The sequence below is a fragment of the Lactuca sativa genome, chromosome 2 (assembly GCF_002870075.4).
Source record: "Lactuca sativa cultivar Salinas chromosome 2, Lsat_Salinas_v11, whole genome shotgun sequence".
Taxonomy (NCBI): domain Eukaryota; kingdom Viridiplantae; phylum Streptophyta; class Magnoliopsida; order Asterales; family Asteraceae; genus Lactuca; species Lactuca sativa.
The window spans coordinates 115,440,013-115,584,191 of NC_056624.2; the positions used below are offsets into that span (position 1 = coordinate 115,440,013).

The window sequence follows — 144,179 nt, forward strand, 5'->3', positions numbered from 1 at the left end:
GACATATGGGCCATTGGTCAACATGGTTGTTGCATATGGTGTCCATGGTTGACATATGGGCCATTGGTAAACATGGTAGTTGATTATGGTGTCCATGGTTGATATATGGGCCATTTGTCAACATGGTTGTTGCTTATGGTTTCCATGGTTGACATATGGGCTATTGTTCAACATGGTAGTTGATTATGGTGTCCATGGTTGACCAATGGATGACATATGGGCCATTGTTCAACATTTTTGTTGCTTATGGTATCCATGGTAGACATATGGGCCATTGCTCAACATGTTAGCTGATTATGGTGTCCATGGTTCACATATGGGCCATTGGTCAACATGATAGTTTATTATGGTGTCCATGGTTGACATATGGATGCCATATGGGCCATTGGTCAACATGGTAGTTGATTATGGTGTACATGGTTGACATATGGATGACATATGGGCCATTAGTCAACATGGATATTGCTTATGGTATCCATAGTTGACATATGGGCCAATGGTCAACATGGTAGTTGATTATGGTGTCCATGGTTGACATATGGGCCATTGGTCAACATGGTAGTTGATAATGGTGCTCATGGTTGACATATGGGCCGTTGGTCAACATCGTAGTTGATTATGGTATGCATGGTTGACATATGAATGACATATAGGCGATTAGTCAACAAGGTTTTTACTTATGGTGTCCATGGTTGACATTTGGGCCATCGGTCAACATGGTAGTTGATTATGGCGTCCATGGATGAGATACGGGCCAATGGTAAACATGGTAGTTGATTATGGTGTCCATGGTTGACATATGGTCCATTGGTCAACATGATAGTTGATTATGGTGTCCATGGTTGCATATAGGCCATCGGTCAACATGGTAGTTGATTATGGTGTCCATGGTTGACATATGGATGACATATGGGCCATCGGTCAACATGGTTGTTGATTATCGTTTCCATGGTTGACATATGGGCCATTGGTCAACATGGTAGTTGGTTATGGTGTCCGTGGTTGACATATGGATGACATATGGGCCATTGATCAAAATGGTAGTGGATAAAGGTGTCCATGGTTTGCATATGGGCCAATGGTCAATATGGTAGTTGATTATGGTGTCCATGGTTGACATATGGGCTATCGGTCAACATTGTAGTTGGTTATGGTGTCCATGGTTGACATATGGGCGATTGGTCAACATCGTAGTTGATTATGGTGTCCATGGTTGACATATGGATGACATATGGGCCATTGGTCAACATGGTTGTTACTTATGGTGTCCATGGTTGACATATGGGCCAATGGTCAACATGGTAGTAGATTACAGTGTCCATGGTTGAAATACGGTCCATTGGTCAACTTGATTGTTGATTATGGTGTCCATGGTTGATATATGGATGACATATGTGATGGGTTTTAGCCATAAGAACTTTCCTATGTGCGCATGCAAAACCCTAATGCTTGGATCTAGGCTTTCTAATAAACATACTTTGAATCCAAGACTTCTAATTACTAATTAGGTGAAATAAGAACATTGAAACAGATCTAGAATCATACCTTTGAGTTCCTTGTTGATCTTGAGGTCTTGGAGCTTCTAGAGTTACAAATGTCACTCCTCTAATGGCTTGCAAACACCAAAGCAAGGAGGATGATTTGGGAGAGAGGAAAGGGGAGGAATTTCGACCAGAGTTATGTTACTTAATCAGAGGTGTCGAATTCCCTATGCCATGGGGTCTATTATACTTGTAGACTCCTTAAGGGTTACAACCTAAACCCTAATTGGATAATCTTCTCTTAAGGCTATCCAAATCCATTCCTAGATAAGCATATGGACGATTTTAGCATTCCTAAAGATCTTAGAATCCGTCCAAACCATATCCTAATGGATTTACAGTCTAAAGCTTAACTATCAAACAATTGACAGTTTATACCCCTTTATTTAATTAATCTTTTTAGGTCACCAAATTAATTCCAATTAATTCTATGACTTATATTAATCAAATAACAAATATATTATTCATTATATTATTCTCATAATATATTAATAATATTTATTCTCTCTTAATAAATCATCCTATCAAGTTGCTATGGTGAAGGCAACCCAAAAGGACCATGCACAACCGGATATAGTTACAGCCTTAGACACTATTCCAACAGTCTCCCACTTGGATAAGTCTAGTAACTATACAAGTACAATTCGGTTTGCAATCGTAGCTCTCAAAGACGCTGTCAACTCTGATCTAATCAATCTTGTCCTTTAGATAAGGGAACGTACAGTCCTATGTTAGATATCATGCTGACATTCCTATGGAATGGTTAGTCAAGCATTTAGGTTTCTCGATCTCTGATTTATTTGACATAGAACTTAATCGAACATATCAATTCAGTTCTGACCGGGCCCGGCACATAAGTCAAAACAAATCATCGAGCGGCCGAGATATCGCTTTTACCTTCTTAGATAAAAGTTACAGATAAACTTCGACTTATATGCATTTACTTATTCATTTACCAACTATACACAACAATACGTTTTATAACATCAAGTTACTGATGCGTTTTCGTATTATCAATGTACAATCAATTAACAAATAATAAACCATATATCTAGGTTTTAAGACTATATGATATTATCGTCTTGCGATCACCTTTTATATCTTATTCCATAAGGTGATTCCAGCAAGCGCGGGTTTATTCCAATGCTCAAAACTAGTTCATAAGCACTCATGAACATTGCAGCAATCCTTTGCTATGTCTAACACCATTTAGACATTCTACACACCAATTCATGACAATCTTCTTTCATATCTACTTCCAACATATGAACGATTGTGGACCATTTGAATAATTTGATTATTCCTAATAACCTCAATTATTCTGGAAGTCAAAACATGCAAAGTGAAACAATAGCTAAACAATTAACATAAGATAGTAACATTACTCATAAATCAAACTTCTTTATTTAATCATCAAAATGTCAATTACATTTATCTATTACACGTTTCTAATACTATCTAATCTATGCTAATATCATCCTTCAGCCCAATACTCCTAGCATGCTGCAAGTGCTTAACCCTACTCAGTCCCTTCGTAAGCGGATCTGCTGGGTTATCTTCTGATGATATCCTCTTAACTACGAGTTGTCCTTCCTCTACACGATGTCTAATAAAGTGATACTTTCTGTCGATATGTCTTGATCTACCATGATCCCTCGGTTCCTTGGTTAAGGCAACCGCTCTTTCATTATCACAGAAAATCTCCATGGGCTCCTTTATGGCAGGTACGACTCCAAGATCACCGATGAAGTTCTTTAGCCATATTGCCTCCTTCGACGCTTCGCTCGCTGCAATGTACTCTGATTCGCACGTTGAATCAGCTACGGTTTCCTGCTTGGAACTTTTCCACGTCACTGCTCCTCCATTTAGGGTAAAGACCCAGCCCGACTGCGAACGGTAGTTGTCCCTGTCGGTTTGAAAACTGGCGTCACTATACCCTCGCACCTTGAAGTCATCACTTCCTCCGAGGACTAAGAACCATTCCTTCGTCCTCCGAAGGTACTTAAGGATATTCTTCACCGCAATCCAATGTGCTTTGCCAGGATTCTCTTGATATCTGCTAACCATGCTCAAAGCGAAAGCTACATCAGGTCGAGTACAATTCATAGCGTACATGATTGAGCCAACTGCGGAAGCATATGGTATTCGGCTCATTTCTGCTATCTCAGCTTCGGTACTCGGACTTTGAGTCTTACTCAACTTGGCATTACTTTGTATCGGTAGTTCTCCCTTCTTTGAGTTTTCCATACTAAAACGTTTTAGTACCTTCTCTAAGTAAGTATTCTGACTAAGTCCAATTAGTCTCTTACTTCTTTCTCTTACTATCCTTATTCCCAAAATGTAAGAAGCCTCTCCGAGGTCCTTCATAGCGAAACACTTCCCGAGCCAGGACTTTACCTCCTGCAGAGTCGGGATGTCGTTTCCTATGAGTAATATGTCATCGACATATAGAACGAGGAAGCTTACTATACTCCCACTGGCTTTGACATATACACAAGATTCGTCTTCGCTTCGTACAAATCCAAACTCTTTGACTTTCTCATCGAAACAAAGATTCCATCTGCGAGATGCTTGCTTAAGTCCATAAATGGACTTCTCAAGCTTACACACTCTATCTGGATGCTTCGGATCCACAAACCCCTCTGGCTGAGCCATGTAAACATCCTCAGCCAACTTTCCGTTAAGGAAAGCGGTCTTGACATCCATTTGCCAAATCTCATAATCATGAAATGCGGCAATTGCTAACATCACTCTAATAGATTTAATCTTCGCAACTGGTGAGAAGGTCTCATCATAGTCAACTCCGGGAGTTTGAGTAAAGCCCTTCGCGACCAATCGCGCTTTATATGTGTGTACGTTCCCATCCATGTCGGTCTTCTTCTTGAAGATCCATTTGCACCCAACGGTCTTACGTCCGGGCACGTAATCAACCAAATTCCAAACTTGGTTATCATACATGGATTGGATCTCGCTATCCATTGCCTCTTTCCACTTTACAGACTCCGGGCCTGCCATGGCTTCCATATAGCTATTAGGTTCATCAAGATTTACTAGTGTACCATCACTAATATACGTGTCCCCTTCGGTAGTAATATGAAAGCCATAAAACTGGGGATGAACTCTAACTCTATCGGAACGTCTAAGAGGTAAGGATTCGTCAATTGGTTCAACCGGAGTTTCCTCCTCGGGTTGAGTGCCAGCGGTAGAGGTTCCTTCATCCATCGACTCTTGAATCTCTTCAAGTTCGATTTGCCTCCCACTGTCTCCTTGGCTTATGAGTTCTCGCTCTCGGAAAACTCCTCTCCTCGTAACGAAGACAACATTGTCCTTCGGTCTATAGAAGAGATATCCAAAGGATGTCTGCGGGTAGCCGATGAAAATACATCTCTCACTTCGAGGTTCAAGCTTGTCGTGAGTATCTCGTCTTACGAAAGCCTCGCAACCCCAAACCTTGATATGTGCCAACGAGGGAGCTTTCCCTGTCCACATCTCGTGAGGTGTTTTGGCAACCTTCTTAGTAGGGACTCGGTTAAGGATATGGGCGGCAGTCTCTAAGGCATACCCCCAGAAAGAAATTGGTAGTGAAGCACGACTCATCATAGAGCGAACCATATCCAATAAGGTTCGATTACGACTTTCTGCCATACCATTCAACTGCGGTGTCCTAGGAGGCGTCAATTGCGAAACTATTCCACACTCCTTGAGATAATCGTGGAATTCAAGACTTAGGTACTCTCCTCCACGATCGGATCGTAGCATCTTGATTTTCCTGCCCAATTGATTCTCCACTTCATTCTTGAACTCTTTGAACTTTTCAAAGGTGTCTGACTTTTGCTTGATTAAGTAGATATACCCATATCTACTATAGTCATCGGTAAAAGTCACATAGAAGCGGTTCCCATCCTTCGTGGTTGATCTAAACGGTCCACATACATCGGTATGTATTAGGTCCAATAGACCCTCGCCCCTTTCACAAGTACTCGTGAAGGGCGACTTAGTCATCTTTCCAAGCAAACAAGACTCGCATGTGTCATCTTCCCTAAGGTCGAATGACTCCAACACTCCATCCTTTTGGAGTTGGGCTATGCGTTTCTTGTTGACATGTCCAAGACGACAATGCCACAAGGATGCTTTATCCATACTAGTGGAAGAATCAATATTCAAAACATCATTTCCTAGGTTATCAACAATCATAACGGTTTCATATATTCCATTACATGGTATAGCTTCAAAGTAAAAGACACCATTTAGATAAGCCAAAATAGAACCATTCTCATTATTAAAAGAAAATCTAGATCCTTGTCTATATAAACCATGAAATGAAATGATGTTTCTTGCCATTTCTGGCGAATAGCAACAATTGTTCAAATCTAAAACTAAACTATTCCTAAGCACTAAGGAATACACTCCAATCTTGGTCACAGGCGACGATCTTCTGTTCCCCATGATTAGATTGATCCTTCCTTGCTCCACATCCCTACTTCTTCTTAGTCCCTGCACATTAGAACAAATGTGATAACCACAACCGGTATCAAGAACCCAAGAAAATGCATGATTAGAATCGTTAGATTTGATTGTATACATACCTGCGAAAGATGGCTTGATCTTTCCTTCTTTGATTGCTTGCAGGTAATCCGGGCAGCTTCTCTTCCAATGTCCTATCTTGTGGTAGTGGTGGCACTCTGCCTCCTTCGGGTTAGAGCAGGGCTTGGCGGGATCAACTTTGGTCCCACTAGAAGAGGCACCATCTCGGGCTTTCACCTTGCGATAGTTCTTCGATGAAGCTTTCCTCTTCTTTCCCTTCCCTTGTCCAATAGCCAAGACAGGAGCAGCGGGCGGATTGGGAGTAGGTGCAACAGACTTGTCTTTGAAGTTGCTCTCAGCAACCTTCAAGAGACCTTGGAGCTTGCTTAGGGTGACCTCTTCTTTGTTCATGTGGTAGGTCATCCTAAATTGATTGTACATCGGAGGCAAAGAGTGAAGCACCATGTCGATCGCCAAATCCTCACAGAAGTCAACATTTAACTTGCGAAGGCGGTCGACATACCTTTGCATCTTTTGCAAGTGCACGGTAAGAGATTCTCCATGACCCATCTTCGCGGAAATCATGTTAGTGAAAATCTCGTACCTCTCTTGTCTCGCGTTTTGGTGGTACCTCTCCAATAAGTCTTGGTGCATCTCGTACGGGTACATGTCCTCGTAGGACTTTTGGAATTCGGAGTTCATGGTGGCGATCATGATGCAATGTACCTTCGTTGCATCTCGCTCATGAGTTTCAAAGGCGGTGATTTCGGCTGGAGTAGCGATTTCGGTGTTGATTTTCTCGAGCTTCTCATCAAGGACATACTCTTTGTCCTCATAGCGAGCAATGGTGCGAATGTATCTTATCCATTCGCTAAAGTTCGTTCCATCGAAGGTGACCTTTTGGCAAAGGCTCATCAATGTGAAAGAACTAGCAGCAGCGTTGTTTGCGTTCGACATCTATAATTAGAAAAGGATAAAGATAGATTAGAATAAGAATCCCTAATTATCACCCAATAAGAAAATTAGGGCTAGGATCCAACAATAACATTTACATACTAGAAAAGGGATGCCGTAATCTAACATGCAAATAAATTGAAGGTAAGTGAATGACGATTCACTAATTCTCCATTACGAAACTTAAACTATTAGTCCTAAGTGTTTTTGAGAATTCCTAGGTTTGGATGAGATTCATTGAAACTATTCAATGGCATGTTTAAATCTCGATATGCCCCTCTTGTTTGTGACTGGGATGCCGAGGATCACAAAGCGGGTGTGAATTACCATGAAAATTCACATGGCGCCTTCATTGTAACAATCACCTATTCGATGTGCCGGTAAACCACACACGCTCCATCGAACTATGATAAACAACGAATCACCCTTTGCCACCTTCGCTTAGAACCAATTAGTGTGCCGGTAAACCACACGCGCTCCACTAACATCTTAGCAAGGTGCAAAGTGTAATTTCATGGGATTGCATCAATTCACTTTTCCTAAAGTAACTAGGATTGGGAAATTTTAAAAAAATGTGTAGTTACTTTATATTTCTTATTATACTTTTAATGAGAGGATGAGGTTGCCCTATCCTACCCGTTCGGCTAACGACCCTCCACCAATCAAGCAAGCGGTAGGTGTGAGTGTACACCCATTAAGCGCCATTTTATAGGCCGCAACCTTATACCCACCTTATAGATCGGCTTCGTGAATGAGGCCTACTAACAGTAAGACTAGCATTTAGTTATACATATATATATATATTATTCTAGTAATATCATATTAGTATAGGGTTGTATTTTAAAACTTTTAAAATCTAGGGTTTGAAATTTAAGTTGTCTAAATTAAAACTTTTAATCACAAAAGTAAATTTCAAAACAAAAGGTAGGTTTTAAACATTTAAAACATGGAGGATCAAATAACAAATAATTCCAATTAACAATTAATATCCTAATTATCTATATTTGATTTATTCAAGATTTCTTTTTAAGATAATTACCAAAATAATCAAGATAATCAATTAATTATCATATAAGGAAATTAAATATTTAATTAGTTGATAATTACCTTTAACTAGATCAAGATAATAGTTATATTTATCAGAAAAACGAATTAATATTGATCTAATTAGTTTATGGTAAGTTAAGATAAGATAAACACAAAGAAATCCCGAATCTGGCCATTCCTGACGCCTGGACTCGCCGAGTGCACAAAAGGGACTCGTCGAGTCAGGCCTACTCGCCGAGTCCACTTTGAGACTCGCCGAGTCCATGACTCAGAAACCAAAAATCGAATTTTGCAGGTTTGTTTCAGTTAATCAAGCAACAATTTACAGAAAACCAAGCTAGGCTCTGATACCACTGATGGGTTTTAGCCATAAGAACTTTCCTATGTGCGCATGCAAAACCCTAATGCTTGGATCTAGGCTTTCTAATAAACATACTTTGAATCCAAGACTTCTAATTACTAATTAGGTTAAATAAGAACATTGAAACAGATCTAGAATCATACCTTTGAGTTCCTTGTTGATCTTGAGGTCTTGGAGCTTCTAGAGTCACAAATGTCACTCCTCTAATGGCTTACAAACACCAAAGCAAGGAGGATGATTTGGGAGAGAGGAAAGGGGAGGAATTTCGACCAGAGTTCTCTTACTTAATCAGAGGTGTCGAATTCCCTATGCCATGGGGTCTATTTATACTTGTAGACTCCTTAAGGGTTACAACCTAAACCCTAATTGGATAATCTTCTCTTAAGGCTATCCAAATCCATTCCTAGATAAGCATATGGACGATTTTAGCTTTCCTAAAGCTCTTAGAATCCGTCCAAACCATATCCTAATGGATTTACAGTCTAAAGCTTAACTATCAAACAATTGACAGTTTATACCCCTTTATTTAATTAATCTCTTTAAGTCACCAAATTAATTCCAATTAATTCTATGACAACTATTAATCAAATAACAAATATATTATTCATTATATTATTCTCATAATATATTAATAATATTTATTCTCTCTTAATAAATCATCCTATCAAGTTGCTATGGTGAAGGCAACCCAAAAGGACCATGCACAACCGGATATAGTTACAGCCTTAGACACTATTCCAACAATATGGGCCATTGATCAACATGGTTATTGTTTATGGTGTCCATCGTTGACATATGGGCCAATGGTCAACATGGTAGTTGATTGTGGTGACCATGCCTGACGTGTGGGCTATTGGTCAACATTGTAGTTGATAATGGTGCCCATGGTTGACATATGGGCCATTGGTCAACATCGTAGTTCATTATGGTGTCCGTGGTTGACATATGGAGGACATATGGGCCATTGGTCAACATGGTTGTTGCTTATGGTGTCCATGGTTGACATATGGGCCATTCGTCAACATGGTAGATTATTATGGTGTCCTTGGTTGACATATGGATGACATATAGGCCATTGGTCAACATGGTTATTGCTTATGGTGTCCATGGTTGACATATGGGCCAATGGTCAACATGGTAGTTGATTATGGTGTCCATGGTTAACATATGGGCCATTGTTCAACATGGTATTTGATAAGGGTGCCCATGGTTGATATACGGGCCATTGGTCAACATCGTAGTTGATTACGGTATCCGTGGTTGACATATGGATGACATATGGGCGATTGGTCAACAAGGTTCTTACTTATGGTGTCCATGGTTGACATTTGGTCCATTGGTCAACATGTTAGTTGATTATGGCGTCCATGGATGAGATATGGGCCAATGGTCAACATGGTAGTTGATTATGGTGTCCATGGTTGACATATGGTCCATTGGGCAACATGATAGTTGATTATGGTGTCCATGGTTGACATATTGATGATATATGGGCCATCAGTCAACATGGTAGTTGATTATGGTGTCCATGGTTGACATATGGTCCATTGGTTAACATGATAGTTGATTGTGGTGTCCATGGTTGCATATAGGCCATTGGTGAACATGGTAGTTGATTAAGCTATCCATGGTTGCATATAGACCATTGGTCAACATGGTTGACATATGGGCGATTGGTCAACATCGTAGTTCGTTATGGTGTCCATGGTTGACATATGGACGACATATGGGCCATTAGTCAACATGGTTGTTGCTTATGGTGTCCATGGTTGGCATATGGGCCATTGGTCAACATGGTAGTTGATTATGATGTCCATGGTTGACATATGGATGACATATAGGCCATTGCTCAACATGGTTGTTGCTTATGGTGTCCATGGTTGACATATGGGCCAATGGTCAATATGGTAGTTGATTATGGTGTCCATGGTTAACATATGGTCCATTGGTCAACATGATAGTTTATTATGGTGTCCATGGTTGCATATGGGCCATTGGTCAACATGGTAATTATTATGGTGTCCGTGGTTGACATATGGATGACATATGGGCCATCAGTCAACTTGGTAGTTGATTATGGTGTCCATGGTTAACATATGAGCAATTGGTTAATATGGTAGTGTATTATGGTGTCCATGGTTGACATATGGGCCATTGGTCAAAATGGTAGTGGATTATGGTGTCCATGGTTTATATATGGGCCAATGGACAACATGGTAGTTGATTATGCTGTCCATGGTTGACATCTGGGCTATTGGTCAATATTAAAGTTGGTTGTGGTGTCCATGGTTGACATATGGGACATTGGTAAACATCGTGATTGATTCTGGTGTCCATGGTTGACATATGGATGACATATGGGCCATTGGTCAACATGGTTGTGTTCTTATGGTGTCCATGGTTGACATATGGATGACATATGGGCCATTGGTCAACATGGTTGATGCTTATGGTGTCCGTGGTTGACATATGGGTCATTGGTCAACAGTGTAGTTGGTTATGGTGTCCATTGTTGACATGTGGATCACATATGGGCCATTGGTCGACATGGTTGTTGCTTATGGTGTCCATGGTTGACTTATGGGCCATTGGTCAGCATGGTAGTTGATTATGCTGTCCATGGTTGACATGTGGATGACATATGGTCCATTGGTCAACATGGTTGTTGCTTATGGCATCCATTGTTGACATATGGGCCAATGGTCAACATGGTACTTGATTATGGTGTCCATGGTTGACATATGATCTATTGGTCAACATGATAGTTGATTATGGTGTCCATAGTTCCATATGGGTCATTGGTCAACATAGTAGTTGATTATGGTATCCATGGTTGACATATGGATGACATATGGTCCATCGGTCAACATGGTAGTTGATTATGATGCCCATGGCTGACATATGGGCCATTGGTCAACATTCTATTTGATTATGGTGTCCATGGTTGACATATGGGCCATTGGTAAACATGGTAGTTGATTATGGTGTCCATGGTTGATATATGGGCCATTGGTCAGCATGGTTGTTGCTTATGGTTTCCATGATTGACATATGTGCTATTGCTCAACATGGTAGTTGATTATGGTGTCCATGGTTGACCTATGGATGACATATGGGCCATTGGTCAACATTTTTGTTGCTTATGGTATCCATGGTTGACATATGGGCCACTGCTCAACATGTTTGTTGATTATGCTGTCCATGGTTCACATATGGGCCATTGGTCAACATGATAGTTGATTATGGTGTCCTTGGTTGACATATGGATGACATATGGGCCATTGGTCAACATGGTTGTTGCTTATCTTGTCCATGGTTGACATATGGGCCATTGGTCATCATGGTAGTTGATTATGGTGAATGTTGTGTATATATGGATCATATATGGGCTATTGGTCAATATGGTTGTTCCTTATGGTGTTCATGGTTGACATATGGTCCATTGGTCAACATGGTAGTTGATTATGGTGTCCATGGTTGAGATATGGATGACATTTGGGTCATTGGTTAACATGTTTGTTGCTTATAGTGTCTATGGTTGACATATGGGCCATTGCTGAACATGGTTGTTGCTTATGGTGTCCATGGTTGATATATATATAACATATGGGCCATCGGTCAACATCGTTGTTGCTTTTGGTGTCCATGGTTGACATATGAGCCATTGGTCAACATGGTAGTTGATTATGGTGTCCATGGTTGACTTATGGATGACATATGGGCCATTGGTCAACGTAGTTGTTGCTTATGGTGTCCATGGGTGACATATGGGCCATTGGTCAACATGGTAGTTGATTATGGTGTCCATGGTTGACATATGGATGACATATAGGCCATTGGTCAACATGGTTGTTGCTTATGGTGTCCATGGTTGACATATGGGCCAATGGTCAATATGGTAGTTGATTATGGTGTCCATGGTTAACATATGGTCCATTGGTCAACATGATAGTTTATTATGGTGTCCATGGTTGCATATGGGCCATTGGTCAACATGGTAATTATTATGGTGTCCGTGGTTGACATATGGATGACATATGGGCCATCGGTCAACTTGGTAGTTGATTATGGTGTCCATGGTTAACATATGAGCGATTGGTTAATATGGTCGTGTATTATGGTGTCCATGGTTGACATATGGGCCATTGGTCAAAATGGTATTGGATTATGGTGTCCATGGTTTATATATGGGCCAATGGACAACATGGTAGTTGATTATGCTGTCCATGGTTGACATCTGGGCTATTGGTCAATATTAAAGTTGGTTGTGGTGTCCATGGTTGACATATGGGACATTGGTCAACATCGTGATTGATTATGGTGTCCATGGTTGACATATGGATGACATATGGGCCATTGGTCAACATGGTTGTGTTCTTATGGTGTCCATGGTTGACATATGGATGACATATGGGCCATTGGTCAACATGGTTGTTGCTTATGGTGTCCGTGGTTGACATATGGGTCGTTGGTCAACAGTGTAGTTGGTTATTGTGTCCATTGTTGACATGTGGATCACATATGGGCCATTGGTCGACATGGTTGTTGCTTATGGTGTCCATGGTTGACTTATGGGCCATTGGTCAGCATGGTAGTTGATTATGCTGTCCATGCTTGACATGTGGATGACATATGGTCCATTTGTAACAGCCCAAAATCTCAAGTATTGTTAAGTTGCATTTTGGGGGTGTTTTAAAGGAGAGACTCGACGAGTTGGAGCCAGACTCGCCGAGTAGGGTCGCAGGTTTGGTCGCGGGTTCGCGACTGGACTCGACGAGTCCAGGTATGGACTCGGCGAGTCGACGCTGTTCAGTGGAAAACCCTAGCCGTTCAGTTTGGGACGTATATAAGGGATCTTAAGCCGTCATTGTTCGTCTTTTTGGCCGATTAAGGAGAACCCTAAACGACTGTGGCATCTAGAGCAAGCTTGAAGGCCATTATTGACCTTGAAGGAATTGTGGTGCAAGAAGAGGAAGGATTTTGGCCAAAGGAAGATCAAGGGGATCGAGTTCTGAGGTTTGGGGACACAGAGAGTACGTTTTCAGGTTATGTTTCGGACCTTTCCTGTTATTTTGATGTGTACACGAATTTAGGGTTTATGAAACCCATTTGGAGATTAGATGGATTGTTGTGTCATTACTCAATGTTTATAACCTTGTATTAGGACCCTTAGAGGTCCAGAAGGTCCCATGTTTGTATATTCGGGAATATATGTATCTCAGGAAGCAGGTCGATCGACTGCATGGCGTGGACTCGCCGAGTCGGATGAGCAGACTCGGCGAGTAGCTTGAAGATTTACTGGGACTCGCCGAGTTGGTTCTTCAGACTCGGCGAGTAGAGTCGGGGTGGCCCCGCGTTTCCTCCAGGAGTAACTCGTCGAGTCAAAGAGGATACTCGACGAGTGGTCGGGGACTCGTAGAGGATTGAAGGACGACCAGACTCGCCGAGTCGCCAGGGAACTCGCCGAGTCCAGTCGAGCTGACAATGGTCTGTTGACCAGAGTTGACCGATGTGATTTCTTAGGGTCAGTTAACGTGGGAGATAGAAGTATTAATAAGGGATATATGATGTTTCAGGGAGCTTGTAGCTCGGAGGATCAAGTGCAAGGGATTTCAGGAGTTGCTATCTTCCAGTGTCCGCGAGGTGAGTCTTCTCACTATACTTTACCCGGAAGGGTTTGATTGTGAGACCGGAAGGTCGTATGTGTGATATTTATGCTATGGCTAGAGAGATAGATGCTTTATATGTGATGTATGCTTATATATGATGTATACTTATACGGGCCGGAAGGCGAGACTTCACGTGATAGGAAGAACGGTATGATGTATGACTTATGTGTTATGTGCGTTATGTTACATGTGTTATGTTTATACTGTTATGGGCCGGAAGGCGATTATGTTACGGGCCGGAAGGCAATATTATGTGGACCGAAAGGTCCGGGCCGGAAGGCAATATTATGTGGATCGAGAGGTCCGGGCCGGAAGGCGTGTGTGCGTAAGGTATATTGGGGAACTCACTAAGCTTCGTGCTTACGTTGTTTATGTTATGTTGTTTCAGGATCTTACAGTAACGCGGGATGGCAACGGTTCGATTGTACACACCGAAGAAAGAGTTGTGTTTTGGAGGATCCTGGTCTTCTATTATAATAAAAATGAAACTATGTTTTGTAATTCGAATGTGAATAAGATTTTAATCAAGTGTTTTTAATATTAAATTGATTATTTAAAATGAAAAATTTTGCTTTGAAAACCACGGTGTTACACCATTGGTCAACATGGTTGTTGCTTATGGCATCCATTGTTGACATATGGGCCAATGGTCAACATGGTACTTCATTATGGTGTCCATGGTTGACATATGATCTATTGGTCAACATGATAGTTGATTATGGTGTCCATGGTTCCATATGGGTCATTGGTCAACATAGTAGTTGATTATGGTATCTATGGTTGACATATGGATGACATATGGTCCATCGGTCAACATGGTAGTTGATTATGATGCCCATGGCTGACATATGGGCCATTGGTCAACATTCTATTTGATTATGGTGTCCATGGTTGACATATGGGCCATTGGTAAACATGGTAGTTGATTATGGTGTCCATGGTTGATATATGGGCCATTGGTCAGCATGGTTGTTGCTTATGGTTTCCATGGTTGACATATGTGCTATTGGTCAACATGGTAGTTGATTATGGTGTCCATGGTTGACCTATGGATGACATATGGGCCATTGGTCAACATTTTTGTTGCTTATGGTATCCATGGTTGACATATGGGCCACTGCTCAACTGTTTGTTGATTATGCTGTCCATGATTCACATATGGGCCATTGGTCAACATGATAGTTGATTATGGTGTCCTTGGTTGACATATGGATGACATATGGGCCATTGGTCAACATGGTTGTTGCTTATCTTGTCCATGGTTGACATATGGGCCATTGGTCATAATGGTAGTTGATTATGGTGAATGTTGTGTACATATGGATCATATATGGGCTATTGGTCAATATGGTTGTTCCTTATGGTGTTCATGGTTGACATATGGTCCATTGGTCAACATGGTAGTTGATTATGGTGTCCATGGTTGAGATATGGATGACATTTGGGTCATTGGTTAACATGGTTGTTGCTTATAGTGTCTATGGTTGACATATGGGCCATTGTTGAACATGGTTGTTGCTTATGGTGTCCATGGTTGATATATATATAACATATGGGCCATCGGTCAACATCGTTGTTGCTTTTGGTGTCCATGGTTGACATATGAGCCATTGGTCAACATGGTAGTTGATTATGGTGTCCATGGTTGACTTATGGATGACATATGGGCCATTGGTCAACGTAGTTGTTGCTTATGGTGTCCATGGGTGACATATGGGCCATTGGTCAACATGGTAGTTGATTATCGTGTCCATGGTTGACATATGGACGACATATCGGCCATTGGTCAACATGGTTGTTGCTTATAGTGTCCATGGTTGACATATGGGCCAATGGTCAACATGGTCGTTGATTATGGTGTCCATGGTTAACATATGGGCCATTAGTCAACATGGTAGTTGATAAGGTTGCCCATGGTTGACATACGGTCCATTGGTCAACATCGTAGTTGATTATGGTATCCGTGGTTGACATATGGATGACATATGGGCGATTGGTCAACAAGGTTCTTACTTATGGTGTCCATGGTTGACATTTGGTCCATTGGTCAACATGTTAATTGATTATGGCGTCCATGGATGAGATATGGGCCAATGGTCAACATGGTAGATGATTATGGTGTCCATGGTTGACATATGGTCGATTGGGCAACATGATAGTTGATTATGGTGTCCATGGTTGCCTAATGCCCATCGGTCAACATGGTAGTTGATTATGGTGTCCATGGTTGACATATTGATGATATATGGGCCATCAGTCAACATGGTAGTTGATTATGTTGTCCATGGTTGACATATGGTCCATTGGTCAACATGATAGTTGATTGTGGTGTCCGTGGTTGCATATAGGCCATTGGTCAACGTGGTAGTTGATTATGCTGTCCATGGTTGCATATAGGCCATTGGTCAACATGGTTGACATATGGGCCATTGGTCAACATCGTAGTTCATTATGGTGTCCATGGTTGACATATGGACGACATATGGGCCATTGGTCAACATGGTTGTTGCTTATGGTGTCCATGGTTGGCATATGGGCCATTGGTCAACATGGTAGTTGATTATGGTGTCCATGGTTGACATATGGATTACATATAGGCCATTGGTCAACGTGGTTGTTACTTATGGTGTCCATGGTTGACATATGGGCCAATGGTCAATATGGTAGTTGATTATGGTGTCCATGGTTAACATATGGTCCATTGGTCAACATGATAGTTTATTATGGTGTCCATGGTTGCATATGGGCCATTGGTCAACATGGTAGTTGATTATGGTGTCCATGGTTGACATATGGATGACATATGGGCCATCGGTCAACATGGTAGTTGATTATGGTGTCCATGGTTGACATATGAGCCATTGGTAAATATGGTAGTTTATTATGGTGTCCATGGTTGACATATGGGCCATTGGTCAAAATGGTAGTGGATTATGGTGTCCATGGTTTACGTATGGGCCAATGGTCAACATGGTAGTTGATTATGCTGTCCATGGTTGACATATGGGCTATTGGTCAATATAATAGTTGGTTATGGTGCCCATGGTTGACATATGGGCATTAGTTAACGTCGTAGTTGATTATGGTGTCCATGGTTGACATATGGGCCATTGGTCAACATGGTTGTTGCTTATGGTGTCCGTGGTTGACATATGGGCCATTGGTCAACATTGTAGTTGGTTATGGTGTCCATGGTTGACATATGGATAACATATGGGCCGTTGGTCAACATGGTTGTTGCTTATGGTGTCCATGGTTGACTTATGGGCCATCGGTCAACATGATAGTTGATTATGGTGTCCATGGTTGACATGTGGATGACATATGGTTCATTGGTCAACATGGTTGTTGCTTATGGTATCTATTGTTGACATATGGGCCAATGGTCAACATGGTACTTGATTATGGTGTCCATGGTTGACATATGGTCCAGTGGTCAACATGATAGTTGATTATGGTGTCCATGGTTCCATATGGGCCATTGGTCAACATAGTAGTTGATTATGTTGTCCATGGTTGACATATGGATGACATATGGTCCATCGGTCAACATGGTAGGTTATTATGGTGCCCATGGTTGAAATATGGATAACATATGGGCCATTGGTCAACATTCTAGTTGATTATGGTGTCCATGGTTGAAGTATGGATGACATATGGGCCATTGGTCAACATGGTTGTTGCATATGGTGTCCATGGTTGACATATGGGCCATTGGTAAACATCGTAATTGATTATGGTGTCCATGGTTGATATATGGGCCATTGGTCAACATGGTTGTTGCTTATGGTTTCCATGGTTGACATATGGGCTATTGGTCAACATTGTAGTTGATTATGGTGTCCATGGTTGACCTATGGATGACATATGGGCCATTGGTCAACATTTTTGTTGCTTATGGTATCCATGGTAGACATATGGGCCATTGCTCAACATGTTAGTTGATCATGGTGTCCATGATTCACATATGGGCCATTGGTCAACATGATAGTTTATTATGGTGTCCATCGTTGACATATGGATGACATATGGGCCATTGGTCAACATGGTAGTTGATTATGGTGTCCATGGTTGACATATGGATGACATATGGGCCATTAGTCAACATGGTTATTGCTTATGGTGTCCACGGTTGACATATGGGCCAATGGTCAACATGGTAGTTGATTATGGTGTCCATGGTTGACATATGGGCCATTCGTCAGCATGGTAGTTGATAATGGTGCCCATGGTTGACATATGGCCAATTGGTCAACATCGTAGTTGATTATCGTATGCATGGTTGACATATGGATGACATATGGGCGATTGGTCAACAAGGTTCTTACTTATGGTGTCCAAGGTTGACATTTAGGCCATCGGTCAACATGGTACTTGATTATGGCGTCCATGGATGAGATACGGGCCAATGGTCAACATGGTAGTTGATTATGGTGTCCATGGTTGACATATGGTCCATTGATCAACATGATAGTTGATTATGGTGTCCATGGTTGCATATAGGCCATTGGTTAACATGGTAGTTGATTATGGTGTCCATGGTTGACATATGGATGACATACGGGCCATCGGTCAACATGGTTGTTGATTATGGTTTCCATGGTTGACATATGGGCCATTGGTCAACATGGTAGTTGATTATGGTGTCCATGATTGACATATGGATGACATATGGGCCATTGGTCAAAATGGTAGTGGATAAAGGTATCCACGGTTTGCATATGGGCAATGGTCAACATGGTAGTTGATTATGGTGTCCATGGTTGACATATGGGCTATTGGTCAACATTTTAGTTGGTTATGGTGTCCATGGTTGACATATGGGCGATTGGTCAACATCGTAGTTGATTATGGTGTCCATGGTTGACATACGGATGACATATGGGCCATTGGTCAACATGGTTGTTACTTATGGTGTCCATGGTTGACATATGGGCCAATGGTCAACATGGTAGTAGATTATGGTGTCTATGGTTGACATATGGTCCATTGGTCAACATGATTGTTGATTATGGTGTCCATGGTTGACATATGGATGACATATGGGCCATTGATCAACATGGTTATTGCTCATCGTGTCCATGGTTGACATATGGGCCAATGGTCAACATGGTAGTTGATTATGGTGACCATGGCTGACATATGGGCTATTGGTCAACATTGTAGTTGATAATGGTGCGCATGGTTGACATATGGGCCATTGGTCAACATCGTAGTTCATTATGGTGTCCATGGTTGACATATGGACGACATATGGGCCATTGGTCAACATGGTTGTTGCTTATGGTATCCATGGTTGACATATGGGCCATTCGTCAACATCCTAGTTGATTATGGTGTCCATGGTTGACATATGGATGACATCTAGGCCATTGGTCAACATGGTTGGTGCTTATGGTGTCCATGGTTGACATATGGGCCAATGGTCAACATGGTAGTTGATTATGGTGTCTATGGTTAACATATGGTCCATTGGTCAACATGATAGCTGATTATGGTGTCCATGGTTGCACATGAGTCATTGGTCAAAATGGTAATTATTATGGTGTCCGTGATTGACATATAGATGACATATGGGGCATCGGTCAACTTGGTAGTTGATTATGGTGTCCATGGTTAACATATGATCGATTGGTCAATATGGTAGTGTATTATGGTGTCCATGGTTGACATATGGATGACGTATGGTCCATTAGTCAACATGGTTATTGCTTATGGTGTCCATGGTTGACATATGGGCCAATGGTCAACATGGTAGTTGATTATGGTGTCCATGGTTGACATATGGGCCATTGGTCAATATGGTAGTTGGTAATGGTGCCCATGGTTGACATATGGATGACATATGGGCCATTGGTCAACATGGTTGTTGCTTATGGTGTCTGTGGTTGACATATGGGCCATTGGTCAACATTGTAGTTGGTTATGGTATACATGGTTGACATATCGATGACATATGGGCCATTGGTCAACATGGTTGTTGCTTATGGTGTCCATGGTTGACTTATGGACCATTGGTCAGCATGGTAGTTGATTATGGTGTCCATGGTTGACATGTGGATGACATATGGTCCATTGGTCAACATGGTTGTTGCTTATGGTATCTATTGTTGACATATGGGCCAATGGTCAACTTAGTACTTGATTATGGTGTCCATGGTTGATATATGGTCCATTGGTCAACATGATAGTTGATTATGGTGTCCATGGTTCCATATGGGCCATTGGTCAACATAGTAGTTGATTATGGTTTCCATGATTGACATATGGATGATATATGGTCCATCGGTCAACATGGTAGTTGATTATGGTGCCCATGGCTGACATATGGGCAATTGGTCAAAATTCTATTTGATTATGGCGTCTATGGTTGAAATACGGATGACATATGGGCCATTTGTCAACATGGTTGTTGCTTATGGTGTCTATGGTTGACATATGGGCCATTGGTAAACATGGTAGTTGATTATGGTGTCCATGGTTGATATATGGGCCATTGGTCAGCATGTTTGTTGCCTATGGTTTCCATGGTTGACATATGGGCTATTGTTCAACATGGTATTTGATTATGGTGTCCATGGTTGACCTATGGATGACATATGGGCCATTGGTCAACATTTTTGTTGCTTATGGTATCCATGGTTGAAATATGGGCCATTGCTCAACGTGTTTGTTGATTATGGTGTCCATGGTTCACATATGGGCCATTGGTCAACATGATAGTTGATTATGGTGTCCATGGTTGACATATGGATAACACATGGGCCATTGGTCAACATGGTTGTTGCTTATCTTGTCCATGGTTGACATACGGGCCATTGGTCATCATGGTAATTGATTATGGTGTATGTGGCGTACATATGGATCATATATGGGCTATTGGTCAATATGGTTGTTCCTTATAGTGTCGATGGTTGACATATGGTCCATTGGTCAACATGGTAGTTGATTATGGTGTCCATGGTTGAGATACGGATGACATTTGGGTCATTGGTTAACATGGTTGTTTCTTATAGTGTCCATGGTTGACATATGGGTCATTGGTGAACATGGTTGTTGCTTATGGTGTCCATGGTTGATATATAGATAACATATGGGCCATTGGTCAACATGGTTGTTGCTGTTGGTGTTCATGGTTGACATATGGGCCATTGGTCAACATGGTAGTTGATTATGGTGTCCATGGTTAACTTATGGATGCAATATGGGCCATTGGTCAACATAGTTGTTGCTTATGGTGTACATGGTTGGCTTATAGGCCATTAGTCAACATGGTAGTTGATTATCGTGTCCATGGTTGACATATGGACGACATATCGGCCATTGGTAAACATGGTTATTGCTTATGGTGTCCATGGTTGACATATGGGCCAATGGTCAACATGGTAGTTGATTATGGTGTCCATGGTTAACATATGGGCCATTGGTCAACATGGTAGTTGCTAAGGGTGCCCATGGTTGACATACGGGCCATTGGTCAACATCGTAGTTGATTATGGTATCCGTGGTTGACATATAGATGACATATGGGCGATTGGTCAACAAGTTTCTTACTTATGGTGTCCATGGTTGACATTTGGTCCATTGGTCAACATGTTGGTTGATTATGGCGTCCATGGATGAGATATGGGCCAATGGTCAACATGGTAGTTGATTATGGTGTCCATGGTTGACATATGGTCCATTGGGCAACATGATATTTGATTATGGTGTCCATGGTTGCCTGTTGGCCATCGGTCAACATGGTAGTTGATTATGGTGTCCCTGGTTGACATATTGATGATATATGGGCCATCAGTCAACATGGTAGTTGATTATGGTGTCCATGGTTGACATATGGTCCATTGGTCAACATGATAGTTGATTGTGGTGTCCATGGTTGCATATAGGCCATTGTTCAACATGGTAGTTGATTATGTTGTCCATGGTTGCATACAGGCCATTGATCAACATGGTTGACATATGGGCCATTGGTCAACATCGTAGTTCATTATGGTGTCCATGGTTAACATACGGACGACATATTGGCCATTGGTCAAAATGGTTGTTGCTTATGGTGTCCATGGTTGGCATATGGGCCATTGGTCAACATGGTAGTTGATTATGGTGTCCATGGTTGACATATGGATAACATATAGGCCATTGGTCAACATGGTTGTTGCTTATGGTGTCCATGGTTGACATATGGGCCAATGGTCAATATGGTAGTTGATTATGGTGTCCATGGTTAACATATGGTCCATTGGTCAACATGATAGTTTATTATGGTGTCCATGGTTGCATATGGGCCATTGGTCAACATGGTAGTTGATTATGGTGTCCATGGTTGACATATGGATGACATATGGGCCATCGGTCAACATGGTAGTTGATTATGGTGTCCATGGATGACATATGAGCCATTGGTAAATCTGGTAGTTTATTATGGTGTCCATGGTTGACATATGGGCCATTGGTCAAAATGGTAGTGGATTATGGCGTCCATGGCTTACGTATGGGCCAATGGTCAACATGCTAGTTGATTATGCTGTCCATGGTTGACATATGGGCCATTGGTCAATATTATAGTTGGTTATGGTGTCCATGGTTGACATATGGGCATTGGTCAACATCGTAGTTGATTATGGTGTCCATGGTTGACATATGGATGACATATGGTCCATTAGTCAACATGGTTATTGCTTATGGTGTCCATGGTTGACATATGGGCCAATGGTCAACATGGTAGTTGATTATGGTGTCCATGGTTGACATATGGGCCATTGGTCAATATGGTAGTTGATAATGGTGCCCATGGTTGACATATGGGTATTGGTCAACTACGTTGTTGATTATGGTGTCCATGGTTGACATATGGGCCATTGGACAACATGGTTGTTGCTTATGGTGTCTGTGGTTGACATATGGGCCATTGGTCAACATTGTAGTTGGTTTTGGTGTCCATGGTTGACATATTGATAACATATGGGCCATTGGTCAACATGGTTGTTGCTTATGATGTCCATGGTTGACTTATGGGCCATTGGTCAACATGATAGTTGATTATGGTGTCCATGGTTGACATGTGGATGACATATGTTCCATTGGTCAACATGGTTGTTGCTTATGGTATCCATTGTTGACATATGGGCCAATGGTCAACATGGTACTTGATTATGGTGTCCATGGTTGACATATGGTCCATTGGTCAACATGATAGTTGATTATGGTGTCCATGGTTCCATATAGGCCATTGGTCAACATAGTAGTTGATTATGTTGTCCATGGTTGACATATGGATGACATATGGTCCATCGGTCAACATGGTAGTTGATTATGGTGCCCATGGCTGACATATGGGCCATTGGTCAACATTCTAGTTGATTATGGTGTCCATGGTTGAAATATGGATGAAATATGGGCCATTGGTCAACATGGTTGTTGCATATGGTGTCCATGGTTGACATATGGGCCATTGGTAAACATGGTAGTTGATTATGGTGTCCATGGTTGATATATGGGCCATTGGTCAACATGGTTGTTGCTTATGGTTTCCATGGTTAACATATGGGCTATTGGTCAACATGGTAGTTGATTATGGTGTCCATCGTTGACCTATGGATGACATATGGGCCATTGGTCAACATTTTTGTTGCTTATGGTATCCATGGTAGACATATGGGCCATTGCTCAAGATGTTAGTTGATTTTGGTGTCCATGGTTCACATATTGGCCATTGGTCAACATGATAGTTTATTATGGTGTCCATGGTTGACATATGGATGACATATGGGCCATTGGTCAACATGGTAGTTGATTATGGTGTCCATGGTTGACATATGGATGACATGTTGGCCATTCGTCAACATGGTTATTGCTTATGGTGTCCATGGTTCACATATGGGCCAATGGTCAACATGGTAGTTGATTATGGTGTCCATGGTTGACATATGGGCCATTGGTCAATATGGTAGTTGATAATGGTGCCCATGGTTGACATATGGGCCATTGGTCAACATAGTAGTTGATTATGGTATGCATGGTTGACAGATGGATGACATATGGGCGATTGGTTAACAAGGTTCTTACTTATGGTGTCGATGGTTGACATTTGGGCCATCGGTCAACATGGTAGTTGATTATGGCGTCCATGGATGAGATACGGGCTAATGGTCAACATGGTAGTTGATTATGGTGTCCATGGTTGACATATGGTCCATTGGTCAACATGATAGTTGATTATGGTGTCCATGGTTGCATATAGGCCATTGGTCAACATGGTAGTTGATTATGGTGTCCATATGGATGACATATGGGCTATCGGTCAACATGGTAGTTGATTATGGTGTCCAGCGTTGACATATGGGTCATTGGTCAACATGGTAGTTGATTATGGTGTCCATGGTTGACATATGGATGACATATGCGCCATTGGTCAAAATGGTAGTGGCTAAAGGTGTCCATGGTTTGCATATGGGCCAATGGTCAACATGGTAATTGATTATGGTGTCCATGGTTGACATATGGGCTATTGGTTAACATTGTATGGTCAACATGGTTGTTGATTATGGTGTCCATGGTTAACATATGGGCCATTGGTCAACATGGTAGTTGATAATGGTGCCCATGGTTGACATACGGGCCATTGGTCAACATGGTAGTTGATTATGGTGTCCATGGTTGACATATGGATGACATATGGGCCATTGGTCAAAATGGTAGTGGATTATGGTGTCCATGGTTTACATATGGGCCATTGGTCAACATGGTAGTTGATTATGGTGTCCATGGTTGACATATGGATGACATATGGGCTATTAGTCAACATGGTTGGTTGTTATGGTGTCCATGGTTGACATATGGGCCATTGGTCAACATGGTAGTTGATTATGGTGTCTAGGGTTGAGATATAGATAACATATGGGCCATTGGTCAACATGGTAGTTGATTATGGTGTTCATGATTGACATATGGATGACATATGGGGAATTGGTCAACATGGTTGTTGCTTATATGTGTCCATGGTTGACATATGGTCCATTGGGCAACATGATATTTGATTATGGTGTCCATGGTTGCCTATTGGCCATCGGTCAACATGGTAGTTGATTATGGTGTCCCTGGTTGACATATTGATGATATATGGGCCATCAGTCAACATGGTAGTTGATTATGGTGTCCATGGTTGACATATGGTCCATTGGTCAACATGATAGTTGATTGTGGTGTGCATGGTTGCATATAGGCCATTGGTCAACATGGTAGTTGGTTATGCTGTCCATGGTTGCATACAGGCCATTGATCAATATGGTTGACATATGGGCCATTGGTCAACATCGTAGTTCATTATGGTGTCCATGGTTGACATACGGACGATATATGGGCCATTGGTCAAAATGGTTGTTGCTTATGGTGTCCATGGTTGGCATATGGGCCATTGGTCAACATGGTAGTTGATTATGGTGTCCATGGTTGACATATGGATGACATATAGGCCATTGGTCAACATGGTTGTTGCTTATGGTGTCCATGGTTGACATATGGGCCAATGGTCAGTATGGTAGTTGATTATGGGGTCCATGGTTAACATATGGACCATTGGTCAACATGATAGTTTATTATGGTGTCCATGGTTGCATATGGGCCATTGGTCAACATGGTAGTTGATTATGGTGTCCATGGTTGACATATGGATGACATATGGGCCATCAGTCAACATGGTAGTTGATTATGGTGTCCAGGGTTGAGATATAGATGACATATGGGCCATTGGTCAACATGGTAGTTGATTATGGTGTTCATGATTGACATATGGATGACATATGGGGAATTGGTCAACATGGTTGTTGCTTTTATGTGTCCATGGTTGACATATGGTCCATTGGGCAACATGATATTTGATTATGGTGTCCATGGTTCCCTATTGGCCATCAGTCAACATGGTAGTTGATTATGGTGTCCCTGGTTGACATATTGATGATATATGGGCCATCAGTCAACATGGTAGTTGATTATGGTGTCCATGGTTGACATATGGTCCATTGGTCAACATGATAGTTGATTGTGGTGTGCATTGTTGCATATAGGCCACTGGTCAACATGGTAGTTGATTATGCTGTCCATGGTTGCATAGAGGCCATTGATCAACATGGTTGACATGTGGGCCATTGGTCAACATCGTAGTTCATTATGGTGTCCATGGTTGACATACGGACGACATATGGGCCATTGGTCAAAACGGTTGTTGCTTATGGTGTCCATGGTTGGCATATGGGCCATTGGTCAACATGGTAGTTGATTTTGGTGTCCATGGTTGACATATGGATGACATATAGGCCATTGGTCAACATGGTTGTTGCTTATGGTGTCCATGGTTGACATATGGGCCAATGGTCAATATGGTAGTTCATTATGGTGTCCATGGTTAACATATGGTCCATTGGTCAACATGGTAGGTTATTATGGTGTCCATGGTTGACATATGGATGACATATGGGCCATCGGTCAACATGGTAGTTGATTATGGTGTCCATGGTTGACATATGAGCCATTGGTAAATCTGGTAGTTTATTATGGTGTCCATGGTTGACATATGGGCCATTGGTCAAAATGGTAGTGGATTATGGCGTCCATGGCTTACGTATGGGCCAATGGTCAACATGGTAGTTGATTATGCTGTCCATGGTTGACATATGGGCTATTGGTCAATATTATAGTTGGTTATGGTGTCCATGGTTGACATATGGGCATTGGTCAACATCGTAGTTGATTATGGTGTCCATGGTTGACATATGGATGACATATGGTCCATTAGTCAACATGGTTACTGCTTATGGTGTCAATGGTTGACATATGGCCCAATGGTCAACATGGCAGTTGATTATGGTGTCCATGGTTGACATATGGGCCATTGGTCAATATGGTAGTTGATAATGGTGCCCATGTTTGACATATGGGTATTGGTCAACTACGTTGTTGATTATGGTGTCCATGGTTGACATATGGGCCATTGGTCAACATGGTTGTTGCTTATGGTGTCTGTGGTTGACATATGGGCCATTGGTCAACATTGTAGTTTGTTATGGTGTCCATGGTTGACATATGGATAACATATGGGCCATTGGTCAACATGGTTGTTGCTTATGGTGTCCATGGTTGACTTATGGGTCATTGGTCAACATGATAGTTGAATATGGTGTCCATGGTTGACATGTGGATGACATATGTTCCATTGGTCAACATGGTTGTTGCTTATGGTATCCATTGTTGACATATGGGCCAATGGTCAACATGGTACTTGATTATGGTGTCCATGGTTGACATATGGTCCATTGGTCAACATGATAGTTGATTATGGTGTCCATGGTTCCATATAGGCCATTGGTCAACATAGTAGTTGATTATCTTGTCCATGGTTGACATATGGATGACATATGGTCCATCGGTCAACATGGTAGTTGATTATGGTGCCCATGGCTGACATATGGACAATTGGTCAACATTCTAGTTGATTATGGTGTCCATGGTTGAAATATGGATGAAATATGGGCCATTGGTCAACATGGTTGTTGCATATGGTGTCCATGGTTGACATATGGGCCATTGGTAAACATGGTAGTTGATTATGGTGTCCATGTTTGATATATGGGCCATTGGTCAACATGGTTGTTGCTTATGGTTTCCATGGTTAACATATGGGCTATTGGTCATCATGGTAGTTGATTATGGTGTCCATGGTTGACCGATGGATGACATATGGGCCATTGGTCAACATTTTTGTTGCTTATGGTATCCATGGTAGACATATGGGCCATAGCTCAAGATGTTAGTTGATTTTGGTGTCCATGGTTCACATATTGGCCATTGGTCAACATGATAGTTTATTATGGTGTCCATGGTTGACATATGGATGACATATGGGCCATTGGTCAACATGGTAGTTGATTATGGTGTCCATGGTTGACATATGGATGACATATGGGCCATTAGTCAACATGGTTATTGCTTATGGTGTCCATGGTTGACATATGGGCCAATTGTCAACATGGTAGTTGATTATGGTGTCCATGGTTGACATATGGGCCATTGGTCAATATGGTAGTTGATAATGGTGCCCATGGTTGACATATGGGCCATTGGTGAACATCGTAGTTGATTAAGGTATGCATGGTTGACATATGGATGACATATGGGCGATTGGCCAACAAGGTGCTTACTTATGGTGTAGATGGTTGACATTTGGGCCATCGGTCAACATGGTAGTTGATTATGGCGTCCATGGATGAGATACAGGCTAATGGTCAACATGGTAGTTGATTATGGTGTCCAGTGTTGACATATGGGCCATTGGTCAACATGGTAGTTGATTATGGTGTCCATGGTTGACATATGGATGACATATGCGCCATTGGTCAAAATGGTAGTGGATAAAGGTGTCCATGGTTTGCATATGGGCCAATGGTCAACATGGTAGTTGATTATGGTGTCCATGGTTGACATATGGGCTATTGGTCAACATTGTATGGTCAACATGGTAGTTGATTATGGTGTCCATGGTTAACATATGGGCCATTGGTCAACATGGTAGTTGATAATGGTGCCCATGGTTGACATACGGGCCATTGGTCAACATGGTAGTTGATTATGGTGTCCATGGTTGACATATGGATGACATATGGGCCATTGGTCAAAATGGTAGTGGATTATGGTGTCCATGGTTTACATATGGGCCATTGGTCAACATGGTAGTTGATTATCGTGTCCATGGTTGACATATGGATGACATATGGGCTATTAGTCAACAAGGTTGGTTGTTATGGTGTCCATGGTTGACATATGGGCCATTGGTCAACATGGTAGTTGATTATGGTGTCCAGGGTTGAGATATAGATAACATATGGGCCATTGGTCAACATGGTAGTTGATTATGGTGTCCATGATTGACATATGGATGACATATGGGGAATTGGTCGACATGGTTGTTGCTTATATGTGTCCATGGTTGACATATGGTCCAATGGTTAACATGGTAGTTGATTACGATGCTCATGGTTGACAAATGGGCTATCGATCAACATTTTAGTTGGTTATGGTGTCCATGGTTGACATATGGGCGATTGGTCAACATCATAGTTGATTATGGTTTCCATGGTTGACATATGGATGACATATGGGCCATTGGTCAACATGGTTGTTACTTATGGTGTCCATAGTTGACATACTGGCAAATGGTCAACATGGTAGTATATTATGGTGTCCATGGTTGACATATGGTCCATTGGTCAACATGATAGTTTATTATGGTGTCCATGGTTGACATATGGATGACATATGGGCCATTGGTCAACATGGTTATTGCTTATGGTGTCCATGGTTGACATATGGGCCAATGGCCAACATGGTAGTTAATTATGGTGACCATAGTTGACATATGGGCTATTGGTCAACATTGTAGTTGATAACGGTGCTCATGGTTGACATATGGGGCATTGGTCAACATCGTAGTTGATTATGGGGTCCATGGTTGACATATGGACGATATTTGGGCCATTGGTCAACATGGTTGTTACTTATGGTGTCCATGGTTGACATATGGGCCATTGTTCAACATGGTAGTTGATTATCGTATCCATGGATGACATATAGGCCATTGGTCAACATGGTTGTTGCTTATGGTGTCCATGGTTGGGATATGGGCCAATGGTCAACACGGTAATTGATTATGGTATCCATGGTTGACATATGGATGACATATGGTCCATAGGTCAACATGGTAGTTGACTATGGAGTCCATGGCTGACATATAGACCATTGGTCAATATGGTAGTTGATTATGGTGTCCATGGTTGATATATGGGCCATTGGTCAAAATGGTAGTGGATTATGGTGTCCATGGTTTACATATGGCCCAATGGTCAACATGGTATTTGATTATGCTGTCCATGGTTGACATGTGGGCTATTGGTCAATACTATGGTTGGTTATGGTGTCCATGGTAGACATATGGGCCATTGGTCGACATCATAGTTGACTATGGTTTCCATGGTTGACATGTGGATGACATATGGGCCATTAGTCAACATGGTTGTTGCTTATGGTGTTCGTGGTTGACATTTGGGCCATTGGTCAACATTGTAGTTGGTTATGGTGTCCATGGTTGACATATGGGCCATTGGTCAACATGGTTGTTGCTTATGGTGTCCATGGTTGACTTATGGGCCATTGGTCAACATGGTAGTTGATTATGGTGTCCATGGTTGACATGCGGATGATATATGGTCCATTGGTCAACATGGTTGTTGCTTATGGTATCCATTGTTGACATTTGGGCGAATGGTCAACATGGTACTTGATTATGGCGTCCATGGTTGACATATGGTCCATTGGTCAACATGATAGTTGATTATGGTGTCCATAGTTCCATATGGGCCATTGGTCAACATAGTAGTTGATTATGGTATCCATTGTTGACATATGGATGACATATGGTCCATCGGTCAACATATTAGTTGATTATGGTGCCCATGGCTGACATATAGGCCATTGGTCAACATTCTAGTTGATTATGGTGTCCATGGTTGAATAATGGATGACATATGGGCCAATGGTCAACATGGTAGTTGATTATGGTGTCCATGGTTAACATATGGGCCATTGGTCAACATGGTAGTTGATTATGGTGTCCATGGTTGACATATGGATGACATATGGGCTATTAGTCAACATGGTTGGTTGTTATGGTGTCCATGGTTGACATATGGGCCATTGGTCAACATGGTAGTTGATTATGGTGTCCAGGGTTGAGAAATGGATAACATATGGGCCATTGGTCAACATGGTAGCTAATTATGGTGTTCATGATTAACATATGGATGACATATGGGGAATTGGTCAACATGGTTGTTGCTTATATGTGTCCATGATTGACATACGGTCCAATGGTTAACATGGTAGTTGATTATGGTGCCCATGGTTAACAAATGGGCTATCGATCAACATTGTAGTTGGTTATGGTGTCCATGGTTGACATATGGGCAATTGATCAACATCATAGTTGATTATGGTTTCCATGGTTGACATATGGATGGCATATGGGCCATTGGTCAACATGGTTGTTACTTATGGTGTCAATGGTTGACATACGGGCGAATGGTCAACATGGTAGTATATTATGGTGTCCATGGTTGACATATGGTCCATTGGTCAACATGATAGTTGATTATGGTGTCCATGGTCGACATATGGATGACATATGGGCCATTGGTCATCATGATTATTGCTTATGGTGTGCATGGTTGACATACGGGCCAATGGCCAACATGGTAGTTGATTATGGTGACCATGGTTGACATATGGGCTATTGATCAACATTATAGTTGATAACGGTGCCCATGGTTGACATATCGGGCATTGATCAACATCGTAGTTGATTATGGTGTCCATGGTTGACATATGGACGATATATGGGCCATTGGTCAACATGGTTGTTGCTTATGGTGTCCATGGTTGACATATGGGCCATTGTACAACATGGTACTTGATTATGGTGTCCATGGATGACATATAGGCCATTGGTCAACATGGTTGTTGCTTATGGTGTCCATGGTTGACATATGGGCCAATGGTCAACATGGTAGTTGATTATGGTGTGTATGGTTTACATATGGTCCGTTGGTCAACATGATAGATGCTTATGGTGTCCATGGTTCCATATGGGCCAATGGTCAACATGGTAATTGATTATGGTATCCATGGTTCACATATGGAAGACATATGGTCCATCAGTCAACATCGTAGTTGACTATGGTGTCCATGGCTGACATATGGACCATTGGTCAATATAGTAGTTGATTATAGTGTCCATGGTTGATATATGGGCCATTGGTCAAAATGGTAGTGGATTATGGTGTCCATGGTTTACATATGGCCCAATGGTCAACATGGTAGTTGATTATGCTGTCCATGGTTGACATGTGGGCTATTGTTCTGTACTATAGTTGGTTATGGTGTCCATGGTTGACATATGGGCCATTGGTCGACATCATAGTTGACTATGGTTTCCATGGTTGACATGTGGATGACATATGGGCCATTAGTCAACATGGTTGTTTCTTATGGTGTTCGTGGTTGACATATGGGCCATTGGTCAACATTGTAGTTGGTTATGGTGTCCATGGTTGACATATGGATGACATATGGGCCATTGGTCAACATGGTTGTTGCTTATGGTGTCCATGGTTGACTTATGGGCCATTGGTCAACATGGTAGTTGATTATGGTGTCCATGGTTGACATGCGGATGATATATGGTCCATTGGTCAACATGATAGTTGATTATGGTATCCATTGTTGACATTTGGGCGAATGGTCAACATGGTACTTGATTATGGTGTCCATGGTTGACATATGGTCCGTTGGTCAACATGATAGTTGATTATGGTGTCCATAGTTCCATATGGGCCATTGGTCAACATAGTTGTTGATTATGGTGTCCATGGTTGACATATGGATGACATATGGTCCATCGGTCAACATGGTAGTTGATTATGGTGCTCGTGGCTGACATATGGGCCATTGGTCAAAATCCTAGTTGATTATGGTGTCCATGGTTGAATAATGGATGACATATGGGCAATTGGTCAACATGGTTGTTGCTTATGGTGTCCATGGTTGACACATGGGCCAATGGTAAACATGGTAGCAGATAATGGTGTCCATGGTTGATATATGGGCCATTGGTCAACATGGTTGTTGCTTATGGTTTCCATGGTTGACATATGGGCTATTGGTCAACATGGTAGTTGATTATGGTGTCCATGGTTGACCTATGGATGACATATGGGCCATTGGTCAACATTTTTGTTGCTGATGGTATTCATGGTTGACATATGGGCCATTGCTCAACATGTTAGTTAATTATGGCGTCCATGGTTCATATATTGGCCATTGGTCAACATGATAGTTGATTATGGTGTCCATGGTTGACATATGGATGACGTATGGGCCATTGGTCAACATGGTAATTGATTATGGTGTCCATGGTTGACATATGGATGACATATGGGCCATTGGTCAACAACGTGATTGCTTATGGTGTCCATGGTTGACATATGGGCCAATGGTCAACATGGTAGTTGATTATGGTGTCCATGGTTGACATATGGGCCATTGGTCAACATGGTAGTTGATAATGGTGCCCATGGTTGACATATGGGCCATTGGTCAACATCATAGTTGATTATGGTATCCATGGTTGACATATGCTTGAGATATGGGGGATTCGTCAACAAGGTTCTTACTTATGGAGTCCAAGGTTGACATATGGGCCATTGGTCAACATCGTAGTTGATTATGGCATCCAGGGATGATATATGGGAAAATGGTCAACATGGTAGTAGATTATGGTGTCCATGGTTGACATATGGGCCATTGATCAACATGGTTATTACTTATGGTGTCCATGGTTAACATATGGGCCAATGGACAACGTGGTAGTTGATTATGGTGACCATGGCTGACATATGGGCTATTGGTTAACATTGTAGTTGATAATGGTGCCCATGGTTGACATATGGGCCATTGGTCAACATCGTAGTTCAATATGGTGTCCATGGTTGACATATGGACGACATATGGGCCATTGGTCAACATGGTTGTTGCTTATGGTGTCCATGGTTGACATATGGGCCATTCGTCAACATGGTAGTTGATTATGGTGTCCATGGTTGACATATGGATGACATATAGGCCATTGGTCAACATGGTTGTTGCTTATGGTGTCCATGGTTAACATATGGGCAAATGGTCAACATGGTAGTTGATTATGGTGTCTATGGTTAACATATGGTCCATTGATAAACATTATAGTTGATGATGGTGTCCATGATTGCATATGGGCAATTGCTCAACATGGTAGTTATTATGGTGTCCGTGGTTGACATATGGATGACATATGGGCCATCGGTCAACATGGTAGTTGATTATGGTGTCCATGGTTAACATATGAGCGATTGGTCAATATGGTAGTGTATTATGGTGTCCATGGTTGACATATGGGCCATTGTTCAAAATGGTAGTGGATTATGGTGTCCATGGTTTACCTATGGGCCAGTGGTCAACATGGTAGTTGATTATGGTGTCCATGGTTGACATATGGGCTATTGGTCAATATTATAGTTGGTTGTGGTGTCCATGGTTGACATATGGGCCATTGGGCAACATCGTAGTTGATTATGGTGTCCATGGTTGACATATGGATGACATATGGGCCATTGGTCAACATGGTTGTTGCTTATGGTGTCCGTGGTTGACATATGGGCCATTGGTAAACATTGTAGGTTGTTATGGTGTCCATGGTTGACATATGGATGACATATGGGCCATTGGTCAACATGGTTGTTGATTATGGTGTCGATGGTTGACTTATGGGCCATTCGTCAGCATGGTAGTTGATTATGGTGTCCGTGGTTGACATGTGGATGACATATGGTCAATTGGTTAATATCGTTGTTGCTTATGGTATCCATTGTTGACATATGGGCCAATGGTCAACATGGTACTTGATTATGGTTCCCATGGGTTACATATGGTCCATTGGTCAACATGATAGTTTATTATGGTGTCCATGGTTGACATATGGGGCATTGGTCAACATGGTTGTTGCTTATGGTGTCCATGGTTGACATACGGGCCATTGGTCAACATAGTAATTGATTATGATGTCTATGGTTGACATATGGATGACATACGGTCCATCGATCAACATGGTAGTTGATTACGGTGCCCATGGCCGACATATGGGCCATTGGTCAACATTCTATTTGATTATGGTGTCCATGGTTGAAATATGGATGACATATGGGCCATTGGTCAACATCGTTGTTGCTCTTGTGGCCATGGTTGACATATGGGCCATTGGTAAACATGGTAGTTGATTATGGTGTCCCTAGTTGATATATGGACCATTGGTCAGCATGGTTGTTGCTTAAGGTTTCCATGGTTGACATATGGGTTGTTGGTCAACATGGTAGTTGATTATGGCGTCCATGGTTGACCTATGGATGACATGTGGGCCATTGGTCAACATTCTTGTTGCTTATGGTATCCATGGTTGACATATGGGCCATTGCTCAACATGTTAGTTGATTATGGCGTCCCTGGTTCACATATGGGCCATTGGTCAACATGATAGTTGATTATGGTGTCCATGGTTGACATATGGATGACGTATGGGCCATTGGTCACCATGGTAGTTTATTATGGTGTCAATGGTTGACATATGGATGACATATGGGCCATTGGTCAACAAGGTTATTGCTTATGGTGTCCATGGTTGACATATGGGCCAATGGTCAACGTGGTAGTTGATTATGGTGTCCATGGTTGACATATGGGCCATTGGTCATCATGGTAGTTGATTATGGTGTATGTTGTGTACATATGTATGACATATGGGCTATTGGTTAATATGGTTGTTCCTTATGGTGTCCATGGATGACATATGGTCCATTGGTCAACATGGTAGTTGATTATGGTGTCCATGGTTGAGATATGGATGACATTTGGGTCATTGGTTAACATGGTTGTTGCTTATAGTGTCAATGGTTGACATATGGGCCATTGGTGAACATGGTTGTTGCTTATAGTGTCCATGGTTGATATATGGATAACATATGGGCCATCGGTCAACATGGTTGTTGCTTCTGGTGTCCATGGTTCACATATGGGCCATTGGTCAACATGGTAGTTAATTATGGTGTCCATGGTTGATTTATGGATGACATATGGGCCATTGGTCAACATAGTTGTTGCTTATGGTGTACATCGTTGACATATGACCCATTGGTCAACAAGGTAGTTGATTATGGTGTCCATGGTTGACATATGGACGACATATGGGCCATTGGTCAACATGGTTATTGCATATGGTGTCCATGGTTGACATATGGGCCAATGGTCAACATGGTAGTTGATTATGGTGTCCATGGTTAACATATGGGCCATTGGTCAACATGGTAGTTGATAATGGTGCCCATGGTTGACATACGGGCCATTGGTCAACATCATAGTTGATTATGGTATCCATGGTTGACATATGGATGACATATGGGCAATTGGTCAAGAAGCTTCTTACTTATGGTGTCCATGGTTGACATTAGGGCCATTGGTCAACATGGTAGTTGATGATGGCGTCCATTAATGAGATATGGTCCAATGGTCAACATGGTCGTTGATGATGGTGTCCATGGTTGACATATGGTCCATTGGGCAACATGATAGTTGATTATGGTGTCCATGGTTGCCTATTGGCCATCGGTCAACATGGTAGTTAATTATGGTGTCCATGGTTGACATATTCATGATATATGGGCCATCGGTCAACTTGGTAGTTGATTATGGTGTCCATGGTTGACATATGGGCCATTGGTCAACATGGTAGTTTATTATGGTGTCCATGGTTGACATATGGATGACATATGGGCCATCGGTCAAAATGGTAGTGGATAATTGTGGGCATGGTTTACATATGGGCCAATGGTCAATATGGTAGTTGATTATGGTTTTTGTGGTTGACATACGGGCCAATGGTCAACATCGTAGTTGATTATGGTGTCCATGGTTGACATATGAATTCCATATGGGCCATCGGTCAACATGGTAGTTGATTATGGTGTGTATGGTTGACATATGGTCCATTGGTCAACATGATAGTTGCTTATGGTGTCCATGGTTCCATATGGGCCATTGGTCAACATGGTAGTTGATTATGGTGTCCATTGTTGCCATATGGATGACATATGGTCCATCGGTTAACCTGGTAGTTGATTATGGTGTCCATGGTTGAAATATGGGCCACTGGTCAACATGGTAGTTAATTATGGTGTCCATGGTTGCCATATGGATGACATATTGTCCATCGGTCAACATGATAGTTGCTTATGGTGTCCATGGTTCCATATGGGCCATTGGTCAACCTGGTAGTTGATTATGGTGTCCATGGTTGAAATATGGATGTAATAATGGCCTTTGGTCAACATGGTTGTTGCTTATTGTGTCCATGGTCGACATATGGGCCATTGGACAACCTGGTAGTTGATTATGGTGTCCATGGTTGACATATGGGCCATCGGTCAACATGGTTGTTGCTTATGGTGTCCATGGTTGACATATGGGCCATTAGTCAACATGGTTGTTGATTATGGTTTCCATGGTTGACATATGGATGACATATGGGCTATTGATCAACATGGTTGTTGCTTATGGTATCCATGGTTGACATATGGGCCATTGCTCAACATGTTAGTTGATTATGGTGTTTATGGTTCTCATATGGGCCATTGCTCAACATGATAGTTGATTATGGTGTGCATGGTTGACATATGGATGACACATGGGACATTGGTCAACATGGTTGTTGCTTATGGTGTCCTTGGTTGACATATGGGCCATTAGTCATCATGGTAGTTGATTATGGTGTCTATGGTTGACATATGGATGACATATGAGCTATTGGTCAACATGGTTGTTCCTTATGGTGTCCAGGGTTGACAAATGATCCATTAGTCTACATGGTAGTTGATTATGGTGTCCATGGTTGACATATGGATGACATATGGGTCATTGGTTAACATGGTTGTTGCTTATGGTGTCTATGGTTGACATATGGGCCATTGGTCAACATAGTAGTTGATTATGGTGTCCATGATTAACATATGGATGACAGATGGGCCATTGGTGAACATGGTTGTTGCTTATGGTGTCCATGGTTGATATTTGGGTCATTGGTCAACCTGGTAGTCAATTATGGTGTCCCTGGTTGACATATGGGCCATTCGTCAATATGGTAGTTGATTAATGTGTCCATGTTTGACATATGGATGACATATGGGCCATTGGTCAAGATGGTTCTCTCGTATGGTGTCCATGGTTGACATATGGGCCATTGGACTACATGGTAGTTGATTATGTTGTACATGATTGACATATGGGCCATTGGTCAACATGGTTGTTTCTGATGGTGTCCATGGTTCACATATGGGCTATTGGGCAACATGGTAGTTGATTATGGTGTCCATGGTTGACATATAGATGACCTACGGGCCATTGGACAACATGGTAGTTGATTATGGTGTCCATTGTTGACATATGGGCCATTGGTCAACATGGTAGTTGATTATGGTGTCCATGGTTGACATATGGATGACATATAGGCAATTGGTCAAAATGGTAGTGGATTATGGTGTCCATAGTTTACATATGGGCCATTGGTCAACATGCTAGTTGATTATGGTGTCCATGGTTGACATATGGATGACATATGGGCCATTAGTCAACATGGTTGGTTGTTATGGTGTTCATGGTTGACATATGGGCCATTGGTCAACATGGTTGTTGCTTATGGTGTCCATGGTCGACATACGGGCCATTGGTCAACCTGGTAGTTGATTATGGTGTCCATGGTTGACATATGGGCCATCTGTCAACATGGTTCTTGCTTATGGTGTCCATGGTTGACATATGGGCCATTAGTCAACATGGTTGTTGATTATGGTGTCCATGGTTGACATATGGATGACATATGGGCCATTGGTCAACATGGTTGTTGCTTATGGTATCCATGGTTGACATATGGGCCATTGCTCAACATGTAAGTTGATTATGGTGTCTATGGTTCTCATATGGGCTATTGGTGAACATGATAGTTAATTATGGTGTCCATGGTTGACATATGGATGACACATGGGATATTGGTCAACATTTTTGTTGCTTATGGTATTCATGGTTGACATATGGGCCATTGCTCAACATGTTAGTTAATTATGGCGTCCATGGTTCACATATGGGCCATTGGTCAACATGATAGTTGATTATGGTGTCCATGGTTGACATATGGATGACGTATGGGCCATTGGTCAACATGGTAGTTGATTATGGTGTCCATGGTTGACATATGGGCCATTGGTCAACAAAGTGATTGCTTATGGTGTCCATGGTTGACATATGGGCCAATGGTCAACATGGTAGTTGATTATGGTGTCCATGGTTGACATATGGGCCATTGGTCAACATGGTAGTTGATAATGGTGCCCATGGTTGACATATGGGCCATTGGTCAACATCATAATTGATTATGGTATCCATGGTTGACATATGCTTGAGATATGGGGGATTCGTCAACGAGGTTCTTACTTATGGAGTCCAAGGTTGACATATGGGCCATTGGTCAACATCGTAGTTGATTATGGCATCCAGGGATGATATATGGGAAAATGGTCAACATGGTAGTAGATTATGGTGTCCATGGTTGACATATGGGCCATTGATCAACATGGTTATTGCTGATGGTGTCCATGGTTAACATATGGGCCAATGGACAACATGGTAGTTGATTATGGTGACCATGGCTGACATATGGGCTATTGGTTAACATTGTAGTTGATAATGGTGCCCATGGTTGACATATGGGCCATTGGTCAACATCGTAGTTCAATATGGTGTCCATGGTTGACATATGGACGACATATGGGCCATTGGTCAACATGGTTGTTGCTTATGGTGTCCATGGTTGACATATGGGCCATTCGTCAACATGGTAGTTGATTATGGTGTCCATGGTTGACATATGGATGACATATAGGCCATTGGTCAACATGGTTGTTGCTTATGGTGTCCATGGTTGACATATGGGCCAATGGTCAACATGGTAGTTGATTATGGTGTCTATGGTTAACATATGGTCCATTGATAAACATTATAGTTGATGATGGTGTCCATGATTGCATATGGGCAATTGCTCAACATGGTAGTTATTATGGTGTCCGTGGTTGACATATGGATGACATAAGGGCCATCGGTCAACATGGTAGTTGATTATGGTGTCCATGGTTTACATATGGGCCATTGGTCAACATGCTAGTTGATTATGGTGTCCATGGTTGACATATGGATGACATATGGGCCATTAGTCAACATGGTTGGTTGTTATGGTGTTCATGGTTGACATATGGGCCATTGGTCAACATGGTTGTTGCTTATGGTGTCCATGTTCGACATATGGGCTATTGGTCACCCTGGTAGTTGATTATGGTGTCCATGGTTGACATATGGGCCATCTGTCAACATGGTTCTTGCTTATGGTGTCCATGGTTGACATATGGGCCATTAGTCAACATGGTTGTTGATTATGGTGTCCATGGTTGACATATGGATGACATATGGGCCATTGGTCAACATGGTTGTTGCTTATGGTGTCCATGGTTCCATATGGGCCATTGGTCAACATGGTAGTTGATTATGGTGTCCATGGTTGCCATATGGATGACATATGGTCCATCGATTAACCTAGTAGTTGATTATGGTGTCCATGGTTGAAATATGGGCCATTGGTCAACATGGTAGTTGATTATGGTGTCCATGGTTGCCATATGGATGACATATTGTCCATCGGTCAACATGATAGTTGCTTATGGTGTCCATGGTTCCATATGGGCCATTGGTCAACCTGGTAGTTGATTATGGTGTCCATGGTTGAAATATGGATGACATAATGGCCTTTGGTCAACATGGTTGTTGCTTATTGTGTCCATGGTCGACATATGGGCCATTGGACAACCTGGTAGTTGATTATGGTGTCCATGGTTGACATATGGGCCATCGGTCAACATGGTTGTTGCTTATGGTGTCCATGGTTGATATATGGGCCATTAGTCAACATGGTTGTTGATTATGGTGTCCATGGTTGACATATGGATGACATATGGGCTATTGATCAACATGGTTGTTGCTTATGGTATCCATGGTTGACATATGGGCCATTGCTCAACATGTTAGTTGATTATGGTGTTTATGGTTCTCATATGGGCCATTGGTCAACATGATAGTTGATTATGGTGTGCATGGTTGACATATGGATGACACATGGGACATTGGTCAACATGGTTGTTGCTTATGGTGTCCTTGGTTGACATATGGGCCATTAGTCATCATGGTAGTTGATTATGGTGTCTATGGTTGACATATGGATGACATATGAGCTATTGGTCAATATGGTTGTTCCTTATGGTGTCCAGGGTTGACAAATGATCCATTAGTCTACATGGTAGTTGATTATGGTGTCCATGGTTGACATATGGATGACATATGGGTCATTGGTTAACATGGTTGTTGCTTATGGTGTCTATGGTTGACATATGGGCCATTGGTCAACATAGTAGTTGATTATGGTGTCCATGATTAACATATGGATGACAGATGGGCCATTGGTGAACATGGTTGTTGCTTATGGTGTCCATGGTTGATATTTGGGTCATTGGTCAACCTGGTAGTCAATTATGGTGTCCCTGGTTGACATATGGGCCATTCGTCAATATGGTAGTTGATTAATGTGTCCATGTTTGACATATGGATGACATATGGGCCATTGGTCAAGATGGTTCTCTCGTAAGGTGTCCATGGTTGACATATGGGCCATTGGACTACATGGTAGTTGATTATGTTGTACATGATTGACATATGGGCCATTGGTCAACATGGTTGTTTCTGATGGTGTCCATGGTTCACATATGGGCTATTGGGCAACGTGGTAGTTGATTATGGTGTCCATGGTTGACATATAGATGACCTATGGGCCATTGGACAACATGGTAGTTGATTATGGTGTCCATTGTTGACATATGGGCCATTGGTCAACATGGTAGTTGATTATGGTGTCCATGGTTGACATATGGATGACATATAGGCAATTGGTCAAAATGGTAGTGGATTATGGTGTCCATAGTTTACATATGGGCAATTGGTCAACATGCTAGTTGATTATGGTGTCCATGGGTTACATATGGATGACATATGGGCCATTAGTCAACATGGTTGGTTGTTATGGTGTTCATGGTTGACATATGGGCCATTGGTCAACATGGTTGTTTCTTATGGTGTCCATGGTCGACATATGGGCCATTGGTCAACCTGGTAGTTGATTATGGTGTCCATGGTTGACATATGGGCCATCTGTCAACATGGTTCTTGCTTATGGTGTCCATGGTTGACATATGGACCATTAGTCAACATGGTTGTTGATTATGGTGTCCATGGTTGACATATGGATGACATATGGGCCATTGGTTAACATGGTTGTTGCTTATGGTATCCATGGTTGACATATGGGCCATTGCTCAACATGTAAGTTGATTATGGTGTCTATGGTTCTCATATGGGCCATTGGTGAACATGATAGTTACTTATGGTGTCCATGGTTGACATATGGATGACACATGGGATATTGGTCAACATTTTTGTTGCTTATGGTATTCATGGTTGACATATGGGCCATTGCTCAACATGTTAGTTAATTATGGCGTCCATGGTTCACATATGGGCCATTGGTCAACATGATAGTTGATTATGGTGTCCATGGTTGACATATGGATGACGTATGGGCCATTGGTCAACATGGTAGTTGATTATGGTGTCCATGGTTGACATATGGGCCATTGGTCAACAACGTGATTGCTTATGGTGTCCATGGTTGACATATGGGCCAATGGTCAACATGGTAGTTGATTATGGTGTCCATGGTTGACATATGGGCCATTGGTCAACATGGTAGTTGATAATGGTGCCCATGGTTGACATATGGGCCATTGGTCAACATCATAATTGATTATGGTATCCATGGTTGACATATGCTTGAGATATGGGGGATTCGTCAACAAGGTTCTTACTTATGGAGTCCAAGGTTGACATATGGGCCATTGGTCAACATCGTAGTTGATTATGGCATCCAGGGATGATATATGGGAAAATGGTCAACATGGTAGTAGATTATGGTGTCCATGGTTGACATATGGGCCATTGATCAACATGGTTATTGCTTATGGTGTCCATGGTTAACATATGGGCCAATGGACAACATGGTAGTTGATTATGGTGACCATGGCTGACATATGGGCTATTGGTTAACATTGTAGTTGATAATGGTGCCCATGGTTGACATATGGGCCATTGGTCAACATCGTAGTTCAATATGGTGTCCATGGTTGACATATGGACAACATATGGGCCATTGGTCAACATGGTTGTTGCTTATGGTGTCCATGGTTGACATATGGGCCATTCATCAACATGGTAGTTGATTATGGTGTCCATGGTTGACATATGGATGACATATAGGCCATTGGTCAACATGGTTGTTGCTTATGGTGTCCATGGTTGACATATGGGCCAATGGTCAACATGGTAGTTGATTATGGTGTCTATGGTTAACATATGGTCCATTGATAAACATTATAGTTGATGATGGTGTACATGATTGCATATGGGCAATTGCTCAACATGGTAGTTATTATGGTGTCCGTGGTTGACATATGGATGACATAAGGGCCATCGGTCAACATGGTAGTTGATTATGGTGTCCATGGTTTACATATGGGCCATTGGTCAACATGCTAGTTGATTATGGTGTCCATGGTTGACATATGGATGACATATGGGCCATTAGTCAACATGGTTGGTTGTTATGGTGTTCATGGTTGACATATGGGCCATTGGTCAACATGGTTGTTGCTTATAGTGTCCATGTTCGACATATGGGCTATTGGTCAACCTGGTAGTTGATTATGGTGTCCATGGTTGACATATGGGCCATCTGTCAACATGGTTCTTGCTTATGGTGTCCATGGTTGACATATGGGCCATTAGTCAACATGGTTGTTGATTATGGTGTCCATGGTTGACATATGGATGACATATGGGCCATTGGTCAACATGGTTGTTGCTTATGGTATCCATGGTTGACATATGGGCCATTGCTCAACATGTAAGTTGATTATGGTGTCTATGGTTCTCATATGGGCCATTGGTGAACATGATAGTTAATTATGGTGTCCATGGTTGACATATGGATGACACATGGGATATTGGTCAACATTTTTGTTGCTTATGGTATTCATGGTTGACATATGGGCCATTGCTCAACATGTTAGTTAATTATGGCGTCCATGGTTCACATATTGGCCATTGGTCAACATGATAGTTGATTATGGTGTCCATGGTTGACATATGGATGACGTATGGGCCATTGGTCAACATGGTAGTTGATTATGGTGTCCATGGTTGACATATGGGCCATTGGTCAACAACGTGATTGCTTATGGTGTCCATGGTTGACATATGGTCCAATGGTCAACATGGTAGTTGATTATGGTGTCCATGGTTGACATATGGGCCATTGGTCAACATGGTAGTTGATTATGGTGACCATGGCTGACATATGGGCTAATGGTTAATATTGTAGTTGATAATGGTGCCCATGGTTGACATATGGGCCATTGGTCAACATCGTAGTTCAATATGGTGTCCATGGTTGACATATGGACGACATATGGGCCATTGGTCAACACGTTTGTTGCTTATGGTGTCCATGGTTGACATATGGGCCATTCGTCAACATGGTAGTTGATTATGGTGTCCATGGTTGACATATGGATGACATATAGGCCATTGGTCAACATGGTTGTTGCTTATGGTGTCCATAGTTGACATATGGGCCAATGGTCAACATGGTAGTTGATTATGGTGTCTATGGTTAACATATGGTCCATTGATAAACATTATAGTTGATGATGGTGTCCATGATTTCATATGGGCAATTGCTCAACATGGTAGTTATTATGGTGTCCGTGGTTGACATATGGATGACATATGGGCCATCGGTCAACATGGTAGTTGATTATGGTGTCCAAGGTTAACATATGAGCGATTAGTCAATATGGTAGTGTATTATGGTGTCCATGGTTGACATATGGGCCATTGTTCAAAATGGTAGTGGATTATGGTGACCATGGTTTACCTATGGGCCAATGGTCAACATGGTAGTTGATTATGGTGTCCATGGTTGACATATGGGCTATTGGTCAATATTATAGTTGGTTGTGGTGTCCATGGTTGACATATGGGCCATTGGGTAACATCGTATTTGATTATGGTGTCCATGGTTGACATATGGATGACATATGGGCCATTGGTCAACATGGTTGTTGCTTATGGTGTCCGTGGTTGACATATGGGCCATTGGTAAACATTGTAGTTGGTTATGGTGTCCATGGTTGACATATGGATGACATATGGGCCATTGGTCAACATGGTTGTTGATTATGGTGTCCATGGTTGACTTATGGGCCATTGGTCAGCATGGTAGTTGATTATGGTGTCCGTGGTTGACATGTGGATGACATATGGTCCATTGGTTAACATGGTTGTTGCTTATGGTATCCATTGTTGAATTATGTGCCAATGGTCAACATGGTACTTGATTATGGTTCCCATGGTTGACATATGGTCCATTGGTCAACATGATTGTTGATTATGGTGTCCATGGTTCCATATGGGCCATTGGTCAACATAGTAGTTGATTATGGTGTCCATGGTTGACATATGGATGACATACAGTCCATCGGCCAACATGGTAGTTGATTACGGTGTCCATGGCCGACATATGGGCCATTGGTCAACATTATATTTGATTATGGTGTCCATGGTTGAAATATGGATGACATATGGGCCATTGGTCAACATGGTTGTTGCTCTTATGGCCATGGTTGACATATGGGCCATTGGTAAACATGGTAGTTGATTATGGTGTCCTTGGTTGATATATGGGCCATTGGTCAGCATGGTTGTTGCTTAAGGTTTCCATGGTTGACATATAGGCTGTTGGTCAACATGGTAGTTGATTATGGCGTCCATGGTTGACCTATGGATGACATGTGGGCCATTGGTCAACATTCTTGTTGCTTATGGTATCCATGGTTGACATATGGGCCATTGCTCAACATGTTAGTTGATTATGGCGTCCCTGGTTCACAAATGGGCTATTGGTCTACATGATAGTTGATTATGGTGTCCATGGTTGACATATGGATGACATATGGGCCATTGGTCAACATGGTAGTTTATTATGGTGTCCATGGTTGACATATGGATGACATATGGGCCATTGGTCAACAAGGTTATTGCTTATGGTGTCCATGGTTGACATATGGGCCAATGGTCAACGTGGTAGTTGTTTATGGTGTCCATGGTTGACATATGGCCCATTGGTCATCATGGTAGTTGATTATGGTGTATGTTGGGTACATATGTATGACATATGGGATATTGGTTAATATGGTTGTTCCTTATGGTGTCCATGGATGACATATGGTCCATTGGTCAACATGGTAGTTGATTATGGTGTCCATGGTTGAGATATTGATGACATTTGGGTCATTGGTTAACATGGTTGTTGCTTATAGTGTCAATGGTTGACATATGGGGCATTGGTGAACATGGTTGTTGCTTATGGTGTCCATGGTTGATATATGGATAACATATGGGCCATCGGTCAACATGGTTGTTGCTTTTGGTGTCCATGGTTCACATATGGGCCATTGGTCAACATGGTAGTTAATTATGGTGTCCATGGTTGATTTATGGATGACATATGGGCCATTGGTCAACATAGTTGTTGCTTATGGTGTACATGGTTGACATATGACCCATTGGTCAACAAGGTAGTTGATTATGGTGTCCATGGTTGACATATGGACGACATATGGGCCATTGGTCAACATGGTTATTGCATATGGTGTCCATGGTTGACATATGGGCCAATGGTCAACATGGTAGTTGATTATGGTGTCCATGGTTAGCATATGGGCCATTGGTCAACATGGTAGTTGATAATGGTGCCCATGGTTGACATACGGGCCATTGGTCAACATCGTAGTTGATTATGGTATCCATGGTTGACATATGGATGACATATGGGCAATTGGTCAAGAAGCTTCTTACTTATGGTGTCCATGGTTGACATTAGGGCCATTGGTCAACATGGTAGTTGATTATGGCGTCCATTAATGAGATATGGGCCAATGGTCAACATGGTCGTTGATGATGGTGTCCATGGTTGACATATGGTCCATTGGGCAACATGATAGTTGATTATGGTGTCCATGGTTGCCTATTGGCCATCGGTCAACATGGTAGTTAATTATGGTGTCCATGGTTGACATATTGATGATATATGGGCCATCGGTCAACTTGGTAGTTGATTATGGTGTCCATGGTTGACATATGGGCCATTGGTCAACATGGTAGTTTATTATGGTGTCCATGGTTGACATATGGATGACATATGGGCCATCGGTCAAAATGGTAGTGGATAATGGTGGCCATGGTTTACATATGGGCCAATGGTCAATATGGTAGTTGATTATGGTTTTTGTGGTTGACATATGGGCCAATGGTCAACATCGTAGTTGATTATGGTGTCCATGGTTGACATATGAATTCCATATGGGCCATCGGTCAACATGGTAGTTGATTATGGTGTGTATGGTTGACATATGGTCCATTGGTCAACATGATAGTTGCTTATGGTGTCCATCGTTCCATATGGGCCATTGGTCAACATGGTAGTTGATTATGGTGTCCATGGTTGCCATATGGATGACATATGGTCCATCGGTTAACCTGGTAGTTGATTATGGTGTCCATGGTTGAAATATGGGCCATTGGTCAACATGGTAGTTGATTATGGTGTCCATGGTTGTCATATGGGCCATCGGTCAACATGGTTGTTGCTTATGGTGTCCATGGTTGACATATGGGCCATTAGTCATCATGGTTGTTGATTATGAAGTCCATGGTTGACATATGGATGACATATGGGCTATTGATCAACATGGTTGTTGCTTATGGTATCCATGGTTGACATATGGGCCATTGCTCAACATGTTAGTTGATTATGGTGTGTATGGTTCTCATATGGGCCATTGGTCAACATGATAGTTGATTATGGTGTGCATGGTTGACATATGGATGACACATGGGACATTGGTCAACATGGTTGTTGCTTATGGTGTCCTTGGTTGACATATGGGCCATTAGTCATCATGGTAGTTGATTATGGTGTCTATGGTTGACATATGGATGACATATGAGCTATTGGTCAACATGGTTGTTCCTTATGGTGTCCAGGGTTGACAAATGATCCATTAGTCTACATGGTAGTTGATTATGGTGTCCATGGTTGACATATGGATGACATATGGGTCATTGGTTAATATGGTTGTTGCTTATGGTGTCTATGGTTGACATATGGGCCATTGGTCAACATAGTAGTTGATTATGGTGTCCATGATTAACATATGGATGACAGATGGGCCATTGGTGAACATGGTTGTTGCTTATGGTGTCCATGGTTGATATTTAGGTCATTGGTCAACCTGGTAGTCAATTATGGTGTCCCTGGTTGACATATGGGCCATTCATCAATATGGTAGTTGATTAATGTGTCCATGTTTGACATATGGATGACATATGGGCCATTGGTCAAGATGGTTCTCTCGTATGGTGTGCATGGTTGACATATCGTCCATTGGACTACATGTTAGTTTATTATGTTGTACATGATTGACATATGGGCCATTGGTCAACATGGTTGTTTCTGATGGTGTCCATGGTTCACATACGGGCTATTGGGCAACATGGTAATTGATTATGGTGTCCATGGTTGACATATAGATGACCTACGGGCCATTGGACAACATGGTAGTTGATTATGGTGTCCATTGTTGACATATGGCCCATTGGTCAACATGGTAGTTGATTATGGTGTCCATGGTTGACATATGGATGACATATAGGCCATTGGTCAAAATGTTAGTGGATTATGGTGTCCATAGTTTACATATGGGCCATTGGTCAACATGCTAGTTGATTATGGTGTCCATGGTTGACATATGGATGACATATGGGCCATTAGTCAACTTGGTTGGTTGTTATGGTGTTCATGATTGACATATGGGCCATTGGTCAACATGGTTGTTGCTTATGGTGTCCATGGTCGACATATGGGCCATTGGTCAACCTGGTAGTTGATTATGGTGTCCATGGTTGACATATGGGCCATTAGTCAACATGGTTGTTGATTATGGTGTTCATGGTTGACATATGGATGACATATGGGCCATTGGTCAACATGGTTGTTGCTTATGGTATCCATGGTTGACATATGGGCCATTGCTCAACATGTAAGTTGATTATGGTGTCTATGGTTCTCATATGGGCCATTGGTGAACATGATAGTTAATTATGGTGTCCATGGTTGACATATGGATGACACATGGGATATTGGTCAACATGGTTGTTGCTTATGGTGTCCATGGTTGACATATGGGCCATTAGTCATCATGGTAGTTGATTATGGTGTCTGTGGTTAACATATTGATGACATATGAGCTATTGGTCAACATGGTTGTTCCTTATGGTGTCCAGGGTTGACAAATGATCCATTAGTCAACATGGTAGTTGATTATGGTGTCCTTGGTTGACATATGATGACATATGGGTCATTGGTTAACATGGTTGTTGCTTATGGTGTCTATGGTTGACATATGGGCCATTGGTCAACATAGTAGTTGATTATGGTGTCCATGATTAACATATGGATGACATATGGGCCATTGGTGAACATGGTGGTTGCCTATGGTGTCCATGGTTGATATTTGGGCCATTGGTCAACATGGTAGTCAATTATGGTGTCCTTGGTTGACATATGGGCCATTCGTCAATATGGTAGTTGATTAATGTGTCCATGTTTGACATATGGACGATATATGGGCCATTGGTCAACATGGTTGTTGCTTATGGTTTCCATGGTTGACATATGGGCCATTGGTCTACATGGTAGTTGATTTTGGTGTCCATGATTGACATATGGGGCATTGGTCAACATGGTTGTTGCTTATGGTGTCCGTGGTTGACATACGGGCCATTGGTCAACATGGTAGTTGATTATGGTGTCCATGGTTGACATATGGATGACATACGGGCCATTGGTCAACATGATAGTTTATTATGGTGTCCATGGTTGACATATGGGCCATTGGTCAACATGGTAGTTTATTATAGTGTCCATGCTTGACATATGGATGACATATGGGCCATTGGTCAAAATGGTACTGGATTATGGTGTCCATGGTTTACATATGTGCCATTGGTCAACATGGTAGTTGATTATGGTGTCCATGGTTGACATATGGATGACATGTGGATCATTAGTCAACATGGTTGGTTGTTATGGTGTCCATGGTTGACATATGGGCCATTGGTTAACATGGTAGTTGATTATGGTGTCCAGGGTTGAGATATGGATAACATATGAGCCATTGGTCAACATGGTAGTTGATTATGCTGTTCATGATTGACATATGGATGACATATGGGGAATTGTTCAACATGGTTGTTGCTTATATGTGTCCATGGTTGACATATGGGCCAATGGTTAACATGGTAGTTGATTAAGGTGCCCATGGTTGACATATGGGCTATCGGTCAGCATTGTAGTTGGTGATGGTGTCCATGGTTGACATATGGGCGATTGGTCAACATGGTAGTAGATTATGGTGTCCATGGTTGACGTATGGTCCATTGGTCAACATGATAGTTGATTATGGTGTCCATGGTTGAGCTATGGATGACATATGGGCCATTGATCAACATGGTTATTGCTTATGGTGTCCATGGTTAACATATGGGACAATGGTCAACATGGTAGTTGATTATGGTGACCATGGTAGACATATGGGCTATTGGTTAACATTGTAGTTGATAGTTGTAACAGCTCAATTTTCAAATAAATTTTTCATTTAAAACAAAGCATCATTATTCGACAAAAGGGTTTATTCCAAGTTTATTTCAAAAGTATAAATAATAAATCTTCAGGATCTTCAACAGCGGCAGTGTGTACGTGTCACGCCGGCGCCTTCCCACGGTCATCACTAGTACCTGAAAAAAAAACACATAACCACAACTAGTAAGCATAAATGCTTAGTGAGTTCCCCAGTATACGACTTACCCACGTACGCCTTCCGGCCCGGACCTTTCAGTCCATATAACATTGCCTTCCGGCCCGTAATATAATCGCCTTCCGGCCCATAACGTATCGCCTTCCGGCCCGTACTAGATTGCCTTCCGGCCCATAGTGTTTTGCCTTCCGGCCCACAATAGTATAAAACATAACACATGTAACATAACGCACATAACACATAAGTCATACATCATACCGTTCTTTCTGTCACATAAGGTCTCGCCTTCCAGCCCGCATAAGTATACATCACATATAAGCATACATCACACATAAAGCCTCTACATCTCTAGACATAGCATAGATATAACAAATACGACCTTCCGGTCTCACAGTCAAACCCTTCCGGGTGAAGTATAGTGAGAAGACTCACCTCGTAGTATGCAAGCTATAAACCCTTCGAGCTACTCGCACTCGATCCGCTAATCCGCAGGTTCCCTATAATACCACATACCTTTATTAATGATCTTATCAAACAAGACAACTGACCCTACTAAGTCATATACAGGTCAACGGTCAACCTTGACCGGACTCGTCGAGTCTAAAGGGTAACTCGACGAGTATAGACACCCTGACACTACTCGCCGAGTCTGAAGAACGACTCGACGAGTTCCTGTAGATCTTCAAGCTACTCGCCGAGTCTGAAGAACAACTCGACGAGTTCCAACATGTCACACCCCCGAACCAGACGGCGGAAACGTCCGGGGGCTGTCGTGACTCAATTGAATACCATAACATTGAATATATATGAAACAAACAACATTCGTCACCATTCATCAACATAATACAACCAGTAGTGTTTACATGTCATACATTGTTTGAGATATTACATTTCCAAAAATTAATATTGTTTGGTTCATTCAAAAATAAACTGCAACCGTCACTGAGCATGATTTCCCTTGACTCACTGGTTTCCTGAGAATACAAGTATTTTGAAAAACGTCAACATATGAAATGTTGGTGAGTTCATAAGTAGTGTTTGAAATCGAATGTTTATATTGTTTGAAAAACCACCAGAAAATCCGATATTTTCTGAAAAGGAAAGCTTTCAAAAACGTTTGTGAAGATCCATAGGTATGCTTGTTTGTTTCTATACTTGCAAAAATTGTTCATTTAAGATGTATGCGTTTAAAATCTGTATGTGATAAAAACCCTAGGGAAACCCGATGTTCCCCTAGTTCTTTTGAAATCCGTTGAGTTGCGTTGAAACCATTACAAAAATAGTAGTATCGGTCCCAAGCGACGTTGGAAGGTTCTCGAGCATTGATTATTTACTACAAACCCGCATTACACAAATGCCCGGTTTATAGATATACCAACGATTCCCGAAGGCGTCGTCAGTACTAATCACGTTATCCAATCGCCCGGACTATGAGTGGTCCCACATCCGAAGAGAAAGAGGTCACGAAGACCCCGGTAACTCTATTAACCGGCTGGGAAAAAAAATGCGTGCGAGGGGTCCCCGACCCGCCTCGTAAAATGTGTAGACTCTTCTAGCAATACCATGGCCCTTGGGGTCCAATGATACAAGCCATTGAAAGTCACCCTACGTTGTGCCAAGTTGGTAAAACTCAACACTTCGTAGAAAAAAAATGTCTTCGGGCCTTAAGATCAGGTCATTGGGCTAGCTAGGCCCAACAAACAAGATTTTACACTTTTGGGGCCCGAAGATGGTGCGTAGACGTCTGCGCACCATCTTCGGGCCCCAAAAGTGTAAAATCTTGTTTGTTGGGCCTAGCTAGCCCAATGACCTGATCTTAAGGCCCGAAGACATTTTTTTTCTACGAAGTGTTGAGTTTTACCAACTTGGCACAACGTAGGGTGACTTTCAATGGCTTGTATCATTGGACCCCAAGGGCCATGGTATTGCTAGAAGAGTCTACACATTTTACGAGGCGGGTCGGGGACCCCTCGCACGCATTTTTTTTCCCAGCCGGTTAATAGAGTTACCGGGGTCTTCGTGACCTCTTTCTCTTCGGATGTGGGACCACTCATAGTCCGGGCGATTGGATAACGTGATTAGTACTGACGACGCCTTCGGGAATCGTTGGTATATCTATAAACCGGGCATTTGTGTAATGCGGGTTTGTAGTAAATAATCAATGCTCGAGAACCTTCCAACGTCGCTTGGGACCGATACTACTATTTTTGTAATGGTTTCAACGCAACTCAACGGATTTCAAAAGAACTAGGGGAACATCGGGTTTCCCTAGGGTTTTTATCACATACAGATTTTAAACGCATACATCTTAAATGAACAATTTTTGCAAGTATAGAAACAAACAAGCATACCTATGGATCTTCACAAACGTTTTTGAAAGCTTTCCTTTTCAGAAAATATCGGATTTTCTGGTGGTTTTTCAAACAATATAAACATTCGATTTCAAACACTACTTATGAACTCACCAACATTTCATATGTTGACGTTTTTCAAAATACTTGTATTCTCAGGAAACCAGTGAGTCAAGGGAAATCATGCTCAGTGACGGTTGCAGTTTATTTTTGAATGAACCAAACAATATTAATTTTTGGAAATGTAATATCTCAAACAATGTATGACATGTAAACACTACTGGTTGTATTATGTTGATGAATGGTGACGAATGTTGTTTGTTTCATATATATTCAATGTTATGGTATTCAATTGAGTCACGACAGCCCCCGGACGTTTCCGCCGTCTGGTTCGGGGGTGTGACAGGTTGGTATCAGAGCTTTGTTTATAGTGAACTAGCATGTCGAGCCATACATTGATATGCAACTATAAACCAATAAGAGGGACTAACATAACTCTGAACAAAACAAATGAATAAAATACACTTGCTTGCATTAGGAGTAAGGACCTAACGCTGAATCAAACACCATAATACTGGTATCTCGGTTAATTCGGGACTGTTCTTAGTGATACCAAGGAGTGAATGTAGCCTGATCAACTACATTCTCTCCAAGGTAAAACTAACACATGTCTTGATGAGATCGGAATAGCCAGGGAACCTAAAAATTTTACCCTATATCACCCAAAAAGAGAATATTTGCTTAGTCTGTGTAATAGTCATAGTACCCTAGGAATAATGTAGCATAATTACGTACTCGCGCAGACAGCATGGCTGGCTTTCATCACCCTGGAGACCCCTACTTCCCTAATCAGGGAAACAACGGGTGGCTAGAGGAGGAGGAGGAGCCCGAGGAGGAGCAGCAGGGCATCCAGTTTCATCAGGCCTTAGTAGCTCACGGGATGCTGGTGGATGAGCCGGAAGAGCATCCAGGAGAAGCACACGACGTTGAACCCGACGAATATATAGACACTGACTACGAATTTGGAGAAGTCGACGATGACGACGAGGAGGGTCAGGTCGGGGGCCAGGACCCCATCCCACCATGCGAGGACGAGGCCCAACCAGATCCCCCCGCTCCACCAGTGAACCCCCCGAGGGAGAATCGTTCCCTCGAAGCTGAGATCGCCACACTACGACAACAGCTGTATGCTATGGAAGCTCGGGCAGTGAGAACAGAGCACGAGAGGGATGAAGTTATAGGAGACATGGCAGAGATGGCACAGCTACTAGCGCAGCATTTCGGCATATGACTTCGGCACCACCTCCTGACGCAGCTCATCGCGGTTAGGGATAGACTTATCGTAGTAGGATATTAGTAACTATGTTATGTACTCCGGCTCTATGTTTAAGTGACTACACTACTCATGGAGCCGTTATGCTGTCGGATTAGTGTTACTTATGTATGCTCCTACGAGCAAATTTTCTTGTACTAAACACGGATAATATTACTGAACTTTTGTGTGTTCCGCTATGATATTCACAGTTGTTATGTGTTGAGTTGTTATGATTATATGCTTGATGATAGTAATGCTTAGGTTCGTACCCTACACCTAGTTAGTAGGATCATAACCTCACCAAAACCACGTACACTCAACGTCTTTCCGTTTCATGACAGAAAGATGCCTCGCCCAGCTACTCGCGGAAATCCCGAACCAACCCCGCCGGAAGTTGACTCCACTGCTTTTCAGGCAGCCGTGTCTGCTGCGGTCACGGCAGCTATGGCACAACTTCACCGAGGGAACAACGGAGGAGGTAACGGGCAAGGATCCGGAAGTTCGAACAACGGGACGAACCAAGGACTCACTAGAACGTGCACCTACAAGGATTTTGCGAACGCTAAACCCCGAACTTTCAACGGTACCGGAGGAGTGATCGCCCTAAAGCGATGGATCGAGAAGGTAGAGTCGGTTTTCGAGATATGCGAGTGCCCCGAGCAGATGAAAGTGAAGTTCGCGGCCTGCACTTTCGTGGACCAAGCACTCACTTGGTGGAATGGTCATGTGGAGGCTATGACACTCCCTGTTGCCAACTCTATTCCCTGGACAGAGATGAAAGAGATGTTGACGGCTGAGTACTGCCCCCGAGGCGAAATACAGAAGATGGAGCAGGAACTATGGAATCTCACAGTACAGAATGGGAACATCGATGCTTACATATCGAGATTCAGCGAACTATCTCTGTTGTGCCCGGGTATGATCACATCAGAGGGGAAGAAGATTGAACGATTCATTTGGGGACTGACATCCCCCATTCAGGGGAACGTGATAGCTGCTAACCCTGAAACGTTTGACAGCGCGAAGAGATTGGCAAAGAGACTCTATGATCATAACCACAAAAAGGGCGAGAAACCGGTAGAGACTGAGAGGAAGAAGGAGAGCGATGGTAAGAAGGGATGGAACAACAAGAGGAAGGGGCGTCAAGGTCCCGAGACCTCTAAAAAGCAGCAAACGGTGGCAGTTCACGCTGTCACTGCGCCGGTTCCAGTCACCTCACATGCTCCAGCCTCAGCTACTTCAAATACTTCAAGACCCTATTCCGGCACTCATCCCAAATGCAACAAGTGCGGTTTCCATCACCAAGGAGAATGTAGGGAGTTCCATTGCACCAGTTGCAATCGAAGGGGACACACTGCAAAGTTCTGCAGGACTTATCCTTCTCAGAACCAGAGTCAGGGAAACAACCAGAACAACAACAACAATCACCGCAACACCAACAACACCAATGCCGGCGGCAGTAATGCAGGGCCTAGCCACACCTGTTTCGGGTGTGGAAGGACGGGGCATTTCCGTCGAGACTGCCCTAACAACAACAACAACTCCGGAAACAGAGGAACAGGAAGAATGCTGACCATGGGTCAGAGTGATGCAGTCCAAGATCCCGCAGTTGTGACCGGTACGTTTCTCCTAAACCACACTTATGCATGCATCTTATTTGATACCGGAGCGGAGCGAAGTTTCGTAAGCGAGAAGTTTAAACATTTATTAAAACAACAACCCCAGAAGCTAAATGAAACCTATACGGTGGAAATGGCCAATGGGAAGACCGAATCCACTAGGGAGATCTACATCGGATGTACCCTAACCCTTAACCAGTGCGTCTTTCGAATAGATCTGATGCCAGTATCAATTAGGAGTTTCGATGTGATTATCGGCATGGATTGGTTAAGCCCCCACCATGCTGAGATTATGTGCCACGAGAAGGCCGTTCGCCTTCGTCTCCCGAATCACGAAACCCTAGTAATTTACGGAGACAAACCCAGTACGAATCTCCGCCTCATCTCGTGCATCAAAGCACAAAAACATCTGCGAAAGAACAACTTAGCGTTCTTGGCCCACATAGTGGACAAGACCAAAGAAGAAACGAACATCCAAGACATTCCGGTAGCGTGTGAATTTCCGGACGTGTTTCCCGAAGATCTTCCAGGAGTACCCCCAGAGAGACAGGTTGAATTCCGAATCGACCTCGTTCCAGGAGCAACTCCCCTCGCTAAATCACCATATCGACTGGCTCCTGCTGAAATGCAGGAATTATCCAGCCAACTCAGTGAGCTTCTGGACAAGGGATTTATCCGACCTAGCTACTCGCCATGGGGAGCTCCGGTGCTCTTTGTCAAAAAGAAGGACGGATCCTTCAGAATGTGCATCGATTACAGAGAGTTGAATAAACTCACTGTCAAAAACCGCTACCCACTCCCGCGAATCGATGATTTATTTGACCAGCTCCAAGGAGCTAGCTATTTTTCTAAAATAGATCTACGGTCCGGGTACCATCAACTCAAGGTCCGAGAAGAAGATATTCCTAAAACCGCTTTCCGAACCCGCTATGGACATTACGAATTCGTCGTGATGCCCTTCGGTCTAACAAATGCACCTGCCGCATTTATGGACCTAATGAATCGAATCTGTCGACCGTTCTTGGACAACTTCGTCATTGTGTTTATCGATGACATCCTCGTCTATTCTCGAAGCAAAGAGGAGCATGGCCAACATCTCCGACAAGTCCTAGAAACGCTGCGATCGGAAAAGCTTTACGCCAAACTCTCCAAGTGCGAGTTCTGGCTTCGGAGTGTGAATTTCTTAGGTCACGTAGTTAGCCAAGATGGAATTCATGTGGATCCCTCTAAGGTCAAAGCTGTGGAAGGATGGGCAACTCCGACTACTCCCACAGAAATTCGTCAGTTCTTAGGCCTAGCAGGCTACTATAGAAGATTCATCCAAAACTTCTCTAAAATCGCCAAGCCACTTACCTTGCTTACGCAAAAGAGTGTGCCATTCAAGTGGACAGACCGACAAGAGATTGCGTTTCGAACCTTGAAGCAAGCTCTTTGCAGCGCCCCTGTACTATCTCTACCTGAAGGAACGGAAGATTTTGTGGTATACTGTGACGCGTCAAATCAAGGCTTAGGTTGCGTTCTCATGCAACGTGGAAGAGTGATAGCATATGCGTCCCGTCAACTAAAGGCGCACGAAGTAAATTACACAACCCATGACCTAGAACTGGGAGCTGTGGTCTTCGCCCTAAAAATTTGGAGGCACTACCTGTACGGTACAAAGTGCACCATCTTTACGGACCACAAGAGCCTCCAGCACATTTTGAATCAGAAGGAGCTGAACATGAGACAACGAAGATGGGTGGAATTGTTAAACGACTACGAATGCGAGATCAAGTACCATCCAGGCAAGGCCAACGTGGTAGCTGACGCATTAAGTCGGAAGGAATACACAAATCGCCGTACGAAAACACACTCGATAACGATTCAGTCTCATCTGACCACTCAAATTGCATCAGCCCAGGCAGAGGCTATGAAAACGGAAAACAGAATTAGCGAGGCATTACGCGGAATGGAGAAGAACCTGGAAGTCAAAGAGAATGGGGTATACTACTTCATGAACCGTATTTGGGTTCCAAAAATCGGAGGATTCAGGGAGATCGTTATGAAGGAAGCCCACAAGACACGATACTCCATTCATCCTGGTTCGGACAAGATGTATTTGGACATTAAGCAGCACTATTGGTGGCCTAACATGAAGGCGGAAATCGCAACTTATGTTAGTAAGTGCCTTACGTGTGCCAAAGTAAAAGTGGAATACCAGAAACCTTCCGGATTGTTACAGCAACCGGCAATCCCTGAGTGGAAATGGGAGGGGATTTCTATGGATTTCGTGACCAAGCTGCCCAAGACGTCGGACGGATTGGACACCATATGGGTAATAATCGACCGACTGACGAAATCTGCCCATTTCCTGCCCATCAAAGAGTCCTACAAGATGGAGAGGCTGACGCGTTTGTACCTACGAGAGATTGTAAGACTTCATGGAGTGCCAAAATCTATCATCTCAGATAGGGACAGTAGATTCACGTCACGCTTTTGGCAGTCGCTCCACAAGGCAATGGGAACTCATCTTGATATGAGCACCGCGTATCACCCACAAACGGACGGTCAAAGCGAACGAACCATTCAGACGCTTGAAGATATGCTTCGTGCATGTGTGATAGACTTCGGAAAGTCTTGGGATACCCACCTACCGTTGATCGAGTTTTCATATAACAATAGTTATCATTCGAGCATTAAGGTGGCCCCTTTCGAAGCACTGTACGGGCGTAAATGTAGATCACCGTTATGTTGGGCTGAAGTAGGCGACACCCAGCTAGCAGGAACACAAACGTCAGATAGGGCAATGACAGGACCGGAAATCATTCGCGAGACCACAGAAAAGATTGTCCAGATCAGAGCTCGATTACAGGCATCGCGCGACCGGCAAAAGAGCTATGCTGATAAACGGCGAAAGCCCTTAGAGTTCCAGGTCGGTGATCGAGTATTGTTGAAGGTCTCACCCTGGAAAGGGGTTATACGTTTCGGAAAACGAGGAAAGCTAAACCCACGGTACATTGGACCTTTCGAAATCGTCGCCCGAATAGGTCCGGTAGCCTACAGACTACAACTACCCTCGGAGCTAAACGGTGTGCACCCCGTGTTTCATGTTTCTAACCTGAAAAAGTGCCTATCAGATGAAACTCTCGTCATTCCTCTTGACGAAATCGAAATCAATGAGAATCTCCTGTTCGTCGAAGAACCAATCGAAATCATGGACAGGGAGGTGAAGCGTACTAAGCAGAGTCGCATCCCGATCGTGAAGGTACGGTGGAACGCAAAGCGTGGGCCAGAATTCACGTGGGAACGCGAAGATCAAATGAAGCAGAAGTACCCTCACCTGTTCTAGTTTTCTCAAATCTAGCTTTCAAACAGAATTTCGGGACGAAATTCCCTCTAACGGGGGGATGATGTCACAACTGAAAATTTTAAGCTATGTAATCTATACATTTAAGTTAATGAGAATCAAAAACTTTAATCAAATGCAAGATACAAGTACTACAGATAGTCATCAAACAATTGGAAACCCTAGAAGTTTTGGTTAAGTCCATTTTGGACTAAGACTTCCTTATTGGATCCAAATGGACCAATAAGCTTTCAATTGGACTATCATGGGTTTAGGACCCTAATTGGGCTCTAATTGGACCCACATTCGTTTATTCCAATATTTTGGGCTAGGTAGAACCTAGAAGGAAATAAAACACAAGTTTTAATCCATAATTAAACCTAACCTAGCTTAATAAAGCACAAAAATCACAATTTCATTTTATAAGTCCAATAAATACCCTAATTAACACTAATGTTGGACTTAGGAGCAAAAAGCCCAAACACCTTATTTTTCCTTCCCATTTTCGGCCCAAAAGAAAAGCCCAAGAAGAAGGGTTGACTTAGCACTTGCCACCTCACTATTATCTAATGGACTTCTAGGCATATCACATACCTCCATGCATGTATCACTTCAAAGTCACTTCCTTTCTCTCTTCTCTTCTTGTTTCGGCCGAGGATAACCAACACACACACACATCTCACAAAATTCTCTCAAAAATTCTCTCAAGAAGCTCTCTCCTTCCCCTCTCCAAAGATCTCGAAATTTAGAGGCTTTCCAAAGGGATTTTTGCAAGTAAATCATCTCCTAAGGTAAGATTATGCATAGATCTATGGTTTAAATTCTTTTGTTATCAAAATCCTCCCCTAATCTATACAAAAATCGTGATCTAGCATCCTCAAACCATCTCAAACTCAAGATCTTCACCAAAGGGAGCCAAGGCCAAAAACACTTCATTTTTCCTTCCATTTTCATTGCAAGAACCGAAACTACCCACTCAAGGTGAGATTCATACCCCTATTTTCTGTTTTTAAGAGTTTTTGTGGGGGGGGAATACAAGTGAAAGTGTAGATCTATATGTATTTGTATGCCTTGTATGATTTCCATGCTTATATGTATGCTTATATGTGTTTTAATGTTGGATCTAGCCATTAAACCCCTCAAAACCGAGATATAACTCATGTTTTATGATATTAGCTTCAAATATGTTCCTACACAATAAGTGGTACTAGATAAATAGCCAAGTGGTTAGCAATAATTTTCTTTAAGCTAAAAACACACATTTTGGGCCAAAAATGTGAAAAATACAAAATTAAGGGCCCAAAATGACATTTTACAGATTCTGATGGTTGAAATGTGTCAAAACAGTTTCAATAAAGCCATTTCTGGAATTCTATTTAATTGGTGGATTAAAAACATAAATTTCAAGCCTATTGGGCTAAAAATGCAAATTTCGGCCCAATAAGGCCCATTATGCGAATTTTTCTGTTTTAGAGGGCCAAAACTGTAACTTTCTGTAAAACAGTGGACTATAAGTGTCCCAAACCCTGTTCAAAGGTTTAAAATGCTTTTTAAATTTAAAAAGGACCAAAGTTGCAAAAATTTTCCATTTTGGGCCAAAATTGTCAAAATTGCGAAAAGATGGGCTAAAACCGAGAAAAACTGCATTTTCAGGGACTTAAACTGTTTTCTTTGAAAAATATGCTGGAAAATATTAATTTCAATAATTTTTGGTGTTAAAATGTCAAGAAAAATAGTTTAAGGACCAAACCGGAAAATATTCAAATAAAAGGGTTGAAAATGTAAATTTTACAAATAATGAGGGGCTGAAAACAGAAATATTTCAAGGCTGATTCATTATGTACAATGTGATCAAATAATGATACCTCAACTACCAACGAAATACAACTCATTACAATACCAAAAGTCGTTGTTAAACGAATTGGCTCGGTCTCGAGCCAATGAAAATCCACAACTACTAACTCTTTGATACATACAAATAACGATTGGTAATACACATACATGCGAGTGTGCACAGACGTCTACGCACCATCTTCGGGCCCCAAAAGTGTAAAATCTTGTTTGTTGGGCCTAGCTAGCCCAATGACCTGATCTTAAGGCCCGAAGACATTTTTTTTCTACGAAGTGTTGAGTTTTACCAACTTGGCACAACGTAGGGTGACTTTCAATGGCTTGTATCATTGGACCCCAAGGGCCATGGTATTGCTAGAAGAGTCTACACATTTTACGAGGCGGGTCGGGGACCCCTCGCACGCATTTTTTTTCCCAGCCGGTTAATAGAGTTACCGGGGTCTTCGTGACCTCTTTCTCTTCGGATGTGGGACCACTCATAGTCCGGGCGATTGGATAACGTGATTAGTACTGACGACGCCTTCGGGAATCGTTGGTATATCTATAAACCGGGCATTTGTGTAATGCGGGTTTGTAGTAAATAATCAATGCTCGAGAACCTTCCAACGTCGCTTGGGACCGATACTACTATTTTTGTAATGGTTTCAACGCAACTCAACGGATTTCAAAAGAACTAGGGGAACATCGGGTTTCCCTAGGGTTTTTATCACATACAGATTTTAAACGCATACATCTTAAATGAACAATTTTTGCAAGTATAGAAACAAACAAGCATACCTATGGATCTTCACAAACGTTTTTGAAAGCTTTCCTTTTCAGAAAATATCGGATTTTCTGGTGGTTTTTCAAACAATATAAACATTCGATTTCAAACACTACTTATGAACTCACCAACATTTCATATGTTGACGTTTTTCAAAATACTTGTATTCTCAGGAAACCAGTGAGTCAAGGGAAATCATGCTCAGTGACGGTTGCAGTTTATTTTTGAATGAACCAAACAATATTAATTTTTGGAAATGTAATATCTCAAACAATGTATGACATGTAAACACTACTGGTTGTATTATGTTGATGAATGGTGACGAATGTTGTTTGTTTCATATATATTCAATGTTATGGTATTCAATTGAGTCACGACAGCCCCCGGACGTTTCCGCCGTCTGGTTCGGGGGTGTGACACAACAGGTCTTCAAGCTACTCGCCGAGTCTGAAGAACAACTCGGCGAGTCCTAGTGAATCTTCAAGCTACTCGTCGAGTCTGATCATTGGACTCGGCGAGTCCTCGCCATGCAGCCAATCCGCCGCCTCCTGTATTTCGCATGATTCCGAAATATATAGATATGGGACTTCCTGGACCTTTACATATACTATTACTGGGGTTTAAACACTTGTAACAACTCTATAATCTATCAAATCCTTAAATGGGTTTTCCTAAACCCTAGATTCGTGTACAACACCAAAACTACAGAAATGATCCGAGGATTACCTGGAAAACGTGATCCCTGCGTCCCCAACCTTCAGAGCTCAACCCCTTGATCCTCCTTTGATCACCACCTTGCCTCTCCTTGCCTAACAACCTCTTTAAGCTTCCACTAGCCTTCACCCTTGCTCCAGATGCCCACAGCCGTTTAGGTTATCTTCAATCGGCCAAAAGACGAGACATGACGGCCCTAAAGACATTATATACGATCCAGAATCGAAACGGCTAGGGTTCAGCTGAACAGCGTCGACTCGCCGAGTCCCTTATTGGACTCATCGAGTCCAGTCGCGCATCTGCGACCAAGACCATGGCCCTACTCGGCGAGTCATGCACCAACTCGCCGAGTCCCCTCCTAAATGTGCCCCAAAAATAATTTAGAGAAATACCTGAAATTCCGGGCTGTTACAACTCTCCCCCACTAGAACTAGACTTCGCCCTCGAAGTCTCATTCTGCGAATAATTCCGGATGTTGCTCCCGCATTTCTCTTTCCGGCTCCCAAGTCATCTCTGATCCTTTCTGATGTTGCCACTGAACCAACACCAGAGGTATCTCCTTGTTCCGCAGAACCTTGATCTTCCGATCCCTGATAACTACTGGTCTCTCGGCGTAATTCAGGCTCGCATCCACCTGAATATCTTCTAACGGAACCACAGCTGCCTCATCGGCTATACACTTCCTCAGCTGCGACACGTGGAAGGTATTGTGAATCTGATCCAGCTCCGCTGGCAATTCCAACCGATAAGCTACCCGACCTACCCTTGCAATTACCCGAAATGGACCTATGAACCGGGGCCCCAATTTACCCCTCTTCCTGAATCGGATCACCCCTTTCCAAGGAGAAACCTTTAGGAGAACGAAGTCGCCGACCTGGAATTCGAGCTCGGACCGGCGTCTGTCCGCATAACTCTTCTGTCGGCTCTGGGCGGTCAATAACCTCTGCCTCACTCGCTGAATCTGTTCGGTCGTCTGAAGTACAATCTCTGTACTACCCATCACTCTCTGCCCCACTTCTCCCCAGCAAATGGGAGTCCGACACCTCCTACCATACAACAACTCAAAAGGTGGCATACCAATGCTCGAATGATGGCTGTTGTTGTAGGAAAACTCAGCCAACGGCAGATGCGCATCCCAGCTACCCCCAAAGTCTAACACACACGCTCTAAGCATGTCTTCCAATGTCTGAATCGTCCGCTCGCTCTGACCGTCGGTTTGGGGATGGTACGCGGTACTAAAATGCAGCTTAGTACCCAACTCCTCATGAAATTTCTTCCAGAACCTGGAAGTGAAACGTACATCGCGATCCGAAACAATCGAGGTCGGCACCCCATGCCGAGATACTATCTCTCTCACGTACAACTCTGCCAACTTCTCTGCTGATGAACTTTCACTAATGGCAAGGAAGTGTGCACTCTTTGTTAGCCTATCCACAATCACCCAAATCGCATCGACTCCCCTGGCAGTTTTCGGCAATTTGGTGATGAAATCCATCGTGATCTGATCCCACTTCCACTTAGGGATCTCCAAAGGTTGCAACTTACCGTGCGGTCTCTGGTGCTCGGCCTTAACTTTACGGCAGGTCAAACACCTCTCAACGAACCAGGCAACGTCTCTCTTCATGCAAGGCCACCAGTACTCCTTTTTCAAATCCAGATACATTTTCGTGGCACCGGGATGGATCGAGAATTTCGACCTATGTGCCTCCTCCATCAAAGTAACACGTGTGCCTCCCACAAATGGCACCCAAATCCGACCCCGAAATGTCAGAAGTTCCCGCCCATCCGTAACAAACTCTGAAATCAACCCGACGACCCGCTCCTGTTTCTGCATTCCAGACTTCACAACCTCGGCCTGTGCCCCACGAATAGCATCTAACACCGGAGTCATCACCGTCAATCTCAAACATACGTCCCGCAATGGAGTACCCTCCGCCCTACGACTCAATGCATCGGCTACCACATTAGCCTTGCCTGGGTGGTATAGGATCTCACAGTCATAATCCTTAACCACGTCTAACCATCTCCTCTGACGCATGTTTAGGTTGGGTTGATCCATCAAATACTTCAAACTCTTATGGTCCGTGTATATGGTACAACGAACCCCGTACAGGTAGTGACGCCAAATTTTGAGGGCGAACACTACTGCCCCCAACTCTAAGTCATGCGTGGGGTATCTTGCTTCGTGAGGCTTCAGCTGCCTCGATGCATAGGCTATCACATGGCCCCTCTGCATCAACACCGCACCCAGTCCCGAAATCGATGCGTCGCAATATACGACAAAGTCCTCCATCCCTTCCGGAAGAGCCAGTACTGGTGCTTCGCACAGTCTCTGACGAAGTGTCTCGAAGGAAGTCTGCTGCTCGGGTCCCCATGTAAACGTAACACCCTTTCGGGTCAATTTGGTAAGTGGCACCGCGATCTTGGAGAAGTACCTAATGAACCTTCGATAGTACCCTGCCAACCCAAGGAAACTCCTGATCTCCGAAGGTGACTTCGGTGCCTCCCATCTCATTACCGCTTCCACCTTGGCCGGATCGACCAATATCCCTGCCTGATTTACCACGTGCCCCAGAAATTGAACTTCCCGTAACCAGAAGTCGCATTTAGAGAATTTTGCATATAGCTTCTCCGACCTCAGTACCTCAAGGACCTCCCTCAAATGTCCCTCATGCTGCTCCCTAGACCGCGAATACACCAGAATGTCGTCGATGAACACAATCACAGACCGATCCAGCATCGGCCTACATACCCTGTTCATGAGATCCATGAACACTGCTGGGGCATTGGTGAGCCCAAAAGGCATCACCACGAACTCGTAATGCCCATACCGCGTCCTAAAGGCTGTCTTCTGGACGTCCTCATCCCGCACTCTCACCTGATGGTACCCTGATCTCAAATCAATCTTGGAAAACCAAGATGCCCCTTGCAACTGATCAAATAGATCATCGATCCTCGGTAACGGATAGCGGTTCTTAACTGTCACCTTGTTCAGCTCCCGATAATCGATACACATCCGGTGTGAACCATCCTTCTTTTTGACGAACAGAATCGGTGCTCCCCACGGCGAGCTACTCGGCCGAATAAACCCCTTCCCCAACAACTCTTGAAGTTGCGAGGACAATTCTTGCATCTCTGGAGGTGCAAGACGATAAGGCACCTTCGCAATAGGCGCAGACCCTGGAACTAGATCGATACCAAACTCCACTTGTCTCGCAGGAGGTATTCCCGGTAAATCCTCGGGAAAAACATCTGGAAACTCGCGCACCACTGGAACCTCCTCCAATGTCTTCGGTCTCTCGGGACTCTCCCGCGTATCCATCACATATGCCACAAAGCCGTTACATCCCCGCTGTAGGCATTGCCTCGCCCTAGCGGCCGAACAAAAAGCTGATCTCGAACGGGTACCCTCGCCGTACACCGTAAGAACTCCCCCACTAGGGTCTCGTATAGTCACCAACTGACGCTCGCAGTCGATGACAGCGCTGAATCGGCTCAACCAGTCCATGCCTACGATGACACAGACATCACCCATCGCAATAGGAATTAGGTCAATCGGAAACGCGACCCCGAAGATCTCTAGCACACATCCCCGAAGAACCTCCGTAGCACAAATCACCCTCTCAGCCGCAATGGAAACACTCAAAGGCCGACTTAACGGCTCGCGACTAATGCCGATATGCTGACTAAAAGCTAACGATACAAACGATCTACTCGCACCCGAATCAAATAATACTAGAGCAGGCATAGAGTTCACAAGGAAAGTACCTACACATACATTAACATAAGCATAACATTTCGATCTTTAATTAAATACATGAATGATAACATACCTGCCACAACATCGGGCGCAGCGCGGACCTCCTCCGCAGTCAGCTGAAAGGCTCTCCCGCGAGCCCTCGGGGCCTCGACCTTCACCGGTCGGGTCTCAGTAGTCCGGGTAGTAGATGTAGCTCCCTGACGAAGTTGCGGGCACTCGGCCTTCCGATGGCCTGTCTGGTTGCAGTGAAAGCAAACCATAAACCCCTTAGGGCAATCCCTGGCAATATGTCCCTCTTTGCCACACTTGTAGCAACCACCAACTCGACACGCCCCCTCGTGACTCTTGCCGCACTTCGCGCAAGTGCGACCCTTCGAACCTCCCCTCCTCGAATCAGCGAACTTAATCCGCTTGGCTGCCGGCTGAGACTGGGCCGGCCGTCGATCCACCTGCCGAGACTCAGCCTCCTCCCTCACTTGAGTCTCTAACTCAATCTCACGCTTCCTGGCGTTCGCCTGAAGCTCAGTGAAAGTACGATAGGTGGAGTTTGACACAAACTCCCGAATCTCCCTCTTCAAAACACCCAAATAGCGGCTCATTCGCGACTGCTCCGTAGATACCAGCTCGGGGCAGAACATTGCCCTCTCATGAAACTTCCGTGTGATCACTGCCACGGAATCAGTACCCTGCTTAAGGGTCAAGAACTCCTGAATCAATCGCTCCCTCTCTACCGGGGGAACGTACTCATCCCTGAACATCTCCGTAAACCTCTCCCATGTCACCGCCGTAATCTCTGCCTGAGTGAAGTTCGCCGTAACGAACTTCCACCAATCCTTCGCTCCCAGACGGAGCTGGTTCAAGGCGAACCGTACCCTCAAGTGCTCCGGGCATGAGCAAGTATAGAAGCACCCCTCGATGTCGGCGATCCACCTCATAGCTGCAATCGGATCCTGCGTCCCATCAAATTCAGGGGGTTTCGTGTTGCTGAATTCCCTGAATAGTAATGAATCACCCCCTTGCGGCCTGGCAGCAGCCACCGCTGCGGTAGCGGCAGCAACTGCAGCTTCAGAAATTGCTGCGCACCGCTCCTCAAACTCCTCCATCAACGTGGTCTTAATAGACCCAAACATCTCCGGGATCTCAGCCCGGACCGCCGCAGCTACCTCTTCCTGAATAATCTGACGAATTTCCTCGTCACTCGCACCGCTCGAACTCGCCCCATTGCGTGTGATAACCATGATGTCTCTGAAATACAACATAAAATCATCAGAGACTCCACCAAGTACAATTGTACTCGATACGCGCCCTACCCAGTCTCCGATTTCCAGGGATTCTTATTTGAGTCTTCCACTGATCCGGTGCCTTCGGTAGTACGGGCCCAATACTACCGACCACACCGTATCAGTATTCGTCCCAAATCTTCCTCCCCAAATCCCGAATAACGAGTACTCTACTTCTATGCACTAATTACTTGCACGCTACCAAATATCTCATATAAGCAATCTTCCTAGACTAAGGCATCACAAAACAGGCAATTCTATTCCTCTCATGTATACCTAGTCTTCTAGCATGCATAACAATTCATAATTCAGCGCATAACATAACATTGTAAGGTATTCTGGGGATCTTTACCGTTCAGACGCTGGCTGCACGTACACACCGTTCCATCCTTGTTTTACCGCTTATCATTTATTAAATGTTGTGTCCTTATCAAAAAAGATTTTTCCTTAAATCCCCGGTCTGAGTTCAGTTGCACCCAAAAGTACACCCGAATCCCTCAAACCAAGGCTCTGATACCAATTGTAACAGCTCAATTTTCAAATTGACTTTTCATTTAAAACAAAGCATCATTATTCGACAAAAGGGTTTATTCCAAGTTTATTTCAAAAGTATAAATAATAAATCTTCAGGATCTTCAACAGCAGCAGTGTGTACGTGTCACGCCGGCGCCTTCCCACGGTCATCACTAGTACCTGAAAAAAAAACACATAACCACAACTAGTAAGCATAAATGCTTAGTGAGTTCCCCAGTATACGACTTACCCACGTACGCCTTCCGGCCCGGACCTTTCAGTCCATATAACATTGCCTTCTGGCCCGTAATATAATTGCCTTCCGGCCCATAACGTATCGCCTTCCGGCCCGTACTAGATTGCCTTCCGGCCCATAGTGTTTTGCCTTCCGGCCCACAATAGTATAAAACATAACACATGTAACATAACGCACATAACACATAAGTCATACATCATACCGTTCTTTCTGTCACATAAGGTCTCGCCTTCCGGCCCGCATAAGTATACATCACATATAAGCATACATCACACATAAAGCCTCTACCTCTCTAGACATAGCATAGATATAACAAATACGACCTTCCGGTCTCACAGTCAAACCCTTCCGGGTGAAGTATAGTGAGAAGACTCACCTCGTAGTATGCAAGCTATAAACCCTTCGAGCTACTCGCACTCGATCCGCTAATCCGCAGGTTCCCTATAATACCACATACCTTTATTAATGATCTTATCAAACAAGACAACTGACCCTACTAAGTCATATACAGGTCAACGGTCAACCTTGACCGGACTCGTCGAGTCTAAAGGGTAACTCGACGAGTATAGACACCCTGACACTACTCGCCGAGTCTGAAGAACGACTCGACGAGTTCCTGTAGATCTTCAAGCTACTCGCCGAGTCTGAAGAACAACTCGACGAGTTCCAACAGGTCTTCAAGCTACTCGCCGAGTCTGAAGAACAACTCGGCGAGTCCTAGTGAATCTTCAAGCTACTCGTCGAGTCTGATCATTGGACTCGGCGAGTCCTCGCCATGCAGCCAATCCGCTGCCTCCTGTATTTCGCATGATTCCGAAATATATAGATATGGGACTTCCTGGACCTTTACATATACTATTACTGGGGTTTAAACACTTGTAACAACTCTATAATCTATCAAATCCTTAAATGGGTTTTCCTAAACCCTAGATTCGTGTACAACACCAAAACTACAGAAATGATCCGAGGATTACCTGGAAAACGTGATCCCTGCGTCCCCAACCTTCAGAGCTCAACCCCTTGATCCTCCTTTGATCACCACCTTGCCTCTCCTTGCCTAACAACCTCTTTAAGCTTCCACTAGCCTTCACCCTTGCTCCAGATGCCCACAGCCGTTTAGGTTATCTTCAATCGGCCAAAAGACGAGACATGACGGCCCTAAAGACATTATATACGATCCAGAATCGAAACGGCTAGGGTTCAGCTGAACAGCGTCGACTCGCCGAGTCCCTTATTGGACTCGTCGAGTCCAGTCGCGCATCTGCGACCAAGACCATGGCCCTACTCGGCGAGTCATGCACCAACTCGCCGAGTCCCCTCCTAAATGTGCCCCAAAAATAATTTAGAGAAATACCTGAAATTCCGGGCTGTTACAATAATGGTGCCCATGGTTGAAATATGGGCCATTGGTCAACATCGTAGTTGATTGTGGTGTCCATGGTTGACATATGGACCACATATGGGCCATTGGTCAACGTGGTTGTTGCTTACGGTGTCCATGGTATACATATGGGCCATTGGTCAACACGGTAGTTGATTATGGTGTCGATGGTTGACATATGGATGACATATGGGCCATTGGTCAAAATGGAAGTGGATTATGGTGTCCATGGTTTACATATGGGCCAATGGTCAACATGGTAGTTGATTATGCTGTCCATGGTTGACACGTGGTCTATTGGTCAATATTATAGTTGGTTATGGTGTCCATGGTTGACATATGGGCCATTGGTCAACATCGTAGTTGATTATGGTGTCCATTGTTGACATATGGGCCACTGGTCAAAATGGAAGTGGACTATGGTGTCTATGGTTTACATATGGGCCAATGGTCAACATGGTAGTTGATTATGCTGTCCATGGTTGACATGTGGTCTATTGGTCAATATTATAGTTGGTTATGGTGTCCATGGTTGACATATGGGCCATTGGTCAACATAGTAGTTGATTATGGTGTCCATGAGTAACATATCGATGACATATGGGCCATTGGTTAACATGGTTGTTGCTTATGGTGTCCATGGTTGATATTTGGGCCATTGGTCAACATGGTAGTCAATTATGGTGTCCCTGGTTGACATACGGGCCATTCGTCAATATGGTAGTTGGTTAATGTGTCCATGTTTGACATATGGATGACATATGGGCCATTGGTCAAGATGGTTGTTTCTTATGGTGTCCATGGTTGACATATGGGCCATTGGTCTACATGGTAGTTGATTATTGTGTACATGATTGACATATTGGCCATTGGTCAACATGGTTATTTCTTATGGTGTCCAGGATTCACATACGGGCTATTGGTCAACATGGTAGTTGATTATGGTGTCCATGGTTGACATATAGATGACCTACGGGCCATTGGTCAACATGGTAGTTGATTATGGTGTCCATTGTTGACATATGGGCCATTGGTCAACATGGTAGTTGATTATGGTGTCCATGGTTGACATATGGATGACATATAGGCCATTGGTCAAAATGGTAGTGGATTATGGTGTCCATGGTTTACATATGGGCCATTGGTCATCATGGTAGTTGATTATGGTGTCCATGGTTGACATATGGATGACATATGGGCCATTAGTCAACATGGTTTGTTGTTATGGTGTCCATGGTTGACATATGGGCCATTGGTCAACATGGTAGTTGATTATGGTGTCCAGGGTTGAGATATGGATAACATATGGGCCATTGGTCAACATGGTAGTTGATTATGGAGTTCATGATTGACATATGGATGACATATGGGGAATTGTTCAACATGGTTGTTGCTTATATCTATCCATGGTTGACATATGGGCCAATGGTTAACATGGTAGTTGATTAAGGTGCCAATGGTTGAAATATGGGCTATCGGTCAGCATTGTAGTTGGTTATGGTGTCCATGTTTGACATATGGGCGATTGGTCAACATGGTAGTAGATTATGGTGTCCATGGTTGACATATGGTCCAATGGTCAACATGATAGTTGATTATGGTGTCCATGGTTGACATATGGATGACATATGGGCCATTGATCAACATGGTTATTGCTTATGGTGTCCATGGTTGACATTGATGGGTTTTAGCCATAAGAACTTTCCTATGTGCGCATGCAAAACCCTAATGCTTGGATCTAGGCTTTCTAATAAACATACTTTGAATCCAAGACTTCTAATTACTAATTAGGTTAAATAAGAACATTGAAACAGATCTAGAATCATACCTTTGAGTTCCTTGTTTATCTTGAGGTCTTGGAGCTTCTAGAGTCACAAATGTCACTCCTCTAATGGCTTACAAACACCAAAGCAAGGAGGATGATTCGGGAGAGAGGAGAGGGGAGGAATTTCGACCAGAGTTCTCTTACTTAATCAGAGGTGTCGAATTCCCTATGCCATGGGGTCTATTTATACTTGTAGACTCCTTAAGGGTTACAACCTAAACCCTAATTAGATAATCTTCTCTTAAGGCTATCCAAATCCATTCCTAGATAAGCATATGGACGATTTTAGCTTTCCTAAAGCTCTTAGAATCAGTCCAAACCATATCCTAATGGATTTACAGTCTAAAGCTTAACTATCAAACAATTGACAGTTTATACCCCTTTATTTAATTAATCTCTTTAAGTCACCAAATTAATTCCAATTAATTCTATGACTTATATTAATCAAATAACAAATATATTATTCATTATATTATTCTCATAATATATTAATAATATTAATTCTCTCTTAATAAATCATCCTATCAAGTTGCTATGGTGAAGGCAACCCAAAAGGACCATGCACAACCGGATATAGTTACAGCCTTAGACACTATTCCAACAGTCTCCCACTTGGATAAGTCTAGTAACTATACAAGTACAATTCGGTTTGCAATCGTAGCTCTCAAAGACGCTGTCAACTCTGATCTAATCAATCTTGTCCTTTAGATAAGGGAACGTACAGTCCTCTGTTAGATATCATGCTGACATTCCTATGGAATGGTTAGTCAAGCATTTAAGTTTCTCGATCTCTGATTTATTTGACATAGAACTTAATCGAACACATCAACTCAGTTTTGACCGGGCCCGGCACATAAGTCAAATCAAATCATCGAGCGGCCGAGATATCGCTTTTACCTTCTTAGATAAAAGTTACAGATAAACTTCGACTTATATGCATTTACTTATTCATTTACCAACTATACACAACAATACGTTTTATAACATCAAGTTACTGATGCGTTTTCGTATTATCAATGTACAATCAATTAACAAATAATAAACCATATATCTAGGTTTTAAGACTATATGATATTATCGTCTTGCGATCACCTTTTTATATCTTATTCCATAAGGTGATTCCAGCAAGCGCGGGTTTATTCCAATGCTCAAAACTAGTTCATAAGCACTCATGAACATTGCAGCAATCCTTTGCTATGTCTAACACCATTTAGACATTCTACACACCAATTCATGACAATTTTCTTTCATATCTACTTCCAACATATGAACGATTGTGGACCATTTGAATAATTCGATTATTCCTAATAACCTCAATTATTCTGGAAGTCAAAACATGCAAAGTGAAACAATAGCTAAACAATTAACATAAGATAGTAACATTACTCATAAATAAAACTCCTTTATGTAATCATCAAATGTCAATTACATTTATCTATTACACATTTCTAATACTATCTAATCTATGCTAATATCATCCTTCAGCCCAATACTCCTAGCATGCTGCAAGTGCTTAACCCTACTCAGTCCCTTCGTAAGCGGATCTGCTGGGTTATCTTCTGATGATATCCTCTTAACTACGAGTTGTCCTTCTTCTACACGATGTCTAATAAAGTGATACTTTCTATCGATATGTCTTGATCTACCATGATCCCTCGGTTCCTTGGTTAAGGCAACCGCTCCTTCATTATCACAGAAAATCTCCATGGGCTCCTTTATGGCAGGTACGACTCCAAGATCACCGATGAAGTTCTTTAGCCATATTGCCTCCTTCGACGCTTCGCTCGCTGCAATGTACTCTGATTCGCACGTTGAATCAGCTACGGTTTCCTGCTTGGAACTTTTCCATGTCACTGCTCCTCCATTTAGGGTAAAGACCCAGCCCGACTGCGAACGGTAGTTGTCCCTGTCGGTTTGAAAACTGGCGTCACTATACCCTCGCACCTTCAATTCATCACTTCCTCCGAGGACTAAGAACCATTCCTTCGTCCTCCGAAGGTACTTAAGGATATTCTTCACCGCAATCCAATGTGCTTTTCCAGGATTCCCTTGATATCTGCTAACCATGCTCAAAGCGAAGGCTACATCAGGTCGAGTACAAGTCATAGCGTACATGATTGAGCCAACTGCGGAAGCGTATGGTACTCGGCTCATTTCTGTTATCTCAGCTTCCGTACTCGGACTTTGAGTCTTACTCAACTTGGCATTACTTTGTATCAGTAGTTCTCCCTTCTTTGAGTTTTCCATACTAAAACGTTTTAGTACCTTCTCTAAGTAAGTATTCTGACTAAGTCCAATTAGTCTCTTACTTCTTTCTCTTACTATCCTTATTCCCAAAATGTAAGAAGCCTCTCCGAGGTCCTTCATAGCGAAACACTTCCCGAGCCAGGACTTTACCTCCTACAGAGTCGGGATGTCGTTTCCTATGAGTAATATGTCATCAACATATAGAACGAGGAAGCTTACTATACTCCCACTGGCTTTGACATATACACAAGATTCGTCTTCGCTTCGTACAAATCCAAACTCTTTGACTTTCTCATCGAAACAAAGATTCCATCTGCGAGATGCTTGCTTAAGTCCATAAATGGACTTCTCAAGCTTACACACTCTATCTGGATGCTTCAGATCTACAAACCCCTCTGGCTGAGCCATGTAAACATCCTCAGCCAACTTTCCGTTAAGGAAAGCGGTCTTGACATCCATTTGCCAAATCTCATAATCATGAAATGCGGCAATTGCTAACATCACTCTAATAGATTTAATCTTCGCAACTGGTGAGAAGGTCTCATCATAGTCAACTCCAGGAGTTTGAGTAAAGCCCTTCGCGACCAATCGCGCTTTATATGTGTGTACATTCCCATCCATGTCGGTCTTCTTCTTGAAGATCCATTTGCACCCAACGGTCTTACGTCTGGGCACATAATCAAACAAATTCCAAACTTGGTTATCATACATGGATTGGATCTCGCTATCCATTGCCTTTTTCCACTATACAGACTCCGGGCCTGCCATGGCTTCCTTATAGCTATTAGGTTCATCAAGATTTACTAGTGTACCATCACTAATATACATGTCCCCTTCGGTAGTAATATGAAAGCCATAAAACTGGGGATGAACTCTAACTCTATCGGAACGTCTAAGAGGTAAGGATTCGTCAATTGGTTCAACCGGAGTTTCCTCCTCGGGTTGAGTGCCAGCGGTAGAGGTTCCTTCATCCATCGACTCTTGAATCTCTTCAAGTTCGATTTGCCTCCCACTGTCTCCTTGGCTTATGAGTTCTCGCTCTCGGAAAACTCCTCTCCTCGCAACGAAGACAACATTGTCCTTCGGTCTATAGAAGAGATATCCAAAGGATGTATGCGGGTAGCCGATGAAAATACATCTCTCACTTCGAGGTTCAAGCTTGTCGTGAGTATCTCGTCTTACGAAAGCCTCGCAACCCTAAACCTTGATATGTGCCAACGAGGGAGCTTTCCCTGTCCACATCTCGTGAGGTGTTTTGGCAACCTTCTTAGTAGGGACTTGGTTAAGGATATGGGCGGCAGTCTCTAAGGCATACCCCCAGAAAGAAATTGGTAGTGAAGCACGACTCATCATAGAGCGAACCATATCCAATAAGGTTCGATTACGCCTTTCTGCCACACCATTCAACTGCGGTGTCCTAGGAGGCGTCAATTGCGAAACTATTCCACACTCCTTGAGATAATCGTGGAATTCAAGACTTAGGTACTCTCCTCCTCGATCGGATCAAAGCATCTTGATTTTCCTGCCCAACTGATTCTCCACTTCATTCTTGAACTCTTTGAACTTTTCAAAGGTGTCTGACTTTTGCTTGATTAAGTAGATATACCCATATCTACTATAGTCATCGGTAAAAGTCACATAGAAGCGGTTCCCATCCTTCGTGGTTGATCTAAACGGTCCACATACATCGGTATGTATTAGGTCCAATAGACCCTCGCCCCTTTCACAAGTACTCGTGAAGGGCGACTTAGTCATCTTTCCAAGCAAACAAGACTCGCATGTGTCATCTTCCTTAAGGTCGAATGACTCCAACACTCCATCCTTTTGGAGTTGGGCTATGCGTTTCTTGTTGACATGTCCAAGACGACAATGCCACAAGGATGCTTTATCCATACTAGTGGAAGAATCAATATTCAAAACATCATTTCCTAGGTTATCAACAATCATAACGGTTTCATATATTCCATTACATGGTATAGCTTCAAAGTAAAAGACACCATTTAGATAAGCCAAAATAGAACCATTCTCATTATTAAACGAAAATCTAAATCCTTGTCTATATAAACCATGAAATGAAATGATGTTTCTTGCCATTTCTGGTGAATAGAAACAATTGTTCAAATCTAAAACTAAACTATTCCTAAGCACTAAGGAATACACTCCAATCTTGGTCACAGGCTACGATCTTCTGTTCCCCATGATTAGATTGATCCTTCCTTGCTCCACATCCCTACTTCTTCTTAGTCCCTGCACATTAGAACAAATGTGATAACCACAACCGGTATCAAGAACCCAAGAAATAGCATGATTAGAATCGTTAGATTTGATTGGATATATACCTGCGAAAGATGGCTTGATCTTTCCTTCTTTGATTGCTTGCAGGTAATCCGGGCAGCTTCTCTTCCAATGTCCTATCTTGTGGCAGTGGTGGCACTCTGCCTCCTTCGGGTTAGAGCAGGGCTTGGCGGGATCAACTTTGGTCCCACTAGAAGAGGCACCATCTCGGGCTTTCACCTTGCGATAGTTCTTCGATGAAGCTTTCCTCTTCTTTCCCTTCCCTTGTCCAATAGCCAAGACAGGAGTAGCGGGCGGATTGGGAGTAGGTGCAACAGACTTGTCTTTGAAGTTGCTCTCAGCAACCCTCAAGAGACCTTGGAGCTTGCTTAGGGTGACCTCTTCTTTGTTCATGTGGTAGGTCATCCTAAATTGATTGTACATCGGAGGCAAAGAGTGAAGCACCATGTCGATCGCCAAATCCTCACCGAAGTCAACATTTAACTTGCGAAGGCGGTCGACATACCTTTGCATCTTTTGCAAGTGCACGGTAAGAGATTCTCCATGACCCATCTTCGCGGAAATCATGTTAGTGAAAATCTCGTACCTCTCTTGTCTCGCGTTTTGGTGGTACCTCTCCAATAGGTCTTGGTGCATCTCGTACGGGTACATGTCCTCGTAGGACTTTTGGAATTCGGAGTTCATGGTGGCGATCATGATGCAATGTACCTTCGTTGCATCTCGCTCATGAGTTTCAAAGGCGGTGATTTCGGCTGGAGTAGCGATTTCGGTGTTGATTTTCTCGAGCTTCTCATCAAGGACATACTCTTTGTCCTCATAGCGAGCAATGGTGCGAATGTATCTTATCCATTCGCTAAAGTTCGTTCCATCGAAGTTGACCTTTTGGCAAAGGCTCATCAATGTGAAAGAACTAGCAGCAGCGTTGTTTGCGTTCGACATCTATAATTAGAAAAGGACAAAGATAGATTAGAATAAGAATCCCTAATTATCACCCAATAAGAAAATTAGGGCTAGGATCCAACAATAACATTTACATACTAGAAAAGGGATGCCGTAATCTAACATGCAAATAAATTGAAGGTAAGTGAATGACGATTCACTAATTCTCCATTACGAAACTTAAACTATTAGTCCTAAGTGTTTTTGAGAATTCCTAGGTTTGGATGAGATTCATTGAAACTATTCAATGGCATGTTTAAATCTCGATATGCCCCTCTTGTTTGTGACTGGGATGCCGAGGATCACAAAGCGGGTGTGAATTACCATGAAAATTCACATGGCGCCTTCATTGTAACAATCACCTATTCGATGTGCCGGTAAACCACACACGCTCCATCGAACTATGATAAACAACGAATCACCCTTTGCCACCTTCGCTTAGAACCAATTAGTGTGCCGGTAAACCACACGCGCTCCACTAACATCTTAGCAAGGTGCAAAGTGTAATTTCATGGGATTGCATCAATTCACTTTTCCTAAAGTAACTAGGATTGGGAAATTTTAAAAAAAAATGTGTAGTTACTTTATATTTCTTATTATACTTTTAATGAGAGGATGAGGTTGCCCTATCCTACCCGTTCAGCTAACGACCCTCCACCAATCAAGCAAGCGGTAGGTGTGAGTGTACACCCATTAAGCGCCATTTTATAGGCCGCAACCTTATACCCACCTTATAGATCGGCTTCGTGAATGAGGCCTACTAACGGTAAGACTAGCATTTAGTTATACATATATATATTATTCTAGTAATATCATATTAGTATAGGGTTGTATTTTAAAACTTTTAAAATCTAGGGTTTGAAATTTAAGTTGTCTAAATTAAAACTTTTAATCACAAAAGTAAATTTCAAAACAAAAGGGTAGGTTTTAAACATTTAAAACATGGAGGATCAAATAACAAATAATTCCAATTAACAATTAATATCCTAATTATCTATATTTGAATTATTCAAGATTTCTTTTTAAGATAATTACCAAAATAATCAAAATAATCAATTAATTATCATATAAGGAAATTAAATATTTAATTAGTTGATAATTACCTTTAACTAGATCAAGATAATAGTTATATTTATCAGAAAAACGAATTAATATTGATCTAATTAGTTTATGGTAAATTAAGATAAGATAAACACAAAGAAATCCCGAATCTGGCCATTCCTGACGCCTGGACTCGCCGAGTGCACAAAGGGACTCGCCGAGTCAGGCCTACTCGCCGAGTCCACTTTGAGACTCGCCGAGTCCATGACTCAGAAACCAAAAATCGAATTTTGCAGGTTTGTTTCAGTTAATCAAGCAACAATTTACAGAAAACCAAGCTAGGCTCTGATACCACTGATGGGTTTTAGCCATAAGAACTTTCCTATGTGCGCATGCAAAACCCTAATGCTTGGATCTAGGCTTTCTAATAAACATACTTTGAATCCAAGACTTCTAATTACTAATTAGGTTAAATAAGAACATTGAAACAGATCTAGAATCATACCTTTGAGTTCCTTGTTTATCTTGAGGTCTTGGAGCTTCTAGAGTCACAAATGTCACTCCTCTAATGGCTTACAAACACCAAAGCAAGGAGGATGATTTGGGAGAGAGGAGAGGGGAGGAATTTCGACCAGAGTTCTCTTACTTAATCAGAGGTGTCGAATTCCCTATGCCATGGGGTCTATTTATACTTGTAGACTCCTTAAGGGTTACAACCTAAACCCTAATTGGATAATCTTCTCTTAAGGCTATCCAAATCCATTCCTAGATAAGCATATGGACGATTTTAGCTTTCCTAAAGCTCTTAGAATCCGTCCAAACCATATCCTAATGGATTTACAGTCTAAAGCTTAACTATCAAACAATTGACAGTTTATACCCCTTTATTTAATTAATCTCTTTAAGTCACCAAATTAATTCCAATTAATTCTATGACTTATATTAATCAAATAACAAATATATTATTCATTATATTATTCTCATAATATATTAATAATATTTATTCTCTCTTAATAAATCATCCTATCAAGTTGCTATGGTGAAGGCAACCCAAAAGGACCATGCACAACCGGATATAGTTACAGCCTTAGACACTATTCCAACAGACATATGGGCCAATGGTCAACATGGTAGTTGATTCTGGTGACCATGGTTGATATATGGGCTATTGGTCAGCATTGTAGTTGATAATGGTGCCCATGGTTGACATATGGGCCATTGATCAACATCGTAGTTGATTATGGTGTCCATGGTTGACATATGGACGAAATATAGGCCATTGGTCAATGTGGTTGTTGCTTACGGTGTCCATGGTATACATATGGGCCGTTGGTCAACATGGTAGTTGATTATGGTGTCGATGGTTGACATATGGATGACATATAGGCCATTGGTCAACATGGTTGTTGCTTATGGTGTCCATGGTTGACATATGGGGCAATGGTCAACATGGTTGTTAATTATGGTGTCCATGGTTAACATATCGTCCATTGCACAACATGGTATTTGATTATGGTGTCCATGGTTGCATATGGGCCAATGGTCAACATGGTGGTTGATTATGGTGTCCATGGTTGACATATGCATGACATATGGGCCAACGGTCAACATGGTAGTTGATTATGGTGTCCATGGTTGACATATGAGCCATTGGTCAATATGGTAGTTGATTATGGTGTCCATGGTTGACATATGGGCCATTGGTCAAAATGGAAGTGGATTATGGTGTCCATGGTTTACATATGGGCCAATGGTCAACATGGTAGTTGATTATGCTGTCCATGGTTGACATGTGGTCTATTGGTCAATATTATAGTTGGTTATGATGTCCATGGTTGACATATGGGCCATTGGTCAACATCGTAGTTGATTATGGTGTCCATGGTTAACATATGGATGACATATGGGCCATTGGTCAACATGGTTGTTGCTTATGGTATCCGTGGTTGACATATGGGCCATTGGTCAAAATTGTAATTTGTTATGGTGTCCATGGTTGACTTATGGATGACATATGGGCCATTGGTCAACATGGTTGTTGCTTATGGTGTCCATGGTTGACTTATGGGCCATTGGTCGACATGGTAGTTGATTATGGTGTCCATGGTTGACATGTGGATGATATATGGTCCATTGGTCAACATGGTTGTTGCTTATGGTATCCATTGTTGACATATGGGCCAATGGTCAACATGGTACTTGATTATGGTGTCCATGGTTGACATATGGTCCATTGGTCAACATGATAGTTGATTATGGTTTCCATGGTTCCATATGGGCAATTGGTCAACATAGTAGTTGATTATGGTGTCCATGGTTGATATATGGATGACATATGGTCCATCGATCAACATGGTAGTTGATTACGGTGCCCATGGTTGACATAGGGACCATTGGTCAACATTCTAGTTGATTATGGTGTCCATGGTTGAAATATGGATGACAAATGGGCCGTTGGTCAACATGGTTGTTGCTTTTGTGGCCATGGTTGACATATGGGCCATTGGTAAACATGGGAGTTGATTATGGTGTCCATGGTTGATATATGGGCCATTGGTCAGCATGGTTGTTGCTTATGGTTTCCATGGTTGACATATGGGCTATTGGTCAACATGGTAGTTTATTATGGTGTCCATGGTTGACCTATGGATGACATATGGGCCATTGGTCAACATTTTTGTTGCTTATGGTATCCATGGTTGACATATGGGCCATTGCTCAACATGTTATATGATTATGGCGTCCATGGTTCACATATGGGCCATTGGTCAACATGATAGTTGATTATGGTGTCCATGGTTGACATATGGATGACGTATGTGCCATTGGTCAACATGGTAGTTTGTTATGGTGTCCATGGTTGACATATGGATGACATATGGGCCATTGGTCAACAAGGTTATTGCTTATGGTGTCCATGGTTGACATATGGGCCAATGGTCAACGTGGTATTTGATTATGGTGTCCATGGTTGACATATGGGCCATTGGTCATCATGGTAGTTGATTATGGTGTATGTTGTGTACATATGGATGACATATGGGCTATTGGTCAATATCGTTGTTCCTTATGGTGTCCATGGATGACATATGGTCCATTGGTCAACATGGTAGTTGATTATGGTGTCCATGGTTGAGATATGGATGAAATTTGGGTCATTGGTTAACATTGTTGTTGCTTATAGTGTCTATGGTTGATATATGGGCCATTGGTGAACATGGTTGTTGCTTATGGTGTCCATGGTTGATATATGGATAACATATGGGCCATCGGTCAACATGGTTTTTGCTTTTGGTGTCCATGGTTGACATATGGGCCATTGGTCAACATGGTAGTTGATTATCGTTTCCATGGTTGATTTATGGATGACATATGGGCCATTGGTAAACATAGTTGTTGCTTCTGGTGTACATGGTTGACATATGGGCCATTGGTCAACAAGGTAGTTGATTATGGTGTCCATGGTTGACATATGGACGACATATGGGCCATTGGTCAACATGGTTATTGCTTATGGTGTCCATGGTTGACATATGGGCCAATGGTCAACATGGTAGTTGATTATCGTGTCCATGGTTAACATATGAGCCATTGGTCAACATGGTAGTTGATAATGGTGCCCATGGTTGACATACGGGCCATTGGTCAACATCGTAGTTGATTATTGTATCCATGGTTGACATATGGATGATATATGGGCGATTGGTGAACAAGCTTCTTACTTATGGTGTCCATGGTTGACATTTGGGCCATTGGTCAACATGGAAGTTGATTATGGCGTCCATGGATGAGATATGGGCCAATGGTCAACATGGTAGTTGATGATGGTGTCCATGGTTGACATATGGTCCATTGGGCAACATGATAGCTGATTATGGTGTCCATGTTTGCCTATTGGCCATCGGTCAACATGGTAGTTAATTATGGTGTCCATGGATGATATATTGATGATATATGGGCCATCGGTCAACATGGTAGTTGATTATGGTGTCCATGGTTGACATATGGGCCATTAGTCCACATGGTAGTTGATTATGGTGTCCATGGTTGACATATGGATGACATATGGGCCATTGGTCAAAATGGTAGTGGATAATGGTGTCCATGGTTTACATATGGGCGATTGGTCAATATGGTAGTTGATTATGGTTTCCGTGGTTGACATATGGGCCAATGGTCAACATCGTAGTTGATTATGGTGTCCATGGTTGACATATGAATTCCATATGGGCCATTTGTCAACATGGTTGTTGATTATGGTGTGTATGGTTGACATATGGTCCATTGGTCAACATGATAGTTGCTTATGGTGTCCAAGGTTCCATATGGGCCATTGGTCAACATGGTAGTTGATTATGGTGTCCATGGTTGCCATATGGATGACATATGGTCCATCGGTTAACCTGGTAGTTGATTATGGTGTCCATGTTTGAAATATGGGCCATTGGTCAACATGGTAGTTGATTATGGTGTCCATGGTGTCCATATGGATGACATATTGTCCATCGGTCAACATGATAGTTGCTTATGGTGTCCATGGTTCCATATGGGCCATTAGTCAACCTGGTAGTTGATTATGGTGTCCATGGTTGAAATATGGATGACATAATGGCCATTGGTCAACATGGTTGTTGCTTATGGTGTCCATGGTCGACATGTGGGCCATTGGTCAACCTGGTAGTTGATTATGGTGTCCATGGTTGACATATTGGCCATCGGTCAACATGGTTGTTGCTTATGGTGTCCATGGTTGACATATGGGGCATTAGTCAACATGGTTGTTGATTATGGTGTCCATGGTTGACATATGGATGACATATGGGCCATTAATCAACATGGTTGTTGCTTATGGTATCCATGGTTGACATATGGGCCATTGCTCAACATGTTAGTTGATTATGGTGTTTATGGTTCTCATATGGGCCATTGGTCAACATGATAGTTGATTATGGTGTGCATGGTTGACATATGGATGACACATGGGACATTGGTCAACATGGTTGTTGCTTATGGTGTCCATGGTTGACATATGGGCCATTAGTCATGATGGTAGTTGATTATGTTGTCTGTGGTTGACATATGGATGACATATGAGCTATTGGTCAACATGGTTGTTCCTTATGGTGTCCAGGGTTGACAAATGATCCATTAGTCAACATGGTAGTTGATTATGGTGTCCATGGTTGACATATGCATGACATATGGGTCATTGGTTAACATGGTTGTTGCTTATGGTGTCTATGGTTGACATATGGGCCATTGGTCAACATAGTAGTTGATTATGGTGTCCATGATTAAAATATGGATGACATATGGGCCATTGGTGAACATGGTTGTTGCTTATGGTGTCCATGGTTGATATTTGGGCCATTGGTCAACATGGTAGTCAATTATGGTGTCCCTGGTTGACATATGGGCCATTCGTCAATATGGTAGTTGATTAATGTGTCCATGTTTGACATATGGATGACATATGGGCCATTGGTCAAGATGGTTGTTTCTTATGGTGTCCATGGTTGACATACGGGCTATTGGGCAACATGGTAGTTGATTATGGTGTCCATGGTTTACATATAGATGACCTACGGGCCATTGGTCAACATGGTAGTTGATTATGGTGTCCATTGTTGACATATGGGCCATTGGTCTACATGGTAGTTGATTAAGGTGTACATGATTGACATATGGGCCAATGGTCAACATGGTTGTTTCTTATGGTGTCCATGGTTGACATACAGGCTATTAGGCAACATGGTAGTTGATTATGGTGTCCATGGTTGACATATAGATGACCTACGGGCCATTGGTCAACATGGTAGTAGATTATGGTGTCCATTGTTGACATATGGGCCATTGGTCTACATGGTAGTTGATTAAGGTGTACATGATTGACATATGGGCCATTGGTCAACATGGTTGTTTCTTATGGTGTCTATGGTTGACATACGGGCTATTGGGTAACATGGTAGTTGATTATGGTGTCCATGGTTGACATATGGGCCATCGGTCTACATGGTAGTTGATTAAGGTGTACATGATTGACATATGGGCCATTGGTCAACATGGTTGTTTCTTATGGTGTCGATGGTCGACATACGGGCTATTGGGCAACATGGTAGTTGATTATGGTGTCCATGGTTGACATATAGATGACCTACGGGCCATTGGTCAACATGGTAGTTGATTATGGTGTCCATTGTTGACATATGGGCCATTGGTCAACATGGTAGTTGATTATGGTGTCCATGGTTAACATATGGATGACATATAGGCCATTGTTCAAAATGGTAGTGGATTATGGTGTCCATGGTTTACATATGGGCCATTGGTCAACATGGTAGTTGATTATGGTGTCCATGGTTGACATATGGATGACATATGAGCCATTAGTCAACATGGTTGTAACACCGTGATTTCCAAAAACAAAATTTTCATTTAAATAATCAATTTAATATTAAAACACTTATTTAAAAAAAATCTTATTCACATTCGAATTATAAAACATAGTTACATTTTCGTTATAATAGAAAACCAGGACCCCCCAAAACACAACTCTTTCTTCGGTGTGTACAATCGAACCGTTGCCATCCCGCGTTACTGTAAGATCCTGAAACAACATAACATAAACAACGTAAGCACGAAGCTTAGTGAGTTCCCCAATATACCTTACGCACATACGCCTTCCGGCCCGGACCTTTCGGTCCACGTAACATTGCCTTCCGGCCCGGCCCTTTCGGTCCACATAACATTGCCTTCCGGCCCGGACCTTTCGGTCCACATAATATTGCCTTCCGGCCCGGATCTTTCGATCCACATAATATTGCCTTCCGGCCCGGATCTCTCGATCCACATAATATTTGCCTTCCGGCCCATAACAGTATAAACATAACACATGTAACATAACGCACATAACACATAAGTCATACATCATACCGTTCTTCCTATCACATGAAGTCTCGCCTTCCGGCCCGTATAAGTATACATCACATATAAGCACACATCACATATAAAGCATCTACCTCTCTAGACATAGCATAAATATATCACATACGACTTTCCGGTCTCACAGTCAAACCCTTCCGGGTGAAGTATAGTGAGAAGACTCACCTCGCGGACACTGGAAGATAGCAACTCCTGAAATCCCTTGCACTTGATCCTCCGAGCTACAAGCTCCCTGTAACACCATATATCCCTTAGTAATACTCCTATCTTCCACGTTAACTGACCCTAAGAAATCACACCGGACAACTCTGGTCAACAACCCGATGTCAGCTCGACTGGACTCGGCGAGTTCCCTGGCGACTCGGCGAGTCTGGTCGTCCTTCAATCCTCTAAGAGTCCCCTTCTACTCGTCGAGTATCCTCTTTGACTCGACGAGTTACTCCTGGAAGAATCGCGGGGCCACCCCGACTCTACTCGCCGAGTCTGAAGAACCAACTCGGCGAGTCCCAGTGAACCTTCAAGCTACTCGCCGAGTCTGATCATCCGACTCGGCGAGTCCACGCCATGCAGTCGATCTAACTGCTTCCTGAGATACATATTTTCCGAATATACAACCATAGGACCTTCTGAACCTCTAAGGGGTACTAATACAAGGTTATAAACATTAGGTAACGACACAACAATCCATCTAATCTCCAAATGGGTTTCATAAACCCTAAATTCGTGCACACTTCAATATAGCAGAAATGATCCGAAATATTACCTGAATAACACCCTCTCTGTGTCTCCAAACCTCAGAACTCGATCCCCTTGATATTCCTTTGTCCAAAACTCTTCTTCTTCTTGCCTAACAAATTCTTCAAGGTTCCAAAAGCTTCCTCTCCTGCTCTAGACGTCCACAACGATTAGGGTTCTTCTCCATCGGCCAAAAGACGGACAATGACGGCCTAAGAGGCATTATATACGATCCAAAACCAAACGGCTAGGGTTTCTGCTGAACAGCGTCGACTCGCCGAGTCCATAACTGGACTCGTCGAGTCCAGTCGCGAACCCGCGACCAAATCTGCGACCCTACTCGGCGAGTCTGGCTCCAACTCGCCGAGTCCCCCCTTTAAAACACCCTAAAATGCAATTTAACAATACTTGAGCTTTTGGGCTGTTACAATTCTCCCCCACTTGAATTAGACTTCGCCCTCGAAGTCTCACTCTGAAAATAGTTCTGGCTGCTGCTCCCGCATCTCACGATTCGGCTTCCCTAGACACTACCGATCTCTCTCGAGGCCACTACTGAACCAATACCAGAGGTACCTCCTTGTTCCTCAGAACCTTGATCTTCCGATCTCCGACGGCCACTGGCCTCTCGACGTAGCACAGGCTCGCATCCACCTAATCGTTCTCAAGTAGAACCACTGCTGACTCATTCGCTATACACCTCTTCAATTGCGATACATACAAGCGTCATGGATCCGTCCCAATTCCGTTGACAGCTCCAACAATAGGTCACCCTTCCTACCTTCGTACCTTCACGAAAAGACCCAACATACCGGGGGCCCCCATTTACTCCTCTTCCTAAATCCAAACACCCCGTCAGAATTACGAAGTCGCCGACCGGAATCTCATGCTCGGAACGGTGTCTGCCTGCATAACCTTCCTGTTAACTCTAGACGATCACTAACTCTCTTTAACCTGCTGAGCCTGCTCTGTCAACTAAAGCACGAACTCTGAACTGCTCATCACTCTCTGCAATCGGAAATTACCCAAGATGCACTCTGCTCCAAATCTCAACGATCACTCAACCCATAAGGGTTAGGAAACCCTGAACCACCGGATCCCCGATCCAAAGCCCACTTTGCCCATTCTGGACCGACTGAGAGATCCGTTCTCCCTCTCAGATCAACTCTCACAAGTACTCTCTTGCCATCACATACACATACTGAACTAGTCCCAACACTCGCAGGTTGAAAGACCCGATACACTGATGATATCCTCGAACATCTCCCAAGACGAACCACTAATATCCGTCCTATACCCTGATCAGAATCGCACTGAGAATTCAAGATTCTCTATTCTCTTGCATCCTTTCTGAGTCTCGTCAGTCATCCCAACCCGGATGGTTCCTACTTCACTGCCGCATACACGATGCTCGAAACCATACTTGAAATACTCTAACCATAACTCTGCTCTGCAGCTTTCACTTTCGTGAACTTGCACCCCTTCGGAGTTACACACCTTCCTCTTTTCCTTTTTCCAAGGAACCCTCTTGGCCATAATGCCACTCCAACCGGTGCCACGGTGCTCTCCCCAAGCGACACCACCCTTTTTGCATATCCGCTATCCACATACTCTGGTTCTCATTGCAGGGGCTCTCAATCCCATGCACTCTCTCCACTCATCAAGATCACTGCCTCAGCTAAACAAGATCACCAATCCCAGGGCCCGACCTTCCAATGTAATCACACTGCACATACACCATCCGTAATCTCACACTGATCCAGCAATACCAACAGAGTCTCCAGCATGACTGGACCGACTCTCATAACACATACTAGCCACTCGAGGCTAAATCTCTGTGGGTCCGTACACCCAACTCTGCGAACCCTCAGGTTCTAACTCTAGAACCTTCCCGTTCCAGCTCTAGAAACATGCACAGCATAATCCCGGGGGATTAATGCAGTACAACCCATCACGTATCTCAAACATACCAATACTCTGATCACATAACCCCGGTCACTTACTCAAGCTTGATCCCGACCTTCTCTCAGGCCTCCACAATCGAATGCCCTAGGTCTGAATCCCGCCCCGCATACCCGACACTCGCTCTCGTCGGCCTATACTCTGCTCTGACAAACACTGCTGAATCCCGGCAGCTTCGCACCCTCATATACTCATCGATCTCCCGGAGAATTTTCTAATTCTCCCCCACTAAAACACTGACTAACTGCCACCGATCGTCATTAACGACCTTACCGAACAATCCTGCACAAGAGAACATTTACACACTGACTGCTTCTCACAAACACAAGCAACCCTCAGCAACACACACCTCCTCCCTGATCAGCCCACTCGCAAGAATCTAGTACTTCAATCATCCACTCCACGACTGTAGATGCTACCCAACAATCAACCCAGTGCCGCATCTCCCCTAACAACCCCCACGGACGATAACCAAAGGAATCCTCGACATCAACCCATAACCAAACTCACAATCTGCCCAAAGGATGAACACCACATCGAAGACCGCACAAGACTACCGACACTAAAACACCAATTATAACCATACCCAACCATCAGGGAATAACGTATGCCAAAGCGAAAACCTGGAGCACCAATCCATAATCATGCCAGACCCGCGAAACAACGAATACCGCATCGAAAACCATACCAGATACCAGCACAACCAATACGCCAAATCAATGCAAGACAATTAAGACATCATGAAAACATCATACCCGCAGCTGCCTCCGGCACCGCTCCGTCTCCCTCTGTCGCACGCAGATAAACACGACCCTGAGCCCTCTGGGGCTCCGCTCCATCCTGTCCTCCTCAAATCCCGAATTGGCACTGACTGCCAACAATCCCGTGCACAGTGCCCCTCCTTTCCGCACTTGCGGCATGCACCACCGGACCCGCAAGCTCCGATGTAACCCTCATTTTACTCGATCATCGACACCTATAGTCTCATGCTTTCCTACTGCATCTCTATACTCTACTTATTACTACTCCTGACAATTCTTGCTTTCTTACATACTGCACCCGGTTCTCCCCCACTAGGGTTCGAACCAACACCAATTAGTATACAATCAACCCACGACTATCTTTCACCAGCGAAGTCGTATCTGCTCCAGAAAAAGTGCTGTGCAACACCCGATAGTCCCTCCCCTTATGGAGTCAATCAATCCCCCATACTCTGAACCTCTAGCTAATTTTCCAAGAACTTCTCATCACGGCTGCCTCTAATCGTTCCAAATCCCATACTGACCTAATACTAAGCACCTGCACTGCTCGATAACATATCTGGCTCGAAGAATGCACTGCAGCATCATCGTTCCTCTCATCTCAACTCATCAATCCGTATCCAACGTCGGATTTATCCCAAGAACAGGGACTTACTCTCAACATAGACGACAACTCCCCGCACTGCAAAACTCGTCTGAACTCTTCACTGCTACCACTATAACCCAACCTATTATTCTCAATTAGGTGTGGTGTGGTTCTCGACTACCTCAGCCCCAACTGACTGTCCGTTCACGGTAAATCTCTGTCTCGCGGTACACCCGCTACCTGATGCTCTGAGGAAAGTCATTATCGATAACTACCTGCAGGGTGTACTCCCAAATCCGGAACTGAAACACCCGACCTCTCGCGTCTTGCACACGAGCATAAATGACACTACTCACCCAAAAGGTGACCTCTCCTCTGTCGTCTGATTGCTCAACTCAACTGAAATTTTCCCCTGTCTTTGACTCTTACCAAAATACTCTGATAGGCACTCGCTTTTCCCCTCGAGGAACGCCTCTCCGTACTCAATCATGGTCTACAGGCTTGAAACCCATAGCGTCCAAACTCTACCTCATCGGTCATAACCGGGTAACAAGATAGCCACAAGCATCATCCACTACGAACCATGGTACTCATCCCATGACATCCCTCCTTGACATGCTTCGGTGTATGGTACCTGAACCATAGCACCACTCCCCAATCTGCTCCAACGTATAGCACTCGGACCACAACATCTATCTCAATCTGTTCCGATGTATGGTGCCCGGACCATAACATCACTCTGTATCCGCTCCGATGTATGGTATCCGAACCATAACATTACCCCTCAATCTGTTCCTTAGGACCTTTAGGATGCCCCCTCTATCAAGTATGGGTCCTCTGCTTTCGGTAGTACGGGCCCATACTACCTGCCACATCTACCCATACTTTTCCACACGGACCATCCCAGAGTTCCTAAATAGCTGATCGACCTGCTCTTTTCCACCAATCCCATCTTGCATGCTCGCTCCCCAGCGAAATCCTCTACTCTACCCGCGCACCCATCTTGACTAGGTTTAATCTCTAGCCCATTCCGCCGTCCTCCCACTTCTTTGCTATCAGCTGCTGAAGAGCTCTTGATGATGCCAAACATCTACCTCCTGAGTATCGTCATACTCACTTAGTAGCTGTCTCCCATCATCGAGAACTCCACAAAGCACGAAGCAAGCAGCATTCGAGCATCGAAGCATACATAGGACTCCTTAGCTGTGATAGCTCCACCTTCTCGGCTCATCCTCGGAAGTACCACTGTACTCCGTAGCTCTACCCCTCGTGCGTTCTAACTAGATACCCTCACTCATCACATACACACAAAAGCATAACGCACATATAACAGCAAACCCTAGACTAAGGCATCACAAATCAGGTCACCCTAGTCCTAAGATGTGAAATACCTAGCCTGTCTCTAGCATGCGATAATGTCTCATAAAGTGCATAATAGATATTTCATAATACAAAAGTAAGAGTATTTTGGGAAATCACCGTTTGGCTCTGGCTGATTGTACACACTGCTCTTTCTTGCTTTCTCTTTGAACTCTTATTCACTTTTAGAAAACCATTTATTTGAAAAACTTTTTCTTACTTCCTCAGTTTGAGTCCAGATTTACCCGTAGGTGCGTCCGAATCCCTCAAACCAAGGCTCTGATACCAATTTGTAACACCGTGATTTCCAAAAACAAAAATTTCATTTAAATAATCAATTTAATATTAAAACACTTATTTAAAAAAAAATCTTATTCACATTCGAATTATAAAACATAGTTACATTTTCGTTATAATAGAAAACCAGGACCCCCCAAAACACAACTCTTTCTTCGGTGTGTACAATCGAACCGTTGCCATCCCGCGTTACTGTAAGATCCTGAAACAACATAACATAAACAACGTAAGCACGAAGCTTAGTGAGTTCCCCAATATACCTTACGCACATACGCCTTCCGGCCCGGACCTTTCGGTCCACGTAACATTGCCTTCCGGCCCGGCCCTTTCGGTCCACATAACATTGCCTTCCGGCCCGGACCTTTCGGTCCACATAATATTGCCTTCCGGCCCGGATCTTTCGATCCACATAATATTGCCTTCCGGCCCGGATCTCTCGATCCACATAATATTTGCCTTCCGGCCCATAACAGTATAAACATAACACATGTAACATAACGCACATAACACATAAGTCATACATCATACCGTTCTTCCTATCACATGAAGTCTCGCCTTCCGGCCCGTATAAGTATACATCACATATAAGCACACATCACATATAAAGCATCTACCTCTCTAGACATAGCATAAATATATCACATACGACTTTCCGGTCTCACAGTCAAACCCTTCCGGGTGAAGTATAGTGAGAAGACTCACCTCGCGGACACTGGAAGATAGCAACTCCTGAAATCCCTTGCACTTGATCCTCCGAGCTACAAGCTCCCTGTAACACCATATATCCCTTAGTAATACTCCTATCTTCCACGTTAACTGACCCTAAGAAATCACACCGGACAACTCTGGTCAACAACCCGATGTCAGCTCGACTGGACTCGGCGAGTTCCCTGGCGACTCGGCGAGTCTGGTCGTCCTTCAATCCTCTAAGAGTCCCCTTCTACTCGTCGAGTATCCTCTTTGACTCGACGAGTTACTCCTGGAAGAATCGCGGGGCCACCCCGACTCTACTCGCCGAGTCTGAAGAACCAACTCGGCGAGTCCCAGTGAACCTTCAAGCTACTCGCCGAGTCTGATCATCCGACTCGGCGAGTCCACGCCATGCAGTCGATCTAACTGCTTCCTGAGATACATATTTTCCGAATATACAACCATAGGACCTTCTGAACCTCTAAGGGGTACTAATACAAGGTTATAAACATTAGGTAACGACACAACAATCCATCTAATCTCCAAATGGGTTTCATAAACCCTAAATTCGTGCACACTTCAATATAGCAGAAATGATCCGAAATATTACCTGAATAACACCCTCTCTGTGTCTCCAAACCTCAGAACTCGATCCCCTTGATATTCCTTTGGCCAAAACTCTTCTTCTTCTTGCCTAACAAATTCTTCAAGGTTCCAAAAGCTTCCTCTCCTGCTCTAGACGTCCACAACGATTAGGGTTCTTCTCCATCGGCCAAAAGACGGACAATGACGGCCTAAGAGGCATTATATACGATCCAAAACCAAACGGCTAGGGTTTCTGCTGAACAGCGTCGACTCGCCGAGTCCATAACTGGACTCGTCGAGTCCAGTCGCGAACCCGCGACCAAATCTGCGACCCTACTCGGCGAGTCTGGCTCCAACTCGCCGAGTCCCCCCTTTAAAACACCCTAAAATGCAATTTAACAATACTTGAGCTTTTGGGCTGTTACAATGGTTGGTTGTTATGGTGTCCATGGTCGACATATGGGCCATTGGTCAACATGGTTGTTGCTTATGGTGTCCATGGTCGACATATGGGCCATTGGTCAACCTGGTAGTTGATTATGGTGTCCATGGTTGACATATGGGCCATCGGTCAACATGGTTGTTGCTTATGGTGTCCATGGTTGACATATGGGCCATTAGTCAACATGGTTGTTGATTATGGTGTCCATGGTTGACATATGGATGACATATGGGCCATTGGTTAAGATGGTTGTTGCTTATGGTATCCATGGTTGACATATGGGCCATTGCTCAACATGTAAGTTGATTATGGTGTCTATGGTTCTTATGTGGGCCATTGGTCAACATGATAGTTGATTATGGTGTCCATGGTTGACATATGGATGACACATGGGACATTGGTCAACATGGTTGTTGCTTATGGTGTCCATGGTTGACATATGGGCCATTAGTCATCATGGTAGTTGATTATGGTGTCTGTGGTTGACATATGGATGACATATGAGCTATTGGTCAACATGGTTGTTCCTTATGGTGTCCAGGGTTGACAAAGTATCCATTAGTCAACATGGTAGTTGATTATGGTGTCCATGGTTGACATATGGATGACATATGGGTCATTGGTTAACATGGTTGTTGCTTATGGTGTCTATGGTTGACATATGGGCCGTTGGTCAACATAGTAGTTGATTATGGTGTCCATGATTAACATATGGATGACATATGGGCCATTAGTGAACATGGTTGTTGCTTATGGTGTCCATGGTTGATATTTGGGCCATTGGTCAACATGGTAGTCAATTATGGTGTCGCTGGTTGACATATGGGCCATTCGTCATTATGGTAGTTGATTAATGTGTCCATGTTTGACATATGGATGACATATGGGCCATTGGTCAAGATGGTTGTTTCTTTTGGTGTCCATGGTTGACATATGGGCCATTGGTCTACATGGTAGTTGATTATGGTGTACATGATTGACATATGGGCCATTGGTCAACATGGTTGTTTCTTATGGTGTCCATGGTTGACATACGGGCTATTGGTCAACATGGTAGTTGATTATGGTGTCCATGCTTAACGTATAGATGACCTACGGGCCATTGGTCAACATGGTAGTTGATTATGGTGTCCATTGTTGACATATGGGCCATTGGTCTACATGGTAGTTGATTAATGTGTACATGATTGACATATGGGCCTTTGGTCAACATGGTTGTTTCTTATGGTGTCCATGGTTGACATACGGGCTATTGGGCAACATGGTAGTTGATTATGGTGTCCATGGTTGACATATGGGCCATCGGTCTACATGGTAGTTGATTAAGGTGTACATGATTGACATATGGGCCATTGGTCAACATGGTTGTTTCTTATGGTGTCGATGGTCGACATACGGGCTATTGGGCAACATGGTAGTTGATTATGGTGTCCATGGTTGACATATAGATGACCTACGGGCCATTGGTCAACATGGTAGTTTATTATGGTGTCCATTGTTGACATATGAGCCATTGGTCAACATGGTAGTTGATTATGGTGTCCATGGTTAACATATGGATGACATATAGGCCATTGGTCAAAATGGTAGTGGATTATGGTGTCCATGGTTTACATATGGGCCATCGGTCAACATGGTAGTTGATTATGGTGTCCATGGTTGACATATGGATGACATATGGGCCATTAGTCAACATGGTTGGTTGTTATGGTGTCCATGGTCGACATATGGGCCATTGGTCAACACGGTTGTTGCTTATGGTGTCCATGGTCGACATATGGGCCATTGGTCAACCTGGTAGTTGATTATGGTGTCCATGGTTGACATATGGGCCATCGGTCAACATGGTTGTTGCTTATGGTGTCCATGGTTGACATATGGGCCATTAGTCAACATGGTTGTTGATTATGGTGTCGATGGTTGACATATGGATGACATATGGGCCATTGGTCAACATGGTTGTTGCTTATGGTATCCATGGTTGACATATGGGCCATTGCTCAACATGTAAGTTGATTATGGTGTCTATGGTTCTTATATGGGCCATTGGTCAACATGATAGTTGATTATGGTGTCCATGGTTGACATATGGATGACACATGGGACATTGGTCAACATGGTTGTTGCTTATGGTGTCCATGGTTGACATATGGGCCATTAGTCATCATGGTAGTTGATTATGGTGTCTGTGGTTGAGATATGGATGACATATGAGCTATTGGTCAACATGGTTGTTCCTTATGGTGTCCAGGGTTGACAAATGATCCATTAGTCAACATGGTAGTTGATTATGGTGTCCATGGTTGACATATGCATGACATATGGGTCATTGGTTAACATGGTTGTTGCTTATGGTGTCTATGGTTGACATATGGGCCATTGGTCAACATAGTAGTTGATTATGGTGTCCATGATTAACATATGGATGACATATGGGCCATTGGTGAACATGGTTGTTGCTTATGGTGTCCATGGTTGATATTTGGGCCATTGGTCAACATGGTAGTCAATTATGGTGTCCCTGGTTGACATATGGGCCATTCGTCAATATGGTAGTTGATTAATGTGTCCATGTTTGACATATGGATGACATATGGGCCATTGGTCAAGATGGTTGTTTCTTATGGTGTCCATGGTTGACATACGGGCTATTGGGCAACATGGTAGTTGATTATGGTGTCCATGGTTGTCATATAGATGACCTACGGGCCATTGGTCAACATGGTAGTAGATTATGGTGTCCATTGTTGACATATGGGCCATTGGTCTACATGGTAGTTGATTAAGGTGTACATGATTGACATATGGGCCAATGGTCAACATGGTTGTTTCTTATGGTGTCCATGGTTGACATACGGGCTATTGGGCAACATGGTAGTTGATTATGGTGTCCATGGTTGACATATAGATGACCTACGGGTCATTGGTCAACATGGTAGTTGATTATGGTGTCCATTGTTGACATATGGGCCATTGGTCTACATGGTAGTTGATTAAGGTGTACATGATTGACATATGGGCCAATGGTCAACATGGTTGTTTCTTATGGTGTCCATGGTTGACATACGGGCTATTGGGCAACATGGTAGTTGATTATGGTGTCCATGGTTGACATATAGATGAGCTACGGGCCATTGGTCAACATGGTAGTTGATTATGGTGTCCATTGTTGACATATGGGCCATTGGTCAACATGGTAGTTGATTATGGTGTCCATGGTTGACATATGGACCAATCGTCAACATGGTAGTTGATTATGGTGACCATGGTTGACATATGGGCTATTGGTCAACATTGTAGGTTATAATGGTGCCCATGGTTGACATATGGGCCATTGGTCAACATCGTAGTTGATTATGGTGTCCATGGTTGACATATGGACGACATATGGGCCATTGGTCAACGTGGTTGTTGCTTACGGTGTCCATGGTATACATATGGGCCATTGGTCAACATGGTAGTTTATTATGGTGTCGATGGTTGACATATGGATGACATATAGGCCATTGGTCAACATGGTTGTTGCTTATGGTGTCCATGGTTGACATATGGGGTAATGGTCAACATGGTTGTTAATTATGGTGTCCATGGTTAACATATCGTCCATTGGTCAACATGATAGTTGATTATGGTGTCCATGGTTGCATATGGGCGATTGGTCAACATGGTGGTTGATTATGGTGTCCATGGTTGACCTATGGATGGCATATGGGCCATTGGTCAACATTTTTGTTGCTTATGGTATCCATGGTTGACATATGGGCCATTGCTCAACATGTTAGTTGATTATGGCGTCCATGGTTCACATATGGGCCATTGGTCAACATGATAGTTGATTATGGTGTCCATGGTTGACATATGGATGACGTATGGGCCATTGGTCAACATCGTAGTTGATTATGGTGTCCATGGTTGACATATGGATGACATATGGGCCATTGGTCAACATGGTTGTTGCTTATGGTGTCCATGGTTGACTTATGTTCCATATGGGCAATTGGTCAACATAGTAGTTGATTATGGTGTCCATGGTTGACATATGGATTACATATGGTCCATCGATCAACATGGTAGTTGATTATGGTGCCCATGGTTGACATTGATGGGTTTTAGCCATAAGAACTTTCCTATGTGCGCATGCAAAACCCTAATGCTTGGATCTAGGCTTTCTAATGAACATGCTTTGAATCCAAGACTTCTAATTACTAATTGGGTTATATAACAACATTGAAATAGATCTAGAACCATACCTTTGAGTTCCTTGTTGATCTTGAGGTCTTGGAGCTTCTAGAGTCACAAATGTCACTCCTCTGATGGCTTACAAACACCAATAACAAGGAGGATGATTTAGGAGAGAGGAGAGGGGAGGAATTTCGACCAGAGGTTCCTTACTTTAGGTTAGATTTCGAATTCCCATGCCATAGGGTCCTTTTATACTTGTAGACTCCTTAAGGGTTACAACCTAAACCCTAATTGGATAATCTTCTCTTAAGGCTATCCAAATCCTTCTTAGATAACTTATATGGATGATTTTTAGCTATCCCTAAGCTCTTAGAATCCGTCCACTATATATCTATAAGGATTTATAGTCTAAAGCTTAACTATCAACCAATTGACAGTTTATACCCCTTTATTTAATTAACTTCTTTAAGTCACCAAATTAATTCTAATTAATTCTATGACTTATATTAATCAAATAACAATATATTATTCATTATATTATTCCCATAATATATTAATAATATTTACTCTCTCTTATTAAATCATCCTATCAAGTTGCTATGGTGAAGGCAACCCAAAAGGACCATGCACAACCGGATATAGTTACAGCCTTAGACACTATTCCAACAGTCTCCCACTTGGATAAGTCTAGTAACTATACAAGTACAATTCGGTTTGCAATCGTAGCTCTCAAAGACGCTGTCAAACTCTGATCTAATCAATATTGTCCTTTAGATAAGGGATCGTACAGTCCTCTGTTAGATATCATGCTGACAATCCTATGGAATGGTTAGTCAAGCATTTAGGTTTCTCGATCTCTGATTTATTTGACATAGAACTTAATCGAACACATCAATTCAGTTCTGACCGGGCCCGGCACATAAGTCAAATCAAATCATCGAGCGGCCGAGATATCGCTTTTACCTTCTTAGATAAAAGTTACAGATAAACTTCGACTTATATGCATTTACTTATTCATTAACCAACTATACACAACAATGCGTTTTATAACACCGATTTACTGATGCGTTTTCACATTATCAATGTACAACCAATTAACAAATAACAAACCATATATCTAGGTTTTAAGACTATATGATATTATCCTCTTGCGATCACCCTTTTATATCTTATTCCATAAGGTGATTCCAGCAAGCGCGGGTTTGTTCCAATGTTCAAAACTAGTTCATAAGCACTCATGAATGTTGCAGCAACCCTTTGCTATGTCTAACACCATTTAGACATTCTACACACCAATTCATGACAATCTTCATTCATATCTACTTCCAACATATGAACGATTGTGGACAATTTGAACAATTCTATTATTCCTAATAATTTCAATTATTCTGGAAGTCAAAACATGCAAAGTGAAACAATAGTTAAATGATTAACATAAGATAGTAACATTACTTATAAATAAAACTCCTTTATTTAATCATCAAATGTTAATTACATTTATCTATTACACGTTTCCAATACTATCTAATCTATGCTAATATCATCCTTCAGCCCAATACTCCTAGCATGCTGTAAGTGCTTAACCCTACTCAGTCCCTTCGTAAGCGGATCTGCTGGGATATCTTCTGATGATATCCTCTTCACTACGAGTTGTCCTTCTTCTACACGATGTCTGATGAAGTGATATTTTCTGTCGATATGTCTTGATCTACCATGATCCCTCGGTTCCTTGGTTAAGGCAACCGCACCTTCGTTATCACAGAAAATCTCCATGGGCTCCTTTATGGCAGGTACGACTCCAAGATCACCGATGAAGTTCTTTAGCCATATCGCCTCCTTCGACGCTTCGCTCGCTGCAATGTACTCTGATTCGCACGTTGAATCAGCTACGGTTTCTTGCTTGGAACTCTTCCATGTCACTGCTCCTCCATTTAGGGTAAAGACCCAGCCCGACTGCAAACGGTAGTTGTCCCTGTCGGTTTGAAAGCTGGCGTCACTATACCCTCGCACCTTCAAGTCATCACTCCCTCCGAGGACTAAGAACCATTCCTTTGTCCTCTGAAGGTACTTAAGGATATTCTTAACTGCAATCCAATGTGCTTTGCCAGGATTCCCTTGATATCTGCTAACCATGCTCAAAGCGAAGGCTACATCAGGGCGAGTACAAGTCATAGCGTACATGATTGAGCCAACTGCGGAAGCGTATGGTACTCGGCTCATTTCTGCTATCTCAGCTTCGGTACTCGGACTTTGAGTCTTACTCAAATTGGCATTACTTTGTATTGGTAATTCTCCCTTCTTTGAGTTTTCCATACTAAAACGTTTCAGTACCTTCTCCAAGTAAGTGTTCTGACTAAGTCCAATTAGTCTCTTACTTCTTTCTCTCACTATCCTTATTCCCAAAATGTAAGAAGCTTCTCCGAGGTCCTTCATAGCGAAGCACTTCCCGAGCCAGGACTTAACTTCCTGCAGAGTCGGGATGTCGTTTCCTATGAGCAATATGTCATCGACATATAGAACGAGAAAGCTTACTATACTCCCACTGGCTTTGACATATACACAAGACTCGTCTTCGCTTCGTACAAATCCATACTCTTTGACTTTCTCATCGAAGCAAAGATTCCATCTGCGAGATGCTTGCTTAAGTCCATAAATGGACTTCTCAAGCTTACACACTCTATTCGGATGCTTCGGATCCACAAACCCCTCGAGCTGAGCCATGTAAACATCCTCAGCCAACTTCCCATTAAGAAAAGCGGTCTTGACATCCATTTGCCAAATCTCATAATCATGAAATGCGGCAATAGCTAGCATCACTCTAATAGATTTAATCTTCGCAACTGGTGAGAAGGTCTCATCATAGTCAACTCCAGGAGTTTGAGTAAAGCCCTTCGCAACCAATCGCGCTTTATATGTGTTCACGTTTCCATCCACATCGGTCTTCTTCTTGAAGATCCATTTGCACCCAACGGTCTTACGTCCGGGCACATAATCAACCAAATTCCAAACTTGGTTATCATACATGGATTGGATCTCGCTATCCATTGCCTCTTTCCATTTCGCAGACTCCGGGCCTGCCATGGCTTCCTTATAGCTATTAGGTTCATCAAGATTTATTAGTGTACCATCACTAATATACGTGTCCCCTTCGGTAGTAATATGAAAACCATAAAACTGGGGTAGAACTCTAACTCTATCGGAACGTCTAAGAGGTAAGGACTCGTCAATTGGTTCAACCGGAGTTTCCTCCTCGGGTTGAGTGCCAACGGTAGAGGTTCCTTCATCTATCGACTCTTGAATCTCTTCAAGTTCGATTTTCCTCCCACTGTCTCCTTGGCTTATGAGTTCTCGCTCTCTGAAAACTCCTCTCCTCGCAACGAAGACCACATTGTCCTTCGGTCTATAGAAGAGATATCCAAAGGATGTCTGCGGGTAGCCGATGAAAATACATCGCTCACTTCTCGGTTCAAGCTTGTCGTGAGTATCTCGTCTTACGAAAGCCTCGCAACCCTAAACCTTGATATGTGCCAACGAGGGAGCTTTCCCTGTCCACATCTCGTGAGGTGTTTTGGCAACCTTCTTGGTAGGGACTCGGTTAAGGATATGGGCGGCAGTCTCTAAGGCATACCCCCAGAAAGAAATAGGTAGTGAAGCACGACTCATCATAGAGCGAACCATATCCAATAAGGTTTGATTACGCCTTTCTGCCACACCATTCAACTGCGGTGTCCTAGGAGGCGTCAATTGCGAAACTATTCCACACTCCTTGAGATAATCGTGGAATTCAAGACTTAGGTACTCTCCTCCTCGATCGGATCGAAGCATCTTGATTTTCCTGCCCAATTGATTCTCCACTTCATTCTTGAACTCTTTGAACTTTTCAAATGTTTCTGACTTTTGCTTGATTAAGTAGATATACCCATATCTACTATAGTCATCGGTAAAAGTCACGTAGAAGCGGTTCCCATCCTTCGTGGTTGATCTAAATGGTCCACATACATCGGTATGTATTAGGTCCAATAGACCCTCGCCCCTTTCACATGTACTCGTGAAGGGTGACTTAGTCATCTTTCCAAGTAAACAAGATTCGCATGTGTCATCTTCCCTAAGGTCGAATGACTCCAACACTCCATCCTTTTGGAGTTGGGCTATGCGTTTCTTGTTGACATGTCCAAGACGACAATGCCACAAGGATGCTTTATCCATACTAGTGGAAGAATCAATATTCAAAACATCATTTCCTAAGTTATCAACAATCATAACGGTTTCATATATTCCATTACATGCTATAGCTTCAAAGTAAAAGACACCATTTAGATAAGCTAAAATAGAACCATTCTCATTATTAAAAGAAAATCTAAATCCTTGTCTATACAAACCATGAAATGAAATGATGTTTCTGGCCATTTCTGGCGAATAGCAACAATTGTTCAAATCTAAAACCAAACTATTCCTAAGCACTAAAGAATACACTCCAATCTTGGTCACAGGCGACGATCTTCTGTTCCCCATGATTAGATTTATCCTTCCTTGCTCCACATCCCTACCTCTTCTTAGTCCCTGCACATTAGAATAAATGTGGTAACCACAACCGGTATCAAGGACCCAAGAAATAGCATGATTAGAATCGTTAGATTTAATTGTGTATATACCTGCGAAAGATGGCTTGATCTTTCCTTCTTTGATTGCTTGCAGGTACTCTGGGCAGCTTCTCTTCCAATGTCCTATCTTGTGGCAGTGGTGGCACTCTGCCTCCTTCGGGTTAGGACAGGGCTTAGCGGGATCAACTTTGGTCCCACTAGAAGAGGCACCATCTCGGGCTTTCGCCTTGCGATAGTTCTTCGATGAAGCTTTCCTCTTCTTTCCCTTTCCTTGACCAATAGCCAAGACAGGAGCAGCGGGCGGATTGGGAGTAGGTGCAACAGACTTGTCCTTGAAGTTGCTCTTAGCGACTCTCAAGAGACCTTGGAGTTTGCTTAAGGTGACCTCCTCTTTGTTCATGTGGTAGGTCATCCTAAATTGGTTGTACATCGGAGGCAAAGAGTGAAGCACCATGTCGATCGCCAAGTCTTCCCCGAAGTCAACATTTAACTTGCGAAGGCGGTCGATATACCTTTGCATCTTTTGCAAGTGCACGGTAAGAGATTCTCCATGACCCATCTTCGCGGAAATCATGTTAGTGAAAATCTCATACCGCTCTTGTCTCGCGTTTTGGTGGTACCTCTCCAATAAATCTTGGTGCATCTCGTATGGGTACATGTCCTCGTAGGACTTTTGGAATTCGGAGTTCATGGTAGCGATCATGATGCAATGTACCTTCGTTGCATCTCGCTCATGAGTTTCAAAGGCGGTGATTTCGGCTGGAGTAGCGATTTCAGTGTTGATTTTCTCGAGCTTCTCATCAAGGACATACTCCTTGTCCTCATAGCGAGCAATGGTGCGAATGTATCTTATCCATTCGCTAAAGTTCGTTCAATCGAAGGTGACCTTTTGGCAAAGGCTCATCAACGTGAAAGAACTAGCAGCAGCGTTGTTTGCGTTCGACATCTATAATTAGAAAAGGACAAAGATAGATTAGAATATGAATCCCTAATCATCACCCAATAAGAAAAATTAGGGCTAGGATCCAACAATGACATTTACATATTAGAAAAGGGATGCCGTAATCTAACATGCAAACACATTGAAGGTAAGTGAATGACGATTCACTAATTCTCCATCACAAAAACCTAAACTATTAGTCCTAAGTGGTTTTTTTTTGAGAATTCCTAGGTTCGGATGAGATTCATTGAAACTATTCAATGGCATGTTTAAATCTCGATATGCCCCTCTTGTTTGTGACTGGGATACCGAGGATCACAAAGCGGGTGTGAATAACCATGCAAATTTACATAGTGCCTTCATTGTAACGATCATCTATTCGATGTGCCGGTAAACCACACACGCTCCATCGAACTATGATATACAATGAATCACCCTTTGCCTCCTTCGCTTAGAACCAATTAGTGTGCCGGTAAACCACACACGCTCCACTAACTTCTTAGCAAGGTGCAAAGTGTAATTTCATGGGATTGCATCAATTCACTTTTCCTAAAGTAACTAAGATTGGGAATTTTTTTTAAAATATGTGTAGTTACTTTATATTTCTTATTATACTTTTAATGAGAGGATGAGGTTGCCCTATCCTACCCGTTCGGCTAACGACCCTCCACCAATCAAGCGAGCTGTGGGTGTGAGTGTACACCCATTAAGCGCCATTTTATAGGCCGCAACCTTATACCCACCTTATAGATTGGCTTCGTGAATGAGGCCTACTAACGGTAAGACTAGCATTTAGTTATACATATATATATATATATATATATATATATATATATATATATATATATATATATATATATATATTATACTAGTAATATCATATTAGTATAGGGTTGTATTTTAAACCTTTTAAAATCTAGGGTTTTGAAATTCAAGTTGTCTAAATTAAAACTTTTAATCACAAATATAAATTTCAAAACTTGAGGGCAAGTTTTAAACATTTAAAACATGGAGGATCAAATAACAAATAATTCCAATTAACAATTAATATCCTAATTATCTATATTTTATTTATTCAAGATTTTTTTTAAGATAATTACCAAAATAATCAAAATAATTAATTAATTATCATATAAGGAAATTAAATATTTAATTAGTTGATAATTACCTTTGATTAGATCAAGATAACAATTATATTTATCAGAAAAACGAATTAATATTGATCTAATTAGTTTATGGTAAGTTTGGATAAGATAAACACAAAGAAATCCCGAATCTGGCCATTCCTGACGCCTGGACTCGCCAAGTGCACAAAGGGACTCGCCGAGTCAGGCCTACTCGCCGAGTCCACTTTGAGACTCGCCGAGTCCATGACTCAGAAACCTAAAAATCGAATTTTGCAGGTTTGTTTCAGTTAATCAAGCAACAATTTACAGAAAACCAAGCTAGGCTCTGATACCACTTATGCGTTTTAGCCATAAGAACTTTCCTATGTGCGCATGCAAAACCCTAATGCTTGGATCTAGGCTTTCTAATGAACATGCTTTGAATCCAAGACTTCTAATTACTAATTGGGTTATATAACAACATTGAAATAGATCTAGAACCATACCTTTGAGTTCCTTGTTGATCTTGAGGTCTTGGAGCTTCTAGAGTCACAAATGTCACTCCTCTGATGGCTTACAAACACCAATAACAAGGAGGATGATTTAGGAGAGAGGAGAGGGGAGGAATTTCGACCAGAGGTTCCTTACTTTAGGTTAGATTTCGAATTCCCATGCCATAGGGTCCTTTTATACTTGTAGACTCCTTAAGGGTTACAACCTAAACCCTAATTGGATAATCTTCTCTTAAGGCTATCCAAATCCTTCTTAGATAACTTATATGGACGATTTTTAGCTATCCCTAAGCTCTTAGAATCCGTCCACTATATATCTATAAGGATTTATAGTCTAAAGCTTAACTATCAACCAATTGACAGTTTATACCCCTTTATTTAATTAACTTCTTTAAGTCACCAAATTAATTCTAATTAATTCTATGACTTATATTAATCAAATAACAATATATTATTCATTATATTATTCCCATAATATATTAATAATATTTATTCTCTCTTATTAAATCATCCTATCAAGTTGCTATGGTGAAGGCAACCCAAAAGGACCATGCACAACCGAATATAGTTAAAGCCTTAGACACTATTCCAACAGACATATGGGCCATTGGTCAACATTCTAGTTGATTATGGTGTCCATGGTTGAAATATGGATGACATATGGGCCATTGGTCAACATGGTTGTTGCTTTTGTGGCCATGGTTGACATATGGGCCATTGGTAAACACGGGAGTTGATTATGGTGTCCATGGTTGATATATGGGCTGTTGGTCAGCATGGTTGTTGCTTATGGTTTCCATGGTTGACATATGGGCTATTGGTCAACATGGTAGTTGATTATGGTGTCCATGGTTGACCTATGGATGACATATGGGCCATTGGTCAACATTTTTGTTGCTTATGGTATCTATGGTTAACATATGGGCCATTGCTCAACATGTTAGTTGATTATGGCGTCCATGGTTCACATATGGGCCATTGGTCAACATGATAGTTGATTATGGTGTCCATGGTTGACATATGGATGACGTATGGGCCATTGGTCAACATGGTACTTTATTATGGTGTCCATGGTTGACATATGGATGACATATGGGCCATTGGTCAACAAGGTTATTGCTTGTGGTGTCCATGGTTGACATATTGGCCAATGGTCAACGTGGTAGTTGATTATGGTGTCCATGGTTGACATATGGGCCATTGGTCATCATGGTAGTTGATTATGGTGTATGTTGTGTACATATGGATAACATATGGGCTATTGGTCAACATGGTTGTTCCTTATGGTGTCCATGGATGAAATATGGTCCATTGGTCAACATGGTAGTTGATTATGGTGTCCATGGTTGAGATATGGATGACGTTTGGGTCATTGGTTAACATGGTTGTTGCTTATAGTGTCTATGGTTGACATGTGGGTCATTGGTGAACATGGTTGTTGTTTATGGTGTCCATGGTTGATATATGGATAACATATGGGCCATCGGTCAACATGGTTGATGCTTTTGGTGTCCATGGTTGACATATGGGCCATTGGTCAACATGGTAGTTGATTATGGTGTCCATGGTTGATTTATGGATGACATATGGGCCATTGCTCAACATAGTTGTTGCTTATGGTGTACATTGTTGACATATGGGCCATTGGTCAACAAGGTAGTTGATTATGGTGTCCATGGTTGACATATGGACGACATATGGGCCATTGCTCAACATGGTTATTGCTTATGGTGTCCATGGTTGACATATGGGCCAATGGTCAACATGGTAGTTGATTATGGTGTCCATGGTTAACATATGGGCCATTGGTCAACATGGTAGTTGATAATGGTGCCCATGGTTGACATACGGGCCATTGGTCAACATCGTAGTTGATTATGGTATTCATGGTTGACATATGGGCGATTGGTCAACAAGCTTCTTACTTATGGTGTCCATGGTTGACATTTGGGCCATTGGTCAACATGGTAGTTGATTATGGCGTCCATGGATGAGATATGGGCCAATGGTCAACATGGTAGTTGATTATGGTGTCCATGGTTGACATATGGTCCACTGGGCAACATGATAGTTGATTATGGTGTCCATGGTTGCCTATTGGCCATCGGTCAACATGGTAGTTAATTATGGTGTCCATGCTTGACATATTGATGATATATGGGCCATCGGTCAACATGGTAGTTGATTATGGTGTCCATGGTTGACATATGGGCCATTGGTCAACATGGTAGTTTATTATGGTGTCCATGGTTGACATATGGATGACATATGGGCCATTGGTCAAAATGGTAGTGGATAATGGTGTCCATGGTTTACATATGGCCCAATGGTCAATATGGTAGTTGATTATGGTTTCCGTGGTTGACATATTGGCCAATGGTCAACATCGTAGTTGATTATGGTGTCCATGGTTAACATATGAATTCCATATGGGCCATTGGTCAACATAGTAGTTGATTATGGTGTGTATGGTTGACATATGGTCCATTGGTCAACATGATAGTTGCTTATGGTGTCTATGGTTCCATATGGGTCGTTGGTCAACATGGTAGTTGATTACGGTGTCCATGGTTGCCATATGGATGACATATGGTACGTCGGTTAACCTGGTAGTTGATTATGGTGTCCATGATTGAAATATGGGCCATTGGTCAACATGGTAGTTGATTATGGTGTCCATGGTTGCCATATGGATGACATAATTTCAATCGGTCAACATGATAGTTGCTTATGGTGTCCATGGTTCCATATGGGCCATTGGTCAACCTGGTAGTTGATTATGGTGTCCATGGTTGAAATATGGATGACATAATGGCCATTGGTCAGCATGGTTGTTGCTTATGGTGTCCATGGTCGACATATGGGCCATTGGTCAACCTGGTAGTTGATTATGGTGTCCAAGGTTGACATATGGGCCATCGGTCAACATGGTTGTTGCTTATGGTGTCCATGGTTGACATATGGTCCATTAGTCAACATGATTGTTGATTATGGTGTCCATGGTTGACATATGGATGACATATGGGCCATTGGTCAACATGGTTGTTGCTTATGGTATCCATGGTTGACATATGGACCATTGCTCAACATGTTAGTTGATTATGGTGTCTATGGTTCTCATATGGGCCATTGGTCAACATGATAGTTGATTATGGTGTCCATGGTTGACATATGGATGACACATGGGACATTGGTCAACATGGTTGTTGCTTATGGTGTCCATGGTTGACATATGGGCCATTAGTCATCATGGTAGTTGATTATGGTGTCTGTGGTTGACATATGGATGACATATGAGCTATTGGTCAACATGGTTGTTCCTTATGGTGTCCAGGGTTTACAATTGATCCATTGGTCAACATGGTAGTTGATTATGGTGTCCATGGTTGACATATGGATGACATATGGGTCATTGGTTAACATGGTTGTTGCTTATGGTGTCTATGGTTGACATATGGGCCATTGGTCAACATGGTTGTTGGTTATGGTGTCCATGATTAACATATGAATAACATATGGGCCATTGGTGAACATGGTTGTTGCTTATGGTGTCCATGGTTGATATTTGGGCCATTGGTCAACAAGGTAGTCAATTATGGTGTCCCTGGTTGACATATGGGCCATTCGTCAATATGGTAGTTGATTAATGTGTCCATGTTTGACATATGGATGACATATGGGCCATTGGTCAAGATGGTTGTTTCTTATGGTGTCCATGGTTGACATATGGGCCATTGGTCTACTTGGTAGTTGATTATGGTGTACATGATTGACATATGTGCCATTGGTCAACATGGTTGTTGCTTATGGTGTCCAAGGTTGACATACGGGCTATTGGTCAACATGGTAGTTGATTATGGTGTCCATGGTAGACATATAGATGACCTACGGGCTATTGGTAAACATGGTAGTTGATTATGGTGTCCATTGTTGACATATGGGCCATTAGTCAACATGGTAGTTGATTATGGTGACAATGGTTTACATATGGATGACATATAGGCCATTGGTCAAAATGGTAGTGGATTATGGTGTCCATGGTTTACATATGGGCCATTGGTAAACATGGTAGTTGATTATGGTGTCCATGGTTGACATATGGATGACATATGGGCCATTAGTCAACATGGTTGGTTGTTATGGTGTCCATGGTTGACATATGGTCCATTGGTCAACATGGTAGTTGATTATGGTGCCCACGGTTGAGATATGGATAACATATGGGCCATTGGTCAACATGGTAGTTGATTATGGTGTTCATGATTGACATATGGATGACATATGGGGAATTGGTCAACATGGTTCTTGCTTATATGTGTCCATGGTTGACATATGGGCTAATGGTTAACATGGTAGTTGATTAAGGTGCCCATGGTTGACATATGGGCTATCGGTCAACATTGTAGTTGGTTATGGTGTCCATGGTTGACATATGGGCGATTGGTCAACGTCGTAGTTGATTATGGTTTCCATGGTTGACATATGGATGACATATGGGCCATTGGTCAACATGGTTGTTACTTATGGTGTCCATGGTTGACATATGGGCGAATGGTCAACATGGTAGTAGATTATGGTGTCCATGATTGACATATGGTCCATTGGTCAACATGATAGTTGATTATGGTGTCCATGGTTGACATATGGATGACATATGGATGACATATGGGCCATTGGTCAACATGGTTATTGCTTATGGTGTCCATGGATGACATATGGTCCATTGGGCAACATGATAGTTGATTATGGTGTCCATGGTTGCATATTGACCATTGGTCAACATGGTAGTTGATTATGGTGACCATGGTTGACATATGGGCTATTGGTCAACGTTGTAGTTGATAATGGTGCCCATGGTTGACATATGGGCCGTTGGTCAACATCGTAGTTGATTATGGTGTCCATGGTTGACATATGGACGACATATGGGCCATTGGTCAACGTGGTTGTTGCTTACGGTGTCCATGGTATATATATGGGCCATTGGTCAACATGGTAGTTGATTATGGTGTCGGTGGTTGACATATGGATGACATATAGGCCATTCGTCAACATGGTTGTTGCTTATGGTGTCCATGGTTGACATATGTGCCAATGGTCAACATGGTTGTTAATTATGGTGTCCATGGTTAACATATGGTCCATTGGTCGACATGATAGTTGATTATGGTGTCCATGGTTGCATAAGGGCCATTGGTCAACATGGTGGTTGATGATGGTGTCCATGGTTGACATATGAATGACGTATGGGCCATCGGTCAACATGGTAGTTGATTATGGTGTCCATGGTTAACATATGAGCCATTGGTCAATATGGTAGTTGATTATGGTGTTCATGGTTGACATATGGGCCATTGGTCAAAATGGAAGTGGATTATGGTGTCCATGGTTTACATATGGGCCAATGGTCAACATGGTAGTTGATTATGTTGTCCATGGTTGACATGTGGGCTATTGGTCAATATTATAGTTGGTTATGGTGTCCATGGTTGACATATGTGATGGGTTTTAGGCATAAGAACAATCATATTTTCTCATACAAACCCTAGTGCTTGGATCTAGGTTTCTCTATTGTACATGCTTTGAATCCAAGACTAATAAACTTAGATCTAACAAATTACAAATTGAATTAGGGTTTATAGAATTACCTTTGATTGTTATATAGTAATAACAATCAATTCCTTGCTTGGATTGGCCTTAGAAAGCTTAGTGCCTCAAGTGTTGCACCTCTAATGGAGTCACAAACACCTTATGCAACTTGGATGAAGAGGAGAAGAGAGGGGAGGCACCAAAAACGGCTGGAAACCCTAATGGAAGTGTTGTTCATGTTTTTGGAGCCTAAGGGGTCCTTTATATACTTGTGTGGGCTGCTAGGGTTTTAGTCAAAACCCTAATGGACAGCTTAAACTCTAAGCAGCCCTTGGAATCTTCTGGATAAGGCCATGGACGAAAATATGATGGGCTTCCATCATAATTTCGTTCACCCCTTATTCCTTTAGCATTCCTTAGCCCAATAACTCAATTATCCAATAATTGCAGTCCAGTCCCCATAAGTTTAGTTAATCTCTTTTAGCCACAAAATTAATTAACAATTAATTCTTGACTAATATTAATTAAACAATATGATTTCTCCTTTAATATATTATTCTCATAATATATTAATAAATCATATTTAAACCTTTCTCTTCTTAAATCATCCTACATATTGCTATGGTGAAGGCAACCCAAAAGGACCATGCTCATAATCGGGTCAAGTACATACCAAAATAGTTATGGACTTAGACACTAATCCAACAGTCTCCCACTTGGATAAGTCTAATAACTATTTTCCGTATGACTTCAGAACCTGATCAGTAATCATAGCTTTCAAAAGCCGCTGCCAACTCTGATCTTATCAGATAGCGTGTCCTCTAGATAAGGGATTATATATTCCTCCATTCTCAAGATATCGTATAGACAAAAGACATGAATTTCAATCATTCTCTCTATACTGTTTCCCGACTTCCGATTTATGACGACTGATAATAGACTACAATTGAACACATCAACTTAGTCTCGGCTTGGCCAAGCGCTTAGGTGTCATCACTAAATCATCGAGAGGCCCATAGATATCGCTTTTATCCTACTTTGGGTAAAAGGAATGGATAAACTTCGACTCATATGCTCGCTTGCATTTATTGATCGAGTCACACACAACAATAAGTTTTATAACACCAAGTTACTGGTGCGTTTACTTATTATCAATGTGCAACCGACCAACAAATAACAACTCACATGTCTCGGTTTCAAGAATATACAATATTATCGTCTCACTAATCACTCGTGATAAAACCATGAAGTGATCCAAGTGAGCGTGGGTTTAATCCAATACTTTAATCTTATCAAAGCACTTATGAACTCTGCAGCAAACTTGTGCTATGTCTAAACACTTCGGACAATCTACAGACAGATTCATGACAATCTTCCTTCATACTTACTCCCTACGTATGACCGACTGTGGATGTTTGAATAACCTAGTTATTCTGGAAGTCAAAACATGCAAATTGAAACATAAGAATAATACTTAATCCTATATGGCCTCAAACTTGTGAGAGTAAATAAAACACTTCTATTTAACCACCATATTGATTACTCGTTATTATCGTTTACTGTTTCAGAAAATCAACTTATTACTCGAATTACAACAATAGTTATCCCATGCATAAAGCATGCACACTATGTTTCCTATGGTCCTTACTTTGTGAAAGAGATCAATTGAAAAAACCTTTTTAATGATGCTAATTTCACAATTCCCAATCCTTATCATTAGTGTAAGAACACAAGGTTCTTGCCACTACTAGAATATGCTAGATTCTAACATTTTACGCAACGATCCTTTCGTAAAGTCATAGCACAAAAGTCACCAAGACTTGACCAATGAAATTACAAAGTACTCTATCGGGAATTGTTACAAGACAATTCTATAGACGTGAAGTCTCACATTCAAAGTACATTCCTTTGAACATCCTTCTTGCATAAAAGTTTCTAATCTAGACATAGATTCTTAATGTACAACTCTCAATAAGGAAACATTTCCACATTTGCCATATGACAACTCATTCTTAATAGAATCTTATCTATTCATAATAATGTCGATATGGTCCATTCAATACCATACTTCCAACTACTCACAAGCGACCAATCCTCAGCGAACTTTGGATCGTCCTTTGATAGTTGTTTAATTATTTTAGTCAAAACCAATTCTAGTCCTTTTTCCTTCTTAATGCACTAGACATTTGGAAAATTTTAGAATGGTAAAATATTATAGCATTTGCAATCGATCCTATACCCGAAGAGTATGGGACACGATGCATAATGTCTTACATAAAGATATGATACTTTACCAATCTTTTGCCATAATATTCTATGTGTCATGTTCTCACAATTCGAACTATGAAGAGGGATGCCGTAATCATAATCGAATTTTAAGAACACACAATGTATCCTTTGACTGAAAATATTAAAATTTCTCAATCTAAGCTTTAGATTTTGAAACGAAGTTTAATATTCTCTCCCTTAATTATAGCAAAACAACTTTTTAACCCATGCAACTTTGCAAATTTGAATCTTTGTTTTTCTATAATTAATATTGCTAACTTGCAATACTCGCCATAATAATCATACAATCATAACACTTATGCTCCCACTATCATGATGATTATCATAATTAATATTGGTCGACATGGTAGTTGATTATGGTGCCCATGGTTGACATGTGGATGATATATGGTCCATTGGTCAACATGGTTGTTGCTTATGGTATCCATTGTTGACATATGGGCCAATGGTCAACATGGTACTCTATTATGGTGTCCATGGTTGAAATATGGTCCATTGGTCAACATGATAGTTGATTATGGTGTCCATGGTTCCATTTGGGCCATTGGTCAACATAGTAGTTGATTATCGTGTCCATGGTTGACAAATGGATGACATATGGTCCATCGATCAACATGGTAGTTGATTATGGTGCCCATGGTTGACATATGGGCCATTGGTCAAAATTCTAGTTGATTATGGTGTCCACGGTTGAAATATGGATGACATATGGGCCATTGGTCAACATGGTTGCTGCGTATGGTGTCAATGGTTGACATATGGTCCATTGGTAAACATGGTAGTTGATTATGGTGTCCATGGTTGATATATGGGCCATTGGTCAACATGGTTGTCGCTTATGGTTTCCATGGTTGACATATGGGCTATTGGTCAACATGGTAGTTGATTATGGTGTCCATGGTTGACCTATGGATGACATATGGGCCATTGGTCAACATTTTTGTTGCTTATGGTATCCATGGTTGAAATATGGGCCATTGCTCAACATGTTAGTTGATTATGGTGTCCATGGTTCACATATGGGCCATTGGACAACATGATAGTTGATTGTGGTGTCCATGGTTGACATATGGATGACATATGGGCCATTGGTCAACATGGTTGTTGCTTATCTTGTCCATGGTTGACATATGGACCATTGGTCATCATGGTAGTTGATTATGGTGTTTGTGGTGTACATATGGATGACATATGGGCTATTGGTCAATGTGGTTGTTCCTTATGGTGTCCATGGTTGACATATGTTCAATTGTTCAACATGGTAATTGATTATTGTCTCCATGGTTGAGATATGGATGACATTTGGGTCATTGGTTAACATGGTTGTTGCTTATAGTGTCTGGTTGACATATGGGCCATTGGTGAACATGGTTGTTGCTTATGGTGTCCATGGCTGATATATGGATAACATATGGGCCATTGGTCAACATGGTTGTTGCTTTTGGTGTCCATGGTTGACATATAGGCCATTGGTCAACATGGTAGTTGATTATGGTGTCCATGGCTGACTTACGGATGTCATATCGGCCATTGGTCAACGTAGTTGTTACTTATGGTGTACATGGTTGACATATGGGCCATTGGTCAACTTGGTAGTTGATTATGGTGTCCTTGGTTGACATATGGATGACATATGGGCCATTGGTCAACATGGTTATTACTTATGGTGTCCATGGTTGACATATGGCTCAATGGTCAACGTGGAAGTTGATTATGGTGTCCATGGTTGACATATGGGCCATTGGTCAACATGGTAGTTGATAATGCTTCCCATGGTTGACATATGGGCCATTGGTCAACATCGGAGTTGATTATGGTATCCTTGGTTGACATATGGATTACATATGAGCAATTGGTCAACAAGGTTCTTACTTATGGTGTCCACGGTTGACATTTGGGCCATCGGTCAACATGGTAGTTGATTATGGCGTCCATGGATGAGATATGGGCCAATGGTCAACATGGTAGTTGATTATGGTGTCCATGGATGACATATGGTCCATTGGGCAACATGATAGTTGATTATGGTGTCCATGGTTGCATATTGACCATTGGTCAACATGGTAGTTGATTATGGTGTCCATGGTTGACAAATGGATGACATATGGGCCATCGGTCAACATGGTAGTTGATTATGGTGTCCATGGTTGACATATGGTCCATTGGTCAACATGGTAACTGATTATGGTGTCCATGGTTGACATATGGTCCATCGGTCTACATGGTAGTTGATTATGGTGTCCATGGTTTACATATGGGTCAATGGTCAACATGGTAGTTGATTATGGTGTCCGTGATTGACATATGGGCTAGTGGTCAACATTATAGTTGGCTATGGTGTCCATAGTTGACATATGGGCGATTGGGCAACATCGTAGTTCATTATGGTGTTCATGGTTGACGTATGAATTCCATATGGGCCATTGGTCAACATGGTTGTTACTTATGGTGTCCATGGTTGACATATGGGCCAATGGTCAACACGGTAGTTGATTATGGTGTCTATGGTTGACATATGGTCCATTGGTCAATATGATAGTTGATTATGGTGTCCATGGTTCCATATGGGCCATTGGTCAACATGGTAGTTGATTATGGTGTCTATGGTTGACATATAGATGACATATGGTCCATCGGTCAAATGGTAGTTGATTATGGTGTCCATGGCTGACATATGGGCTATCGGTCAACATGCTAGTTGATTATAGTGTCCATGGTTGAAATATGGATGACATAATTGCCATTGGTCAACATGGTTGTTGCTTATGGTGTCCATGGTTGACATATGGGCCATTGGTCAACATGGTAGTTGATTATGGTGTCCATGGTTGACATATGGGCCATTGTTCAACATGGTTGTTGCTTATGGTGTCCATGGTTGACATATGGGCCATTAGTCAACATGGTTGTTGATTATGGTGTCTATGGTTGACATATGGATGACATATGGGCCATTGGTCAACATGGTTGTTGCTTATGGTATCCATGGTTGACATATGGGCCATTGCTCAACATGTTAGTTGATTATGGTGTCCATGGTTCTCATATGGGCCATTGGTCAACATGATAGTTGATTATGGTGTCCATGGTTGACATATGGATGACACATGGCACATTGGTCAACATGGTTGTTGCTTATGGTGTCCATGGTTGACATATGGTCCATTGGTCATCATGGTAGTTGATTATGGCCTCTGTGGTTGACATATGGATGACATATGAGCTATTGGTCAACAAGGTTGTTCCTTATGGTGTCCATGGTTGACAAATGGTCCATTGGTCAACATGCTAGTTGATTATGGTGTCCATGGTTGACATATGGATGACATATGGGTCATTGGTTAATATAGTTGTTGCTTATGGTGTCTATGGTTGACATATGGATTATGGTGTCCATGATTAACATATGGATGACATATGGGCCATCGGTGAACATGGTTGTTGCTTATGGTGTCCATGGTTGATATATGGGCCATTGTTCAACATAGTAGTCGATTATGGTGTCCCTGGTTGACATATGGGCCATTGGCCAATATGGTAGTTGATTATGGTGTCCATGTTTGACATATGGGCCATTGGTCAACATGGTTGTTGCTTATGGTGTCCATGGTTGACATATGGGCCATTGGTCTACATGGTAGTTGATTATGGTGTCCATGATTGACATATGGGCCATTGGTCAACATGGTTGTTGCTTATGGTGTCCATGGTTGACATACGGGCCATTGGTCAACATGGTAGTTGATTATGGTGGCCATGGTTGACATATGGATGACATACGGGCCATTGGTCAACATGATAGTTGATTATGGTGTCCATGGTTAACATATGGGCCATTGGTCAACATGGTAGTTTATTATAGTGTCCATGCTTGACATATGGATGACATATGGGCCATTGGTCAAAATGGTACTGGATTATGGTGTCCATGGTGTAAATATGGGCCTTTGGTCAACATGGTAGTTGATTATGGTGTCCATGGTTTACATATGGATGACATATGGGCCATTAGTCAACATGGTTGGTTGTTATTGTGTCCATGGTTGACATATGGGCCATTGGTCAACATGGTAGTTGATTATGGTGTCCAGGGTTGAGATATGGATAACATATGGGCCATTGGTTTACATGGTTGTTGCATATGGTGTCCATGCTTGACATATGGGCCATTTGTCAACATGGTAGTTGATTATGGTGTCCATGGTTGACTTATGGATGACATATATGCCATTGGTCAACATGGTTGTTGCTTATGGTGTCCATTTTTGACATATAGGCCATCGGTCAAGACTGTAGTTGATTATGGTGTCCATGGTTGACATATGGATGACATATAGGCCATTTGTCAACATGGTTATTGCTTATGGTGTCCATGGTTGACATATGGGCCAATGGTCTACATGGTAGTTGATTATGGTGTCCATGGTTGACATATGGGCCATTGGTCAACATGGTAGTTGATAATGGTGCCCATGGTTGACATATGGACCATTGGTCATCATCGTAGTTGATTATGGTGTCCATGGTTGGCATATGGATGACATATAGGCGATTGGTCAACAAGGTTGTTACTTATGGTGTCCATGGTTGACATTTGGGCCATTGATACAATTAATGCTATGTAGATTCTTTTGGTTTAATATAAGGCACTAAATGAGTTAAAGTTTGGAATGATGTTTAAATAATGTTTGAAATTTGAATAATGTATTTTGGACTTTTAATATTAGTGTTTATATTGTATTGTGATTATAGTTGTATGTAGCAAATGTTTGTCCTTTCTGTTGGATATAGTATCTAAGTCCATAACTTTATTTGGCATGTACTTGACCCGACTCGACATGGTCCATTTGGGTTGCATGGCATTGCAATACTTTGATAGAGAAAATGAGAGAATAAGGCACTTATGATTATTAATATATTATAAGTTCTAATATATTACTAATAGTATTATTTAATTATTCTTGATCAAATATTAATTTAAGTATTAATTTGGTGATCAAGTTGAAACTAATTAAATATATAGGGTTGATTATGACAATCATCAATTCTTTTATGGTGGGTTAATGATCCATGGTTTACGGGTTATGGATATAACTATTTGGAGCTCCATAGATAGTCCATGGGAGTTACAAACCCATGGGTCATGAGAATGGAAGAGTCATGACAATTATGAGTCTTCATGATGAAACCCTAATTGTGACAACACTATAAAAGGAACCTTTTGGCTAGCAAAATCAGGACCTAGTGTTACTAGAGAGGGCATAACCGATTTTTTAGTGTAAGAAGTATTCTCTCAAGTTATTCCAAGTTTTGTGGTGTTGTGTGAAGCATTTGAGGCACAACATTTGGGGTGCTAGGCTCACAAAGTCTTGAAGGAATCCAAGCAACAACAAGGTATGTATTTCTACTAGTTTTTATGTTTTATTTATTCCCCATGCCATGCTAGTTAGGAAATAACCTTGGAAAAGAAATTTGCATGTATATAGAGAAAACATAGATTTAAGGTTATTAGGGTTTCATGTACACTTAGGAAGTGTTAGAATGCTCAAAACCCAATAGTGGTATCAGAGCCTAGGATTGTTTTCTGTATACTTGATACAAAACTGCTTGAAAATCGAAAAATCTGCTCACCGACGACTAGGCTCGCCGAGTTCATGGGGAGGACTCGCCGAGTCCATGAACAAATTCATCCTACTCGTTGAGTAGGATAATGCACTCGACGAGAAGGAGCGTGTTGGGCAGCTTTTCGTGTCTTGTTGCTAGAAATGGATTAAAATCATTATCCCAATTTGTTTTGGACTTGTAAAATCTGTTTGTCAAAATGATAATGATTATGTTAACCCATTTTTTTGCATGACTTTTATGAATTTTCAAGTATTGTATATGTTTATATGATTTCTTGAAATTGCTTGACATGAATTTGTGTTCTTATGAGTTTTTTTAGAAGATCATAGGAATTAGCTGTAACCTACATGTGTGTTTAATTCATGATCTTAATGGCAATGATGGTGTCCATAACTTGTCCTCAAGTTATGGATAACCAAAAGTCACTTCTTTAAATTGTGAGTAAAGAACTAAAGAGGTTTCATAAAATGAAGAGTCTTCATTTTTATGAACCATTAAAACTCATAAATTACAAATTGAAGAGACTTGGAATAGTTTTAAATCTTGCCCTCAAGTTTTGAAATTTGAAAAGTCTTACACTTTAATACTTTAATTCCAAATTAAACCTTAGATTTTTAAAAAGTTTAAAAATCAACACTTATACTATTATTATAATTTTATTATATAGATATGTATAAGAATATATCATTCTTACCGTTAGTAGGCCTCATTCACGAAGTCGGTCTATAAGGGGGGGGGGGGGTATAAGGTTGTTGCCTATAAAATGGTGACTTAATGGGTGTCCACTCTCACCCACCGCTTCCTTGATCGGTGGAGGGTCGTTAGCCGAACGGGTAGGATACGACTTTAAATACTCATTAAAAGTATAATGAATTATAAAGTAATTATACATTATAAATTGCCAATCTTAGTTACTTTAGGAGAATGTGAAATTGGTGCAAGCCCATAAAATTACACTTTGTACCTTACCAAGTCGTTAGTGGAGCGTGTATGGTTAACCGACACACTAACATGGACTAGTAAGAGTGGAAAAGGGTAACTTGACTTTATTATAGATCGGTGGAGCGTGTGTGGTTAACCGGCACATCGATTAGGTAATATTGTTGAGGGTACCAAGTCAATTTGTATGGTTATTCACACCTTGTTTGTGATCCTCGATATCCCAGTCACAAACTTGAGAGGGCACAATCGAGATTCAAACATGCCATTGAAAGTTCAATGTGTCTCAAAAGACTTACGAGTTTCAAATCCAATTAAAACTTAATTATATTTTGTTTTTCATGGTGGAAATTGGTAAATCGTCATTTACCTACCTTTAACTATTTTATAATTGGGATTACGGCATCCCTCTTCCAGTTATAAATAGGTTATTGGGTCATAGCCTTAATATTTCATATTGGGTGTTATATTAAGGACTTTAAATCAACTAACTTGAATTTCTCCCATTATAGATGTCTAGTTTAGACAACTATGGTCTTCCCAAATCTTTAGGAAGAAGCTTCCTAATGAAGATAATATCCCGAATGGCAATCAAGGTGAAAGATCAATCCCTTTGTTGTGTATTAGTGGGACTGAAAATCATACTTCACTTCCTTCACCTACTCTAATAAATCTCCTTATCCCACAAGTTTCAAAACCTGATAAGTTCTAAGTCACTCAATCCTTATTGGCAAACAAATTCTATATGTGCTTAGGTCTTGGAGATTAAGTCACATATTGACAAGCCGGGAGAGTCGGGTGTCGAAGTCTCAAGGTAGCTGGCTGTTGGCTTGGTTACTCCCTGATGACAGATCACGACATGACCCTTAATGATCTTACCTATTTGCTTGATGATGCTGAATTAGCAATGATTTGGAGCATTGGTAAAGCAAAATTTGATTGGAAGATCAACTTCCCAAACTTCCATGGACATTGACAATGGTAACATTGGAAGTCCAGAAAACCTTTCTCTTCCCAATTGAAAGGGATTGGCCATGGTCAACTCGGTTGACCAAATGGTAAAGAGAAAGGCTAAGTCTGTGATAGTCCTGTGTACCGTTTCCAAAGAGTCCATATGTTTCTGTTGCCAAAGGAAGGGCATTGGTTGCGAATCTGCCAAATATACCTAAAAGTCCATAAGGATTCTAAAGTCAAATGTTTGACTCTGCTTTAGGTAAAGTTGAATATCTAACTTTATTAAGTTTCTATTATGAGATTCTTATTGCATGATGTGACTGAGTCACATATTGTTGTTTAAGAATCAAAGAAGAGTGAAGAAACTTAAAGGAAGTATATGTTGATTTTGATCGTGAAGATGGATTTCAATCGCATGGTTCGGTGATCAGAATTTTGAGTTGTTACTTAAGAGTTATATATATTGCTTAGGAATAGATAATAACAAGTTTTCCATATGGACTGTAAGGATAAGTTTTCCGCAAAGTTTTAAAATAAAAGAAAATGGTTTTGATTTTATTTATTTTAAGTATCCTTACAATGGCATTTGTGAAAAAGGTTGTTGCTTATATGTTTCCATTGATAAGCAATATGGGTAAATGGGTTTGATTCATTCATTAGTGGTAGTGTCATAATTTACCAAATAAGGAAAGATTCTCATCACCCAAGTTTCAGTTGGATAAAAACTTGTAATCATGCAAGTTGTATTGTGTGATGAATGAGAATTTTCATCTTTGGTAAATTAAGACTAATTCCTTGTTCACATTCGCATGTAAGTCAAGCGAAGGACTAAGAGATTGGGTACACTTGGTTGTGTGCTGGTCAGGTCCACCACAAAGGTTGATAAGATTATTCATTATGATTTACTAAAGTTTAGTAAATATGGTTATACATACGAGTTTAAGTGTAATTCTGAAACATTGGAAAAGTTTTAATGTATGACAGAATGAATAAGAAGAATCAAATAAGGCAGAAAGATAAAAGTTTCTCCAATCTGAAGAGATGGGAGAGTACTTGTGTATTTTGTTTTATGATTATCTTAGTGATTATGGAACCATATCACAATTGATCCTCTAAGGACACCTTAGTGTGTATGTTGGCTGAGGAGACGAATCGTGAATTGTTGAAATGGTTAAATCAAAAGATAATTCATACTTCGTTCCAAAAACAAATCCTGGAGTTATACTCCAAGATTGTAACTTGAGTGACATAGTCTTTAGAAAGTTCATAACACTTGGCAAATGTAGAGTAAGATGTGTCCTACTCTCATACATTTGAGGTTGGTTAGTTGTGATGTTTTAGATAAAACAAAGACCAACTAAGTCCAATTATGGGAAGTGTTTAACTTGATAAGAATCCACACTAACTATTGAATGTTTGTTTTGTCAAGGAATGGTTCTTGACAAAGAGAATCATATATGTAAAGAGGTCAGTGGGAGTCTTAAAAAGATCTTAAGATAGGTTCAAGAACTAATCAAGAGATTTGTTAATCACTAGCCCACGACTTGAGGTTTGTAACCTATCGTGTTGACATATTCTGTGCTCATCCCAGTTAAGGTTGGCTTTGCATTGGAGTTCTGAGAGATCTCGACTGTTTTCATAACAACCTAGAAGCAATGGTAGGCCCTTGTGCTGCCGGGTGGCAAGAAATTAAGATTGCACAAGTTCAGTCCATATGAATTTGGAAGTGTCACTAACCTAGTCCTGTGATTATGGTTTTGACAAAATTCACATGGAAAAGAACACATACACCATAAAATCTAAGTGTCATAAGGTTTCTCTTTGATTCATGAAAAATGATGGTGAAGAAACGCTTCCGCTAAGAAGATTTTAAGTAGATAGCGGTTGTGATATTTGCATTCTCATATAGTTAGTGGAACGTGTGTTGTTAACCAGCACACTAACTAGTGAGAATTGCAAAAGGTCTAGACAAACATGTGAGCTATCTAAGGAAAGGTGTATGTTTTTGATAAAGTCTTATCAAAGCAATCTAGTATCAGAAATATGAACTTTGGTAAGAAAGTCAATAAAGTATTGATTTCTAGAAGTCTAGTTGATTTCTGAGTACATGTCAAAGCTAGTGGGAGCATAAAGTGTTATGCTGGTAATCATTATGCTAGTGGGAGCATGATGATTATGTTAAGTATTGCAAGTTAGCAATGTTAATTATAGAAAAGAAAAGTTTCAATTTGCTTTGAAAAGTTGTTTGCTATAATTAAGGGAGATGATTTTATACTTCATTCCAATTCTACCAGCTTAGATTGAGTTTTATCAACTCTAGTCAAGGATATATATGAATGTTATGTTGGAATTTTTCAACATAAGGAATTTCTATATATGTTGCGTTCTCAAAAGTCGATTATGATTACGGCATACCTCTTCATAGTTCTTATTGTGAGAACATGGCAAGTAAAAATTTTATAGCATGAATCGTGTCCCATATGCTTCAGATATAGGATCGATTGCATGTACTATAATATTCATCCATTCTAAATTTTCCTAATGCTTAGGGCATTAAGAAGGGAAAAGGGATTAGAACTGGATATGACTAAAATGATTAAGCAATTGTCGAGGATAGTTTGAGGTTTACTAAAGATTGGTTACTCATGGATAATTGGAAGTATAAAGTTAGGACCTATTGACATATTTTGAAAAGAGGCAACTCTTGTTCAAAAGTGATGGTCAAAATGGGAATATGGAATTGTTTCCATAGGTGGAAGTTACTCTTTGAATCTGTGTAAGATTAGAGAACTTAATGCAAGAAGGAATATGGAATTGTTTCCATAGGTGGAAGTTACTCTTTGAATCTGTGTAAGATTAGAGAACATAATGAAAGAAGGATGTTCAAAAGAATGTACTTTGAATTTGAGACTTCATGGAATTGCTTTCCATTGAATATCCTGTAATGTATGTTGCCAAGTCTTTGTGACTTTTGTGCATAGTCATTACAAGGGGATCATTGCATATAAGTTTAGAATCTAACAGATTACAGTAAATGGAAAGAGTTTGGTATTCTTGCATTTACAACAAGGATTGGAATTTTGAAATGAGCATCATTGAAATATTTTCAATTGATATATTTCACAAAGAGATGACCATATGTAAACATAGTGTGCATACTTGGAGTATGGCATAGCTATTGTTTAGAGAAACATGGTATGCATGCTTGGAGCATGGCATCACTACTGTTTTAATTCAAGTATTAAGTTAATTAATCGAAACATGAATAATGAGTAATCAATACGGTGCTTAGATAAAATGGTTTTATTTACACTCAAGAGTTTGGGGCCATATAGGATTAGTATTATTTTTATGTTTCACTTTGCATGTTTTGACTTCCAGAATAATTATGCTATGGTATGTATCATATTATTCAAACCATCCCCAGTCAGTCATATGTTGGAAGTAGATATGAATCAAGACTGTCATGAATTTGGCTTGTATGATTTGTCTAAAGTGCTTTAGAAAATGCAATGGTTGCTACAACATTCATGAGTACTCATAAGGGCTGAGTATTGGATTCAACCCACGCTCACTTACATCACTTCATGGAATTTGTCTCGACTGATCGTGAGACGATAATATCATATAAATCTTCAAACCTAGAGATATGAGTTGGTTATACATTGATTATACGAAAACGCATTGGTAACTCGATGTTATAAAACGTGCCTTTGTGAATAATTCAACAAGTGGTTAGTACAAGCATATTAGTTGAAGTTTATCTGTTCCTTCTAGAAATAGAAGCGATATCTGGGCCCCTCGATGATTTGTTTTTGACCTATGTACCGGTCCCGGTCAGAACCTAATTGATGTGTTCAATTTAGTTCTATGTCGAAACAAATCAGAGATCGAGAAACAAATGTTGGACAATAAGTAAGACCATGTTTCATGTGTTTGTCCGGCTGATATCATGAGAACAGAGGATTATATGATCACTTATCTTAAATGGCGTATCATCATCATCTCAGTTTCAAGAGACTTTGAAAGAGCTACGACTGCTAGTCGGATTTTGAAGTCATATTTGTAAATATAGTTATTAGACTTATCCAAGTGGGAGACTGTTGGATATAGTGTCTAAGTCCATAACTTTATTTGGCATGTACTTGACCCCACCCGACATGGTCCATTTGGGTTGCATGGCATTGCAATACTTGGATAGACAAACTGAGAGAGTAAGGCACTTATGATTATTAATATATTATAATTTCTAATATATTAATAATAGTATTATTTAATTAGTTTTGATCAAATATTAATTTAAGTATTAATTTGGTGATCAAGTTGAAACTAATTAAATATATAGGGTTGATTATGACAATCATCAATTCTTTTATGGTGGGTTAATGATCCATGGTTTATGGGTTATGGATATAACTATTTGGAGCTCCATGGATAGTCCATGGGAGTTACAAACCCATGGGTCATGAGAATGGAAGAGTCATGACAATTATGAGTCTTCATGATGAAACCCTAATTGTGACAACACTATAAAAGGAACCCTTTGGCTAGCAAAATCGGGACCTAGTGTTACTAGAGAGGGCATAACCGATTTTTGAGTGTAAGAAGTATTCTCTCAAGTTATTCCAAGTTTTGTGGTATTGTGTGAAGCATTTGAGGCACAACATTTGGGGTGCTAGGCTCACAAAGTCTTGAAGGAATCCAAGCAACAACAAGGTATGTATTTCTACTAGTTTTTATGTTTTATTTATTCCCCATGCCATGCTAGTTAGGAAATAACCTTGGAAAAGAAATTTGCATGTATATAGAGAAAACATAGATTCAAGGTTATTAGGGTTGCATGTACACTTAGGAAGTGTTAGAATGCTCAAAACCCAACACTTTCTTAGTATTAAATACATATAAAATACATTTGTAAAGGCATAAACAAACATGTATTTTATTTTGGACTTGGTAATTTGGTTTAATATCAAATAGTGGAGTACCCATGCTTTTCATAGGGTAAAATTGTAAAGAATAAACATATGGTCTAAATAAGTTTACTATTAAAATCTTTTTCCACTTTTAATATTTATATTAGTACATGAATATATACTAGTAATTTGGTGAAATGTTAATATAAATGTATTACATTATGGATTATGATATATATGTTATTTGTGTGTTTTTCATTTTAACAATCAAAAGTCCAATATTACCTAGCTATAAAAGGCTATAATATTTGAATATATGTTTTGATACAAATACCCTTATTATTCACATATTTGGAATGATTTCAGGGGCAATTTGGTCTTTTTGCACTCTAAATTGTTAAGGCGCCATCATACATGTGACATCACGCCGACGTTCCAGTTCTTCAACCATTCATAACATCTCAACTTTTTCGGACGATAGTATGTATACAAACAGTAAAACCCCCAAATCGTCTTAGAATAACCGTTCTCAAAAACAATTTTCTCCAATAATAGAGACTCGTGTACTACTCTCGACCAAATCAACATAAAGTAATTTTTTTTCCGTACCCTGTTACACTGTCTTTCATATTTACGCTTAATTTTTAAAAAAAGAAATTGAAATCAACTACTTGAATGTGTATTTTGTAAGTAGAATGTTCAATACTAGAAGCCGCCTTTCGTTAGATGATCTCCCACTGGAGCTTTTGAGTCGGATATTTGTAGTATTAGGGTCAGAATCTGCAAAAGACATCGTCTCTGCAAGACTTTGGTAATTATCAATAAACATCAACTAATGAATGTATATTTGATTAAATAAAACTTTATCTGTTTGTTATTTACTGTGTATTTAAACTTTTGAAGTTCAAAGAAGATGTATGAAGCAGGGGGTGATCCTCAAGTGTACAGAGCAACATGCATTTACATGTTTGAAGGAATGGGTCCCAAAACTCTGAAAGCTGATTCATTTATACGCACATGTGCACTGCATAATAACATTGAAGCCATGTATAGAAAAGGAATTGTATGTGTAATTTCAGTAATTTTATGTAATCTAAATATACTATTTATTAATATTTTTTGTCATAGATGTTATATATTGATATTGTTATTCTGTCAACAGGATGAGTGCTTTTATTATGACAATTTTGATTTAGGATTGACTTTGTTGAGAAAAGCAGCAGAAGAAGACCATCTTGAGGTAATTTATTTGGTTGGAATAATCTACATTTCAAGAGGGCCTCATCAATGTGATGAAGGTATGTATATATGGTATATATGTAAATTAAATTATATATATAGTTAATTAAGGCATGTTTGTAGTTTGGGGTTAGTATTTAGTTGTGTTCTGTTGTATAATACTTACTGTTTTTTTAAAGGGTACATTGGATTAATTAATGGATATTTTGATGTGTAGGTTTACAATTACTTGATGCCTATTTTGGTTGGGCAATTCTGGATGATGGGGAGTACACGGGTGTTGTTGATAGTGCCAAAGAGTTGTTACGGGCTACTGATGTTTTTCATAGACTTATAACGAATAGAATCACATTCCAATGTCAAGACCCACGTCATTCTGTTAAAGGTGCATTGGCAATAGGCCATGAAGAGGATGAGGATCGACAAAGATATTGTACGGTTTGTTGTTGGTATGTAGAGTATGGTAGGTTTGTATATTTGTTAAACATATTAATGGTTGATAATAGAATGGACATTGAATATTAGTGTTCTTATTGTATTGTATATGAAGTTGTATTGTACTACTATACTTTTATTTTGGTTATGTTAAAAGGGCATTTTAGTCATTTTTCTTGCTATGTTGTTTGAGTAGGATGAAGTATTTGTAAACCCATGTTATTTTTGTGATGAAGTATAGTTAATGTAATTAAAAATAAGTTTGTAATGAATTCGATATTAAGGAAAATAATCTACATAGATTATATATACTTTAACATGCCCGGTTAATGTAATTAAAAATAACTTTGTAATGAATTCGTTGTTAATTATTCATTATAATAATATATTTTCAATAAATTATACATAACTTGATTAGCACAAGTGGCTTAACCGCGCCCTTTTCTTGCATAAGCTTATGTTCGAGTCTGCTTGCCAACAATATCTATTGATTTTTACATTTTAGCCGTTAGTTTATGCCACATATTACCAATTCAAAAAGATTTCATTCAAACCATATCTTTCAAACTCCAATGATCACAATAATAATTCATCCATAATATAACAAAATTAATTAAGCATACAACATCCCAATAAATGTCGTCATAAATTAGCTACGTGCTTTGTTCCATAGCAAAACAAGCAAACAAAATCATATTCCATAGCAAAATTTCCTAAAAAATACCTATGAATGGTCCTTCTATAGCAATTCAACTATGTAATTGGTTTCCATCACAAACTCCGTTGCATATTAACCACGATGATGAATTCCATAGCAGTAGTACAACAGAAAGTGATTTGGTAACAAATATCGTTGAAAAAATGCTACGAACTTTTGTTCCATAGAACTATCGGTAGCATAATACCAACGGATATGGAGTCGGTAGCATTTTCCCTAGTTACTCTCACTCTCGCTACCAGAAATAAAATCCATAGACAATGTGGTAGCAACATTGCTATGGAACGACAATTCATAGCACGAGCCATTGCAGATTAACAATGAAAATACGTTCCATAACAACATTCCCTAGCAAAATTGTGTTTTTCTTGTAGTGAACATAGAGCACATCATGCCAACTTAATGAAGTTTAAGTAAAGGTACATGGTGTCATCCAGTGAACCTGTTGGTTTTACGGTATTAGATAACTTCCTTTTGTGTTAAATGCATGATTTAGCAACAAACTTTTAATGTGCTTCCATTTCTTCTTGATAGAACATTATTTTTTGAAAAAACTATAGAGTTTTAGCATTTCCATTTAACTTTAAAAGCAATTTACACTGATGTAATTCTAGGTTATTCAAAGTATGTTGTTTTTTTATTGGTTTAACAGCAAGAATTAGGAACTTACTTTAGTTTTCACCACTTTTCATATTTTTAGTTTTTTTAACTCTAATGTTCCCTACTTTCTTTATTTTTATTTTTTTTTCTCTCAGTTTTCATCATAGGTTGCTAACCAACCACTGTTTTCACATCTTTTCAGTGTTAATGAACAGTTGTTACCAAGTCAATAAGAATATTTGAGGACAGTGGTTACATGCTCTTTATGGTAACAATCCTCAAAATCTATTTTTTTTTTCTTTTTTCTGAATAAATGCTAAAGTATAATATCTAAATGTGACAGCAAAATCTTTTGAAGTATTGAGCTGAAGTTTAAGTTGTTTCTAATAAAACTCGAACATGATATGTTAGAATATCTTTGTTTATTTATGGTGTTCTTTTTGTAGTTTTTACCTTAATCCTAGGATCTTGAAATGCAGTGTATGTATTATTGTGTTATTCATCTAGGTATTTGCTTTCTTAGTTTCATTTTTTTTTGTAATTGACACTATTACAGATTTCCAAATTTCCCCTCCAGGTTGTGTCATATTCATGAGAAAACGTACACAAACACTCTAGAATAACAACGTGCTTACATGTTTAGGTATTATACTTTTTAAGTTAGCCCAATTACAACATTGTATTTTGAATTTTTCCATATTAGGAAATTATACTTCAAATCTTTAAAGTAGAATATTGTACCTATAGATGGTGTTCGGATGAATTTATTTTGGAAATGTCAATTGCTGGTACACGGTCGAAGGGGTTTTCAAATGACTATAATTTGGATATCTCAATTTCTTACATTTATGCTCATATTTTTCTTCGTCATGATTTCAGGTAAACATCTTCTAGAGTGAGGGGTAAAAATGCTTTTCAAGATTTAGCGATGCATCAGGCATGGGTCCCTAAAAGGGACAATGAGACGCAGCCCAAGCTGAAAGCAAAAGCTTTTGTGGTGGAAGTCGGTTAATGGAAAACATTTTTCTTAACTATTTGTTTCAATGAAAGTACAACATCGTACTTTGAATTTTTCCATATAAGGACATTATCCTTTGAATATTCAAAGTACAATACTATAATAGGAAGAAATGAATGGAAATGGGTTGCTATTTGTAATGTTGTTAACATTTAACAATTTAACAGTAATTTCAGCTCCTAATGTTTTTAATTTTTAGTATGATTTTATTTTAATTAAAATATGATTAAGTTTAATATGGTTTTAGATATTTTTGTTATGGATTTTGACAAGATTTTTTATTGATTTTTAATTTTTAAGTATATATTTCACTATTAGTATTTTTGGCATGATTTTAATTGTATTAATTTTGGAATTGTTATTAATATACAAGAATACAACATATTTTCCTCTATAATAGTCTATTCCACTTATAAATCTAATCTATGTTCGTCATTTTCAACTCTTACAATTCAACAACAAGGGCTTCTGGATGATTACATCATTCCTCTCGACATTGAGAATTCTTCGTTTCATTGGATTTTATGACTTAGTTCGTTTTACCCATTTTGTCTCAAATAAAAAACTTTGTTTCATTTTGATTTTACATTTTTTATAACTTGAAGTTTGTATGTATATTGTTTTCTTTTTACCTCTTTTGTCTGAAATAATAAACTTCTTTGTCTCATGTAATACACTTATATAATATATATGTTGTGTTTATGTACATGTTTGTCACATCGTATATATGTATGTGCTTGTGTATATGTGTATGTTTGTGACATTATATATATATATATATATATATATATATATATATATATATATATATATATATATATATATATCTCAAATCGTATAATAATGAGTTGTAATTTGTGCGTACCTTTTGGATTGTATGAGTTTCTTATTTATAATCGAAATATTGAACGATTACCTTGTGCGTTTTCGATTAGTCATGAGATCTTGTCACATTTATAGATTATATACCAAAGGTACATACACATGTCCTTTTAGGCTTTTAGAAGTTGAACCGCTATCCTTGAGAGCTATGGGATCTGTCAAATGTCAAACTTAATACAACCTATGTTATTTGTTAGTTACAACGATCCTAAGTCAGTGGCGAAACTAATTGGTTGGTAGGGGTAGCATGTGTTACCCCTCATTTATCCCTACATATATTAAAAAAAATTGGATTTTTATTATATATACATATAGTTTACTGCTAAATTTAAGTATTTAACACTGCTCCTAGTCTAAGTAAAAAATGCAGAGCTTTAAACTATTTCTGGTTAACGAATGACCCACTAAATTAATGGAGTAGCATACAATATTTTTGCAAAGGAAAAAAATACATGGACAACACAAATAGCTCATTAGGCATCTAGGCTTCTTCTTCCCACTATGTTACACTAGTCTAGGCGACTAGACTAGGCTAGTTGCTTATTTGGCTTGGTTTTTTTTTCCCACCGGTATAGGCTAGTTGCTTAGTTGGTTTGACTTTTGTTTTTCCACCAACCATAATGAAATAAGTATCTTTTATTAATTAGTTTACTTTGAATTTGAATGTTTTTTTTAGTTTAGTTTAATTTAGTTGTTCAAATCAAAATAAGAAATTGGCTAATTAGGTACTTTGTTTGTAGGGTTTTATTGGAAATATTTTTAAAAGATAATTGGATATTGAAAATGGTAGTAATGATAAAAATGGTGGAATGTATTCAAAAAATGAATAAACGAAGATGTGAACTTTAATATATAAAAGGTTTGCACTGGTTTGATATATCTAATGCAGTCGTAGTTTATATATATATATATATATATATATATATATATATATATATATATATATATATATATATATATATATATATATATATATATATATATATATGAGTAAATTACATGAATGGTCGCTATGGTTTAGGTTTATTTGCACTTTTGGTCCATAACTTATTTTTTTAACTCGGAAGATCCCTACTGTTTGTTTTTGTTACGGAGTTGGTCCCTGTCTTACCTAAAAGACTATTTTGCCCTTGATTTTTAAATTTATTTAAATAAACACACCCCAACCTCACCCTCCTTATCTTACCTTACCTACCCCACTATTTTTTTTCCTATTTAAATAATAGTCTTTTTAGGTAAGAGAAGGACCAAGCACATAACAAAAACAAATAGTAAGGATCAAACGCGTAATAAAAACAAATAATAGGGACCTTCCGAGTTAAAAAAATAAGTTAGGGACCAAACATGAAAATTACCCCAAACCATAGGGACCATTCGGGTATTTTACTCTCTCTCTCTCTCTCTATATATATATATCTATATATATATATATATATATATATATATATATATATATATATATATATATATATCACTTATCAAGTATATTTTTGTGCTACACCTAATAAAAGTTTCTAGTTCTACCATTTTCCTAAGTACTTTATGTTGATTCCCTGTACTCATCACAATCTTCACTGGTAGATCATTTTTTAGAGTGGCCAATGGTTCAGACGTCGGTATTACTGAACTTGGTTCAGTAGTAAGTAATAGTTTAGACATCGGTATTATTGGACCATAACTCAATCATCAACACTCTATGGTTATGGTTCACTTATTTGTAAAAAGACCTTTTAACGAGGGTATATGTGTCATTCTATGGTTATGGTTCACTTATTTGTAAAAAGACCTTTTAAACGTGGGTATATGTGTGATATAAGTTCATATACCATATGTAGTTAGTCACCCCATAATTTTGTAACTCATTATACCACTTCATGTGGCTAATTGATATATGGAAAGATGTCTCTGGAGATGAAGAATATATATATATATATATATATATATATATATATATATATATATATATATATATATATATATTAAATTTCTCTACCGTTAGCTACAGTAACTTTGCTAAGGATTTGACAAAAAATGGTTTTATATATACATGTCTACTTTTGGCTTTCTTTTTTCGTCTTTGTTTTTTGGGCACTTACTGCCATTTGATCGATTTTTGTTGCTACGTGTTTGACGTCTGTTGTCTTCACGTTTTCCCACCCAATCACTTTTGGTTTGCTGGAATTTTTTCCGATCTCATGGTTCCACCAGTAATTCTTCATTATCGACCGCTTTTATCTATCTTCCACCCGAACTTCTATCTTTCACTCGAATCCATCTACTACACCTCGCCTGCTTCCCACCGCCACCACAATTCTCGATTTTATGTCTCCTTTAGATTTGAGAAGGACCTACATCAATACTTCTTCAGGATTCGGAAACTGTTCGACATCGATTGCACTGCAAACCTAGATTATACGTGAGATCCAACGAGAATGGAGGAGGACGATTGCAGAGAAGCAACAATGTTGGGTATGTAAGTTTTTCTTTGATTCCTCTGATTATCTACAAGAAAAGGTTATATCAGATTTATGACTTCATGATTTTTTTGTGTGTTACTTCTTCTTCTTCTTTTGTTGTTTATATAATCATTTTGACAAATGTATATGGGTTTATGCCGGTTCATCAAACATGACCAACAAAAACCGCAAAATCAAGGCTAAATCCGAACCTGTTCGTATTGAATGCCAGCCTTTCAACTTTGCAACCGTCACACTTGGAGAATCATGTGATTGAACATGAAAAAGGGGACGACTTCCTGACTATAGGTTTGGGAAGTGGGTCTTGGATGACAAACATGCCTATAAGGCGTTTGATGAAATGTCTGAGCCAATTAATGTATTCATTCCGCCTTACTTTACCTGATTCATTGGTTGATTAGATTTGTTTGCTCATCTATTTTCTTATTTTGTTCAGGCTTCCTTTGCGGGATACAATTACTGCTTTTGAGGTGCAACCTGAGTTTGTTTTCCAGTTATTAGAAAATGAAAGAGGTATCCATTATAGCTATTAAAACTACCAACTTTTGAAAGGGGTAATATGATTTTTAGTATTTCAATAATAAGATCAAATAATCAGCTTAAACGAGTTGTATGTGACATTATTTTGAAAGAACATCTAAAACTGATTGTGTGGCACCTAAAGAGTCCAATAGTCTGAAACAAAATTGATTTATCCATCCATTGAAGATTAATAAGAATAACTTCATCATTTAGTTAACATTCGTAAAAGTTACTCATTTTCATATTTAGAATCAATACTAACTTAACTCAATTCACTTCATTTTTTTTGTTTCTAAGCACATTGAAACACCCTATTATTCATATGAAGTGCATGTGTTAGAACATATCTTTTATTTCTCAACTCATGATAATTTGAAGTTGAAAAAGGTACAATTTTTTTTCTTTTAAGAGTGTTCGTATGCACAATTTAACCAAATTTATATTTGTTTACAAAAACACACATTTTTTTGAGCATAGTGCATTGAATGCATTGTATGAACTTATTACAAAGTGGAGACAAGAGGAGGTACATTTTAACGTACTTTATTTTTTTCCATTATAACAGTTGAGGCAAAACATATTTGCGGAATTATAGCCGATGCAAACACTCTGTGTAAGTTAAAAATCAATTTTTTTTGTAATATTATATTAAAAAGCGTTTTTTTATATTTCATTACATTTATTAGTATATGGTATTCAGTTATTTTCTTATTCTAAATGATTTTTGTGACATATATTGTTTTAAATGATGGTTTTCTATTGTTAATAATACACAACTCCAAATGCATTGTTATGCATTAAAGATTCTGATAAGGAGAAGTTGAAGCCTGCATATATGCTTTTACATGGAAGATTAGAAAGAGCTGGAAGAGCCAAAAACTTACCCTAAAAAGTCAAAGATAGAGTCAAAGGTGTGGAATCACATCAAGAAAACACCCCTTCAGCCTCAATCATAGCAGTTGGTGATTTTGTAAGTTTCTTCATTATTATTTGTATTATTATTCTTATAATTTGTTATGTGTTGACTAATGTTTATGATTTCACATTGCTCACTTCTAGAAAGATGGAGGATGAATTAAGACATTTATTGTGTAGGAAGCTTCATTCTATTCGTTGGAGTGTTTCCCATATTGCTATGTATCAAGTTATGTAAGTTGCATATGAGAATCTTGAAATAATAAGATAAAGAACACTATTTACCGAATTACCCATGAATTAACAGTTTATTTGTTCTATATAGGTAGATTCTGTAGATCAAGAAGTTGAAATCCAAAAGTCTACAAGTTACATGGTATGCCATTTATCACATGTAAATGTGTAAATATGTATGTTATCATTTTTTATTTTTCATATTCTGAAATTGATGAAATGAAATGTTAATAAAATAAATATTTATTCAGGTTTTCTTATATGGAGGAGTTGGTCCATTAACTTCAGATGTTTCCATTGCAGGAATTGCCAAAGCTCTTAATGTTTGTTTGGTGAGTCATTTACATTTTATTTTCTTTTTATTTTATGAAATATATAATTTTGGATTTTAATTTGAAATGTTATAATAATAATAATAATAATAATAATAATAATAATAATAATAATACAAAATACTATCAAAATTTCACCAAAGACAATCGTTAAAAATGACCAGGATCTCCGTCCCATATCATTTAATTATTTATTTCTCTGTGGCCACTTCTTTGGACATTAGGTGTGTAGAATTTTGTAATGGATTTAGAAAAAGATATTACTCATGTAGCGATCAATCATGCATGGTAATTTCTTTTTTTTTTTTTTTTCCATTTCTAATATGTTAGGGGTCATGGGAGAACAAAGCTTGAGGTCGAGGACGTGGACGCGGCAATCGTGTTTGGAATCAAGTTGTTTGCCGGCATCGACGGTATGAATCTTCGGAATAGTGAATTTACGATTTTTTTGGCAGAATTGGTCCCTGTAAAGATATGACACTTCTGCTCATTACAGTCAAAATTTTTATATTTTTTCATAAAAACATGAAAAAATCGGTCCGGAACAAAACACAGACTTTTCATCATTGCACTTTCTATGTCTGTCATATTTATCGATCCGGAAACAACATCGAAAGCTTCTGACCCGGCGTAGCGGGGGTAACCTTTCTATTTTATAATTAAATTGTTAACTAGGATTAATATCTAATAGTGTTTCTTTGAAAAGAATATATATATATATATATATATATATATATATATATATATATATATATATATATATATATATATATATATATATATATATATATGACCTAGACACATCGATTTATTGATTAAAGGTTAACAATACAACAAAAAGATATATGTAACATGCATCTCATATATAAAGTTTTATATCGGCTCACATAATTTTGCTTGAAACTAGATAAATTTGGTTAAAAAGTTCTCTGCTCTCCTATTATTCTAAAAGTTGCATTCCTTTGCTTAAACATCAACACCAACACCAACACCAACATCAAAATCCGGACCGAAATTGAAACTAGGACCAGGGCCAGGACCGAAATTGAAACCAATACTAGCATCAATATCACCACCGAAACCATTGAAACTGAAACCAGCACTAATACCAGTTCCCCCACTAGCACCTACATCACCAGCTCCTGCACTAGCACCAAAAACAACAGTACCTGCATCCGCATCCCCACCCGCACCCGCACCCGTATTCCCACCCGCACCCGAACCGGCACCAGCACCGGCACCGGCACCGGCACCCGCCCCCGCCCCTGCACCCGCACCGGCACCCGCCCCTGCACCGGCACCGGCACCGGCACCCGCCCCCGTCCCCGCACCCGCACCCGCACGGGCACCCGCCCCTGCACCGGCACCAGCACCCGCCCCCGCACCCGCACCCGCCCCGGCACCCGCCCCTGCACCGGCACCGGCACCGGCACCCGCCCCTGCACCGGCACCCGCACCGGCACCGAAATCAAGCTTTTCTCTAGTATCACCCATGAACACTCTTGTGCGCATCACTCCAATATTATCAGCATCCTCAATATTGGCGAAAACCGTAATATCATTATCTAACATGTTATGAAATTGAACTGATGCCTTTTCCTCACCAACAAGCTTTCTGTCACATACATTACCAGTTGTGCAAATTAAAAGCAAAAAGAATGCATGAACAAAAGGCTTTACAACCGCCATAGAGGCTTTAACGAATGTTTGATAAAGTGATAGCAAATTAACATGTATATATAGGGCACAGATTTAATAAGATTCTGAAATGTAAGCACAATAACCATTACTTTTCTATCCAAATTAAACCGAACATAAATATTAATATTTCATGTGGTGTTCAATACAACTAACTTCTATGATGTAATTGATAAAACCATCCAATGTTTTTTCTTTCAATTAAAAATGTAATTCTAAGTTTTTTATGTTATTATTGTGATAACATGATAATAACTCTAACAAAATCATCAAAATTTATATCCCGTCTTTTATAGAGTAATTCTAACCACGCGAATCGGAATTACACGACGATTTAAGTGATTTGATTTGGAAATATCAAATCATTTCTCTATTTATCTATGAACTTATAAAAACACATTTTAAAATAATACATTTATTTATGGCCCTATAACTAATATATAAATTTATACTTAAAATTTGACTTTCTATTCTATTGACTCAATATTTTAAAATGGTTATATAAAAATATCAATTTCATCCTTATTATTTCCTAAGTTTTTATGTTTACCATTCATAATATACATAATCATATTTTCTTTAACTAACTTTAAAAAAAAAACTAATTTTTTTACTTATTTTTATGTATGTATCGGTATAAATTCGAGATGGTCAACGTTTCAACGTAAATTTAAGACTTTTGTTCATTAATTTTTTCATATACGTATCCGTGAAAAATAAAGTTTGTCTACGTTTCAATGTAATTTTTTTTACGTTTCCGTGCTTACTTGAATGTATTTTTCCTACATATGACTCGGATCACATATAATACGTTTTTGATTATTTAAACTTCGGTTTGTTAACTTAAAAAAATTACTTACTTATTTTTATGTATGTGTCGGTATAAATGAACAACGAAATGTGAACGAATAAATATAAACGATTATGAGTATAAGTTCTAAGTATAATTATTTTAATTAAAAGTACAATTTTTTTAATTAGATAATAACTAATAATAAAATCTAATAATTATTTCACCTGAAGAAAACTATTTTCCAAAAGAGTTATTTATCGCCGTTGCTTTGCGCATGACATATCTAATATATTGATGTGACTTGGCTCCGAACCACTTGTTGTGAGAGAGATTCGACGTTCTTTATGCCTGAGAAGTCACACAAGAAAGAAACCCATATGCCGTTTTCCGGGAGGGGGTCCCAGAAAGAAGCTCCGACGGTCAATTTAGTATCCTGAGGGTTATAGTGAGAATGAGAGATTGAGGAGTGGAATGACTTGCCTTACCGGGACTAAGGTGAGGTCCTTTTATAGTGGAGATCTTCCTCGGTCCGTAGTAGGGACTAGTACTGCAGTCCCGACAAGATCCGTCGCTCTTATTGGGGAGCCCTGCTCCACATTCGTGCTTAGCCTGGTGATTGGTCCACGCGGTTGTGCTCTGTCTGGACGCTTTGTTTCCTGGAACCGTTGTCTTCGGGCTGTGGCTAAAAGACAATATTCTGGCGAGGGCGAACCTTCTATGTGGCCGCCTCGCGAGAGTCCGGGGTCGCTGAGTCGGCTCCCCGTCAGAGGCACCCTGTCGAGGCTCGCCTGCTTCGGGGAAGCTCTAAGGGGAGTGTCGTCAAGTCCCTCAGTCCAGTAGTCATAGCGTATGCTACCTAGCTATGATGTTATGCACTTAACTGTTGGTACACGTGTCGATGTGTAACTTGGTTGTCGCCTCATTTCCGGCAATGTAACGTTTCGACGTGTGCGCGGCGGTTACGTCATGTGTCATAGATTTTTGCAGACCATGCCTTTTTTTTTTTTTTTCCTTTTATCGCTCTTCCATTGTTTTCCACATTTCATTTCCCCTTCTGTCTTCTCAGCCTCTTCTCTTTTTCTTGTTTTTTTCTTTCCGCCATGGCTGTCGTTAAGGTTCAATCCCTAGTTCTTCTAAGTTCGTCACGCTTCAAGAGGCGTATGGTCTTACCCCGGATGACGGGGTGGAATTTCCTGTCCCCGAATCTTAGATTACCTGACCTCCTCCTGGAAAGGTGGGTGTTTACTTGAAGACTTTTGACGCTGGTCTTCGTATTCCGTTGACCAACTTTCAGGAGGAGATATTCCGCCGTTGTGGGTGTAGTGTGCAGATGCTAACTCCTGGCATTGTTCACAAGGTGGTAGCTTTTGAGATGATATCTCGTGCTAATGGCATCATGCCCGATTATTTCGTCTTCAAGTACTTCTTCCAATTTGCTGCCACCAATGACAAGTATACTTTCTCCGCCCGTCGTGGGGGGCATAATCTTGTTATTGACAGCAAGCCTCCCATGAATTGGTAAGACCGGTGGTTATGGGTTAATCGGGAGTTGATTGGCGGTGAGCATCCCCGGGCGACAATGCCTTCGGATACTTTTCCCAAGCTGTTTCCTCATAACTAGGCGACTGGGGATCTCACGCGCTCTCTTCAAGTGGATGGTGACGTGATGTCAGAGGTGATCCTTGCTAGTGTCAGGATGAGCCCTAACTGGCGGTCCTGCGGGGAAATTCCTATGTTTTACACCATCTTAAAAGGTGAGTTGTTCTCGCTTTCTTTCTTTCTTTCTCTTTCCCCCCATTCTCTCTCTTTTTTCTTATATGTTTTGCTTGACAGGTTTCGAGTGCTCTGTTTCTATGGATTCTATGCTACAGGGTCGCTACCAGGGGAAGCTATTGCACCGTGCAGTGCCTCTATATACGACTTTGCCTCCTCCTCGCCGTTTGTCTACTGTTATCACGGTATCTCCTCGGCCCGTAGGTAGTTAGACTGCATCGGAGGGACGCCCTGGTTCACACACTGTTGTTACTCCTGCGGTTGCATCTCCTGGTCCTACTCGGTCGGCTGCTGATGATGAGGCGGATAGTAAGGTTGGGATAGCGACCAACACCCGTCGGTTTGTCGGAAAAAGAAAGCTCGTGCAGGTGATGAGTGGACCAAGCCCGAGGGTAGTTCAGGGCCCATTGGTCGGCGGGTGATGCAGCGTCGTGGTCTTATGCGCTTGTTATCTTCTCCTTCCTCCGACCCAGCGGATGTGTTAGTGATACCCGATAATGATGTTCAACAGTTTGACGGTATTGAGAGGGCGTCTCATCAGCCCCTTGTTCCAATTCCAATGAGTGTTGGTGTTAATCCTCCGTCTCCAAGGGGTAGCTCGGAGCAGTTGTTTCAAGGTTTCGTTCCCGCTATTCCTGTGTTCATCCCGGGTGGAGTTTGCGACCTGATTATCGGTTGTCTGTGCCTTCTGCCCCTTTAGATTTTATCCTCCATACTCTCCCTCTAGCCACCTTGGACGACATGGGCTCTATGAGTAATGATGTCTTGGCCCACAACCTGGCATACGCCGCTGCGCAGGCTATGACATATTTAGCTGTCGGGTCCCTTCGTGTGCAACGATTCAATGATTTGGAACAGGTGCATTCTTCCTTGGTCGAGAGTGAAGCTATCCTGAGAAGTAAGGTGGTAGATTTAAGTGCTATGGTTGTTCATCTGGAGGGTGAGAACAGGTCTTTGGTTTCGGGGAAGTCAATGTTGGAGGACGTTCGTGGTGTTTTGGAGAGTCAAGTAGAGTCTTTGACCTAGGCAAATGAAGGTTTGATGATTCAAAATGATAGCTTGGAGCGAGATGTTGTTAACCGTGAGCGGGAGGTAGAGGCGTTGAAGGCGGATCGCAGTTGGCTCCTCCAGGTGATCCTTGTATGCGTTATGGACAAACTTCTTGAGCACCCTGAGTTCACTGGCGGTACTAGTCACATTCGCCATGTTGCCTGTGTCGCTGGCGAAGAGTCGGGTTGGGCGAATTTGAAAGCCCAGGTTGTTGTCGGGACGTACGATCCTTTGACTAGCGACTCGCGGTCTAGTCATTCTTTAATGTTGGATGATGTTCTTAGTTTGCAGCCTCTAAGGCTATTGTGTGTAAACGGACAATGGTCTATCTGTTATGCTTCTTTTTTTATCGAACCCCTCTATGTATGCTGGCCACTTGTTACGCCTTCTTCTATATTATGTATTTTATGTTTGTGTGTGCTATATCTTGGATTCACTGAGTATCCTCTATGCTATGTGTGTTAGATGTACTCATTGCATTACATACTAAATACAATGCATGTTCTTTTATTTATGTATTTCTGGTACATGGTTGTTTCGAATATTAATTTCCTATTGGACTTCTTTGAGAGTCCATCTATTGGTACGGGTGATCAGTCCGACTCTAGGACATTTTCCCCATTTCCCTGTTGTTTAGAGGTTCATGCTGTTTCTTGAAGACTGTATGCCTTCGACTTCCCTTCCGTATAGGGTTCTGTCATTACCTAGACATGAAACTTCCATAAGTTCCTTGTGTCCCATGTTCTGGGTATCTGCCTCCCTTCCATAGTTTCTATCACAACTAGGAATTCTGATACGTTGTAAACACTTAACAAAGAATCACATTGTAGCTAAAACATGTATGGTGTTTATTCAATGACAACAAAATTCCATTAAATACCCTATACAAACTTTCAAATAGTCAACAAAAGTTGGAAACCCTAAAAATCCCGGTTTAAGTCCATTTTGGACTAGGATTTTCTTATTAGGCCTAACGGACCAATAAGCTTCCAATTTGACTATTTTGGTCTTAGAACTCTTAAATGGGCTCTAATTGGACCCACTTTCATTTATTTTAACATTTTGGGCCATAATGGGCCTAGAATGAATTAAAATACCCTTATTAGGCCATAAGAAATCTAACTAACCTAATTGGGCCGTAAAACCTCTTAAGGGCCCATTGGGCCGAAAACCATTAACTTGGGCTTCACATTATGAGTCTTAAGCACTAAAGGCCCAAATCCTTTTCTCTTCTTCTTATCTCTCGGCCCAAGTAGAAAGAAAAAAAGGGAAATTAAAGGATTAAGAAGGATTAGCCACCTCCATATTACCTATGGTATTTCTATGCAAAACCTCACATGTCTCCATGCACCATCCCTTCACCACTCTCTCTTCTCCTTTCTTCTTCTTAATTCTCGGCCCAAAGGAAGAACAACACACACACACACACACACAATTCACCTAATTTTTCTCTCTCAAGAACACCATCATATCTCCTCTTCTTCATCAAAAAATTTCGAGATTTAGGGCAATACAAGGAGGTTATTCCATAAGGATCATCATCATTGGTAAGTTATTGTGTAGATCCATAACCTAGTCTCTTTATTTCATCAAAAATTCTTCCTAACCCACACAATTTTCGTGATCTACTCCTTAGAAGCTTCTTAAGTTTGAAATCAACCCAAGAAAGCTTGCTAGGGCCGAAAATTGGGCCTTCGTGATCCATTAACATAACTTTTGAGCCCAACGATAAAAATAAATGTTTATTGGGCCTTCTGTGACCCAATTACATGTTTAAGGGACCCTCAATGGCTTTTATGTGCTATTGGGCCTTAGGGGCCCATTAGCATTGCTAGTAAGGTCCAAAGTAATCAAATGTGAAATGGGCCAACGCGTCCTTCGTATACCTAACAGCCTTAAATAACACACGTAATTAGTAGAAATTTTTTTCAGAGGAGAGAGAGAGAGAGATGAGAGAGTTTGCGGCCGGAATCAAGAAAATGATAGAGATTCCGGCTGTAAACCTCCTTATATACCCACTTTTCATTTACATGATAACCACACAGTATAAGGGAGTCTCCAACACAGTCCAATATTTTTCAAAAAATTTTAAAAAACAAATCCTTTTGAGGATTAATATTAAAACTAAAAATAAAAATAAAATAAAATAAAATTAACTTTGCAAAAATTTAAAAATTTAAAAATTTTAAAAATAATTTTTTATTTTATCAGTTAACAAAATAAAAACTAAAAATAAAAATTAAAATTAAAATTAAAATTAAAATTAAATTAAAAATTAAAAATTAAAATTAAATTGACTCGAACTAAAATATACAACTTAAAAATTTAATTATTGAGAATGAATTTGTGACGCTGGGATCAAAGTTGTTGGACAGTCTTATTCCACTTGTCGGTACCTTTATTTTCACGTCTTCATCTGATCGATCGCCAGTATTGTAGTCCACTTAAACACGAATAATTTGTGACAAGATTTGGACAATTTACCAATCACATGACACATACATATATTATAACTTTATTATCACGATTGACCCTAATTCTTAAATAAATTTATCTTCTGACCATTTATCTTACGACAACCAGGGATATTGTTGTCCACCTAAATTGAGCAGCGAGATCTACAGACAATCTGTATGTGTTCAATTTTAATTGTATTAGAACGTGTTTCCTGCTTCCTGATATGCCCCAGCCATCAAGGACTTTCAGAATACTCCTTACACCGGATGAGCAGACAATTATTAAGAGAGAAGATAAATTTAGAATGCATATGTTGTACATCCAGGTCGGATCTCTTCCAATCACGCAAAGGATGAATCATATGACTAACTAAGGTTTTTAGAGGGATTGAGAAGAGAATGGTGCATATACTGTGTACCAGGTCGGATTTTGAGTCACGCAAAGGAGACAGTATATGGCTAGCAGATAGAAAGAATTGCATAGAGAGAAGATGCAGAGAGATAGAATCGCATATGTTACAGTCCAGGTCGGATCTCTCGATCACGCAGAGGAGGCAACATATGACTAACATACAAAAAGAAAGAAAATAACCTTCTACAGACCTAATTTATCGGAGTTCCCCAGTCATCCCATCCAACCGGAATTAAGGACAGAATCCGCTCATCGAGGAAAAGTAAATCCACAATTCTAGATACGGGTTCATTAGTGCGACCGGTAGATTCTCATGTATATCTCTGCTCAACCTATCCGAGCGTCGTATTGTCAAGCTAAACGGATCTAACTAGGTCAATGTTTGTCAAGTCCTTGAATTTATTAAGTTCAACTCTCCCTAGTCAAGTCCATTTAAAATCTTTCGTGCCTACCAACGCATCGAGCACAGAGCGTAGATGATTCAACTTAGGTACGTTACATAGATTTAGATTGCCCATTATCACTTGCTAATTTCATTTTCTGTCACAACACCTGCAAACATGACTATCGGCAATATTTTTAGTTTTTCGGATTTCTTTTTGATTTTGGATTTTTATGGATTTTTATTGTTTTTGGATTTTTCTCCCCCTAAATTTGTGCATGAGTGAGAATGAAAATAAAATGAAATGCGCAAATTTATATTAACCTACCTACAGATGCCAAAACAAATTTAAAGAATTTTTAGAAGAATTAAGAAAAGAAAAAAAAAACTTAATCCTCAAAATGAATCATTTACAGAAAACCCACAAGCACATCGAAACGAGCTTTGTTAAAGGGCTTAGTGAATAGATCCGCCACATTATTAGCAGTGGGAACCTGTTCCAGCCGGATTAGTGAACGTTCATAATAGTCTCTGATAAAATGAATTTTAATATCGATGTGCTTGGTTTTAGAGTGTTGGACTGGATTTTTGGCAATTTGGATTGCAGCCTCATTATCACAGTAAATGGGGGTTTCTAAATAATTCAAACCGTAGTCCAACAGCTGATGTTGGATCCAGATAACTTGAGAGCAGTAAGCAGATGCAACAACGTATTCCGCCTCCGCTGTTGAGGTTGAAACAGTATGTTGTTTCTTGCACTGCCACGACACTAATTTGTCACCAAGACATTAACACCCTCCCGAGGTAGATTTTCTGTCAAGCTCACAGCCTCCATAATTACTGTCAGCAAAAGAATATAAATAAAATTCAGAATTCTTTGGATGCCATAGACCCAATTTGGGCTACCTTTGATATACCGAAAAATTCTTTTGACATCAATAAGATGTGAAAGTTTAGGATTAGCCTGATAATGTGCGCATTGGCAAACTGCAAACATGATGTCAAGTCGGCTTGCAGTAAGATACATCAGCGATCCGATCATCGATCTGTAGAGCGTCTGATTTACGGATTCGCCATCAGGATCTGGAGTCAGAAGAGGTCTTTCAACCATTGGCGTTGATGCAGATTTGGCGTCGTGAAACCCGAACTTCTCAAGAATATCTTCCACATACTTGGCTCGATGTAACAGGATCCTGGTTGAATTTTGTTTGATCTAAAGCCCTAAAAACATGGTCATTTCCCCCAACGAACTCATTTCGAACCTCTTCTTCATAACACCTTCGAATTCTTTGTAGAGCTACGGACTGGTCGACCCAAAGATAATGTCGACAACATAGATTTGCACAAGTATCTGATCATTACCGACATGCTTGATAAACAAAGTCTGATTGATAGTGCAACGAGAGTAACCATGCTCAAGCAAGTGCTTTGTCAGAGTTGCAAACCACGCTCGAGGAGCTTGATGTAACCCATACAATGCTTTGTCCAACTTGTAGACATGATTAGGAAACTTTGAGTCAACGAACCCAGGAGGTTGATCAACGTAGATTTCTTCCTTCACCTTTCCATACAAGAAGGCGGTCTTGACATCCATTTGGTAAACGGTAAAGTTCATGTAGGAAGTGTATGTTAGGAAGATACGAATAGCCTCCAAGTGAGCTACTGGAGCATAAACTTCAGTGTAATCAAGACCCTCGACTTGTTGAAACTCGCGAACCACCAATCTAGTTTTGTTCCGCGCTTTAACCCCTGAATAATCCTGCTTGTTTCGATAGACCCATCGTGTGTCAAGAGACTTTTTTCCCTTTGGCAACTCAACTAACTTCCAAACCCCAAGTTTTTCAA

General features: G+C 41.0%; 1 protein-coding gene across 1 annotated transcript; it reads right to left on the minus strand.

Annotated features, from left to right (window-relative positions):
* Positions 1-134,736: 134,736 nt before the first annotated feature.
* LOC128132368 (uncharacterized) lies at positions 134,737-135,459 on the minus strand. The gene has a single exon (XM_052768898.1). It carries the CDS (start codon positions 135,457-135,459, stop codon positions 134,737-134,739), a length of 723 nt encoding a protein of 240 aa, XP_052624858.1.
* Between the last annotated feature and the right edge of the window lie 8,720 nt (positions 135,460-144,179).

Coding starts and splice junctions, on each gene's coding strand:
- LOC128132368 (XM_052768898.1), bottom strand. CDS start 135,459: ATGGCGGTTGTAAAGCCTTTTGTTCATGCATTCTTTTTGCTTTTAATT.